The sequence below is a fragment of the Anabas testudineus genome, chromosome 24 (genome assembly GCF_900324465.2).
Source record: "Anabas testudineus chromosome 24, fAnaTes1.2, whole genome shotgun sequence".
NCBI lineage: Eukaryota > Metazoa > Chordata > Actinopteri > Anabantiformes > Anabantidae > Anabas > Anabas testudineus.
Window position 1 is genome coordinate 5,680,767 of NC_046632.1, and position 121,896 is coordinate 5,802,662.

The following is a 121,896-nucleotide window of genomic DNA, read 5'->3' on the forward strand; positions in this document are numbered from 1 at the left end:
CATTTTCGTTGGCATGTCGTCTTTATTTAGACTGCTCATGTCTGCACCGTCTCTGAGACAAACCGAGATTTTTCAATTGTGCAGCCCCAGGCCTCGCTCCGCAAATGGCTCTTGGCACCGGGCTTTTGTCACGGCGGTTTTGTCGTCCCCCCTTTTTGGAAAAGGCCCTTTGGATGCCTAACCTCTCCCAGCCCAGAAGGTCAAACCAACAAACGTCGTTAGGACGCAGACGAAAACAGCAGTTTTTCCACGCCATGCACTGCAGCTCTATCATTTCAAAACCCGTTTGTGCGTGAACGCATTTTTAGCGGCGCACTGGAGTGATGGGTGACATCTCGGCGGACACGTTAGAAGACATCGCATATGTTACCGTGTCACTGAAACGTCTGTGCCCGCTGTAACACACGCAGATCAGAGCTGCGGACAGTGGTGGAGGAAGAAGAAGAAGCCCTCTCTGCAGGTTCTCCTTCCAACCAAACGCGTAACAGCAGGTGATGAACTCGCCGTGCGCCACTTGAGAAACGAATTAAGACCATTAAACAGTGAACCTACAATATGCACGGGTCTGTACGTCCTGAGGCCTGAGAACGGTGAAATAGCTTTAAGGAGCAGCCCAGCGCAAAGCAAAGCGTGTAACGAGTTAACATATTGAATTAAAATGTGGCACAGAAACAGATAATATGTTTCTGCGGTCTGTGATCATGCGGTAAGCTTTATTACCCACATTATACTTCACATCAGCTCAAACCTGCACTCACATGAGTGATGGCAGATTAATAGACTGATACTCAACGCTGACTCTATCTCCAGCTTTTTTTTTTTTTTTTTTCCAAAGGTCACCTTGTCAGTTCCTTGTGATTATCGTTTTTTATTATAATGGTTTTGAATATGGAAATTGATATTTAGATATAAAAGGCTAAATCTAATTGTTAAAAGTATTCTGTGTGTGTGCGCGCGTGTGTGTGTGTGTGTGTGTGTGTGTGTGTGTGTGAAGGTACGTGTACCACAGCTCCAAGTGGATGGTAGCGGGGAATGCGGACTCCCCTGTGCCGCCCAGAGTCTACATCCACCCGGACTCTCCGGCCTCAGGAGAGACATGGATGCGTCAGGTGGTCAGCTTCGACAAACTCAAACTGACCAACAACGAGCTGGATGACCAGGGACATGTAAGTACCACAAGAAGGACTACAATATTACTTTTATCTTAAAGCTCATGCTAACCCAGTGTGGCCATTATTTTATCTCTGATTCAATATAAATCATATTTCCTCAGTGATAATTTCAGAGCCTCTCTTGAAATATTCAATTTAAGTTTTTATAACACAGTGAATGCTTTTTATCTGTGGCATTTTTTTTTAACTATTACAAATCAATTGCTTATATGTTTTTTTATCACACATATTATAATATTGTTGATATTAATATTTAAAGATTATTCCCTCCATGCTCAGATCATTCTGCACTCCATGCACAAATACCAGCCACGGGTCCACGTGATCCGTAAGGAGTGTGGAGAGGAGTTATCCCCAGTGAGGGCCATCCCTGCTGGAGAGGGCACCCACACCTTCTCCTTCCCCGAAACTGTGTTCACCACCGTCACAGCATACCAGAACCAACAGGTAGCACAGCTGACCTCCACACAGTCACATGTCACATCAAACACACTGAGGCAAAGAAGCTCATATTTCCAGTGAGTGTTATACGTATATTATAGTTTAGCAGTTTTGTGCTGTTTGTGCTCCAATTTAGCAACCAAATAAGTAAAGGAAACTTTAAATATTTCTGAAAGAAACATTCCTCTTTCAGTGTGTATATACGTGTGTGTGCTACAAAACAGAGTGAGAGGGAGAGAGTGAGAAAGACCCTGTGGTTTTCCTAGAGCGTGATTAACTAGTTCTACAGAGGGAAGGCTCATCGTGCTGGTTGTTCAGCTGTCGGGAGACCTTGATTTTTTCTGGATCTGGAAACAGTGGATTTTAAAGTTAGCTTCAGCACTGGAAAGCTGCTGGTTTTCTGGAGTTTTGCACTGTACCAGTGAATGTGAGCTTTTAATTAGGTATGTTCGCTGGGGTTAACTGGCCGTAGTCAGAACATGATGGAGATACCTATAAAAGTCTTGTTGGACGTGGGTCACAGAGCTGGACTTAAAAAAGTCACCTACAGCCTGGACAGACCCACGGCAGCCTCAGACATTAACATGCATACGCACAGAAATACATATTTATGTGCAAGAAAAAACAAAAAATACATGCATTCATTTCTATAAATATTCAGAATACACACCAACCCCTCACATGAATATATGTATTTATAGAGCCAATTGTTAAGATTACAAATAAAAAAAACAAACGTTTTTCCATTTGTTGATATATGTTGTTGTGGACTTTTACATTTTTTTAAATAATTTAAAAATGTCTTATTTTGCCTTTCAGATTACAAGGCTGAAAATTGACAGAAACCCATTTGCCAAAGGCTTCAGAGACTCTGGCAGAAACCGGTGAGTTCATTTCAACCGCACAGATTTTCACATTATCTAGTGCATTAGGATCCGTGTGGGATGCATGAGTGCATTATATCCTGGCTTGGTTGTGGTTTTTGTCACAGCTATTTTAGTTTGATTTTATGGTGAGAAAAGCTACGTATTTTTTTCTAATGGAAAATGTGCAACAGTTTCCCATTTAATCCGTCCTGAATGGCAGAAAATAAATTGGCTAAACTGAACAGACGTGGCACTTATTATTACGGTCTCAGCATATTAATCGCTGATGCATTTTCATTTAAATGTGCTAACTTTAAAGGCACATTTAAATCCTACAGTCGCAAAGTTACAGGCACATGCCTTAAGAGGAAAAAATCCAACCTCGGCTGCAAACCTAAATGGAGCGTCAGATTCCAGCCAGGCTCGGGAACATAAACATCAACAGCAAAATAATAAAAGTCAAGAGTGTCCTGAAGAAAATCTGTATAAACACATTTCTAAACATATATAAACACAGCATTAAAACAACATAGCAGTAAAACTCCAACAGTCTCCGAACAGCCACTCCCATGAGGCCTCACAGAAATCATTACAGGGGAGGGGAAGGGGAAGGGAGAGAGCAGGAGTAACAGGAGGCGAAGGAACGTGTGAGACAGAAAATTTGAGATGGAGTAAGGTAGAGAACAGCAAACTGGATAACGAAAGGACCCTGATGGTTGACCCTATAAAACTTAAACTCTGGAAGGCTGAAAAAAAACCTCCCCTTAAATCTAACAGGAAGAGTTAAGCAGTTTGCTAAATAAACTTCTGCTCTGATAGGCTGCTTTGGAGCACACAGAACCCCTCCAGGCAGCTTGTCTAAATTATCACCGTGGCTACAACCCTGCAGGGGGGAGGACTTTTATCCTCACGCTAACGAGGGGTAACAGAGCACTCGTCTTGCCCCGCCACAGCAACCCTCTGCCCCACCTAGAGAGGGAGGAAGAGGCGGATTTTGGGGGGAAGGGGAGTCCCACCTCATAAATCCTTGCTGCGGCTTCCTGCTCCTTCGTCCTGATTCGCCCGTAAAAGCCGTGTGAAAGCAATTACCTCTGTGCACCCGGCCGGCAGCAGCCAATCACAACGTGGCGTTAATGCCCCTCATTACCTGTGGTCTCCATGGAGATGGCGAGTGAGGCCCCACGGGCGACTAAGATGGCCGCCAGGTGGTTGGCATAATGTACGACCCAGTGAGGCACATTAAGTGAGCGTAGCTGCAGCTGCATTAGTGACTTGTGGTACAAGGAAGTTCAGCTCCAAATGATTTTGTGATGAATTCTCTGTAATGCTGATGTTGGTGTGTTACAACTACGTCTGTGTGCGTTTGACAGGATGGGTCTGGAGGCCTTGGTTGAGTCGTATGCATTCTGGCGTCCGTCCCTGCGAACACTCACATTTGAAGACATCCCTGGCATGGCCAAGCAAGGTAAAGTGAACTGACAGGAGTACGCTAATGATTTAAAAAATTAAAACTCTGTGTAGAATTCATTCAATATAACATAACATCACACCAGGAATCGCTGTGGCCATAAAAACTGAGCCGGGCTCTGTTTCTGTAGGAGTCCCAGGAGCACATGGAGCAGTCGGAGCGTCACCTCACCTGCTGTCCACGTCCCCGTGCTCCTCGCCTTTCCAAGTTTGCCCTCTCAGCCCACCTGATTACACCTGCAGCCGACCTACACATTCACTCCACCGTTACAGCAACCCCCCAGAGCCGTTCCCCCCTCCCAGAGGACCATCAGCGTATGAAGGTGAAGGATTCTGTTCCCTGCCTCTCCCTGCGTCTCAGCTTGGCTATCTATCCAACCCCACCCCACAGGGTTATGCTGGTCTTCGCCTCCACACGCCACCCTACAGCCTGTATGGTTACACATTCCCCCCCTCACCACGCCTCGCTGCCAGCCCTGATAAAATGGCCGCTGCTGCCACTGCCAATCATCAGAGTTCCTTCCTTGGCTCGTCTCCTAGTGGGACTCTAACGGACAGTCTGGGTGTGCTCAGCGGAGGACAGCAGGGCTTCTTGTTTGACTCTCGGACTTTAGGACTGGCGGGTACCCAGCCAGGAGGTGGGTCCTCACAGGTCACTGCCCACATGGGCTGAATTTGTCTCTGGACATATAGGGTTGTCACAAAAAAACCAAATGACACCCTGGAATGGGCGGAAGTTGTTTTGGTTTCAGACCGCTCTATTAATTAATGTGTGGATCTGTGGAAAAACAGAGAAGAGTGAGAGATCAAGCCACTGCTACTGTGAACATAAAGAGCCTGTCAGGGCGTCCTTCAAGCATGTGTAGCTGCAGTGGTCGCCAGAGGGAGAAATGTCCTGTGGCTTGATAAGGAGTCCATGTGATGTAACCCAGTGAATAGCAAATGAAAATGGATTGGGCAGAAACTGGGCTGGCCCGAGCACTCAAAGCAAGCACTTCAACCCCTGGCAGGAGGCCTCGAACCAGTAACTATTATACTCACACAGCATTCTACATTGTCTCTATGATCTTACTTTGGCGGGAGTCACTGAACACCACTTTTGAGCTTTTTTCTTTTTGAGGGATATATGAACTGCCGTTCTTTCATCAGTTAAATTCTTTCTCGGTATCTGGTGCTGTTCTCAATCAAGTCGTTGGATTAACAAATATGTAGCTGGTCCTGTGCACTACAGGCAGGGTCTTTTCACCACTCAGACTTAAAACATTTACACGCAACACCAGGAGCCTGTCACATATTAACACGATGACATCATGTCCGTCAGAAACCTGGGCGTTATTCCAGTGTCAGTTATGGACTGATGAGGTCACAGTAGTGGCAGAGTGCTGGATGATCAACTGATCTACGTGTTCTGTGTCAGGTTTGATGGACATTTACATGATGCAGCTGTTTGGACGTCAGGCTGAAGTCGTTTTTTTTTTTTTTTGCTTTTATGACGCATACATAACTGCACATGCTGATTCTGTGTATAGCGGAAGAAAAAGCAGGAAGAGGAATATGTACATAAAGGGCCGTCTGACCCTTCGCACTTAAAAATCATAATGCGCCTGCTTCTGCTCTTTGGACTGGGTCAGGTACACAACAGCCAACGGTGAACTTGACAAAAAAAAAATCTTCTTTGCAAACACTCATTATATCAGCACGCCTCTTGGCCAAAGACATTAACTTGTTCTTTGACCCCTTTTGAGCCAAATAAAATATATATCTATTCATGTCACAATGTTTATATGTAATCACTATCTTATTAAATTAACTGAATTCAGATGGTTTAGCGACGCAATGTGTTATGTGAGAGAGTTTTCTTGGCACATTTTTACTAAAGTAATCACAATACAGTATCTCCCTGTGAAAACAAACCAACTGAACAATGCTTGTGTTTATGTTCTTGTGTATATATGTATATGTATATATGTGTGTGTGTGTGTGTGTGTGTGTGTGTGTGTGTGTGTGTGTGTGTGTGTGTGTGTGTTACCGTGAATGTTGTGTGTGTGGGAAAGCCCCCAAATAATGAGTTGTTCTAAATCCTTGAAATGAAAAATACTTCAGGTGACTGGGAGGAGGTCTTATGCAGTACACACACACACACACACACACACACACACACACACACACACAAATACTTTACTTTTACTGTGTCATTTCCATGCAAACTAAGTCTGTTGAACTGACCAGTCACACAAGACAGGGTACATAGTTAATTTGGATGTGGGTGTGAAGGTGCAGATATGTTAGTGAGTGTGAACACGTGTGTGTGTGTGTGTGTGTGTGTGTGTGTGTGTGTGTGTGTGTGTGTGTGTGGCAACAGGTGTTGTCAGAGAGTGTGTGACCTTAGTCTCTAAACTCATGTAGATCCCTGAGATTTGACACTTACTTCTCCAAAGTAATTCAACTGTTCTACATCAAGATTTTACAGAAAACTGTTTGCTGTCATTGAGGCTTTGTCATTTTAAGCTCTTTTAATGTCTGATCAAGCCCACTAACCAACCACTGAACAGAAAAAAACAAATTTGAAATAAATAAAAGCACAGTTAATAAATTAGCTTAGGAGCTTTGTTGGTAGTAAATCTGGAAAAACATTAGTAAAAAATAACTTTAAGGAGAGATTCAGTTAGGAAAGTGCATAAGATTTTTTCTGTCTGCACAAATGGTGCAGATGAATTAATTAATTATTTAAAAGGAGCTCAGAGCAAAACACAGACACCTTAGCATGGTCCAATGATAAAAGTATGAATCCTATATGTTTTGGAGATTCAAGTTGAAATTGCTTGGCATTGACGAGTCACATCTGTTCTTAAAAATCCAATCAAAAGGAATTTTCACCTTCCCTAAGTATTCATCTCAAAATTTTCTGACACCCATTTCCTCCTCTGCTCCTCGGTCCCACCTCAGTTGTCTCCTGTCACTCTGAAGGTGAGAGGTGCTGACGAGAGGAGCACATGTGAGGGGGAAAAGGATGCAACGGGGGAGGAGAGCTTATTTTAGAACTCAGGAATGATTGGCTTGTTGTTCCTGAGTGACAGGGGACGGGACCCCTGCTTGGTGCATCTGTAACACACACACACAAACACGCACAGAAACCCACACACTGCTAATGCAGATAGAAACATGCACTGCATGAAGCTCATTTTTCCCTCCCTCTCTCACTTCTTTTAAAAACTTTGCTTTGTTAAACGTTGATTTGAAAAAGAAAAATGCAATTCTCATCTTACATTCACGCTTATGTCTACATGGTGTCAGTCTAGTGATTCTAGGCTGAGGTGGGGACTTTGACACTTGTGTATGTCCAGGTGCCAAAGTGACAGATCTGTCACACTATTTGTGCCTGAAGGAGGACAGGAGAGGGCGAAGCGGAGGGGGAGGCAGCAGAAGGTGGAGTATGTAGCTGTGTGAGTTTGTGTGAGAGTTTGTTGTCTTTATCAGTGGTCCATGACTATGAGGGGAAACTCTGAATGTCAATTAGACATTCGTAAGACGTGCACGAAAAACATACAGCAACACACAAATAGCTTAAGATGACCTATTACTGACATAATCAAATGAATGAATGTCATAGAACAGAACAAAACAGAACTCACGAATCCAGTTCTGGACCAAAGCAGTAGATAGACAATCAAACCATCATATTTTGGCATTAGAAGTAAACATTTAGAAATTAAAGTTAAATTTAAACAACTATCTACAATATTGTCACTATGTGTGCAAATGGTCTTAGGCATTTAGGCTCCTATAATATTTGATTTAGAGAAAGACGCTGGTCAAACAATCTCTATAATTGCTCTAACTGCTTTAATGTGTATTAGAGTTCCTCAGTGATACCAATCACTGCATTTAATGTATCATATTTACTTGTAATATCTATTATTAGCGGACTACACTGATTATATAGCCACACATAAATACACACTTAGCGGTGCCGACGAAGAATCTCATCATGACACCGAATATCCCCAACGCTGTGAGGCATCAAATCAAAGCTGAGACACATCAGTCTTCATTCTAGCATGTGTTTGCATGTGTGGATGTGTAGTGATGCCAGGCCAGGCATACTAATGTAGATACAAAACGCGAATGAGCACGTGAGGGAGTGAGCAACAGTGTTCTCAGTGTTCTGGCTCTAATAGATTATAATTGTATGGTGTCGTGATAACGCTCACGCAATTGCACACACATGCTCATACACACAAGTGCATGGCCTGCTTGCATTGCTAAAACGTGAAGTCTTCAATTTTCCACTTGTTGCTCTGAATATTACAGGCACAAGCACTTCTGACCTTTCCAACCACAGTGTTTACACAAACAGTTACAGTCTGGCAAATGAATTCTACTGAACCAACTCGAGTGCACCACTGAGAGAAAACAGCGAATTCATCTGGGATGTCTTTTAACAACTTGGATAAAAAAACAACAACAAGGATTAAAGTAAAAAGGGACTGTAAGTAATAAAAGCATAAAGAATAGCTGTTCATTTGCATTGCCTCAAAAGGTTTCCCATGTACAGTATGATGGTCTGCGACGTTCTCAAACAGCTAGTCTCAGCAAAAGTGGAATATATTTACCATATCTTTCCTCTACACCCATTACTTCCCTCGGGGGAACTGGCTACCCTGAGCACTCAACACAGAAGGCAGCATTTGCATAGAGGCCAGTTATGTGGTTTGACCACGTGGTTGACTGCGTTCAGAGGGGAGTTGCGGCCTGCTGTGTGTGACTACGCATACAAACCAGGGAGTCCACAGGTGAGGTCATGTTGGGCGGTGACAAGAAACTAGTTCTGGTAAAGAAGTGTGCTGTCGTCAGAGGTAAAAAAAAAAAAAAAAGACGTCTGTTTGTGTCTGATGGGCAGAATATTAAAATACATATGGGGATTTAGACAAACGTCTTTCTTCTAAAGGGTTCCCAGACAAGACTTCCTTCATGAAATATAAGTTGTGTGTCAACTCTTGAGTTGATTTCAGAGAAATAAAAATGTATGTCTGTGGATTGTTTCTCATTTTAGACATTGACTGGGGACAGAGGGGAGAGTATTGGAGCTCAACTGGCTCTTCTGCCTCTGCTGCAGTTCCAGGAAGTGCACCTGTGTTCATGGAGGCTTCAGCTGGTGACAAGAGGAGGGTGGGCGTGCTGGTGATGTTGCAGGCTCAGCTGAGCTACGCCTGCGTGACCTGTTAATGGCCGAGTGGATATTTGATGACAGTTGCAAGAATCTGAGGCACAGGGTGTCCTTTACGGCTGTTAAATCTTTGTCATCAAAACTACCCCTGCTAGGTTGATTTATGGTCCTCTCGGCAGCGCATGCTTCTCAGTACCCCCTTATTAGACCCCCTGTGAACTCTGATCTATGAGGGGGGTGTTGAGGTATAATTATGACACAATATTTTCCTATAATCTTTCCATGTCAACAAAGAGGACATGAGCACCTCTGCTGACTCCCTCCCCGGTTCACAAACACACACTCACACACAAACACACAGAGAGAGTCTTGTAGACCTCAAAGTCAGTATGTAACACTTTGCTCTTATGAGGCACTCTGAAGGTCTGAAAGACTGAGTGTGGAGCCAAAAGGAAAGAACACGCTGTGGGATGTCTTGTTAATGTCTGTCACTTCTTTAACCATGTGATCCGAGTCTCGGTCCCTCTGACCAACCCATAAGCAAATGTAGGACATTCACAGCTGCTTTAGGAAGACTTGGCCAGACACTTGACACTTGACTGAAGCATATGATATTCAGAGGTATGAAAAGGCAGAAAACCTTTGATTAGAATGGCACAAGTTATTTTACAACTATGTAATTGTCAATTTTAATGAGAGAAATGGCAAATAACCATAAACTGAGTCAAATCAGTCAAACTAAAACTAGTCTTGGTCGAGATGTAATTGATATCTGTAGCAACGCAAATTCTACAAAACAGTATGTCACATTATTCAACCAATTTGCCCGGACAGGGATTGTACAAATGAAACAACAGTGTCAAATCTAGAAAACAGGTTCATACATCACAATCTAAGTCCAGCGCTAACATTTAGGAGAGGGTTGATGGCCGTCTTTGTATCTAATCTGCATTTAACAACTTTAATTTAATTACAGTAAACATCACCTTACAGGAAAAGTAGGATTTAAAAACAATAACAACAACAATAACATTAGCAGAAAAAGGACAGCAAAACCTTTTCACTTTTTTTTTTTTTTTGTAAAAAAACATTTCTCCCCTCTGTTTAAAATTTACTACAAGATAGATTCTTAAGAATTAATTAGCGATGCATACATTTACATGTAAATAAGAAATATATTCCATATTCTTGATATAGCTGAGCTGTAACAGAAAAAGTATAATGTTATTGCTTAAAATGTGTTATTACTTGTGGCAAATTTTTCCATTTTTGTCACTGTGTTTTATTTTGTAACGGCACTCGACACTGGCTGGCTAAGGCAGCATTTTTAATCAATTTAATAATTAATAAAAAAAGGTTGAACAAGCAAATGAATAATAGGACTCAGCCGACACCACACAGTTTTCTTGTTTTGACGTGTTTCTCGCAAGATCAGGTACAGTGGTCCTATCCAACACTATCAGCATCAATGTTACTGAGATTTAAACAAGCCTTGTCAACATGTCTCTCTCACTCTCTGCGTAGATGTGCTCATGCTATGCTTTCTGTTTAGATATGCGTTAGATACCGAGGCTTCACGGCAGATTCTTTGGCAGTCACTAATGCAGTGGTGTCACATAAGCATAATCAATTCAAGTTTCCATTTTTTTATATTTATAAAACCCCTAGCACGCATCTTATCCACATCACTTAAGTATTTAAAATGACAAATCCTCTCTCTCTGATGAAGTACATGTTTACAGGCTGAAACTGCATTGCTGTAATTCTGTTGTTTTCTCTGTGCTTGTTACTGATCCACAGCAGACGCTGCAGGAGGTGAGGGACAGGGTCATGCCTGTATGTGTGGGTGTGTTTGTATGTGTATATTTTCTGTGTGGGGATGATTCGATAAAACAAAAATAGTCTCCTCCCTGCTTGGGCCCCAGCTCCCACATTCTGCTGCTAATAGGAAAGGTGCGTGTGAATGTCCAAGAGTACATGTGGGCTTGTGTGGATGTGGACCTATCCAAGTCTTAGCATGCTCATTTATAGCCAAGCAGCCCATCAATCTTAATAAAGGAGAGAAGTGCGAGAGCCGATGAAATGCCAGACATGATCACTATTCACTCAATGGTAGTGAGGAGAGAGGGAGGAGCCAGAGGAGGGAGATGGAGGTCGCAGGGTGAGGGAGCACAGACAGAGTCAAAAGTGAGCAGGGAGGGAGTGGGAGATGAAGGATGGGGTGAGAGAGAGAGAGGTCGTAAGCTGTTTATCCTTGTAGGTGATAATAATGATCTGATCCACTCTCTTCTGTGCTGCTTGAGTGTTGGCAGGAAGAGCCACGTGAAAGCTGCTGAATAAGATCGAGCCCAACATATTGTCACTTCTGAGCGTGCCTCACGCACATGTTGACACACACCTTCCATCTTTGTTTTCAGTTAAAGGTTTGGACCAATTTGCGAGGAAGGCTTTTTTGTCTAGCACACACTGTATCAGCAGTGGTGTTGGACGGGTCACATGCCAGGTGTTAGATCATTCTACGCTCCGTTGTGGACGTGGCGTGGCCATATTGGGAGCTGATCTGGAATGGGCTGGCATGTGTGTGTCAGCGGGGGTTAGAAGGTCTGCTGAGAGGTGGGGAATGGCGGAGAGGATATTTAGCGATGTGCTGTCAGACTGTGCTGACACAGGATACTGCGTCTTCATACAACAACAGAGTCACACTCCCAGGCACAAGCTGTAAACTCTAAACATGGCATCTGCAGCCTGTTCACAAATGGAAGCTCAGACGGTGTAATGTCCACAGATAGTTTTTGACACAGCAAGACAGGTTTCTTGTAACAATTAATGCAATGGCTTTACAGAAGAAGCCCTAAATGTTTCATTGGCCCAATGAATCCAGCAACAATTTGGTTTGATTCACTTGGTTTATCATATTTTTGCATGAGATGTGTTCAGCGAGATAAAGCAAGCACACATCAAAGCAGTTCAAATATTTAAAACCTTATTCATGTTTTGTATATTTTGCCTGCAGGCCTGAATGTCAGGACCACAGAGGGCAGTGCGGTGAGGTGAACCTGGGAAAGCCTGTAACAGCTGTGAGAAACCATCAGATCTGCCATTCCTCACACTTCAACAGCCAACAAGAGAGCGATTTATGGTGGCTGGAGAAAGAGAGAGAGAGAGAGAGAAGGATGGAGGAGGAAAAAAAAGAAAGAGAAGAGGACAAGGAGGCATGAAAAGAGACAAGGAAAGAGAAAGAATGCAATAAATAGACAGAGAAGGCGAGACGAGATGTGAGAAAGCAAGCAAAACTCTAGAGGAAGTAAAGTCAAATAGACAAGGAGACAAAACTAGAGGCAGGGAAAGAGGAGGGTAGGAAGCAGAATGACGATCTCAGGGATTTACACACACTCTGATGTACTAAAAACACACATCGACTCCAAGAGCGTGCCTTTACAAAAGGCCTGGCAGTCAACCCAATGACAGGCAGAGATCTCTTAATTCATAATATCTACAATAGACAAGTCAATTTCCAGATAAGCTGTAGAATAATCCTCATGGAGCTCCTCAGCCGTGCAGGTGTGGTTGACCTCATGCCCTCCAGCTGAGGAACAGTCTCCCCACACACTGATCTACCCCTGCGACATGAAAGACACTTCCGTCTTAAGTTCCCCACCCACCCTCCTCCACCTCCACATATTCACACATTTCCTCTTGTCTACTCCTTGTTTTCTGTCTGCTTGTCTTGTCTGCAGTGGACTGGCGGTGTGGAAAGCTTCGTTTATTTGGTCTTCTAACACAAGCAGACCCCTGTCCCCTGGTGTGTGCGTGTGTGTGTCTGTGTGAATGTGTGTGTGTGTGTGTGTGTGTGTGTTGGTCCAGAGAGCATTCTCCCATGACAACTACGTCAGCGACAGTGTCGAAAGAAGACCACACCAAGCGGGGAGAACACACACATGAACCCGGCACAGGCTCGCGCGCACGGACGTGCACGCGCACACAAATAAACTCTGATGCACACACGCTCATATATGCAACAAAGGAGCATAACACATACGTGTGTGCTCGTATGGAATATGTGTTTATTTGCGTTCAGGTCTTGAGGAAATCTTCAGCATGTGTTAGATGAATCCCCGGGGCTCAAGCTCAATTCTGATTGGCCAGCTTGGTGTGTTTGTTTCCACAGTGACAGAGCTGTCACTGCCTCCTACCACACATGTAGAGCTGTCAATAAGTCATCTGAAGGCCTTGCTGCAACCGATAACATAGTTCCTATATTTCACAAAAAACTTATGAACCAATAGTAACCATTAGGTGGTGTGTTCACTGACACGTCCTACTTTAAATCACTACTGTTCACTCATTATTTATTACATAAATACTCCTGGCGTGTTTCCAGACTTCACTTCGGCTTCTACTGCATCCAATTTAGTTGACAGGCTCTCCTCTTCTAATTATGAGACAGTCAAGAACGTCATAATTTAAAGACCAACAGCCAGGAAAGCGTCAAGGAGCTTTTTTTTCTTCCTTAATATCATGTGTTGCTGTAAGACTGAGCTACAGGAAGCTACCTAACAACATACTCCTTTGGGCATTTGTCAAAGGTGTAATAGAATTCATTATGGCTAGAAAGAGTTTAAAAAGGTAATCCATGTCTTCATTTCGAAGCAGTTGAGTTCACTTCAACTCTATATTTATTTTGCCCTCACAAAGGACAGATTTCTGACAAAGGCAATGCTGCTGCCATAAAAACTAAAAATAGAGCCCTTTCTGTTTTGGAGTTGAAGCGTATCAGAAGGCGATGAAAAGCAAATGTAACACAATATATAAGTCACGGACCTGTCGTAAATTCACAGACCCAGCAAGTTTACAAAAACAGACAAGAATAAGATTTTCAGCAGCCAGCTCAGCTGGGACTCAAAGGGTATGAGCAGTAACTTTACTAATCTCCTCCCAGTATGAATGCTAAACACAGGTATTTACATTTTCTGAAAATGTTACTTAAAAGAAAAAAGCGGATGTACAGGTGGGGGAGGACCACAGTGCAGACACCAAAGATGTGTAGGCAGGTGCAGTAACGGTTGATTACTGGACCTACAGGCGGACAGGCAGTCCACAGCACAAAGCGAGACACACTGAGACGAGTTCTGAACAACCTGGCAGAGAGCAGGTGTAACTGACTGGTTTAACTGGGAAAGCAGTGGGTGAGGAAGGTCTGCTTACTGGGAATTGAGGGAAAGTGGGGGGCATCTGGTGGCTGGATAGAGAATGACAGGAGAGTAGAGAGTAAAATAAAGTGCTGAGACAGGAATTACACTGTGCACATTAACATTTGTACAGTTACCTCATTAAATCCTTCCCAGAGATTTATTTTTTTTCTGTAAAGTCAGTGAAACAAGGAAACATTTCAAAGTAACACGAAGCAAGTCTTGTTCAGGGACACGTCGACAGGCAGGTAAGAGGAGCTGGGGAGTAAGTGATCTGCTTTACTTGCTGAGCCACAGGCATCTGAAAATGTCACCTCCTTTGAGGAGGATTGGAACGAGCCACCTAAAGATGTCTATTTATATCCCTCTACAGTGCTCGGCTCTACCAGCTGAGCTGTCGAAGGGGTGGCAGGGTTTTCAGCATAAACATTCGAGTACAAACTGTGAAGTTGACCCAGGAGGAAGAATGCGGGTTGAACTGAAGCCTTGTCAGATTAACTGTGCACTCGGTCCTGCTCTCACCTACTGCTGGCTATATTTAGTGTGTTTGTATTTGCTGACTGAAAGAGAATAAAAGTGGTTATTTTCCACTAATGCTTTTATTGTGAAAGTTCAGCCTGCGGATGCACATCGCTGCATCATTTTTAGTCGTTAACTACGGCCTCCGAATGCTGTTTGTTGGTCAGCACACACCAGTGCATCTTTGGGAATGTGTTTGCTTGTCTGTGTGTGCTCACACATATCTGTGTCTTGCTAATCCCTGTCCTTGCTCAGCAGTCACACACACACCGCTGTACACTCTCAGTGTGTCCCTGGTGGGCTACAGTAGCTCAGCTGAATACAGTAAAGCCTTTCCACTGTAATCACTGATCAATAATAGTGATCAGAGGCCAGTCATCAATACTGTTCCATCTGCTACTGTTTAACCTGTTTAAATACACACATGTAGTCCGGAGAGACGCAGCATGACTTGGAAAAAGGCCTGACATCAGACACTTCAAGCTCCTCTGTGGATTAAATAACCATTTTGAAGGTACATGAATCACTGTCAGTGCTAAAAATATAAATGGACATCATCAAAACATGCTCACATATACTAACAAATAATTTCTCCATTCCCATCACTCCACCCTACACACACACACACACATCTTCAGTATGAACCCATTATGATTGCGTTGATCCGGATGTTGCTGTGACCTTTCTCTTTTTAGGCCTGATCCCAGCAGATGACCCTGGAGAGGGATTAGTCCCTGATGCGCCTAATTAACCCCGCAGCACACGGCTCAGACTGTGCTCATACTACAACATCCTAGCCCTGCTATATTTACTCTTTCTTTCCCTCCTTTCATTTGGATGGGGTTTATTGCAAGCCCCAGTTTTCCTCCTCAATCTCACATAAAAAATGGATCAGAAGTTTGTTTTGAAATTGCAAAATCCATATTTATACAGAAAATCTAAACTTAAATATCTCAACATCAAAACGTATCTCTTAACAGCCTTTCCAAAAGCTTTTCCGGACACCCCTCCACCTTGACCGATCTACTAATAATACTCTTCACGACCTAGCTAGCCCCTGTGTAATCCCTGTGAAGCCTAAACAAGTGTATTTTGACTGTGGGTTTAGCAGCAAGGAAGCAGAGATTGAATTTCCACAGCAGTTTGAAGCCGACAAAAACATCCACACTAAAATCTGCGGAAATGAGCCTGTTAACATAACATGCATACGTGAACATGCAGACACCCACTGAGGTTAAATAAAAGGGCTGACCGATCAGCTTCCGCTGTTTAGAAGTATAATACGTCACTTCTCAAAATAAATCAAGATGTGAATTCATATTAAAGGATTCATTTAAAGATCTAGCTGTGGGGTTTGAGATGTTTGAACACATTTGAAACATCCACATATGAAAAGATACACATAGCTGTGTTTAGAATCACAGACACACACACACACACACACACACACACACAACATGTAAAGTATCCAGGGTTGGGCTCAGACGACGCAACCCGACACCCGGCTACAAAACAGTTGCACAGAGATCCAGACAATCTGTTTAGAAGGTTACCAAGCAACACGTCTCCAGTTTTGATTTTTAATAGGCCGTAGTAAATAGCGCCAATACTTGGTTTGAGTTACTGTGTTAACGGATGATGTAGATTCAGGTGGCACATGCTAACTCTCGTCATGTGTTCACTTCCTCTGCTCCTGCATGAGTGTGTGCAGACTTGGTGTTGGTGCAGGGTGGTTACTCTACTGTAGCCCTCTATATATTTTAAAATATAATGCAGCCTATGGGTAACAGTTAAACATCAAAGAACACACACGCACATGCATGAACTCGCAACATTTCAAAGGGAAACACACACTGCGCCAACCTTGTCCTTCAAACTTCAGTGTGTGTGTGTGTGTGTGTGTGTGTTTGTGTATATGTTTCTTATCAGTTCAAAGACTTAAGATTACTTCCCTGCAGCTGCAACGTTTCCTGGCCGTGTCACGTTGATAACTGAGTGGTTGTGAATGCACGTCTTTGTCTCCATCACTGTACAGAAACCATATGTAGTGTGTATCTGTGTGTTTGTGTAAACTGGGCCAGTGTTTGCCACGCAGGTGTGAAGGTGTGAGGGGAATTAAATAAACCACCTCCAAATGCTTAAACATGTGTGTGTGTGTGTGTGTGTGTGTGTGAGTGTGTGTGACCTTTTGTACCTATGAAAGATGGTGTGTGAGAGAGAAATGATCCATATTCTCTACTCGAGCAAGTGTGTGATACTGAACCCCCACACTGTCGATCTCCACTCAATTTAATGCCGCTTCAGTTTTGCAGTGTCTCACGTTCTGAAACCATCGCCTGCCAAAATCAAAAATCTCGTGCTGTGGGTGAGCTACTTTTCTACGAGGTCACCAATGTGAGGACAGGAACGAGGGTTCGAGGTGGGGGAGGGAAGGCGGGACAGAGGGGGGGGGGGGCTGGTTATTACAGGCATCCAGAGAGCAGGACAGATGGTTAGGCACTGGTCAGGGTTACACAGCAAAAGGCTGTAAAACAGATATGGGAAAACCATCTGTGTGTCACCTAGAAGCACACACACACACACACACACACAGCTACACACATGTGCATTCACGGTGAAACATATTAGCCTGCTTCTTTATTGAGGCTTTTAATGTCTTCTTTAGGTTTGTCACCTGTGCAAAGTTAATGCAAAGCATAGAAGAACAACAACCTTATTTATGGGAAAGTCTGCCAGGTTGGAATAAACTGGAAATCGCCTAAAAACCACACTAAATGTTGTTAAAAAATGATGATTAGGCTGCACCTTCTTCATCATCTCTCTATTGCTGTGAGACGAAGACAATCTTCCCAGATCCTAAAAAGAGCAAAATAACTCCAAGTAGCATCAACAACCTCTTTGGCCCAGCTCTGCTGTCAGCACCCTCAGGATCCGGGTGACACATCAGTTCACTGGAACCACAGACAGGCGCCAAGGACGAGTCTAATCTGATCACACATCTCTCTCGTGCTCCGCTTTGGTCTTGTTCAAGTCTCCCAACTTCTCTGTGAATTCTCTCCACTCGCACCCAAGCTTGCACTTACACCTGCAGTGAGGCGAGACTATCCCGGCCGGGATCTTCACGGACGCAGGAGGAGGACAGACAGGAGCGGCTGGGAGAGGAAGCTTCATCTGTTTCATCTGTAACCAGTTGCTGTGTGATGGTCACGGTTTGTTCATGGCAGTGATTTGTTTAGACACGTATGGGGCCTGTCTGTTTGTTTACAGCTCCGGTTGTTTGTGTGATGCCAGTTGTGTTAGCATCAGGGCATATTAAACTACTGCTGACAACAACTTACCACTGATATTACACAGGTTTTATCTGTAATCTCCACAGCGAAGGTAACTGTCAGGTCAGGATAACAGCTCTGCTCCGACATACTACTTTACATGGACAGGAAGTGTTTCGCTCTAATATAGAAAATTACATTTGTACTATCAAGGTATTAAATGGGTATTAGTTTTTAACTGTATTATACAACCAGAACCACAAAGTGCTCCAGTTGCCTCACCTTGACCTAACTACAAGCTTTCCCGTCTTAAACACAGCATTGTAGATACAGAGATACTGTAGCTTTTGAAGAATACGAAAAAAAAAAAACAGCAGAATTCTTCAACATTTCCATTGTTTGATTTTATTAGAAATAAACACCTCATCATTATAGCGCCCTAAGAGGCATGGGGGGATTGATTCACCTATCACTGTATGTCTGTCTGTCAGTGTCCTTAAGTGAGTACGCTCCATTCCCATGACCAGCCCACTGCAGGAGACGCTGCTGGGAAGGATACGGCAGTGAAATCCCAATGTAGCATGAGCTCCTCTCCCAGTAACACTGTACTACTGATGGTCACACATACGTGTTCATGATATCATCTCTCACTGCTGCTATTACCCACACCTTTCCATCCGGTTTAGACCCATGACCAAAAAAACACAATTTAACCTCCATCTCGGTCCACACACACACACACACACACACTCACACACACTCACACACACTCACGCTAGGGCCTGGGACACTAGGTGTCTGTAATTGAAAAAAAACTGAGCGTGAGGTTATGACCCGGTGGTTCTGGTGATTCAGCGCAACCAAGACAGTTCCAGTCTCCCTCTCACTTTAATTAGACATTATCACCATCTTTCATACATTTGTTTTTATACACAATTTCACATCAACACATCAGTGTATATTTAACTTCTAATGAAAATATGACTCTTTTTGTGTGGATTATCCCTCAAGCACTTGCAAGAGCGCACACGCACTCATGGGCACATGAACTCACAGATATACACATACACTCTACTAGTCCTCAATCAAGGTAATTAACTATTTGAACACCTTGCAAGCAGACTCACCTCCCTGTAACAACAGATAATAGATTTGCCCCACCACACCACAGGTCCCTCATATGTACTTAACCTGTTATAACACCAAACACAGAGGGGTCGCCATCCTAATAAACAGATATATTCATTTCATTCATAAAAATACAATTATAGACCCAAAAGGAAGAACTATAATAATGAATATCTCAATACACAACATGCCAACAACAGATGTGGCAAATTCTTAGCCAACCAATTAAAAAGCAACAAAGAAAGGAAAACTATCCATAACTAACAAAAAATGGAACAATACTCATGTACACATTAAAAAATAAATAATACTTTCAAAGATTTCTATCAAAACTTGTACATATCACAAGTAGACCCACCTACTTTGGCCATACAGTCTTTCCTAAATATTTTGGATTTACTGAAGCTAGATGACAAACAGTCTGCAACTCTGGACCAATCACTCTCCTTGGCTGAACTCAAAAAGCCCTACAGCAGACGCCAAATAAAAAGCCCTGGGACCAGCTGGTTTCCCAGCTGAATTTTATAAGGAATTCTGGACCATGCTGGCACCAACTTTTTAAAAAATGATAGTCCAAGTTAAACAGCACGGTATACGACCCTCAAACCAGGAAAAGATCCTGAAATTCCATGGAGCTACTGACCAATTTCATTTTAAATGTACACATGAAAATATCCGCAAAGCACTCGCCAGAAGACTTAAGACTCCAAATGACTCCCTATATCATCCATTCTGACCAAACAGGGTTTATTAAAGGTAGGCTGTCAACAAATAACATTTATAGACTAATCAACTTAATTGATTATGCTGCTATATGGTGTTCTTATTAATTCAGCTGACAAATGTGCAGTGGGGATGCAGACAGTGTACCTGTCCTCCTACAATGCCAAAAATGCCAAGAAAGACTATAGGTCCCACTGCCCATCAAGTCAAACTGATGAGTTCCTTTTCCCAAATTTGCCACAGTGGACTTTACAATTTATACAACAATGACATAAGGAAAAAAATTGGTTTACTGTTTCTCCTTAACCTGCAAACCTCTCCTCCGACCGCTATTAGCCTAATAAACAAGTTTTCAGTGCTCACAATACTCAACTGGACAAAATCTACAGTGGAATCTTGACTACCAGAGGCCTGGGCGGGGATGGGCCTGCCTTAACGGACCTCTCTCCCTTCTTTCTCTCTGTCCCCTTTTTCACCTGTCCAACCTCGAAACTGGCAAAATATTTGCACCCTCATTACACATGGATTAAAAGCACATGCTCTGCTTGAAAAAATAAAACTGTTCATCCATCGCTCCATGTTGAATGCTATGCTGTCGCACAGGACAACATATAAAAATAAATAAATAAATAAATAAATATTCTGATATTCTGAGGTGGCCTTACACTGCCCCCTTCCTCCTTCTCCCTCTCCTCTCATTTGTTTTCTCTCAGTGATAATCTAAATTCCTTGTGAACACCTTCCATCAGGCGCTTGATGATCCATGCAGAGCTCCCTCCCTGACCATACCTTCATCACTCCTCCAACACACACACACACACACACACACACACACACACACACAGATACTCATACACAATAGACACTGTAATATGTTTCCGGCCTTGAACTTTGACCTCATCTCACATAATTCCACAGTGTTTGGATCCCACACACACTGGCCTCTGTGCACTGACCAATAAATTCAGTGGCATTTCACCAACACAAACCAGTGAGACACACGCATAAACACATAAAAATAATTATTTTTGAGTGTATTTATGTCTATGTTTTTATTCCAGTGTGTGTTTTTTGATTATCTACCCCTATCTGCACTGTGTGTGTGTGTGTGTGTGTGTGTGTGTGTGTGTGTGTGTTTGTATGTGTGTGTTTGCCCAAAGTACACATACCCTGTATATATGTACATGTCTATGTCTTGTGATTGAAGCCACGTTAGCACATTGTCAGTGTGTGTGGCCGTGAACATGAGTTGTATTTAATTTAGGGCCACGGCTACGACTCCCTTGACTGCTGTATGTATCGTGCTCTGTAACGCTACAGGGGCCCACAGAGTTTAGAGACAAGAGAAGAGTGAGAAGAAGTTGATATTGCAACAGGCAGTAGTTTGTTTGAGTTCTAAGGCAAATGGCAATGGTAGCATTTATTATTATTAGATTTAATTTTTAGGGAAAAGCGTTGTAGCTTTTCTGTTTTAATAATAAATAATAAACCTGAAATGAAACATTTCAGTTTAGACTAATGTTGGTTTAGTCAGCTGACTCACGTGGAGTTTACAGTAGTACCGCCTTCATAGAAATAGGAGCCACAAGATGGATGCTGTGATGAAGGTGAGGATCATGACATGAAGCAGTACGAGTATGTACAGCAGCAGCAACAGTAACAGCGAGCCCTCAGGTGAGTGGTGTAGATTATGCCACGTACAAGTCGAGTGACTCACTTGAGTTGGGCTGCATTTACTAGTTGTGCAGGCTTTGCTTTGTTTACTCATAAATATTAGAAGCTGAAACTAAGTTTTTTAAATTAGTCCACTCAGATTAAGTCGATTAAATCTCAAAGAGGGAACAAAGACAACAAACTGATGACACAGCAACTTCTAAAGACCTAATTATGTTCTTTGTACAGCAGCATACATTATAAAGTTTGTGGGAAAAAAAGGGGCCTCAAGTTATATAGTCAGTAATTTTAAATTATGCTCCAATTTATTCTGAAATGTGAGCCGCAGATAGCCTGCTCATACTGCAGTCTTGGTACAAGCACCGTCTTACCTCAATTACAACAATAGAGACGGGCGGTTAGTGTGCTGCGTGCATACGGACTGCACGCTAGGATACATACACTACAAAAAGTATATGTCTGTGTGTGTGTGTATATATATATATATATATATATACAGTATGTGTGTGTCCAATATGAGCACAGCATGTCTAAACAGGACCGTGTTTAAGCCTTGTAAACACTAAACATAGTGGGCTGTGACCAGCATGCTGCCATGATGCTTGTGATTAGCAGGTTACAAGAGAGTGATCAGAGAGGGAGCCAGGCGAGCGGAAACCAGAGAATGTGTTTTATGTGAACCTTATTTTAGCAAATACTTCCCAGAATTAGCTCCACCGTGGCGGGGCTAATTTCAGATGTCGGGATGTTAACACTAAATATAACGTAGCAAACATCCAACAGATGTGAAGACAGAAACTAATAAAATGCACAGACTTCTTAGCCAACCTAACGCATAAACATGTATTGCTGTGGAGCACATACATATAAACCGAAAAAGCAGATGCTTTGTGGGTAACATAGCTGGGCTATATGTGTTCCCCGTAAACACTTCCTTGAAAAGACTTGAAAAGATGCCTGAAATGTATAATAAAAAAATAATTCACATTTCTATTTGTGTAGCAGTGCGGCGTAAAAATCAATTTTAACGAAAGCTCAGTGGCGTCTCATTATCAAGTTCAGTGAGCCGATGTTTTTGTGCTCACACTTCCTTGCTTACAGAGGTGCTCTCTGAGCTGGAGCAGAGGGATCAAAAGAGATCCAGTCCGTGCAGCCCATTAACGCTATAAACAACCGCAGGAGCGCAACTCTGTGCACTGAACTCCCCTCTTACCCTCAGGTCGGCCCTTTTTGTGCTCTTGTTGCACTGTTGTCCATGTCTGTCAGCAACCTCCCCTACACACACACACACACACCAGCACCACTGGCACAGGGGCACATAAGCAGTCAAAATAAAGTTATCTAGAGATAAACATCCACACACACACACACAGCATTATCGTAAAGACACGGGGAGCGAAGGGGGCAGGGGGATGAAAGAGAGGAGCTAGACGGAAAGAGCCAGGGAGAAGTGTTATCTGTGCTCATCAGCTCGAGAGAGAAGGTGTTGAAAGGAGAAAGCCCCAAATCCTAGACATCTGTATCTGAAAGAGCAGGAAACACACATTGACACAAGTGAAAACTAACACCCCATAACCTACACACCACCATTAAGACTTTTAGGGTTAAGAAAAAAAAAACTTTCCAGATAAAGATTGTGTGTTGTAGCAGCAGTCAGTGTGCAACCTGGATCACTGGAACACATAAGTACAGTGTCCTATACTCTGAGGACAATGACATATTACAGAGATGTGTGCATGTGTGTGTGTGTGTGTGTGTGTGTGTGTGACAGGTCAAGCTGCAACTGTTTCATATAATAGCCATCAGAGGTTGTGGCAGGAAAGGCCAAATCAGGTACACATTTTAAAGACAGCGAGGGAAAGAGAAAAGAGGAAATGAGTGGAGGACTAACAAGAGCTGTGTGTCAGTCTGCGAGTGTGCCGGCGGGGTGACAGCATGTTGGCAGCACCTTTAGAATTAACACCTTATTATTCACACATACATCATTGTGTGTGTGTGTGTGTGTGTTTGTGTGTGTGTGTGTAGACCAGTGTCGGCTTTAGCAGCAGGGTTGTGGGACAGACAGAGGAGAGAGTGTGATGGATGTGAGGCAGGTCGTGTAAAACATGCACCATTATGGATAAAAAAACTAAATGTCTAAACACTGTAATTCCACAAGCTCTGAACATGAATTGCCCTCAGACGGACACGTCTGCTGTGGAGTGTGTGCATTAGCCTGTGCTTTAAGATACAGCAGCTTCAAGAGACCTCGTAAAAAACAAATATCTTCTGGACAACGCATGTCGAGTTAATTTCCTTAAAAAAAAAAAAGCACGCGTCTGAGCATTTTGACGTGTTTTAGTTTTAATACAACACACGAGCAATACTAGACTGGGTGCAACGCTTTGATTGCTGCCCGTCATCCATTTCAAATGTGCGTTAACATTCCACATGATGTTTGACTATTTACATTTAGCTTTATGGCGCATGATAAAGAAAACACAGGAATCATACGTAATTTAATAAAACCTTTCCTTTGCGCCATTTGGGGCCACATGCAAAGGGCTAATGCATTCTTTATGGGGCAAAGCGACTGCATGGTCACTGACCAGACCAGGAAACTGGAGATGGACTGTGGACTCAACATTCACACCAAAACTTCCTCTGTGAGGAGACCTCATCGCTCGCCTACACACACACACACACACACACACACACACACACAGCCTGAATATTCAAACCGATATTCACCCTGACTGTCTGACTTCCTCCTAAGAGAACTTCATGCTACAGATTACAAATTAAACTAATTAAAAGTGTGAACTAGACAAGTAATTCAGTGAAAACAAACAAAGAGCCTAAAAACGATCTGCACGTCGGGATCAGAGGTTATGATACTGACCTCCTGCTACTTCCTCTCACCCTGAAAGTCATTTACAACAGCAACTCAACAGCTCCCTCATTCTAAATCCTTTCCTCCCCCTTATCTCCCAGACTCCACTCCTCCCTACCTGCCTCCTTCTGCAGTATCTATCTGTTCCCCTCCACCTCACTATCACCCCTCTTTGCTCCTCCTAATTCTACAAGTTGTCTGTGTGTGTGTGTGTGTGTGTGTGTGTGTGTGTGTGTGTGTGTGTGTGTGTGTGTGTGTGTGTGTGTGTGTGTGTGTGTGTATCATTTCAACCTTCATATGCAGAGAAGATAAGTGATAAGTGTGCCCTGTGTGTGTGTGTGTGTGTGTGTGTGTGTGTGTGTGTGTGTGTGTGTGTGTGTGTGTGTAATTAATGAGATTGCGGGGGTGAGGACATTCCTTCAGACAGTTGTCTCCATGGGCAATCAGTTGTTACCTTGGAAACACACAGAAACTAACCAGATTTTCATTAAAAACAACACACACACAAACCTGAAGCGAGGGACACCCTTTGCCACCCTCCTTGTTCCAACATTTATCCTATGGCTGACCTTTTAATGACATGATTACAGAGGTGAATACATGCATTTATCTCCTTCATGACTTTACTCTGTAGGATTTCACAAAGTGGATCCTGAGTCCTTGTTGTTTACCGTTATAACTAACTTCCAGGTTTGCTCTTTCTCTTTGTACTCAGTTGGCTCTGTCCAGCCACTGTCCGGCGGGCGAGGCCGCGGTTATTTATCACCTGATGGTTAAACAGAGGGGGCCTGCCAAGCACCCGGGGCCTTATTAGTGAGATTTACAGTGTGCAGGAAAGGCTCTCAAAGGGGAAACTCTGCTATAAGCACCATCAGCTGTTCATCAGATAACACCCACATGGCTGGACCAGTAAGTGGTCCATGAAGGAGAACTCAAACATACAAAAAGGTAGAGCAGGAATATGCCAATTTCCCATTGGGTTTAAAGTATGAACAGGAGTGAGCTTCCACTTTTATCATATTTTTAATTGCTTCATCAGTCATGTAACCTGGAGAACAAAATAACACTTGCCCCTCTACAATCCAGCCCTGGTGCTCAGCAGAAAACAGAACGTGCAGATACAAAGACTGGCATCTGTGTTCGAGTAAGAAGTGGAACACATATTTTTGGTTCATACCCTTAGTGAGCAGTTTTCACTTTAGGAAAAAAGCTACCCTAGCTGGCATTTTATATTAAACACTTGAAGTATTTTGTCGGCAAGCTTCTCAGGCAGAGTGGGGGAACAGCAACAAGCAACATCACAGCATTACAGAGTTGACTGTGTAGAAAAAAGACATTCAGATATACAGTGAAAGTTAAAGTGGCCGCATTATGCTTAATTCAGGGTTTATATTTTATTTGGGGACATTTATTTATACAAGAATGGATCATTTTCAAGTGATAAATGTTATGCCATGTAATGTTTGGCCTTTATGGATCAGACTATGCCCGGCTGGAATACAGACTGTAAACTGTGATGGGCTACTGGGGCAGGTTGTGCAACGATTCCCTCACGAAGTCTCTCGAAAACAAAGTGTAATGACCAGACTGCAACCTGGGCGTATCAGCCAAAAGGCAAAAATATATTTAGCTCAAGGTTTGGGCCTCTGACTATAAACACCCAGCCTCACAATAGTATACTGTATATGTAGCATCAAACAACAAAATGCACGGTATGACCAGTATACAAAACTGCCTAATGTGAGTTTCCTTGTTTCATTCCTACTTTGGGCACTCTCTACCCTCATTTCCAGACACATAAATAGCCTTTACAGGCTCATAGGCTCACACTTAGCTATGTTGCCACATAGCTATGCTATGTCAGACTTGGAGCCACCTTACAAAGTGTGTTTGTTAAAGCTGAATGTGTGCTTGTCATATCGCATGTTGCTAAGCTGTAGATCTGCATGCTCTTATCAAGCTCTAAGTGCTGGAGAGGGTGAGAAAAGATGAACAGGGTCTCTGTCATGTGTCTCTGTCACGGCCTCGGGGTTCAGGATCTGGTCTGCCAAAAGCATCATTTGTCACTTACTGCATGCATAAGTGTTATTTGACACATAGACAGTAGTGATACCGTCATACATTTATGCACTGGCATTTACATTTACCCATACACAACAAACACCACAGCCCCTGCCGCTTCCTCCAACATCATAGTAGATCGAAAACCTCTGAGTATTTCCTTTGTTTAAATCATAAAGCTGCATAAACTTATTTATGTTGGCATGATCACACAGTCAGGGTGTGTGTTCACTTCAGTAACTAAAGAAGCATATTTTCACAAACCTGATTAATGTCTAGCAATCTCGTTGGTCACATGTATTGGCTTGGCAACATGAGTTTGACTGAAACACTGCAGTAGTCTTAGCGGTTTCACTGACTTCAGACTGAGGAGGCACAAAGCCCTTCACCGGGGCTTCATGCTTTGACAACCATTCAAGTCTTTAGCAGTGATGTTATATGTATGAGCCCACTAAACAGATCTTGTGGCGCACGTTCACTATCATCCATATGCACAAGCTCCTTCCTTCCTCCCGGGCAGTGGCGGCTGTGGGCTGGACACTCCTGTTGAACAATGTTCCTCGGAAGCCAAAGAGATTGAAGTGATTTCAAAAATTGTTGTCTTGGCCTCTGCTGTGGCTACAAAGAAAGTATTTTTATGCGAGTTTGTGTGTCTCTTTGCGTTTGTGTTTATGTGCATGTGTGAATATGATAACTACAGCGGGGTCATCTTTGATTCAGTTCCACTGCTCCTCTGAGGCTGAGCGAAGAGACAGAGGGGCCCGATGAAAGACCACAGAGAGAAAGCCACAGAGGAGTTGTGTATATGTATGTGTGTGTGTGTGTGTGTGTGTGAGAATACAAGCGAGCCATACTTACATGGAAAAAGTTTATTTCTGCTCTTTGAAGTGGGCAGTATCAGTGTCTTAGGAAAACATGCTGAGGAAAGGGCAGCTGGCTGTGTGTGTTTGGGGGTAGGTAGGAGGGGAACAAAGAAAAACAGAGAAAGAGAAAGAGATGAAAACGCTAATAATTTCAGTGGGATAACTAACTTATCACAGAGGTCCCTCTTTGCCTTTATCGCCATCTCATCCTCCCTATCATCTTTCTTCAGCCTCTCTCAATCTCTCCACCTGGCTTTTTCTTTCGCTACTTGTCTCATAGCAGCAGAATGATGAGGCTCTGAGATTCCAGCCCTCATAAATTTGTTAATGAGTCTCATGATAGTAGCTCCTCCCATCTCCTGTCGGTGCATTCACATATACATGTATTTTTTTTGTCCTCACTCTTCGCACACAAAATGTCTAAGAAGATTACACAGAAAACAGTTAGAGGGCAAAACACAGAAATTGTTATGTTGTGCCACTTTGTATGCAAGACCACTACTGCAAAGTTGTTGCTGCTACATAAATAATGCATTGAACATCTGCATGTTTGTCTGACTCTGCACACATGAATGTAAATCATTCTAAAAGCTGAGTGCACTGTTCCCAGTCCCATAAACAGATAGTAGAAAAGAGTTTAAGAGTTTTTGCTTATATTTGTGTCTATAGCACTTTGTAGACATGTGAGGTAGATAAATTAAAATTACAAAGTGTAGTTTGACCGGTTGTTCTCTAAAAGCACCGGAGAAGCTAAAATGTATTGGCTCACGTGTAGATTATGCATGTAAATGTTGACAATAAGTACCTCAATGCTGCATTTAATTCACTAATAGACTGAACTGGTTTTACTCACAGCCTCAATGAAACATACAGCACTGAATTTTCAGACCATTTTTAATAACATTAGGATTTACTATAATGAAACTATGGTCAGCACTCAGGTAATAAATCCACTGCAGTAAATGCTTATCTGAAAAATGCCATCACCAAATTTAGGGAAATTACTCTATTATCTATAACTTTAGTGCTATGCTCAGAGGAGGGCAGTCGTCTTTACTTCACTACAATTCAGTTATCTTGTTGATAAAGCTTCAGCCTCACTGAGAACAATACTCCAGAACTGTTGCCTGTGTAAAAGAAGGAGGCAAGTCATAGTACAATACGCAAAAGTTGATTAAGGAGGTAACATCCCATTAATTTATATTTATCTGACTTAGAGTGCAAGACAGATTCATTTTTAAAGCCCTCTGTAGCACTAGCACTGCTTATAAATCATCATGAAGAACCCCGGGTTTCTTATCAACACTGTAGCCACGCTGACAAAGAGTCAGAGCTCTGTTGAACCTAATTTTCATTTAAGTGTCAGCAGCAGTGACTTCATGAATAACTTTACAAATAAAATCCCAACTATTGAAGAAAAAAATTATCACATCCTCCCTGTTATGAATAAAGACAGAGCCTTTAGGTATCAAGCTCCAACCCACTCTAACTTCAGGTTCGGGAGGCAGACACCCTCCCTAGGATTAAAGCGTTCTCGTTTGATAAAGCTTACATTCAGAGCAGGCTTAGTTATGCTGCTACAGACTAAAACTGCAGGAGTGTCTTCCCTTAACGCACTCAGCTCTCTCCCCCATCATAGTCATTTTTATTGAAAGTGAGACAGGGGGAGAAAAAGAGTGAGACAGTCGGAGGGAGACAGTCAGATGGAGATAGAGGAGCTTGCTCCATCACCACCATGTCTAAAGGAGCTGGTATCTCCAGATAAAATAATCTGGTTATTCTCAGCAACACCAGGAGGAGACGTGCCTTTAACATGCCGTGGCCTCGTGAGTGGGTGATTGTATGTGTGTTTTAATTAGATCAACAGAGCAGAGATTCATAACATTATGATACATTAACATTACTATTCTTACTGAAAATTGGGATTACACACAGCCATCAAAAGCTATGCTTAACCTCTCAGTGTATAGCAGTACAGCACAATGTTTTCTTACAACACCGGCTTACTAAAACACACATGCAGATGGGAGGAACTCTACTTTAACCAACACTGCCTCCCTGACACTTATGATGTGACATTCCTTTCACTTCTGCTCAAATATCCCATCGCTCTCACATTTTCAGGGCTTACTGACTATGTTTAATGAAATTCAGATGATATAATGACTTCAGTTCAAGGTTCCTCTCTGCTCAGGACATAAATGAGACCTTGGCTGCAATGGTCTTATGGGACAACCAGCAAAAAAAAAAAAAAAAAAAGAAAGAAGAAAAAGGGAGCCTCTGACTTATTTCGAGTGCTGAGCCATAGTTTAAGTAACCACTGTCATTGACAGCATTGAATAGGTCTATTTCCAAAAGTTTTAGTGGCTTTCACTGCCCCATTGCAAACAGATTGTGGGGTTAAGGCCAGGAAAATAGTCATAGGTTGAAGCTGCATCCAAACGTTTTCAGAGTGCAGAACGTTTGATGAAAAGGGTCAAACTCTTTAATATGCTACTTCTGTTGACATAAATCATAGATTTAGAGGGGTTTGTTACTGTTTCAATATAAACGGCAGTACCAAGAAAGTGAAAATGGACAAGGCTTGTGAACCATTACAGCCTTTTCTACGCTATCACATAGGGTGCTTGTCTTTGTCTGTGTTTTACAAGACAAGTGTCATTTCAGCCTAATAATACACACACTAACTAATAGGACTTTTTTCTGTGCCACACAAACAGCTGCGACAGAAAGACAAAATATACGTATTTGGTGATTTTTTTGCCGTTTTACTTTGAAATCTAATTAGTTCAGATTCAAAAGGCCAGGACCCTGTGAGTCTGTGGGAGGTATGTGGGGTTTTTGCTCAGTCTTTCATTTCGCTGTGTGCGAGAAAGAGTGTGCTTCTCCAAATATGTGCGTGGGTGAATATTTGAGTGGTTTTATCATCAGATTTCTTCTAATGCTCTGACTGCAGTAATGTCACAGGCCATTCATAAATCCCTCTCGCCAGTCCTGCTGGTCCCCGCATTGATGCACAAAGGAATCCTGCAACTTTAGATGTGCAGACATGAAAAGTTTAACGAACCGAGCAAACCGTTTGGTGAAGTAAAAGCCCAGCGTGGATGAAGTCAGGATGTCAGTCACTTGAAGCACAGCAGAGACATATTTTCCAGACACGGAGCTGTTTAGTAGCTAGATAACTGAACTTTATCATTAAATACCTTCGAAAGCAACGTCACGGCTTGGGTAGAGTACTACCGGTCCTGGGGCTGTCCTATCAAACTGATAGGTAGCACTGACCACTTCACAGACAAACTGCATCCATCAAGTGTCCTCAAGCCAGACAGCAAACCAAGACATGCCTGTCCACTCCCTGCAAGTCATTGTTGATAAGATTCTAACTGCATAAGTTGTAATTTCATAGTTTATGGCAAACATCAGTGTTATATTTAGCAGTGAATTTCTTTTTTGGTAAGGCAGTAAGGAGAATATAGGGAAAAAGGAACTAAAGAGCGGGAGTTATCATCCGTCATCCTGTTCCTTGTTAAATCTGCTGACATGTGTCAGTATGTAATACTATATAGAGAACTTATTTTCCATTCTTTCCATTAGAGACTGTTAAGACATGTCATGAACCCACAAATGATGTAAAGGTTACGTTTTCTTGCATGGCTATTACATTTTTTACAAGTGCATCTGCCAGGTGTGTGTGTGTGTGTGTGTGTGTGTGTGTGTGTGTGTGTGTGTGTGTATCTCAGTGAAATACACAGGAATCTTATTAGCACTCTGACTGACATTTGATGCACAAAAAGAATTGAATGTTTGTCTTTTTTCTGATCTCTTTAGTTTGTCCTGGATTTTCCATTATGAAGATCATCAGAAGTGGCACACACAAATACAACACACACTTCTTTTTGTTCCTTCTCCCTCACGCACACGCAAAACCACAAGCCCTCATAGACCTATAAGTGCCTGTCCTTAAGCATTAAAACACACAGAGGCCCAGAGGATGGACAGAGGAGGGGGGAGAGACATCAGTCACAAGACTTGAAAATTTTTTAAGCCTGCCCACTTGCCTTTCTCTCTAAATGTGCACTATTGTAGTCGTATCCACCCTAATAACAACCACAAACAAGACATCCTGGAACCTCTGTCCCACAGCAGCATCTCTCTTTGCATTTATCATTTGTTCTTGATAAATAGCTGGAGGGCAGGCAAATCCCAAAGCATCAATTAAGTTACTGGTGGCACACTTTCTTATTGTTTTAAGAAACAGTTTGTTGTAATTTCATAATGCCAAATTTGTTTTAAGTATTATAAGATTAGATATCTGGCTTCTAATCTACTCCAACTCACATACTGTACATTATTCAACTGTAGCCTTTAGAGGAAAAAACAAAAGAGACATGACACAGAACAGTCGACTGTAATTAAGGACATAATTCAACATGTTTTATGAGTTGAGAAGATTTATATTTATTATAGTACAGAGCTGGAATCAACATAGCTTAGCATGGAAACATGAATGAAATCATAAATTCATTTCCATTGTCATACAGAAAACACTAATACGCTATACACTATTACACTAATACCACAGTTAGGCACAGTTGAATTTCTGTTTCTATACAAGTTAAACAAATATATTATGAATTATTTAGTGAGCTACAACGTGTCAGTAAGCTTTATTTTTAACTCCGGCTCTCAGAAGAAAGTAAATGTTGGCAACTATTCCTTTAACTTCAGTGACACAAGGATCTGTCTGCCTGTGTTCAAGGTGGTGGTGCATGCAGAGGAATGCACACAGACATTTTGTTTAATTCTTGGGAAACAAAGTCCACAAAATAAACAAATTTGAAGTCGACACAGCTACAAAGTGGAAATCATCACATTGGCTGAACCACATGAAACAATAACTATTAAGTCATTCTCCTGCCCTCTTAAAATCGGTTATATGTTGAGTCTGTTAATTGTTTCCTCACTGGGTAAGAACATGCTGAAATGTGCTGACAGTCAAAATAGCACTTGGTTTATTTTCTCTCCTCATGGTTACCCTGTATACATGAATATAAAACATGAAATGCAACTCATTGGCACTGGCCTCAGTACCCTGCCAAGCAATGATGTGTGTGTGTGTGTGTGTGTATGTGTGTGTGTGTGTGTGCGCGCGTGCGCGTCCGAGCCTTTAGCCTGTTAGGTTTCAGATTTATCTTGATTGTTTCCTTCTATGTCTCTTCAAAAAGTTTTCATGTTGCTCGAGGGTGAAATTTTATGTTCACTGTGGTCTCGGGGTTTGGTTATTTTTGAAAGCAAATGCGGAGGAAATATCCCAAACATTTTAACGGCCTTTTCTTCAAAGGAAGTCAACTCTCTGTTGAATTTAATTAACAGACAGAATTGAGATTGGCCTTAAATAGCTCTGCTCTCGTTTTACTGCGCTTTTCAAAACTAAAACATAAAACCACATTTAGCAGCCATCAAGTCTACGAATCACCACCCTGGTTTATTTAAGTACAAAATTAGGCTAAAATGGGAGAAATCTTTATAAATATTGAGGGACATTTCTGGGAGAAGCTTGACTTGACTGCAGGCATTGACACCCAAGATGCTGACTGTAGTGTTTAACAGCTTACATTACAAAGACAAACATGCAAAACAGCCAATTATACAATCAAGGTGAGCGTTTCAGACAGCGAGGAGGTGACGGGGAAAATGGCAACGAGTAACAAAACTCCATGGCTAGATACACACACATGTGAGAGACTGTATCATCACAAAAATGTAGAACTTTAATATCAGTAATAAGAAAATATAGATTTATTGTTAGTGCAAGGAAAATTAATGTTTAACTAATTAAACTATGATGAAAGTTGGGATTCAGGTCTTAGTTCAGGTCCTAGATTTGTTTCCTTTTTCATTTATTGAAAAAAAAAGACGTTTTTTCATGTAAACAAAAAAAAAGTTATAGTGATCTACAAATGTTTGATTTCCTATTCCTCGTGACCGTGTGCAGCCCCACATGAGCACACTCCCACCCCCATGTTTATAGCTGGCATTATGAAATCACTGTGGTAGTCCACACCTCATGCTTGACCTCATCTGATCCTAAAAAAAAATTATTTTGGTTCCACCTCACCAAAGAATGTGCTGCTCATACTCACCGGGCTTCTTTTCCCGTACGTTCACAAAGTTTAATGTTGCAGTTTTGTCTAATTTTGTGAACAACAGTGCACCGTCATCCTTCACACTGATCAGTCACTGAAACACCAGTTTCCACAGGCAATCATCAGAAGCACTTAGTGAGTTGTGTTTCAGTGTAATGCTTTAAATAGTGAATACTGGACTTTGTCACATTCACTGCACCTTCTGTTATTTATATTATGGCTGTTGCTGAACTGCCAATTCAGCATATGTTCAGTAGCCCCACAGTGCTCTCTCCTACATCTTCATAAAGCTTCACAAGTTGCTTATTTGTTCACATTTCTTGTGTCTGCCTGTAGTGCTACAATCAGATGTGCAGTCTCTTATGTTAGTGTTGCATTGTGGCTCAAATCTGTATGTTTTTAATTATGCATAAGATCAATACAGCTAATGTAAAATACTTGACATTTTAGGTATATTGTGCAGAAGTATCCAGTTTTTCTATATACTTTATCATCTCAGTTTTATCATTATAGACCACACAGCATACAAAAATAAGGCACAGCTTATGCGGTTGCTTCTCCCCACTGTTCAATATGAGAAAGAGCTCCGCCCTGAGGCTAGTCTGCACACTGCAAAAACTTACTCAAGAGGGAACCTCTGTCAGAAAGGGAGGATGAAAGGCAGCAAGGAAAGCAACCGACGTAGGAGTGCAGTAAGGCTAGAGGGTAAGGGCAGGTGAAGTGACAGCACTTATACACGTGTGTGATGTCTTCATTGGTCCACTACAGCAAAGATACAGCAGTTGTGTGCGTGTGTCACGTCTTTATGCTGGTCCCAGCAGGCTGCAGATTTTAACAGAATATGGATCACAATTACTGTTCCTCAGAGAGAGAACAGCAGAAAAGGCATCTGAAAGCTGCCTCTCATACACACACATCAGAGCCCCACACACACACACACATACATCTGCTTTGTTCCTTTAGTCCTGCAGCTGAAATTCCCATCAGAATTTTTACATCGTAAAGCTCCATCATCATCATCATCGCGGCCTCTTTGGTTTTCTCCTTTGTTCTTCTGTCTTGCTCTCTATTCCTCCATCCATAGGTCACACACTATTCTCAATTCTCAATATTTATAAAACAGAAAGGAATAGTGTTTACTTTAATTTTGCGCAGCAGAATTGTTGAGAGCCAACTCCACGCTGCAAATGTAGGTTCGTGACAACAGAGAGCTTTCAGCAGATTTGTAAGTGTGTGTATCAGCAGTCCTCAGCGGTGAAACCATCAGCTAGTTAGAAGTTTGTCTCCTCGGGGCTCCATCCAAGAACAAAGATGGTAAAAGTTTTATTATTCACACACACACGCACACACAAAGATCAAGTTGCTTAGCCAAGGAATGCCAAAACCTCAGTAGATGTGTGGAGGTGACAGCAGTGATGAGTAAAGCAGAAGTCACATTAGTTGGTGACACACACACACACACACACACACATTAAGTGAGCCACCTCGGAAGCAACATCTTGCCAGCTCATTACATTCACTTGGACACGGACCTTTAACACACCACACCACCTAAAGAGGTAGTACAAGAGGCAGAGTGGAGCCCCCCCACATTGCAAGATCAGCTGACATACACCAGACACACGAGAACATCGTGCAAGTCTTCAAATCCAACAACTCAAAATGTAGATGTGAGAAAAGCAAATTGTAGTCCAGTGTTAAAAGTATGCACAGCTAGTCTGCCAATGGGTCCTGTTGTTACTAAAATACTGGCTTCTGAAGGACTTGCACACAAGATGGTTATCCTTATAACATGCCACTGTTCTAAGTGAAAGGTCAGAGGTCACAGGTCAGGGTTAGGGCCCACTGACATGTTGCTGACTACTCTTTCAGCCAATCATCAATCAGCTTCCATCGTCGACCTGCGTAGATGCAGTGATCACCTCTAACAGCAGTTGGGTGGGAGACAAAAAGGGAAGCGCTGAGTGTGTGTGTGTGTGTGTGTCTGCACATTCCATTTCCACAAGTGGCACGGGGGTCAGAGGTGAGTCGTATGCAGCACCTCATCAGCTCTCCTGGACACACACAAGCACGCGGACACACACACACTTACATGTTGGCCACTTATGATATTGAAGTGACACAAGTGACTGTGTGGGCCTGAGTGAAGGTACCAGAATGCATCCAGTATTCAGGAACAAAGTCTTCCTGCAGTCTGACAGAGCTGTGTGTGTTTTACATTCAGATATTTACATTCAGATATTTTACTCACTTAAAAAGAAGCAGCTTCAATATTAGAAAAACACATTTTTTGGGTTCTTCTCAAAGTCTAGTTCTGTAAGGTCTTGACCCACCTATGTAAAGTGACTGCAGATGATTTTGGCAATTTGGCACTATGTAAATAAATAACCTTTTTTTAATTCAAGGAAGTGGCCCAGGGAATTCACACATAATATTTTTGGCAGGATTGAAAGATTTGTAAGTATATAAGAGTCAAAATATGTAAAGGATGCTTAGTTACAATATCCAAGTTAAGTATTTAGGAATATACAAGCATACAAAACGCTATGTAGCACAGGTGTCTACGGTAAATGAGTAGTTAAAAAGAGCACATGTTTCCTCACACACTTTGGAGATACAGCATTTGGAAATTATTTTATCATTTTTCACCGTAAGTGTAAAGTTCCAGTGAAAAGTCTGAAAGTGTAACTTAACACATACTTGACTTATTGACCCTAACTTACTGTAACCTGGTTGCCAGTGTGTGCTTTGAGAGATAAGAGTATTTCCACGTAAAAGACCCAAACTGAAATGTCCACCACGTCCTGTATTTGACTACACACACACACACACACTCACACAGACTGGCTCTTGGCTCCCCTTCACTGTGCTTTAAAGTGGTGCCTATCCAAACAGGAAAGTGGCCTCTGCCCCGGCAGCAGTTGAGGGCACAGCAGTGGAGATTTCATTAGTCACAGCTAACAGGCTAATTATCCGCTTCAGCGCACCTGTAAAACTTTACTGTGTGTCAATCTCGCACAATCGCAGACACTGCATATAGGTGTGTGGGTGGTTTTGTGGACATGTGGGTGTGTAACGAACCCGGCTGTTTCTGTGTTAATATGTGAACTGTGTGTCAATCAGGCCTCTGTGGGCATGTGAGCATTTTATGTGCAATAGTGTGACGGGCAACCGAAAACCAAAAGTTATTTATTTTTTTTAAAGGTAAAAGAAAGTCAAAAACAGGTGGATTTGGAACTTCTACTTGCAACACACACACACAGGCTTCTGTTACATCACCATGCAAGTCAATCGTCTGACTGGAGAAGAGCAAAATGAGCAGAAGCAAAAGAGAAGGAGATCATCACTCAAATGTCATTTCTCCTCTTTGAGGGTTTAAAATAGTTTAAAATAGACAGATGAAGGAGACTACTGATGTATACAAGGATCTTTGAGCTTGAGGGAATTTCTCACCATTTTACTAAGCACCAAAAACCCGCATCCTGCCTCATGAATAGAGCTAGTGACACACACACACACACACACACACAGTCTCAAACAGTACACAGGGACCAGTGCCCCCTGCCTGGCAGCCTCTTTGTAGCCGTGTTGTGATTGTATCAGATGTGGAGTGATAGAGGATCGGAGTATGGGGGTGTCGGTTAGGGGATGTGTGAATTTGTAATGTGCTTATGCTGGAACCGCACAGACAGGCGATAGGGGCATCAAAGACGTGTTACACTCCCACAAGCTCACACACACACACACACACACACACACACACACACACACACCGTAGGGAGTGGAACTCTAGCTCCCTGAACTCCTTTCATCCTAGTGAAGGTGGAAGTGAGTGCAGGGTTTCCTGGAGTCACAGCGAGATTCAGCACTCTCTATATCCTCAAAACTACTGCCCTGTTTGTGTGTGTGAGTGTGTGAGTCTGTATGTGTGTGTGTGTGTCTTCATGCGGTTCAAAGGCTCAGAGTGCACAGTATTAAGGTGAGTTATCGGTGTGTGATCTGTGAGGATGTATGTCTAACACATCACAGTCTGAATTGTTGCATTAGCCCATATAGCATATTTATGAAGGTGACACTGCAGAAGCAAGGTAGAGGACGGGGCAAGCTTTAAAATGGACTCTGCTGTAGGGTACACATGCTGCCTGTTGAGGTCAAGAGTTTAGTTGTTCTGGATATTGTTGATTCTATGACATACGAGACTACGACTGCAGAGCTTTTTGTGACCACATCTCTGAGCCTCCTTATGTGCTGGCTAAAGTCCTGGAGGGTCATCAGGAGCTCGAGAAGGAGCAGCAAATGGTGACATTTCCCTTAATGCTAGGTTAGAGGTGGAAAGGGTCTACTGCAGGAACATACCTACAGCACATTAATATGGTGCATAAAGCTACAGGTAATTTGTCACCCTCACTTCCTTTAATACTAATACTAATACTAATACTAATACTAATACTAATAACTAATACTAAGTGTTTTCTTCACCAGGTGCAGTGTGTAAGATTTAGTGGCATCTAGTGGTGAGGTAGACAAACCTACACAAAGCTAGTTAGGAACTCTATATTGTTCTGGATTTAAATCTTAGTCTATATTAAAAAGTTGAATTTGCTGCTTTGTGACATGAGTTACTTTACATTAAATTCTAGGTAGCTGTTAAAGTTGGTATCACTTTTTGTTAAACCTATCATTTCCGCTGACAACATGAGGATGCACCTGTGAATATATGATGTGTTTCAGTAGAGTCTCCAAAATGTAAGTGACAAACTAATCTTTCAAAAACACATCAGAAAGCAATCACAAAACATTTCCTCCTTCGTCTCTGGTGCCCCTGTAGCGGGTGGTAGATTAGACCACTGCCTATAAGTGACCTGAGCCTACAAACCAGATGAAATGTAACAATAACAACACATCCTGAGAACTCAGCGACCACAAACCAACATATCAGATTCTGAAAAGGTTTTTCTTATATATGAAACTAAATTATGAAGTCGCAGTTTAACTGCACCTTTCTATCCTGATTATCCCTGTATTGCCAGTATGTCCTGGATGTACACTATAGTCGCATAGTATGTTGACAGACACACATGCACAGCAAGATCAGAGGATTTCCTGCTCAGCGTGGTCAGGGCAGAGTGAGGGCACCTCCTGGCACAGAGGTTTTAACAGGACAGCACGGCAGGGAAGACGAGAGTGTTTATACATTACTACCACCGCACAGACACACACACACACACACACACACACACACACACACACACACACACACAACCAAAAAACCACGCCGGGTTTGTCTCCTGTTCCCCTCTGCTTCTCGATATAATATATCAAAGCATCTCTGTGTGTCTATGGAGCTCAGAAAATCCACCCTCACTTCCTCAGCAGACATGCTCTTTTTATCTCCCTCGCTCTCTCTCTCTCTCACTCTCTGTATGCTCTCCCTCACACACATGTTCCCACATGAATGGTGATGAAGGATGGTACTTCTCCTCTCTCTCGCTCTCTCTGTCCTCCGGTCTCCAGCTGATGTACACACAGCACTCCTGACAAAACACCTGGAAAAACACCATAAACACATATACAAATGATGGCACACACAGCGACCAGAGTCTCTGCACCACTGCTGTGCCAAAACAACCAGGAAGTAAAAATCACATAAGTTAACTGTTGGGTTAGATGTGTCTTTGGTACCACTGTGGTAATTAATTAATAAGATACCTGCACTTGCTCTATTTATTTCAATCAAGATCACCAAGTAAGCTTTCATTTTACCAAAGTCGTGGGTTGTTAGAAATACCATGTCAACATGAAAAGGCCTAATTGTTTGTACAATCTTACATTATACACTAGATCCTAGTTTCACTGGCTCCTTAACAAGACTGTTTTCTCTTCCAAATGGTGAAGAGAGGGCAAGACTACGCTGAGGACACAGTGGAACAAATGGCCTAAAGGCAGCCAGCAAAAGCAAAAGAGAGAAGGCGAGAGACATAGAGAAATAAACAGATGGTGTGTGTTTTAGGTTTTGTAGAAATCTGGAAATATGCAGAGAAAAAAAAAAAAGTAGAAAAAGTGCATCTGTATCTCTGTGTGCCTCACACAAGCAGGAGAGTATGATAACACAGCCTATCTCTGTTCACTTCCTGTTGGGGAGGACGAGGAAGAGGAGCTGAAGGAATAAAAAGATAAGAGGAATACAGTGGAGCCCTTCATCGAACACGCTCCTTAGGGAACGTAGTTCTCTGAACAAAGAGGAACAGTATGTAAGTGTTTTTGAGAAAGAGATAAAGCGAGAAGACGTCCAGGATTAATAAAGGATCACAGAGAAAGTACAAGAATCAAACGTATCAAAATGCAAGCCTGTCTGATGTATATGGAGATATATATATATATATACATTATGGAGTGTGTGTGGTCTCATCCTGTTTAGGAAGGAGAGAAACCCCTGTTTCCTTTGGCTCTGAACCCTCTGTTGTGACTACATTAAAGCACCTCTATCACCACCCTCCACTCCATATGTCTCTCATACTAAACCCTCTCCACAGGCCCGACGCCACAGCACAAACAGGGTTAAATCCCTGGATTTCACTAGTGACACGGTGACAATCTTTGTCTCTAACCTTTAGATATAAAGTGTATTTCTATCTAACTATCTGAACTATTATCTTAAAATGAAAAACTGCTTTTTAAACCCCCACTAACATCTTTGTTAAACTAACTGAGCATACGTACAGGCAGTGAGAGAAAGAGAGGAAACCTGGAATGAATTTCTTCATGTTTACCCAAAATATACAGAACCCAGTTTCCTCCATCGCAGCTGAGAGCTGACAAATCCGCCAGCCGCTTATCAAATTAAACCCCCATTAGCAGCATAAACACACAGCATCACACACCAGCACAAACAGCCTATTACCAGCACAAATATGCGAGCACCTCACACATGTTTCGCTGCCCTTTCTGCTCAGCGTGTGTCATCAGCTCCTCAGACCGCACATCAAACTGGACACGTCTCCACACCCAGGTAAAGGAGTCTGTGTGTCATGTACTACCCCATACAGCGTGTGCTCGTGACCTGTGCCATCGACTGTCAGCGCCTGTCACCCTGCATGTCCAGAGGCATGTGCAGATTTAGCCCCATAACACCACACCTGATGAGACATGGCACCCAGCATGGTGTCCACAGACTAATTCCTTCCATGCATGCTTGTTAACATGTAGGATTTTCTTTGCAGCCACCATAAAGCAGACTGTGCAAGTAATGCCATCTCATGAAAGTTCACTCTGTCTGGCAGCTGCTAGGAAGATTTCCCTCAAAATGTAGTCATGTAAACCCCAACAGTAAGACATCACTGTAAAAAGGACAATTTCATCTGTCTTCCTTCCTCTTTCCGTGTAACCCCCAGGGGACGTCTGTTCTGTAGTGGAGGGTGAGAGACTGGAGGAAGTAGAGAGAGTAAATGCAACACTTAATATGCTCTCCATCAGCATAAACCGATCATCAGATGACTTTCAGGTGGACAGCAGGGTTTGGATGAACATGATGTGGTGTGTTTATGGACCATGTCGCAGGAATGGATAAACGGAGACGTTTAAGAAAACCCAGGAGTGAGCAGAGACGTCCAAGGGGTAAAAAGCAGTCAAGATAGAAACTTGCGGCATATTCACAGGAAGGGGCGAATATAACTCAGCGTCGGTTCCAGTAAAGACAGTCTACATATCATTACACTACAGGGTTGATGCTCCCACAGTTCATTTCACACGCTGTGTATCTGTGTATCTCTGCACAGGTAGATGGTTTAGCTCGCTGACATGAAATAACTCAATCAAAAAGGAGGAGGCTGTGTTTTCCACACTTCTCTTGTATTAAACTGATGCAACAAGGGAAGCCATTCACCCAGCGTCACTGATTCACTCTCATTCTCCATTTGTTTGTAAAAAGTTAATGTTGCTGAAGAGACATTTTACTACGGGAAAATGATTTCTGAAAGCAGAACTTCTGGATTACATTCACTAATCTTACTGAAAATACATTACCTAAGGTTGCTTTTACAGTCTGGAGACTTTCCATGCTTACCAAAAAAGCATCCAGTCACCTCTATTTAAGCATGCTCATACTCATAAAAACTGGATCAAGAAGCTATTTCCACTGTTTGTGTGTTTCATAGAGATGCAGTCTCTGGCTCTTAAATACGTGCCCTGAAATGAATCCAGACTGAACGCTACAGTTGTGCCTCCTTCTTCTTCCTCCTTTCTGAAATTCTACTTTCTCTCTCTCTCTGTTCTAATAAATCTGAAGGGGCCTTTTCCACTTTTACAGGAACAGCGACTCATTAAATGGTTGATTTCAGATGGCAGAGTGTGAATGTTTTGAGTTAACTTTATTGATCTGTGAGCGGGTCTGTCGGCCAGAGAGAAATGGACGTCCCCTCCGGCACATGGGCAGTAGATTTACACCTCCACCATTTAAAGACACCTTTAAACCCAGATGGCCGTTGGCCCGCTCTCTCCTGTGTGCAGGAGAGACAACCAGGTTGTCTCACTCGCACACACTCGCATTAAGAAAGACAAAAATACCTTATTCACTTACCTGCATGAATGCACCTTGCTCCTCTGAGCACTGTAGTGATGTGTAACAGCCTTCTAGTTCACTCACAGTTCATTTTACTTCAGACTCTCCAGAGTTTCAACACTGGCTGTTTGAAACACATAAAGAGGTCGTGTGGCGGTCACACAAAACAAATTCAAATAAATAAATGATTCAGTTTTGAAATGATTATTTGAGGGTTTATGATTATGTGTAACACGGGATAAACTCCACACGCCATATTTTAGCCCATAACATAAAACGAAGGAAAAGCAACTTAGCTCAATGAACCACAAGAATAAAGCCAAATGATTTTATTCTTTTATGACACATTTTTGAAATAGGGCAGTGCAATCTCGAGTATGAACCAAGAACAAGAACTCAGGGGAATATGAAGGGCGTCACAGCTCAGTTTGCTGTTGTAGATCCTGCAAATCATATTTGCCCTCCCTTCACCGTATCAGCCAGGAAGAGCTTGGTTTGTCTCCTACATATGACATCACTCCCTGATTATAAACTATTTCCCATAAACCTCCACGGTCCCCAGAGTTTCCCACCCACAAGATCAGCAACAGGCAGGGTGGTTATGAAGAAGCAAGACTGCTTTTAATCAGTGTTAAGTACATTTTTATCTTGTCTATTTTTCTTTAACCAAAAAACAGGCCCCTGCTAGAATCAAGCAGGCAGGACGTCATTCATTTGGTAACTGCTAATGCTCATTTATTCCCTCAGTCCTCATCTCTGTGTAACCGACTAATCTGTTTAGACTCTCTCTTCCCTTTCTCTCTCTCTCTCTGTATTTGTCTCTCTCTCCCCCTCAGGGCTGAAAGCTGTGAGGCTGTAAGGTCCCTCTCTTCCCACAACTGCTCTCAATCGCCCCTGTGACTGCTCGGCTGTCAATCACTTCAACATCAGACCCATATTGAGCGGATCAAGCCTGTTGGCGCGCGCGCACACACACACACACACATACACACACACTAAACAGGTTTGTAGGGGCAGCACAGAGATTGAAGGAGGCCCTGTCAGCACCTGCTGGGCCTCACATAAGAATCTTTAGGGACACAGATACACTCACACACAGACACACCACAGGGCACTAGTTGTGAAGGTACCACTTTCATTTTGGTCATATTTACTTTGCCTCCCTCTATTTTGCCTCCAACCACGTTGTCTCACGGTGTGCATATGAACTGCTCTGCCCTGTAACCAAAGAAAGCAACGGGCAGCTGAGAACCATGTTGGAAAACATACATGTACAGTAATTACACAGAGAGACACACAGGATCGTGTGCATAAATGTATTGGGAATCATACCGTACAGCTTGTCATACACAGATGTGCAGGCACACTAACATTTCAACACACACCTAAAGTCAGGTATTTTCACGAGCCACACAATCGCACAGAAATAGAGACTCGGCTAGCTAGGTTCCTTCTTATGAACGCAAAGCCTCTCAATTAATTTCATCTGTTTCGGTCCAAAACCACATTTACACACACACACAGCACATGCAGACACAATGCATGCACGCAAACATACACAGAGGTCCATTAGGCTCATGTGTTGGGCCCAAACCACGGCCCAGAGCGCTCTTTCATGGCTCCATCATTATATCAATAAGTCTTCACATTAATCTCTGCTCAGCACAGCACACAGGCTATTACCAGACCAGCCCTGCACCACAGAGGCTCACTCTGAAGCAGGCATGGGCAAAATAGTAGTCAAATATATTCTGCAAACACACACGAGACGTGCTTGGTTTGTGTCATTGTGCAGGGGATGTGTCCAGTTTTGAGGCTGGTTAAACGGCAGAGAATAAATTACGTATACCCCAAGTGCTTCAAGTGCATGAAACCATATCTAGATATATTTGGCCATGTGCGCTCAGAAAAGCACTCAAAAGGCTTTTTTCACATAGGCTGCTGATTGAATACAGAGCGCAAAATTATTTTTGATGAGCTGGTTTCATTACTGGCTAATGAGAATCTTTCGCCAAAGCCGATTCAGATCTGTTTAACATAAGATCATGCCCTTTTAATGAAGCTCTCGAGAGCCTGAAGAAAAAAAAAAAAACATGGTAACTTCTCAGAGATTAGCTTACTCCATCGTTTATTATTGAATCCGTCTTTGGTCTGCAGTTAAGAGCTCCTGTGAGAAAAAGGTTGCTTGGCTAATAATCGCTGGGATGAGCTAAGGCAACTAAGTGAAGGCTGCTATAACAAACACTGCATCAATCACATTCAAATCGCATAACAGAGAGAAAGAGGGAAAAAGAGAAAATGTGGAAGACAGAGAGAGGGGAGGCATGAGGAGGGGGAGTTAGCCCTCGTCTGTCTGGACAGGAAATTGGGTATTTTGACCCTTGACCCAGGTCCACTCTGCGTCCATGACTGCGTACTGCCTTAGAACAGGTTCTTTCAGATGCTGGGTTGATGGACAGATGGTACTTGTTGTCATGGTAGCCTATGCAGGTGCGTACGTGTGGGGTTTCCTGCCCTAAGGTGTAATGGGTGGTGGGACTGGGGTGTTTATTGTCGGTACTGCCAACGGGCAGCATACTCCTGCTGCTCCCAAGAGGTAAGAAGAATGAGAGAGGGCAAAGAAAAGAGACGGGGAATGAGGGAAGGTAAGAGGAATGGATAAAGGGAAGGAGAAAAAGTGGTAAGTTGTAAAACTTTGGAGGAGCGTCCACTTTTATCACCCTGGATCTGTTCTTAAAATGAAAAAAAGCTGTGAAGTATGTTTTTCACTCGTCTCTCATTCGCTGCCATAATAAAAGAATAAAAGAATATTGCCTCAGAAACCTCCGCTGTTCCCGGAATGGCAGCGTCGGCTAAGATGACCTCAGATATTGTTCCGTTGGATTCTTTTATTCTCCTTTCAACATTCTGACCACAAATTCAAGATGGGAGAACGAAAGGGGCGATGCTGCGTGGAGGGAGCTGAGCAGTGGGGCCAAGGGTCACTGCTGGAGATTCTCCCCTGAAGGCTAGACCACTGAAAACAGGGCAATAATAAACGGGTGGCGGTTTGAGTTTCTGAACGCCACCAACTCACCCACCTATCTGCACAAGTGTGCCAGACAAACATTTAGACAAAACTCATACATGAAGTTTCGCTTCAGGCCCAAATGCTTAGCTAAAACTGTATTGTCCAATAAAAATATTATAATAATATATAAATATTAAAGTATTTTACTATAAATTGTTTTTATTGTTTAAGTGTGGCACAAAGTAGAAATTAACAATGTTATTTGCTAAATGACAATGTCACCATGCCTTAAACTCCTTTAGCCAGTATCTAAGTTCAATGTATTTTATAACAAACATGATTTGCAATGTACAGAATCCAAAATCTGTTCAAAAACAGTATCTTGAATATTATTATCATTTTAAAAACAGACATTCCCATTCATATACCCATTCAAACTGAAATTGTAATTCAATCTAAAGTTAAAATGAATACATTTCTTGTCAAATAATTACAGCAACATCTTAACTTAATAAGAATTAAAAAAGAAAATCACACCTAAGAATAAATCGAATAACACACACACACACACACACACACACACACACACAGGGCTTGGCATAGCAGAAATATTTAAATACCAGCCGTTTAATCCCAGGCCTCGCTGACTGGGCTGTTTGTTTTTGTGTTTACTCTGGAATGTTAGACATCCGAGGACAAAGAGGAGAGGAAGGTCAAAACGAGCAAAGCTCCAAAGACTCAACAAACATTATTAAATTCTAATTTGCTTTAAAAGGTTTTTGGAAAGTAGTGTAGTAGTGTAAGATTTCTCTGGTTGTTTTGTCCATAAAGGGCTTTTTGCACAGTGGAACTACAGTTTGTCCACTTTAAATGTAAAGTACTCATTCATTTAACTACAAAACCCACATGAAAAGGGAAGGTCAGCCTATGGTGCGGGATCTCAAACATACAGTCCTTTCCTGAGAAAGAAATGTGATCCCTGAGAGTAATATAGCACTTTTGAGCATGAAATAAAGACATAGCTGTGAAAGTGAGGGCTTAAAGGTATAAAAGAGTTTCAGCGAGACAGCAATAGGGTGACGGGAACATTTATTAAGAACACACCAACTGATATTAAAAGAATTTGAACCACTGAGTGATGACTTACGTTTTTAATCATTTACATTTCTGTATTTGTCTCTGCCTGTTTAAGGTGAAACACAGAAAATAATGAAAACAGACTGAAATAGAGAAATAGAGCTCCGGCTGTTGAACGGAGAGATGTGATGTTCTTTGCCATCTTATAAAATCACACTTTCCAGTGAGTCAGGAAAACAGCCTAATCTATTGTTTGGAAGACAGAGGTGACAAAAGGGGACAAACAGGGACATGGTGCTGAAAGGGCTGTTAAATCTGTGACAGATCTTTGGCTTTCAAAAAGACATGATTCCTGAAGTAACAATGAACTTTGTGGGGAATATCGCTGCAGCCCCCATGAGGGCAACATGTGTTGTTCTGTGTGTGTGTGTGTGTGTGCGCGCGCTGTGCACTCATTAGTGAAAAGCCGCAGTGCAGACTAGCTCCAGTTACAGTAGTAAATGCTGCCTTTGAACTTTTAATAGAGCCCTGAAACCCAACCAGGCCCTAAAAAACACATATCTGCAGGAAAAGACAAAATGGGCATAAAGAGGTGGAAATATTAAACCACGGCACATAACATATTAAAAGGTATGAACTGGAACGGTGAGAGGATGAGTTGCGGTAAGAACTAAATTATTAAGGCCGCAATTGCGATGCACAGTCACCAAATGAAACTATGATATGACACAGAAACCATTAATAGTAATGAAGCACAACATATATTAACATATATAACCCACGCACCTGTTGACCTAGCTGACATGAAGAGGCCAGAAACCAAAGCATTACTGGCACATCAAGTATTATATCTCACTCCTCTAATGAACGTACACACATCATTATCATCATTAGTGATACTACTTTGCATCTGCACCTGTGTGCCTGCCTGGTTCCAGTAATTAAAACCTGCAGACTTTTGTGTGTGTGTGTGCCTATAAAGTGCGTGGGTATTTATCTGGGTGGGTGTCTGTGTTGCAGAATCCTCTGGCATGCATCACAACAAACAGATGTCGGGTCTTTATGAGGGCTTTATGACAGGTTCAGCGGTGCCCCAAGTGTTTCTGCTTGCGTCTAAGCATGCACAGGCCCAACATGGAAACCTCTCATCAGTAAACCCTAAAAGAGACGGCAAAATGGAAATGAATAGGAAAGGTGCGGCGTGCTTCCTACATTATATTATAGTTAAAGCACAGGTGTCACAGCATTAACAATGGCTATGTTTACTGTCTAATACATCAGGCTTTGTTGTTATTAATGTAACTAACTGAGCCTGTGCTTTTCCTGCTATTATATATCTGCTGGTACAAAGGTCTATTCAGTGATGGGAGTAGAGGGTGGGGGGCGGGGGGGCTGTGGACAGGACTGTTTATTTGACTACGAGCTGTTTACAGAGATGGACGCTGTGGAGCTGAGCAACAGCATGAGAAAATACCTCTGATAATATACTGACATGCAGAGAGCTGGGCAGTGAACTCGCATCTTTGCTGCTCTCTGAGGACCCGTGAGCATCAGTCCATTGATGCACAGCGAGAGACGGATTTCTGTTGCAGATTTCACTTTGTCATGTTGTAAAATGTTATTATCTGTTTAACAGCATCTTTTTGTTCATTTGACCGGCGTCCTCTGTATTTCAGGTGTGAATTTAGAGAATTTTAGATAAAGCCACATGGCATATTGACAGGATGAAAGAAAGAAATCAATCTATTGACTTGCAGCTTGGGCTGTGAGGTGAATATAGGCGCATAGGTTCAGAGTAGCTCCTGCTGATAGAACAATGATAACCACCTGAACATTTTGTTAGGCAGAGCTGGATACCGTTGGTTTTATAACCAATAAAACAGTTCAGACTCTCTTCTACTTATCGTAAGATACTGGAAACAAAAACTATGAAAATGTCCATTTATTGTATTTTCTCCTTCTATCAGCGTCTGTTTTTAACAGGAGGGGGGATTTGTGTAGGGAAATAAAAAAACGAACTTTACGTTTTTTTATTTTTCCCCTTCCCAATAAGTTCCTAGACAGATGACAGCTGTGTCAGTGCGTGTTTTATCGCCTTCACCCGTAAATAAAGAAAGGCAAAGAAGAAGAAATACGGTCAAAATGTTTGATTTATGGCAACAGGCACAGAAGGGAGTCTGGAGATTTCTTGGACAATATGAAAATAAAACTGCAATAAAACTGCATGGGCCTTGATTGTGGTCTATGGAGAGACATGGAGGGCCTCCAACAAAGCTAACTTTATTACTTCATCTGAGAGAGCAAAAAAGAGGGAGAGACACACATCAACACATTCAGAGACGGTCACAGTGAAATCTTTTTCCCTAAGTGGCCACAGTCTCCATCTAAGGACCCCCAGACCCTTTTCACCCAACACTGAAGGATTCAGCAGAGGGCAAAACCTACTCAATTCAGTTTATCCAGTTTTTTTATTTACACAACTGAGTTTTTTTTTCACTACTATAAATATTTAAAACATGATTTCATGGCAGGCATCAGAGTACGTTCTATTAAACTGGTGGTTGTTATAAAAACATTAGGGGGAAAAGAAGAATTAATGCTATAAGAGTAAAACGGATTCTTGTTTATGTAAGTGGTTGGTAACCTTATAATGATTGCCAACTGAACAAATAATTTACCACCATTTTCATTTACCACACTCACAGCACCTAACTATGTTGCTTTAAGAATTTCAATTCATGGTGAAAGAGCCATGATCCAGGACAGAGATGTAGGGGGGAAGAAATGGAGACAGCACAGTGAGGTGAGATACATTTTTGGAGTGATTAGAGCAACAGATCGCTGGGAGGTGGGTGAAAACAGCCAGATGGTCGGTAGGCCACTGAAGGAAAATGCTCTGGACGTCCATTGAGGCTTAACAGTGAGGGTCTCCTCCTCTTCCTTATCCTGTCCCATATGAAAATACCCTATTGTAGGATGCTGCATCTTTCTTGGCCGGAGCCACGCATCGGATCTAGAGTTTCACAGAGCATACCGGGGGACCGGCGAAACCAGAGACAATAACAACAAATATGGCCTTGTATTTTTAGGTTGTGATTATAAAGCGCGTTTCACAGTTTAATACTCCAGGGACGCCAAACAAACTTTGTTGTTTGAAGAAACCAGCATCCAGAATTGGATTAAATCTCTGCTGTTCCCAAATGTCCTTGAAATATAAAAGAAGAGGGTATATATATGTGTCTATAGTACATAAAGAGAATACCATCTACCACAGATTTATTTATTTATACACATGTATAATATCGTCTATTCTGTATTTTCTTTATTGATTAGTCACATTTGTAATATTTTCACTATACAGAAAACATCAAAATGATCTAAATCAAAATGATTCTGCTACAGTATGTTTATTTTGTAACCTTAATTATTGTTAAATCATACTATATCATACTATTATTTGGCTATTTTGTTTTACTAATATTGCATTGCTCAAGCTTTTTAAAAGCCTTTTGAACATTAAATAATGTGTTTTTCCTAGTTAATGTATTTGACAATATTACAATGTGATTTAATGTAGGCAACTATATCCATCTTTTTGTTACTAAGTATTTAAATGTATATGTATTTATGGTATATATTTGATCAACACAATATCTTCAATAATAAATAAAGTATCTATACTATTTGAAAAGGTCTGAACTTCTCTCTTCACATCATGTGTGCTGACACTCTTCTATTTATACTACTGTGCTATGCTGCCACCTGCTGACCAAACACAGATACTGATATTAATGTCATTTGATAATAAGTCGTATAGAGAGCGTAATGAGCTCAATCAAACTAAGTATCGATATGATCCGTCAGCCCAAGCCCACATTTGAACTTCTTACAATTAAATACAATAACATGGTCATACACACATATATAAAATAAAAACTAACAACGTAGCGGAAGTCGCCTACACATCCCGACGTGCATTGCGACAATTCCCATAGCAGCGGGAAGTTGGTTTGATCCTCACAACATGGACAGTCCGGGCCGAGGGTTGGCTGCGATACTACCGGCTGCTGGTCGTGAGCTCGCCGGTAATGAAAGAGAACAGGGGCTGGAAGTACGAACAGTTAATCGTCAGAGCACCGGTAACCGATTAAGGGAGGTCCAGGTAACGGGAACCGCGGAGGTTTGCTGCCCGGCGGACCGAGCGTCTGTCCGGGTGAGTGTGGGAAACAGCAAGGGGTCGGTGACCGAGGTGACGACCAGCGTCACCCGGCGGCTGGACTACATCTCCCAGTGTGTCAGGTGAAGTCAGCCGGCAGGTCTGCACACTAACCGAGGCGTGGAGAGAAGCAGCTGCAGCTACTGTCCTCCTCTTACTGTGTTGTAACAGATAAAGGGGGGAAAGAAGTCACTTTTATTCAAGCTAAAAGATTGCATTCCTGAATTTAATAAAGTAAAAAGACTGTATGTATGTTAATTTGATCTAGGACACTGCACCATATATTATATAGCACGATCATATATGTTGAATGTAAGACTATCAAATATTATCACTAATTGTCAGTAATATGCAACAATAAAAAAAAATAGAATAATATTTCCCTCTAAAATGAAATGCAATATAAATTTAGTTCTGAATTTGAGTAATTTTATTTCTTTCATCAGTGGTAGTGTCTGAGTAGTGTGTTACTGCATCAGTACTGTTTTTGTTTTTTTTATGAAAAACTGTGTAATTGAAGTTGATTGGAGAGCTAATAGGTCCTAGAGATGGGTTCATTCACCTCATTGTGGGCTGTTAAATTCTTTCTGCACAGACAACATGACATCAAGGATGAAGACACAACTGTGAGGAGGTTTCTACAGCGAGAGGCAGACCTGTATCACTTGAATGCAGAGGTGCCGTACTTGAACGAACGCTTTGATCTAAATGTGCTGCAATGTTACTAATCTTGTACTATAGCATGTACTGTATGTGTGTTGAGCTGTTTAAGAATGTATCATAAATGTTTCCATAGGTCGTGGTCACTTTTTCAGATTTTGCAAAGATGGAGCGTGTGTGTAGTGTGCTGCTGGAAAAGCTGGACAAGAATGTCTGTGTGGGCACACCCCAGTTTTACCACAGTGCACAATGCCTAAGTCAACTAAGGTAAGAGACGATAAAAAGTGCCTCTCACCTACAACAAACTTCTCCTGATTTTGACTAAATGCATTAACATAGCTTGATGCAGCACCTGTAACTACTGTGCATTTGTTTCAGGAGGCGAGCGTGTGTGTCAGCTGTTGAAAATGCTCAGCAGAAGGCCAGAGAAGTCAGTCACCTCCTGGGACAAAGTCTGGGACCACCCCTACTGGTCAGAGAGGAGGAAACAAGGGAATGGAGGAATGAGGAGGAGGAGGATGGAGGTAGAGGGCACAGTGCTGCACCCGTTTGTCAGCTTCCTCATACACCCACAATCACTGCCTCCTCACGGGTGTCTGTCTCTTTCAGCCTCAGAGACAAAAGTAGGAAAAAACTCTAAAGACACTTATGAAACCAAAGAGCTGGTGGTCACTGTTTAGATTAGTTTATTGCATAGCTGAATAAAGTGCAGTCTTTTAAGTTTTGTTTTTTTTATCTCAGCTAACACTGTCGTGCCAGGCAAAAAAACTACATAATTATTCATTTGTCATTTTAAGCATCATTCACAATGTTTTAACTTAAACATTCAAACCATTCAAATCTGCCTTTTCTTATTTCTTACTTTCTTAAGTTTATAAGCATTGATTAAAATACTGTATATTTGTACATCTCAAACAAATAAAATTTGAACAAAGAATAGCTCACAGTCTTCATTAGAGCATAATTACAAGTCCTAGTACTAATGCTCTCTGAATTTCTCTGACAATCAGAGACCTTCATCCTGCCATCCAGCAAGGAGGGATTTTCATAACTGTCCTTATTCTGCACAAAGCTTGGTACATACCGCTACCAGGACGGAGCGGCATTGTGGATCTATTCATTACAACATATCACTGACAGATTCAAGCAGAGTTCTTTGACATAAAAAGAACCTGAAACCAGGTTCAACGCACAGGAACAAAAAAAGAAGAGGGTGTTGAATAACTCTTTCAGACTGAACAGTCATGTGTCCTTGATCTCGTCTTCAGGGAAGAGCTCTCTGAGCCAGGGCTGCATGACAAACCGTTCTCCATCAAAATGTGTGAAGTAGCTCTCCAAGGTGGGAATTTCTGGCTAGAAACATCCCACAGTGAGCCCCAGACACAGTTTAGAACAGTTTATTGTATGCGTGATTGTGTGTTGCGCTTTTACCAGTACCTACCTGCAAGCCAGTGATGCGTTCAAGTTGTGTCTGAGGTAAGTATGCAACTAACAGAGAAGAGGGTCCAGGCCCGCTGAACAGCACCTTGTAATGAGGCGTATTCTCTGCTGTAGTGCCCTACACACAGACACACACACACACACACACAGTCACAAAACTCAGTGGCTGGCTACTGTTTAAGTTCTCAACACCTATTTGAGAAAATATCCAATTTTAAATAAAATGTCCATGTTGGTGCTGAGTGTTAGTGCAGAGAGTGAAATAAGTAACCTCAGGGCTGGAATACATCCTGTCTTTCCACTCTGGAGGGGCTCGCATTTCAGGGTCCCAGCTCACCACCACCCCGACCATATGACCCTTCCTCTCCATCACTACTTCTCCAACCCGCAGAAACACGTACGGTGGACGGGGGCTGCGGACTGTCTTGGAGGCTGCAAGGATAAAGGAGAGAATCCTGTGAGGTTATTTTTGCTTTAATCGAAGCCACAGGTGTAAGAACTTTTATACATTTAGAATATATGTAGATTTATGTATACAGACACAAACCTCCAAAGAATCCCTGGTCGTTGTCATAAAGCATGGTCTCTATGGGAGGTCCCGCTTGCTCGTCCTGTCCCAATCCAACCAGAGACCTTTAGAAAGTAAATTTACAGACGCATATAAACAAGCTTTTGTTTGCTCCATTCTTTGCCTGTGTTCTTACAAAAACCTTTTTTACAGTTTTTCTCATTTGCTTAAACATGTAAACATTTCATCTGAAAATAGAAGAGGATGACTGGCCAAAATGTTGCAACACTAATATTAAAAACATGCAACAAAAGCAAATAGTCAGGTTCATAAATATTGGAACAATGAAAAGCGTTTTGTTTTTTTATTAACATTCATCCTCTGTACACAACATTGAATTTGAGTAAAACACTTAAGATGTGAGTGAATTCAAGACTTTTAGCTTTAAATCAAGAAAACAAAAGTGTTGCAATAACCATTGAGAATTTATACATTTTCATACGGATACCCCTGTTTTTGGTGGCTCATAAATAATAGACAGACTAGCTTACAGGCAGTTGCATGGCCAGGTGTGGCCTGATCCCTTGGTACTCCATGACTAATCAAGCAAATAAAAGGCCTGACAGTGATTCTGAGTGCTACATTTACATTTAGTCATGTTAACGGACGCTTTTATCCAGAGCGACTTACAAGTGAGATACAAGGTACAAAGCAAGGTAGGGTAGGTAGTGGAGGTAGGCCACTGCCGGGATTTGAACACCAGTCTCCCATGTGGAGGGCAGCGATGTTACATTTGTTAATGTTAACATTTACATTTGCTAGCTAACTAGTTACACGTTTGAGGCAGATGGCCACCCACCCTGAGCCTGGTTCTGAGTTTTCCCTTTCCACTGTCACCTAGTGCTGCTCAAGTAAGGGTTGTAAAAATGACCCAAAAACATCCAGCATAAGCTACAGAAGAGTCTCTCCAGGCAAGGAAATGGGATATTCTTCACTGGCCAACCAAATGAAAATGTGTGTAATTCCTGAATGGTTAATACCACACTTTTGTCAAACCCCTTGAATTAAAGCAGACAGGCACATCTTGATGATTCATTTCAAATTTATTATGTGGTGTCAAGAGGCCAAATGCTAAAAACCCTGAATTATGCCATATATGTGTGCTGATAACTTTACATAGTTATAATGTGAACCAAAAAAGGCAAGCAAACACATCTCAGCATGAATTGTGTGATTTTCTAACAAGGTGATTATAGAGATAAGAAACCCTGCTACACTCTGCACCTGCATTTTTTTTCCAGGTGGCCTGTGGACACTGTAAATTTAAATTAATCAGTTTTTATTTCATTTTATTGTGTTCTTGTTTGCAGGTGTTTCAGTGCCTATGTCTTATTGACATGCAAATCTTACAGTAAGCACCAAGACAAATTTGGGTGTTCAAGATGGGCATTTATACTGTATTTCTTCATTACGCAAAGATTACAAATTTCAGCCAAACTCAGAAAATCTATTTTTATTGTACTGTATTGCGTCAGACTTCATTCTTTAATCCACACTGTTGAAACTGAAAAGATGAAAACTAACTGCTCCAATGCACATGCAAACTTTTCTACCCTGATCCCTGTGCCACAGCTTCTTACCCTTATGGCCTGTTTCATTAGTTTTTTTTTTTTTTTAAACTTCTGTTGAACCACAACTCAAAAGCAATGTCTAATTTTCATGAGTTAATCTTTTGTACATTTTTATTTATTACTTTTGTCAGCTTCAAGTTATTTCAGTGACATTTGTGGGTTGTTCCTTTCTTTAATGGAAGGGTACCAACAATTTTATCCATGTCTGTAGTTTAAACTGTGAAGCTGTGTTTTGCTTTTGTTTGACAGAGTTAATCCAATAAAAGATGTGGGTCTGTGGATGGGGTGCAGCTGTTGTGGTGTTTTTAAAGAGTAGACCTCTGCTATACTAAGATGATGATGAAAATCAAGAAAATATTTAGTTTTAGCAACTGAGAAAACTGTGCTGTGGGTTTTGGAATTGTACTCTGGTTTAAATTAAGATTATGCAAATGAATGCAGTGCCATGGATTATTAAAACACACGTTAAGAGTCTAAGTCAATGACACTGTTTATGTGAGCTGCAAGCATCCTACAGTATACTCACTTGACTTTGGACATCTGCTCGTTTGCCCAGTCCATCCATGCAGTACCACTGAGGTATGACCCTCTCCACTCTTTCCAAATTCTAAGAAATCTGAAAGAAATTGTTATTCATTAATAAGAAAAACACAAGACTACTCCCACAGCAGCTGATTAGTTTCACTAAAGTATTCCTTTAAGGGTCGGGATGCAAAGAACTACATTTAACGAATAAGAACTACTTTGTTTTACGCACGGAGCCTACCTACCGAGTGGTTGCGTGGTAGCGCTGCGCCGCCGTGGAGCCGCTCCACCGGGAGATGAAGTACTGCGCGGGCACCGCGGAGAGCAGCAGCGCGAGCTGCAGCACAGCGCTGCTCGTGAGCTGAGGCATCATGACGTCACCTGCGGACGGGAGAGGCGCGTCAGGTGTGGACGTCACAGGTGCGACGCCCGAGAGGGAATAAAAGCGCAGCGCTGTCTTTAAATCCCAGCCTGTGGAGCTCAGGTGCCCTAGTCCGCTCAACAGAGCGCGTTTGTGTGTGTGTTCTGCTCAGCTGGTTAGAGAAAGTTACTCCCTCCGTAACACGTGGAGCTGCAGAAACGTCAAGTGAGTGGATACAACTGTCCAAGCACGTTACTAGTAACAATTATAACTCTTACCTCGAGGTCTGATCCAGTGTGCTTCCTCCAGCTATCTGTTCAGCATTGCGTCTGTTGGCGCCAGGAAGCCAGAACGAAGCGGCTCAGTTTCACTTCAGTTTTATTTACATATCTCGCCCATGCCGCCGGCACCTGTGTATTTACATTACTCGTGGTGCTCAACAGGTGGAGCGGCCAATCGCGGCAGCCCACGGAGCGTCCCGCGGACCTTTAGCGGTGCGCCACGTCAGGAAGCCACCGGAGCGAGGGCCTGACGGGCGGGGGGGGACGCCCAGTGACGCACTGACGCTTGGGTAACGCAAGGCGGGAGAGTTGTTCATTCATGCATCACCCTGTGAGAATCGAACAATCAAATCGATCACATCTGTTTAACAAAAAAGTAAAACAACAGGGAGTAAAGTGGGTATGGAAACACAACTGTTTATTTAATTAAAATATTGGTATGAACTAACAGGACAGCAGTACTCCCCTACACATACATTCTAGCTTTATGCTTCTTTTTTGCATTAATTCCTTTATATATAAAACGTATCCAAACTAACAAAGACATCCTCTTCAATCAGTTCACGTAAAACAGAACCTTTTTTGACCCCCTTTCCGTTCTGTTCTGTCCCATCTCACGGCCCCATAAAACATAAAATGTCCCAAAATGTGCCCCGGTGGCCCACATGCAGCCACCTCACATACACAGTGACCTTTAACCTCTGACCTAACACTGCGATAACCAGTCAGAGGTCACAGCCGGTGCAACTCTGCTACACATTAGCACTGGTCTGTGGGGTAAATAAATGCATGTGTACGTGAGCCACAATATGCAAAACGGGTTTGATAAAGCAAAAAGGCTGATCTCAAGTGCTGAGTCGAGTTGGAAAGCACTGATAGGCAGAACAGCCATGACTGATGTGTGCTTGAAAAGATAAGAATAAATTAATATAGCGGTTCTGGCTAAAAACCCATGGTTCGCTTTTGAGGAGCCTCCCAAATCATCAGAGGTCGTACATTATTACGGTTATAATAACCAGACCAGCAATAGTAAATCAGCTCTTACTTTCACCGTTTTGATAAATACAGGTAGTGTGGGTGATCAGAATAGCAGAACAAAACAAGCATTATGTCCACTTTGATTGGATAAATGTGTTCCAGAAGGTAAATAATACAGTGTCCATCCTCTTGGTAGTTGATGTGTGGTGTGGTTGGCCATTTGTGGTTCTGTTTTTAAGCTGTCCCATGTAAACATTTTGTTTAACAGTGAGCTCATTATCTCAGATTTGAGAAGTCATGTTCTGTGCATATGTGTAATATGATTATTTGTGGGTGAGCTAGAAAATGTGCCTATGAGGAGTTAACCGAACCAATTTCCCAGACCAATTCACAAACAAACACATAAAACCAACAAACCAATGGCCGCAACATAAATATTTTTACGAGCAAAAAATCATTAGCTTCCAGTCTTTAATAAAAACTCTAATAAGGAGATTTGACCTCACGTCAAGAGTCACTTATGGAAGGAGGTGTCAGTATTTTAGGTTGCCTCAATTTGAACTAAGACTTTTCATATACACAATATGAACTATGCATTCATGAAACTGACAAAGAAGTGCGGCAGAGTATAAAACACCGTACCAACACTAGGACTCCACAGATGTAGCCACTGTCCCATATGGCGGGGGTACAGGCAGAAAACAGTTGACACATATGTGAACGAGCTCGATGCTCAGTGTGGAAACATTAAAACTGCTTCAGAAAATAAACACATTCAAAAGCCATGTTCTAAAACTTCAGTGCCCAAAGACAGAATTTGGCATTGACAACAAAACAACAACACAACAATGATGAACAGATGAGATATATGCCGACTAATATGTGAAATGAAAGAGCTATGAAATCAACCAGGTGTATATAAATGCTACCGTCCAGTTCCCCAAACTCAATCCCACAACACAAGTGTCAGGTTTTGGCTTTCATCTGTTCTGTGCTGGGGGAAAAAACTAAACTTGGTCAAAAATGGAGACCACCATCTTTAACACCTCAGTTCATTCTGAGTGTTTACAGAGAGAGAGAGAGAGAGAGAGTTATAAAATATGTTTGTTTCATGTCAGATTGTTAATTTTTCAGTCTTTTCCCTCTTTCATAAGCCCATCAGGTCCAGTCCAGGCCTCTAGGTCCTGTTCCTTAAACCCAGCAATGAGCAGAACTAGTAAGTCCCCTCTCGCCACCCCCCCCCCCCCAAAAGGCCCCAAAAGAAGAAACCAAGGATTCAATATGCCACAGTAGCGAAGGCACACAATCAAGAAGATGGATATAAGACTTGTCTCTCTCTCTGCTTTCCGTCCAATCCAGTTTGATCTGGCTCCATCCTGTTTGCTTCAGGCATGAGAAAGTGCTAAAACATGCGAGACAAAATTCTGTGTGCATGTGTGTTTGTGTGTGTGTGTGGTCACCATAGAAACATATCAACATTTAAAAAGTTCATTTTTATATGTTAACAATTTTAAAATACACAGGGTTACTCCCTACGACTGCATTGATAACCAGTCTGTGGTAAGTGCATCTCAAAGCTAGTCATCCAAAGCTCCACTCTCTGTACCTTAGGTATAAACTGACAATAGGTTGGTTATAGAATAATATATTGACGTGAATAAGTGTATGCTTACAACAACAGTTAAGTCTTTTTTTTCAACCGCTATAAATACATTTCTTTGAGAGGTTTCACAACGACCAAACTGTATGCCACTGTTTGTACGCTGAAAGTGAATGACACACTCAACTGTGTTATAAAAGCACACACACTCCTTCAATTGCACACGCACTCGCATAGTCACACCATAACTTCATATACATACAGGCACATGTATTTTGCAGGGCTGGAGCCAAGCACGCCCACACGCACATGCACACACGCTCTCTCTCTCACACACACACACACACACACACACACACACACACACACACTAAAGACATAAAGGCACAAGGTATTGCTAATGTTGAGGACGCATTGAAACATGATCTACCTAAACATATAAATGACCCATTTCATCCATGCATCCTTTTTCTCCTCATCACAGTAAAAACGTCTTCTAGAAAAAAAAGGGATGCTTCCTCTGTCTAGTTAACATGCAAAAGAAAACACACACACACACACACACCCACACACACTGATAGTAAACAAAACCTACAGATCTACAGTACCAACAAAGGTACGCCATTTGGTATTTTAGCACAGACAGACACGCTCAGGTCAGCCACTGTGTAAGACTTTCAAAACAGACAGCCCATCATTATGTAGAAATCTTAGAAAAAGCAGAGAGGGGGGGTTGTATAAAAAAACAGCGAGAACAAAGAAGAAGGGGGTGAAAGACGAGTGGTCTGTAGTCTGTCACAGACCTAACAATTTTAGTTCAACGGGCATCTTTGACCTACCCAGAAGAGACACTCAAAAATAGTGAGATAAGATACATCCAGCTCTCCTCGTGATTTCTTTTCAAGTACTAAAACTCTGTTCAACTACTGTTTTGCCCAGTCTGACACCAACAGTGTTTCAGGTCAGGCGGGGCTCTTGAGTGGTTCACTGAACAGGAGCAAGTCACAAGACCACCAACAGGGGAGTCAGCAAGCTCCGGTCGGATCCAACATGGACCAATAATGCAGGAGGAGTTAGAACAAATGACCAGTAGCTGTCAGAAAGCCACCGGTTGCCATAGTGATGTGCTCACTGGGCCGAGAGGAAGGAGGACTGAACAGGTACCTGCACCATCTTCTCTCCATAGCCACAGCTTTAAATAGCAGCAGCTGGACCAGCGGCTCCCCAGACCCACACACACATACGCGCACACAAATGCATACAACAGCAAGCATTACTTTCTCAACTCCGTCCCCTATTCCTCCAACACAGGAGCTCAGAAATCTCAGCCAGGTTTCTGCTCTGACATGGCACACAGCCTTCTCTTCACATCCAGCGTGTCTGTTGTGTTACCAGCCTATAAGGTTGGCTTTGGCTTTTTCTGTCAGCTTGCGGACACGTCCCTTTGAGGATGTGCCAAAGGTGATTGATGAGTCCTCAAACAGCAGCTGCCTCTGCTCCTCCTCAGAGTCCTCCTCCATGTACCACGCTGACCGTCGCCCCTGATTACGTGTGCGCATAGACCCTCCTGACCCCTCGCCTGCCTCCTCTCTTGGAGACTCCTTGCGATTGGATCGCAGCGGAGCAGTCTGTGCAGGGGTCATGACCTCCTCGTTGGCTCTCCTGCTGCTCCTCCTCAGCGGTGAGGGCTCAGGTGACTCGGCAGGAGGCGTGGATTCATCAGTTCTTACCACTCTGGGTCGGCCACGCCTTCTAGGAGCTGAGGTTGTCCCGGAGTCTGAAAGCACAGATGTTTCCTGTGCGGAAGACGTCCCACCTTCGTCGCCTGTGGATTGGTCGAGCTCATCGTCAGGAGTGGAGCTCCTGCGGTTGCCACTCCTTGTTATCTCCTCCATCTCCTGCTTGCTTTTCCGTCCTCTCTTTTTGCCAGGTGGGCGACCTCGAGGTCTGGAAGGGCTGGCTGGGGTCGTGACCTCTGCAGGACTTCCTGGTGGGTCCACTCTGGATTTCCGCCCCCTTCTCCCCACACCCAGGGTCAGATGACTACTGTGGCCATTCAGGTGGACTGTGCTCTGAGATGAAGGACTTGCAGGAGAGCCTAGAGGGAAACATAACAGACAGATGACAATAAATTCTTAAACTGTTTATAAATGTAATAATTAAGTTAAAGTCACTATATTTGTGACATTTTCTCTCTTACCAGGTGTGTGTCGTACTGGAGTCCTGAGTTTCCGTCGGGTGCTTCCTCCACTGCTACTTTCTGCAGCTGGAATGGGGGTCACTTTTTCGGGAGCTGCTGGCGTTGAAGCTGACACAGAGTTATGAGCCCTCAGCAAGCGAGTAGATTCTGAATTGTAAAGAGAGATGCACAAATTAAGGTAAATTATTGGTCTGAAATTCACACTTTGAACCTGATTTACTAAGACCCAAAACAGAAGGTAATAAATTTTGCTTGCAATTGCAATTGTTTGACAAAACGTGCAAACGTGAGGCAACCACATTTGAATGAGAGTTTAGCATGTTTTACTGGTGTCCACCACAACATGCACACAAGAACTGCCTACTTTGGGACACCCCAGAAACAACAGCTACAGTACTATGCAAGGAAATGCAGAGATGTAGTGGAAGCATTGCAATCACAGTCACCTGTAAGCGATCCTGTACATCAGACCCTTAGTGTGACTTTATATGTATTAACCGATTTACCTGATGTGCTTGGCGTGTTGCTTATGGCATTGTGTGAGGAGGATGACGATGGTGGGGAGTGTACAGAATGACGTGCGGCACTGCGTGTTCGTCCAGCAGTTGGCGTGTCCACCTTCCCATTGACCAGTTGTGGGGCCTGTTTAAGGGGTGCACTCTGTCTCAGAGAGGAGGGTCGTGTAGGAGCTGGCGACGGCTCCCTTTTCCCAGTCACCCTGGATGATACACGTCTCTTTCTCTCGGGGCTAGATACAGGTTGGAAGAAAAGAATGCCACCAATCGTACGTAATGTGTAAGAAAAGCCACAAAATTTTTAAATTAAATGTGCGTTCTTCTACCTGGATGCAGTGCTGCTCGTGGGAGACTCGCTCCTCCTCCTTCTTCTCTTCATGGCATGTCGTGTCTGTCTGTCCGTAGTGTGTCGGGTCTGTCTGTCAGTGCCCTGCCTGGTCAGTTTATCTGTCAGGCCATGGATGGCCTTGTAGTCGGCCAGGATGGAACTGATATGCTCCTCAAACAGTGCAGAAAGCCTTAGACTCATACTGTAGATCTAAAGACAAAATAAATAATGTACTGACTCAACTATCATACTTAGATAAATAAAAACACTTGTCAAATTGTATGGGTTTTCTTTCAGCGAGTGTGTCTTACCCGAGACTTCTTACTAGGCGTGTAAGCTTTGGAATTGCTAAAGATGAGCCGCACATCTTTGCAGAGCTGGATGGGAGACTGGTACTTTCCTTCTGTTAGCGTGTTGAGAACGGTGCCGAAGTCCATTGGTGATTCAACTATCTGCAGGTAGTCCTGGGAAAGGCAGATGGAAGTTAGGACATTTCAAATGCAGCAAGGATATGAGTAAAAGAGTGTGAAGAATTGATTTAGGGTTTCGTTTTGAGTAGACTAAAAAAATTAATAAATAAATAAAAATACATTTCTGCCTTCTTGTTAACAACACAACTCTAGCCAACTGACGCCGTGTGTCTGTTCACATTGTTTCTCTTTCACAACTTATTCATTCCTTTGATTTGGTCGTGCTGGCTGAATGGAGACACTTGTTCTTCAGTCTAAACAATCCCCTCAGCTCAGATACCACTCCTTGTTAACTGAACTGTCCCACTTGCCCTAGCCTGACTGAATAGCAAGACTCAAGGACCAAAAAGGTAAGTGAAAAATAAAAAATAAATAAAAAAATAGGTACCGGATATTCTTGTAGGTCGACAGGTTCTCTGAAGGGTTCTGAGTCTTCACACTGGAAGATAAGATCCAGCAGCTCCTTACAACGACCCCTCCATGCATGAGGATCATACGATGGAGGGCGGGTTCGCAGTTGCCGCTGCATTGGTCGACGCCCCTACATATCAAATGATAATTGTGATGCAGTGGAGAAACTTTTAATGTAAAAAGCAACACATCTGAGTTTAGTACAGTTTGTTTTAATACATGTAAAAACAGCCTAGCATGTATGGGAACACACTGTTGCTGTGTTACCTTATGGTTCCGTGTTGATGTCCCAGGAGTATTAATATCTTCATCATCCTCCTCGTCATCCTACACAGCAAAAAGATAAAGGTTACACATCTTGACTAAACCCATGAGCTGCTGTGCCCTTCAGGTGTAAATTCAGACTTCATGTGCAGTTTTGCATTTGTGCCACTAAGATGCACATATCATAGCTTGAAACTGCTCATGCAAAGCACCTCTAAAACAGGCTTAAGAAATGTGTAGAGAAGAGAGAAAGTAAACTTTTAAAATCACTAAGTTACACAACATTCCTGCCTGGTGAGATATCATTATTAGCCATTAATAAGGCCAAACAACAATTTTCAAAACAAAAGTTTAATTACAACAACATGACACTCATGTTTGTGAAGCCTAAAGTTTTTGCTCTATTTCTGCAAAAACATGCCCTAATGTAATCTTCTTTTCAGGCAAGTCAAAAAACTAGATAAACAGAACCCAATTCAATAAACAAGACAAAAACATTACACCTCTTTATTTAATTTTTATTTGACTGCCAGGAATAGGGTGTTACTATATGTCAGAGCTACAGGGAGGAAGCTACTGCAAAAAGAACATTTGTTGCTGTCTACAGTTTGCTCAAGGTGTGTGGCTAAGTCACAAGGATGTTGGAAAATGTTCTGTGGACAGATGAGACAGATATAACTATTTGGTTTGAATGAGAAGTGTATTGTTTAGCGACAACCAAACACTGCTTTAAAGCATCAGAGTCTTGTCCCATCTGAGAATTGTGGCAGTAGTATCATGATTTGCAATGCTATCATCATCATCATCATCATCATCATCATCATCATCATATATTTGCCACACACAAATATTTAGATTACAATAAAGTAATGTTTTTGTCTCATTTGTTTTACTGAGTTTTCTCTGAAGATATCATTATCAGGTCATATTTATGCAGAAACACAGAAGTTGACAAACTGACACTGAATAGATATTTTTGCCTGCTCCATTTATATCAATGAGACCAGGCTAAATAACACTTGAATAATGCAGCCTCCAAAATTATGATAATATTGAATTAGCACTTCTCTAAAATGATCGTTATTACCTTTATGAAGTGAGGGTTTTACTGCAGGACTGTCTTCTTAGACTGCATTAGTTGTAGCTTAATGTACCTAAAAACTGCCAACTGTGTGTGTATGTAAATATGCAGACACACCTCATCTTCAGAGTCAGAGAAAGTTGCCTTCTTCATAGTTTTGTAGAGGGGCATGAGGTCTGTCAGACTTTGGTCCCTATGAAAGAAGAGTTCCTATCGTCAGTTATGTTAAATGCACATTAAAGCTCTTTAACAGATTTCTGCTAAGTATGACAGGAACTGAACTGCTTAACATTTTACCACTAGATGCAGTTGACTTTTCTTCAAAATTAATATTATGCTCTAAAACAACATGCAGTCTTTTAAAGGAATGATTCTCTGCAGTGAACACTCACTTAATGAATTGCAGCATGAGGTCAGAGACAAACTTTGCAGTAGTGACGATGAATGATCCTGGCTCATTGAATGTTTGGGCGTTGTGTTCAATGTAACGGACCTCCCACATCAGAGAGGACAGCCGTCTGAGAATAAAATACAAATATGTTCAGTGAGTGAGTGAGTTTTCATCATCCGCTATCTCTCTTTCTCAGACACAGCCTGATGACAGGTACCTGTAGAAGCGGTTCACCAGCCTTTGGCGTATAGTGCTGAGGTCAGTGATGTAGGCCACTACTGTGCAGTACGTGGGGTAAGCTTGTAGGTCCACTGGAAAGGCAAACGGTGCTGCCACATCTGAGGGTAACAAGTTTAGTAGATTAAAAATAGGTAAATATGCAGAAAAAAAGAGAATTATCACTGCAAGACACAATACTCATGGAACAAAACCATGGAAAAAGTAAGAAACAGAAGGCCAACAATAAAGTGGCATGACGATAGCAGGGTGTATGTTCAATCAACAATTAAGTCTATGTAACTGTCCATATCAAATATTACAATGATTAAAAGTGCCAAGTCACATTTAACTAAAGATTCCCCTCCTTAATCTAAAAGTTCTTATCTAAACTTGCACACTTAAAAGAGTTAATATGAATCCTGTCCTGCAAGCCCACTGCAGCATGAAGCGTAGGAGTACCGAGAGATCTGGAAGGATTAAATGAGCTGACTGTTGCTTTGTCCACTTTTCCCCACAACAGTCACTAGAGGGAACCATCAGACCAGCCTTCTTCTAGGGGGGGAAGGACTGCACCAATGTCCACCAGAGTCTGTGTCTGATATGACATGACATCACTTAAAGGGAATTCAAGCAACTACCTCAGTATCTGGCTCAACGTGTTAGCAGTTTATTCCACTTAACATATGGCCCATGGCCCTGCTGGGCTCATGCTGCTGAGCTTGGAGTGGTGACTCAAGTGTAGAGTAATGCTGCCACTTTACGAGAAATGTGCCCTTGTGACTTAACTTCATATCCCTGCTTACATAAGCAGACTTGTTTTCACGGAAGCTTAATGACATCATACCAAGGGTGCAAAGCTGGTCAATGGCTTTGATGATACGTTCGCACTCTTCCGCACGTGTGCGGCAGCCCCATTCTCCATCCAGAGGGACGTACAGCAGCTCCTTCTGCTCGTCTTCCGTCAGTGGGACACTCATGCCCAGCTCCTCAGGGAACGTGGCTGCAGAGGGAGCAATGTAAAAGCTTGAAACTGAATTTCACACTATTTTGTTTTAAACAGTTTGTGTCGGAATGTGTTTACACCTCAGTGTGGGTGTTTTTTAGATACCCACCGTCATCAGGGATAGGCTCCATATCCCAAGGACTCATTTTCTCTGTGTCTCCATTATCCCAGCTGAAAAAGAAATAGCGTAGAAATGAATCATCAAATAATCACATTGTAGTTTGTTGCTGTACTGTGTTGCAAGCATTTGTGTCATTCTCTAACAAGTTTTTTTCAAATAATCTGTGATCGTGAGGCACTTGGTACTGAGCAGAAAAACAGACTCAAACTGTTTAATATGCTTATTCAAAGCGTAGGAAAGTTTTCCAAAGTAAAACGTCACTTCAAATAAATAAGTTGAGCAATACAAAAAAAAAAGAGCAGTGGGCTTCACTATATCAAATCCAAGCGGTCATCCTGGATCGTTCTATATATCTTCTTGAATGATTCAACTCACAAGGTGTTTATGTACTTGCATTGTGAGAGAAGTTTCCATTTGCCTGGAACTTGTCCAAGGCAACAAATTCCTTGTTACAAGTAAACCATAATATAATGAAACTGTCTTAACATTTTTATTCTATTCAAAGTCAGCTCTCAAAATCGCTGAAATCCCAGGATTCACTAAGACACTCTTTGTACTGAGAGACCAACTGCACACTAGAAGAAGTGTGAGTCCAAGTTTTCACACTTTTGCAGTAGCCAACTTCAATGATTAAAATTGATCTTTAAAGAGAAACTCCTCAAAATCACAGCACTAATAATTACACTTTTGTTCCTTACATGTCTACTGTAAGCTCTCAGTACCAATGGATGCTTGTTGAGTTTGCTCCATATACCGTGTTGTTATGTTATGTTGGCTTTCTAGTACAGTAGCAGATATTTTTATACAGTTAAGACATACATGTAGCTTGTCATAATTAGATTATACGTTTTCATTTGAAGCAGTTAAATACAGTACTGGCATTAACCTGCAGTACAACTATGGCAAAATATAATTTGCAAGGTGCAGTGCATTGGGTGGTACTATCATCTTTCAATCTGAAACCAAGCAATGTGAAACTTCACACTACCTGACTTTACTTCCTTTTCCTCTCACCCACTAGCAAGGTTTTCATAATTCTGTGCTTCTGCACACAGGGTTATTCGGTCTTTTAAATTGTTTAAATTGTTCATGCAACTCAAGAAATTAGGAACACTTAGTTTGTTTCAGTGGATCTTCTTGCTAATGAAAATACAACAGATTTATTTAACAATTAGATTTTGTAGAGTTTCAGCTGAAACTGCATTTTAATGGGATTAGACCTGCAAAACCACTCCAAGCTGGGTTCATACCAGACATTGTAGCACTGGAAGAGGCTGTCAGGATACTGGAGCTGGTAGGGCTCTTGGCTCTCGATAGTCCCAAACCACCAGGCATCATCAATCACTGACCGAAACCTATCGCCTGTACAAATATCACAGGAAGTGTAGATACTGAGTTCATGAATGGAGTATAAGTGAAACAGAAAATATGACATATGTCATACATGTCATATTGTTCACAAACTCTGCTTGTGCTTCAAGTAAGTCAGTCAACAAAGGTGAAACTCACGGACCTATACTCCACTGCCTCTTTCTGGCATTGTCAAACTGCTGCCTCAACACCAGGAAGTCGATCACATCGGGCATGTCATGGTACCTGCAACAGACACATTTTTACAAGTCCAAGAATACAACACAAGCAAGGAAAGAAACATGTTAACAACCATCTTAATAGTGCTCTAGTTTTAACATACACATGAAATACTCTAGCAAAGCTAAACTCTTCATTTTATGTTACGAATTAATTTATAAACATGAATCACATCAGTTACTGAGGAGAACAACTTAACTTGCCACACTGAAATTCTATCTATTGTTGGAAAGTTAATGTGAGAAATGTAAAGTTCTAATAAATACATGGTATGACACATAGCAAAGTACAATATCTACCACAAGTGTCTTATTATTTTGTCATTTATTGTCACATACTTCATAGAGAAGGATCCTCCTGTCAGTTTGCCAGTGTCAGGGTCCAGGAAGGAAAGTTTCAGACAAGACAATGTAGGCAAGCCAACCTCGTACTTGATGCCAACTATCTTCATCAATTCCTGCTCCTGAACACCACCAATAAAGGAAAAAATAATGATCACAACAAGTGAACACATTTCTTCACAGGAGAAGCCGCCCACATATCCAGGAACATCGTTAGGGTTAAACATAGTTCAGCGAACTATGTCTCACTTCTTGCTTATATATTTTCAGTGCTTTGTATGTGTAAGTTGAGACAGTGTTAGCAAAGCTACAGTAAGTACTTCCAGCTGAGAAAAAGCGAGACTGAAGACAGTAATGCTTTAGAGCTGCCTGCAATGCATTATCGCCTGTCATCTGCACAGAAAATGCTATTTCTACCTCCTCACATGGAAAAGAAATGAAAAAATACTTTGAGTGCACAAGTACACAAAACAACACAAGTACAAATGAATTGCCATAAGTTGTTGCTTTTAAGCATCTGATGGTGTTTATTTTTCCATTTATTATACCTGTAGAATAAAACTTACTCAGTCAAGAAATTTTATGTTGGAAAAAAAGGTAAAAGTGGATCTGAAAGTGATGCTAGATAAATGTCTATGATTAAGAGGAAATATCAGAAGAGGCTTGTCTGTTTCCTTGTGTGAGCTGAATTGTTGACAACATCATTGTAAGTTGCAGGTCTGTAGCATTTCTCAGGAAGTGCTTTGTCTTCCTACGAAGATTATGTTTGTTTTGTTTGTTTCTAGTGCACTGGCCTTTACAGTTGTTACTCTGTCAATTCACCACCACTAAAGGAGAAATGTCACTGAAAATATTAAACTCCCAAAATGCCATGTTAGCTCGCAAAACCGGTTCTTTCATCAGATGTATTCTGTATTCTGCATTTATCACAGAAGTTAGGAAAATTTGCATGAGCGTCTTTCATGCTTTATAAGAATACTTGTCACTGACTATCCAAATAGAGTTCCTCTGTGTGAAGACTGTATTGATTTCCTACTGTGATTTTTATTAGAGGTTTCTCCTTGGTGGATTTGGGCACACAAGTAAAGAGACAACATAAATCTTGAGATACATGGGATCTAAAGAGCAATGTCTCTCTTCAGAGACTGTTAAATCCATCTTTGTCAAACTGGTCCTTACCCGCAGTTCCATCTTGTGCCAGGGCTGCTTCTTAGGATTGATGCTGTAAATCTTTTTCTGTTTAGCCATCTCCACATAGGCTTCATGGCCCTGTCTGAAATAGTACACCTGCAAACACACATATACGTACTTTTTGAATACACGTTTGTCAGTCAGTTGCTTTCTTGAACGTAATGACTACTATAGCCTCATGGGGCCGCTAGCTTGGCTGCACACATAATCCTGTTGTTATATATAACATGAGTCCTTGTTTTGGTATGAGCAGCCATGTGGTGCACATGTGGTGGGGACACTATAACAGAAACAGGCAGTGCGTACCTCGTCTCCCATCTGTGGTATGTAAGGACATCTTCGCGGGACAGTGTCTGTAATCCAGGCAGAAGGAAGCCATTCTTCCAGAGTTAGCCCTTGCTCCTGAAACTCTGTCCTCTGAATGAAACACAACAAAATAAATATTTGTTTGCAAGAATCCTAAAGACTTTAATGGTCTTTGCATTTTCTTTTACTTTTCCAAAGATTTTGCATTATTATAATGGGCATACATGCACCTTCTTCGTGTAATGTGCCTATACTTAAAGTTGCAGTATGTATCTATACCCAGTATGCTCCTAAACAAATCTTAATCTGGAGAGATGCTGACAAAGATTTTTGTGATGCCAATTCATTAAACAGCCTGGCAGCAGTCCTGAGATATCCTCTGCAAGCCTTCCCCTTCTAGCCAATCAGAAAAGGCCAAAGTAAGGTCTGGGAGCTCATGGCTTCCAGTCAGTAGGTGAACATGCTTCTGCTCTACTTGACCTCTCACACCGAGGTTTCAGGCTAGCATTAGCAGCTGGCAGACGTCACTATGCCTGACTCACAGGCTACCAATCTCTCTGGATTAGACAGAAAATATGATAAGGGTTGAGTGGAGTGTAGAGGAGCAGGGACAATGAGGATTTCTTCTATTACATTATTGTATCCTTATGTGTATTCATTAAATATCTTTTTTGATTTTATTTGTGATAGGTAAGAAGTCCTTATCAAATCATTACATTGGCAGTATCATGATTTGGGCTGCTATCATCATTAAATTACTTAGTCATTCCTAAGGAACCTGGGAGGCAACACAGATTACTACATTGAAAGCACAAATTACTAAACAAACAGATCAAACACTGACAATCCAAATTTTAACTGCTGATGACAAACCTTCCTCTTCTCCTTTGGCTTCTTCTTCTTTGGTAGTGCGCCATCTTTGTCTGGTTTGTCTTTCTTCCTTTCCTTCTTCCCATCCCTCTTCTTCTCTACATCCTCCTCAGATCCACTGCTCTTCTTTTTCACCTTAACGCTCTTCTTGGGGGGTTCAAGGTTGATCCCTGCATCCGCTGTCCAGTCAGAGTAATCGCTGGAGTAGTCACTGCAAAAACATCATAAAGACAAGATTAAAAATCCATATATCTGCTTGTGTGAATTTGCATATAGTAGAGTATGTGTGGTATACTGTATATGTCCCACCTTGAACTACTGTGGTCATCTGGCCAAGGCTCTTTTTCCTCCTCATCCTTCTCCTCCTCTGAAGAGTGTCCATTGATTTGCCGTACCTCCACCTCCCCCTGGAAACACACATCATTTTGCATTAGCATTCTAATGGACACAAAGATGAACAAAAAAATAAAAACAATGAAAGGCGATCAGAAATGCATAAAGTATTAAAAAGACATGAGGTAAGTGGAGCTGAACAGAGCTACATCCTGTTTAACACTTGCATCCACCCCCTATTGAGGCTGGTTTGCCTAGCCTTTCTTAGATGAAAACAGAAAATAAGCAGCACATAGCATCCAGGCTAGGATAAATCATTATCTTATTGTTTACAATTTGTCATTTAATGACATTTTTCGTGACACTGGTGTCTGTAACGGAAAAAATCTGAAGCTTAGTTATTAATACAACCTGAACTGAGTATTGAATTTCTCATTTAATCTAAATTCTTTCAATTATATTTACAACATATATATATACATATATATATATATATGTTATATATGGTCGGCCTCCCACTGGATAATTACTGCATAACCCTTACTGATGCAGTGACCAGCTTCTCAACCATGTCAGAAGACACATCCTATGGTCATGAAAAAGATGTTAATCTGCCACAGAAGGGTCTAATTATTGACATGCATCAAGCAAAAAAAACATTTAAGGAGTTTGCTGAAACTACTAAAAATGGGTTAAGAACATATTATTAAATACTGGAAGGATGGTGGAGAACCATCATCTTTGAGGAAGAAATGTTGTCCGACCACTTAAACGTTTAAATCATAAAAGGCACCAGTAGAACTTACGGCTATGTTTAATAGTGAAAGTAAGACCATTTCTACACACACAATGTGACGCGAACTCGCGGAATAGGACCACTCAGTGAGGCTAATCGTAAAAAAAGGGAGCAGAAGAAGGTCATGTGGTCTGATGAATCCAGATTTACCCTGTTCCAGAGTGATGGGCTCATCAGGGTTAGAAGAGATGCGGGTAAAGTGATATACCTATCATGCCTAGTGTCTACTGTACAAGCCCGCAGTGCTATGATCTGGGGTTGCTGCAGTTGGTCAGGTCTAGGTTCAGCAACTTTACGCACCCAAAGAAAGAGGTCAGCTGACTACCTGAAAATACTGAATGACCAGGTTATTCCATCAATGGATTTCTTCTTCACTGATGGTACAGGTATATTACAAGGTGACAATGCCAGGATTTGTCGGGCTCGAATTATGAAAGAGTGGTTCAGGGAGCATGACAAATCCTTTTCGCATTTGGATTTGGCCACCACAGAGTCCAGACCTTAACCACATTGAGAATCTTTGGGATGTGCTGGAGAATACTTTGCACAGTGGTCCGACTCTCCTATCATCAATACAAGATGTTGGTGAAACATAAGTGCAACTCTTGAGGGGAATAAATGTTGAGACACTGCAGAAGCTTATCGAATGCGTGCTGTAATCAAAGCTAAAGGCCGTCCAATGAAATATTAGAGTGTGTGACTTTTTGGACGGGTAGTGTATATAGTAAATATGCATGTTTACGCATGAACCCACTAACAGCCTACTGATTATTATAGCATATTATAGTTTCAAATAGCTGCCTGATTTGAATACTGACTCAGGACTAAAAGCTTATGCTTGATTTATTTAAATGATGTGAATAAATTGTGACTGGGAGATTTTAACTGGTGAGATCAGCTGATTGTTTCATAAGACATTGAAACTGCAGAACTACACCCTGGTTGTTCAGCGGTATTACTGAGCGATACATCATACTTCTACATAATCTGTGTTTTGAACACAGGGGTCTCACGTCTGTTTCCCTGCCAGCTGGCAAAGAGCACAGACATCAACAACAAATTAGATTTTGACCTGTCATCAATCGAAGTCATGGAATTAAAACTTTGTGTATTACATGAGTTTCATAAAGGATTAATCTCATACATCTTCCATGAAGTATAAAATTACATTCAAAACAAGGCAGCAACAATACTGTACCTACCTCTGAGGTGCTTTCATCGTCGTCTGCAGCCTCGGCACTCTGGCGACTCGTCTCCTCCATGGCTGCACGAGTTTGATAGCCATGGTTACCCTGGCTCCTCCTACCCTCGTCAACTACACACTCTGATGTTGGATGAACCTGCAACAGTGAGGAATAAAGTGATGGATATGATGCACAGAAACTAGGTCATATTGCCGCTGACAACAGAATTATACTAGGGACAGAAGGGACCGAAATTAAAATGAAGAAAAGAAATCTGTGAAGTTCTCTGTTTAAGAGATGTCCAAAATAGAATATGTAAAGGAGAAAAATCATATGGCAAAGTGATAAAAAACACCCTATAAAACAATAATGTGTGACAGTGTTATTTCACTAACCCTGCTCTCCTTAGGGAGAGAATGGATGGTCCGCCTCCTCCTTTCAGACTGATAAATATTGATCTCTTCCTCCCCTTTAGCCTCACGCCAGTTCACCTGTCTCCTGTAAAACACACACATGCACACACGAATCATGATGTGCATTAAAGCTAAACATGTAGGTTTATGACATACTAATGTCTGTTATTGCTTTAGCAAGTTCTGTATTTATCAGTGAGTGTTTTACCTGACGGTGGCTTCCTCCAGCTCAGGGACCAGCACCCTGCGGCTCCAGGCCACAAGATCTCCCTCTGTGGCCATCTGACTGCGCGGGGCGTTGCTGTGCATCTGCCGTACACCTTCAATCTGACCACTGCGCCTCAGACCCACATTGGGTGGGGAGTGCACCTCGTTGGGCGAACCCACTGAACCTATGATGAAGAGAAAGATGATGAGTCAACAGCATTGAAGGGAGTCGCTTGTTTTAATGGTAAAGGATGAGTACACTGAGAGCAAAAGTCTCAAAAAATTGCAGAAAATATTTACTGATTCTCTAAAGTCCTACGTGACTTTTCTTCCCTTGACAGGAAGCCCAAAGATATTTAGTATACTCTCAGAGAAAAACGAAAACAAAAAATATCAAATCTACACAAATGAGAAACTGAAAGCACTAATTTTTCTGCTAAACGACTAATCATTTAAAAAACTAATTGTTTTAGCCTTAAAAGTGACTTAGTGATACAAAGAAAGACAATGACTCTAGTTAATGGGAAGTCGCTTACTGAGGTAATTGTAGTAATCGTTTTAGTTGTTAAACCTAATTGAATTTACAATGAAGACACACATGATTTTGTTACTAAGAAGGTTGCCGTTTTTTTTCCCCCTGGAAATTAAGTCAGCTAAATGCAGTTACTTAACATTATATATGCTAATGTGTGAGCGCGGAGCACCAGTGCCACAGACATGGGTGATCGGTGGTATGTTTTTTCTTCAGTAAATAGGTTCGCTGACCTAAACATATATTTCCCAAACACTCACACATCTGCTGAAATCAGCTCAAACCTGATACATCAGTGTTGAACTTTGTAGAATAAAATCTCCCTGAGTTGCTTGTTTTGCTTATTTGGACATTATACACACTTAATTATTCAAAGTGATTATAATATGAAAAGAGCTTATCAACCTGCCAATATTGTGTAATTCAGAATTTTAAGTCATATTAAGAAGCACTAATATGCATCCAATGTGTATAACACTAAAATGATATCCACTTTAACAAGTTCTGCACACTACAACCTTGACGTCATGACTTGGTCATACCTCTACTGGCCCTGGTGTTTGCAGCTGCAGAAGCGGCATCATTTGTTCCCAGTCTTTGGTCTTGCTCCTGCTGCAGCCTCTGAATCATAGTATCCAGAGGACTGGGGCCATCCACTGCCTGCTCACTCACAACTTGGTTCAGGCCTGACACAGACAGGAATGGAAAGAGAGAGATGTGAAGTGAAAACACATCTGATAACATTAAATAAGTCTGAAAGCCAACAGGGTTTACAGTTGCCAGGTGTTTCTATTTACTCCTGTGACAGCCCTTTTTACTTCCTGTCTGGGCTGTGTTGTGTGGGCAGTTCTTGGACTTTTTTGGCAGGAAGTCATCATTGTCTTGGCTCCTCCTCCAGACATATACGCTGGTGGACTCAGCCATTTTGTCTCTCTGTTCCTGCGCATTTGGTTTGTGATTTGGCCTAAGTTGCCTTTTGTCTGTTTTGTTTTCATTTCACTTCATTTTACACACATACATACACTCCCCACACTACTGACATCGCAGATTAGCACATTTTAAGATTTCTTTGCTTGAATTGTGTTAAGTTAAATAAATTGTCTAATTGTCATGTGTGGTCCTCCTATTTATCCTTCTTTTGAGCCAGGTTCTGTGAACATGACAACATGCTACAATCCACCTCAAAGGAGAACACGGTTGTTGGGTTTGTAAAGTGTTGCACAGTCACCTCAATATTAAGAATAGCTTTTACAGTGCTTTTTAAAAGGGTAAGCTTATGTTAACACTTTTATATCCTGTGAAGCACAAGTCTCTTCCCTTCCTTGCCACCTGTCATCTGTTCACAGCTAATGCACTTCATTAACTACTGATTGTTTCTGTTTACATCCCTGCCAAGATTTTAAACTGCCTTATTAATTCCGGTTTTATTACCAATGGTACTGAAGTGTCAGTAAAAGCCTCTCATTAGGCATATTTGAGGACCGATAACATTTGTTTCAAGTAACAAGCTGCAAGAGTATGATGAGTTTGACAAGTGTCCTTGATCAGCTGGCAGAAGGACTCTGATGAGACCTCCAGGTAAAGATCTGGTCTGCAGTGTACAAGCAGAGAGTGGACAAGTTCAACTACTAATATTATGGGGAGAGATCAATGCTAAAAGGCTACTCGTGAGGATCTGATTTCAGCCTCTGTACCTGAAGAAGTGACCCCCATCTGTGGGATCAGCTGCTCATCTCTGCAGCCCTCCCTGCCAGGCACCAGCCGCTGGTATCTAGGAGGGTGGGGGTTTCCATCCACATCCACTAAAAATGGTGGAGGCATTAGGTGTGGTGCCTGCTGAGTTTGCTCGTCCAGCACAAAATTGTTGGCGTCCCGTATCAGTGGCCGGTAGTCGGTATGAAAGAACATCTGGTCCGCTATCTGAAGCAGGGGTGGAAAATGACACGTACATTTACCAAAGATATCTACAGCATATGTTTTTATTGAGCATACTTCCACATCTCAAGGACATGGCATGATAGGCGTTTGTTGTTACTGATAACATCATGTCAGGTATGGCTTGGTGTGTGAATATTAAAGGTAATCCTCATGTTTTACCTTGTCATATTTGCTGCTGGACCCAAAGCCGAAGATCAGCAGGTGTCCGTGGGAGTCTGTGGCAGCAAAATGCTGCCCATCTGGACTACATTTGCAGTCAAATAGTGCTCCATGCCCTTGGCCCTCGATCTATCCACAGAGAGAGAGAGGGCGATAGGGAAATGGGTGCACACTGTAAATTATAGTTTGCACTACCTGGGGGAACTCCAGGCAGCTGTAGCAGTGGTATGACAAAAATACAGTACAATACAATACAATAAACCAAAATGTGCTTTGCAATAATATATTCACTTATGAGATTTTCCTATAATAATATAGCAAAATAACACATTTAAAATTGAGACAGTCAAATCAAAATTATGATGTAATTTCAAATTTCCTGATCATTTCTCATTTCACTCCAGCAGTAATAGTGAAACAAATACAGCAGCATCTGCAGAAACTGAAACTTACTGCTGCTTTCAGTTTGTTGTGTGAGTTTTCCTTCACCCGCACAACAGCTCAGTTCAGGCACAAGATGTTTTTTTTTTTTGCCTCTGTGTATTTTATTCATCAAAAAAAAAAAAAAAAAAAACACACTCTGCCAAAGCTCTAACCTCATACATCCCACTCCAGATGAACCTGAAGCACTGAGCTTTTAATAATCTCCTACTTACATACATACATAGGAAAGACACGTCTTTTCAGCAAGGTGGAGGACAGGCTGCTCTAAAAATTGAAGACTAGGCGTTAATAGGCAAAACAGTACAGATGTGTAACAAACCTCCTCCATTTGTCACATGTAATTGTAGCTTTGTTAAGAACTATTGCTTTGGAAATGACATTACTTAAGTCAGTTCTGTAACTTGATGACTAGTTTCTTATTATGCACTACATTTTAACATTTATCATTATCCTATAATTGTCTTTGTGTCCACGGGGGCCATTAATCAACCAAAAAGACACAGTCGCACTTTAAGTTTCAAACTGAATTCTGGGAAACACTCACAAAGTGTTATTAAACACTATTCGCTGAGTATGATCACCACTGAGATTTCACCAGCTGACCAGCTCCATGAGTGACTCACTTGTTCTGAGACTTTGATTAATGCTGTCCTTGGTTACCATAGAGGCACAAGCAGGAAATACAATGATTAACACACTAGATGAATACGTACAGCAGCATATGTACATGAGTCTGCTGTCTTGATTTCTGCTCTAGATTCAGGCCTATAGTCACACATGGTGCACTGAATGGCAGAAAAACACTAAGACAGAAAGCGAAAGTAATAACAGGGAAAGCACAGTTAGTGGGTGAAAGGGAAAGAATGTGACACAAAGACTGACACTAGTAAAGAAAAAAGGGAAAGTATGTGTGGTGGGAATGACGCAAATACTAAAAGAGTATTTCTAATAAAAAATGGTAATCTGTTAAATGTATATTTTTGCTGATTCACTCCATAAGAAAACACAAAGTATCAGAATTTAGACACTTGCGGCTTCGGTGTGAACGTAGGCAAACAGAAGTGAGAAAGACAGCGACTGAGAGACAGTAAGAGGAAAAGGTGGAGAGATATGGGGTGGTCAGGAGACTCACCATGTTGAAATAGGAGCGGATCTTGACTCCTCTGGCCAGGTCCCACACAATGCAATTCCCATCATGCCCGGCAGAGAAAAGGATCCTTGGATCGAAGGGATGTGGCTCCAGAACAAACACCTCATCCTCATGACCCTGTCATTAAACAACATGAATATTAGGATTAATAAATAAGTAATATAATATAAAAATGTATAGTATTTTTTTCAATACCTTGGATTTAACATTGTTTAGCCCATTACTAATTAAGCATAATTCTCTGTGCAAGTGTTTTCGTGCACGTCTACATACATACACATTGTACATTTAAGTTTCCAGAAGCAGCTACCATGTCACAAGCATTTTAGTGCAACAAAAACCACAATCCCCCTTATCTCTTTATCAATGTCCACATTTGCTTTTTTTTATTTTCATCTGGGTTTATATGCTATGTCAATCAACTACGAAATGTTGCATGTCATGTTCCATGAGGAACATGCGGAAATCTGACGTGCAGCAACCACAGCAAACCAGCAAGCATGTGGACTATTTGGGACACGGATGAGTTACATATCATTGGTACATTGAGCTTACAAGATAAAGGTCTCCTGTTTTCTTCGTATATTATATGTGTTTGTGTTCAATCGTTACATACCATCAGTACATGGACAAGATTTCCCGTGGTGGAGTTCCACACCTTTAGCGTCAGATTGTTGGCGGCTGTGATCACCGTGCTGTCATGGCGATCCCACGCTACCATGGTAACCTTCATCTTTGTCACCTTGTCTTCCAGTGGAGGAGGGTTGTACTTTCTGAAGGGATTACAACAAGATGCTTTGGCTGATTAACATCAGCTTTGTTTACTTTACACACCGTACATGCAACCCAGATGGTGAAACGGTTAAAATGCAATAAAATATGAAAAGCGTCTCTAAACTGTTGTTCAAATGGATAAGCCAGTCCATTCCTGCTAATGAACTGAATCTATTATCTTCAGTGCTTTTTTTGCACCATTAATGAGGAGCTAGCCAACCTGACAGCTAGATATTCTCTCTCCGCAGCTTAAAGTAATTATACATAAACTCAGCTGTTAGCGTTTATATATGTAAACTCTGCTAAACAATTCTTTGACTTAGACTTGTGTTATTTTTTACTAATTATAATAAGACACTTGAGCGTATTTATACCAAAACAATTTCAGATATCTAAAGAGAATTGGGTTATCTTTAAATCTGTAATCATAGTTCTCCTGTGTTTGTTGTGTTCATTCAAGCCATGAAGACCTAAATGGCCTCAGAGAGTCACCTACATTCATTCACTGTCTGTGATGCCTGCAGTGAATCTATACTGTGTCTGGAAGCACTCGGACAATCAATCACTGTCACACTTTATGCCACAGGTGCGAGAGTGTTTTTCTTTAACTTCATTATTTATTTGCTGTACATTATGAGGCACCTTGTGCAGCTCAGAATAAATAAATGCTAAAAGAAACAATATTAGGCACTAACTATTCCTAAAGAAATGTTTTAATTCAAAACCGCTTAGGAATTCCACTCATACAATAGATCTGGGATTTATTTATACAACGTGATTGATTCTTTTAATATTTAAACTGACATGACAACCCGTAGGATGATGCCAACCTGCAGCTCTGAGCTCTAAGCACAACAGCACTGGTGGAAAAGCAGAGACTTTGACAGTCATACACACATACCCGGGTAATTTGGTCTGCATGTCCAGTAGAATGCTTCTCCAGCCCTGGGGCTGCAACTGCCAGATTCGTGCTGTACCATCCCTGCTGCCACTCACAAACCTACAACACACACACACACACAGATTTGTGAACACATAATCATGCAGCAAGTAAGCGGTAAATATAACACTTGGTTCTATTTCAGTTTTCTGCAGTACAATGGTTGCTTTCATCTGCACACACCAGTATACACTAATTGCATGAACCCCCCCCACCTCCACCCCCTCCCTCCCTTCTCCATCTCTTCCACCCCTCCCTTTTGCATAGACAGTCTACCTCCCTCACTGCTGAGATTACAGAAACCCAGGGGAATAACAGCAGAGCTTGTTTTTCTGCAAACTCCACACAGACACATAATTTTACACTCAGCGAGTGCATGATATGTGCAAGCGGATACATGTGTCTACGTGTGTATGAGAATATGTGTATTAGAACACGTATCAAATAGTTAGTAACAGCGGTGTTTCTGCTGACACCATCAAGACACTATACAACACCCTGAGGTTCCATAAAAACAAACAGCAGTGTACACACAAAAATTAACTACACCAAGCATGTTGCTCACACACTAAATAACACTGTGCAAACTTACCTGTCACTGCAATGTGAAAATTGGATGCTGTCAACTTTGTCCTAAGTGAAAAAAATACAGGAGAAAAGTCAAAACAACAAAATTATTAACAAGTGTTTTCTCTGCCAGTCAGACAGTTTTACCGACTGCATTTTAATGCACCTACAATATCAAAACGTAACCCCAGAAAGAAATCAAGCAATGTAGATAATCCGGGAGTTTACATGAACTTAGGTAACCTGGTTACTATAAATAGTAACCAGGTTACTATTTTACATGCAACAGATGAGAAATCTGACTCTTGCTATGGCCCATGTGCATTTAGAGCCACACATTTTGACCATACAGTTACAGAGGACACAGCTTCCTGACTTTTCTGTATGCGTGTATGTTTCAGATCCCACAGCACAGAGAGAAAGGCAAACAGAATAAAAAACAACATGTGATGGAAAGCCACATATTTATACTTCTACAGGCCACTTTGTGTTATTTTAGTCACTCTTTTGGCAAAATCTATTTAAAAATAAAGTTGCATTGCTCCATTCAATGATGTCTTTATTCAAACAGCTACTCCACTTGGCTACTTTCACTGTGTGCAGCTTTCTGTTATAAACATACACACACAATCAGTGTGTTTACATGCACTTACATAACACAGCTTCAGACGACTTTCTCATTTCATAACTGTCATGTCAACGAGAAATCTGGTTTTCATTACTGGGAAAGGGCATTAGAGGAACCGGATTTCCCCATGTAGATTTCTCTTGAAGAACATCAACAAAGTTTTGACTTAACTCAAGGTCAACTTACTAGCCCTTTGTCCCAAACGTTCAACTGTATTTCATGTATTTTGTTTAGTAGATAGAGTTTGCTCAGCTGTCGTGGAGAATGGAAAACAAACTCCATGACAGGGGACTAAACTACATTTTTTAGGGAAGACAATGAGATGAATAAAAGAAGCTTAGGAAAAACAGAAAAGTGGAACTTGTGTTTAGAATTGTTTTTGTTTTTTAGGGCTGTCCAGCAATTAAAAAAACTAGATTAATTAATCTGAATTGACATGACTTTAAATTTTAGCTTTCTTATTTGTGCCATTAATCTTAACCATTAACATTATACTTGGCCCACATCATTCTACAGGGTATACTGTGCTCTGCTTGTATATTGTAAAGTTGAGTTTTGAGGTGCATTAGTAAATGTGCTCTCTCCCCTCGTTGCTCTCCACACCTCCCTTGCACTGAAATGCTCACACCTCACACCTTTTTCCCCTCAACAGACTGAGTCAAAGGCCACCACAGAACACAATTAACCTTGACTCACTGTGTGTGACTCAAGTTCAGAGATCTTCTCTGGCTGGCCTGAACCAAAGTAGTACACCCTGATGATGTGATCAGTGCTTCCTGTGGACAGGAACATACCACCTGGACAGAAAAACACAGAATTAGAATATGTCTGCTTGTCTACTGTAGAAATGTCATTTGCAGTAATTCCACGTGCAAACTTTGCAAACTTTTAACTCAGTGAATCAGATGCTCAAAGTTCAAATACATCTCAAAACAGAAAAACACTCTTAACAACCATGAAGCACACTTATTCCACATTTACTGAAAAGCAACAGGAATACTTGAGAGTGGCTGTCTGCTGTGCTGGCTCTTCAGTTAATCTGGGCTAATTGTGCAGTTTTTGTTTTTTTGTTCTGTTTCCCCTCTGGTGGTCTCGAAGCATGCATGAAAATCAAAGCAAGCTGTGTTCACCTGCACTGAAGGAGGAGCAGATCATCTGGACACCAGGCCTAGAGCGCTCTGTGAATTTACTGGGCCTCTGACTGGACACACACACAGAAAAGATTCATGCTGGAATATACTGTATGTGTAGTTTGAATGTTTACAGGTGTGCAAGTTAGCTGAATTGGCATCCATGTACATATTGTGTTACTTCGCATATGTAGTACATCTGAACTACATACACATACAGTACACATAGATATACATATAAACACATATAAAAGTAATTTTATGAAGAGTGCAGGAATAATAGGAATCAAATCCGCCAGGCAGGAACAGGAAAAACTCAGGTCCTGTAGCATAGTCTGAATGTCTAAAATCCATGTGTATTTTAATTAAATCCTACTCTAAATACATCTGGCATATGTAAAAACTATATCTGTAGTCCAGATAATAAAAAGCAGTCAACACAATCATGATAACAAAATGACATTTTACCAAAATGTTTGGCAAATATGTCCTTTGACATATTTCCTGTGAAAAGCATTTGCATAGATGAGACTTTAGGAGCTGTATCTGTGTTTCTCACCCAAACTTGAGCGTGCGTGCATCCCACTGCCAGAAGCAGATGGTGCCATCAGCTCCAGTGGAGGAAAGGTAACGTTTGGACCCGCTACAGAGAGGAGAAAACTGCAAACACAACCAATTACAGGTTACAGCAGGGTATTACGGACAATCAAATTATGTTGCTAACACTGCAGAAAGGAACTAAAAAGCAATTAATACACATAAGATTAAAAAGTCTCCCTAACAATGTAGAGTTGAGACTTAAATACACAGATACATAGGTATAGTGTAAACTATATGCAAACGCAGCCAAACATTAATGCTCAAAAACATATTTCAAAGAGGTAACATAGATGTGGGAACATTTCATGGAATAAATCCTACGAGTGTGTTTTAATATACTAGTGAATTTAAATAGTTTTAAAGCTATTTCTACAATGTACTGTTACACACACATTCTACAGACAGACAGACCACACACCCCAACAATCCTACCTGTAGTGAGGTGATAGAGGCTGCATGTCCCTCCAGAACGGCCAAAGGGGCACAGGTCTGTAAGCACCACACTCTTATAGTCTTGTCACAGGAACCGGCAGCAATCATGGTGTTCTCATAGCTGACAGCCATGTCAGAGATCTCAGCAGCATGGCCACGCAGTGTCGCCAGCAGACGCCCATCATCTGTTCCCCAGATCTTCACAAGGCAGTCGTCTGAGCCCTGACAAAGAAAGAAAATGGTGTAACTTTGGCTATTTGATGTGACTGCAGAATAGTATTTTAGATAGTTTGAGAACTGGCACGTTTGCTTGTGAGGTACACTTTTAGTATGACAAATTAAACATGTCAAGTTCAAGAAGACTTATAAAATACATCTATGCACGCTGTAGCCTTAGACTGTCAACAGACTGGCAAACCTGGAACACAAGCAGAAGAGGGAATAAGAGTCTAGGTAAAAATAGAGACGATTAATCAAGAGTATGACAAAAAGTGACAACAAATATTAAAAGGCACTAGATAGTTGCATTATACTAATTCTATAATTACATACCTGCTGTCATCTAAACACCTTTACTAGATTACCGTAGGCTAAGCACAAAATAATATTGAGCACTCCCCAGTTATAGTAATAGGTAGATTGCTACTTCTTTCTAAATGTTCCCTCAAACTATTACCTTCATTTAGAGATTTATAAAGATGTGGTGGCTGCGTGAAATTAAGTGCAGTGAATGTCATTCTACATACTGTAACCTTTCCTTTTAAAAAGAAGCAACAGGAAAATCAAACCCACTGACTCACTAATCACACAGCTCAGATTTTACTGAAATAACTGAAGAAGTAACTGTACAGAAACATGAATGTTTACTGGCTGAGGCTTCACAAAGACCTCACAAGGCGTCTTACTCTGACAAAGGCCTTTTCTACCAAAAGGCAATATTAGCCTCCTTCGCAGAAGATTTACTGCACTAGAGAGAGGAGAAACAAAACATAGAACAAAGAGAATCTGGGAACAAAACCAAAACATCAAAAAAGCCCACAGTCAATTAATAAATGATAACACATAAGATTAAGCCTCAAAGAAATGTTGCACCTCAAATTCCCAGAGCAGTTGCTTAAATATTGTTTGATGAAGACATAAAAACAGTCTTAAGGGTTTTACCTGAGATCAGAACTCATTCAGGCTGTGATCCACCTTGCTGGAGGTTAAAATATTTGTGATTCAGCATGATGCCAGACCAATCTGTGCCCTGATTAATATCACAAAACAATTTCTAAAACCAACAGGTAACCAGTGTAGAGATGCTAAAACGCAGTGTGAAGCAACTGAATGATTTTATTTCAAAATGAATATAGTTTGTAGTGTTTTCAAAAGACAGAAATCAGGGAGACACTTAATGTGATGTTTACATGGAGTGTTTTTGAATAAATAATCAATCATTTCTTGCACACAAGGGGTCTGGCTCTAATGACATGAGAATCATTATAGGATATGCTGAAACATCAACTTCTTTATGTCTTCAAGGCATTTCAAACAATGTTATCAGCCGAATGGAGCTGTTATTCTGCTGATGTTATATTATTCACATAGTGATAAAGAATAAGCCCTAACACCAATTAAACCTGTGACAATATTTTAAACATTGCTATGCCTAAATAAAATGTGTTTAACATGTAGGGTTCAGAAGAACCAAAGTACAAACTTTTCCTGTTGCTATGAATTAAAGTTATGTTACCAGGAGAAACAATCCATCCCAGCTGGTTGAATCTATCCTTCCCAACGTCCGTATTAATGACCTCAAAGCTATTTCAAAAGATACATTACACAAATCAACATGACTATTCACCAATCAATAGTTTAACTAAACCTACTGTATATGTTCATATGATCCCAGTGAACGTTTCGGCTAAACAAATGAAATCAATTATCAATCAATCTGACTGCCACTGCAGCAAAGCCTGAGTGAAGAGACTGAAGAGAGCCAAAAATACGAAAATATATAAATAAAAATGATCTTGTGATGAAAGGAGACAGTGAAGGGGGGAGAGGAGAGAAAAAAAACGAGCGGAGAGAAAAAAGAGAGAAGGAGAAAATGAGAGAGACCAAGAATGAATTTTAATTCTGGCACTTAGCCAGCGCCTCAGAGGAAACATTTTCTCCAGTTATGATGAGAAATAGCAAAGGGGGGGGAGAAAAAGGAACAAAGGAGGGGCAGCGCAGGAGGGAAGAGGGAGAGTAAAAAGAAAGAGAAAGAGAGAGAGAGTGAGAGAAAAAGAGTCAATGTAACCCTCCCTCCCCCTCAGCAGCCAGCCATTTTTAGAGATTTAAGAAGTGAAAACTGAAAATGGTGTTTAGCAGCAGGCAGTGTTTGACTCAAGCTTCCAAACAGAAGGACGGCAACATTAAATCAACATTATCTTACTGCTTATTTAATATTTAACACTTTGTCCACACTGTATCTCTAATACAGCCACATGGTAAGAGAAGTCAACACAGCACATGTGTATAAGGAGCATCCAGAGGGCAAAGGTCACTGTTCTGCTTTTAAGGAATAGCAACTGGTTTCTCTTTCCTTTAACAGTAATTGTGAAATAATTTTCCCCTGTGTAGGTTGAATCCGGCTGTTCCTGTCAATCATTCAGTAAAGACATCCCACAACAGCAAGGTAAACAGTAATTACCTCCTGGCAGAACTGTTACACCAGGAAATGCAGATACCTGGTCATCTTGGTAAGCAAAACACAGCTTGTAACCATCAAACACACACGCACACAAACACAAACAACTCCAAACAAACGCACAGCCAACACTGGCGCACAGCGCTGTCCGTGAAGTCACTCCACAACCACAGAGTTCACACCAACACACATGCAGGCACGCAAAAACTGCAGCCTTACCGTGAAGATGCGTCGTCCCGTCCTGTCGAAGGTGACGCAGTACACGGATGACAGGTGTCCCAGGATCCTCTTGTGCATCTTCATATGCTGATACACAGCGGTGGGCACCAACTGCCGGAGGCGGTAGGAGCCATTCAGTCGACGGCCGTTGCTTGTCTCCACTGCGTGGTTAAGAAAAAGCACACAATTAATGAAGAATGGACAACTGTGTTTATTCCCTGAATGATACAACACACTGTGATTCAGAAACAAATATAACTAATGTCAAAAGCTACTGGCAGAAGAAGAGATCTTGGCAAGTGACTACAGCAGCATCTAAGATCTGACTCATAAACTGGAGATCAATGCCACAAACAAAGCGTAAAGACAGATCAGTGTTTTATTTTTGTGATTATTTTTTTCAAAATTTTACTTTGCTTTTATTTTTCTTTACCAATATTAGGTGGGCTTCCATAGATAATCGGCGGCTCTGGTGGTCGTCCACAGTGAAGAGCAGCCAGTGCTGAGCCCTTCCACACAACATGCTTGCAACCTGGGGAAAAATAAATGCAAAAATGATGCTTAAAGACAAGCATGCACATTTTTTTATACAGAGCTACATATGCAAAAGCCATTCTATATTTAGGCACACTTGGATTGCATGAGGCTTGTTAGTCTACACAAACACTAGCTACAAGCTCCCTGATTTGAGCTCAGTTAATTTCAAGGTATTTTAAAGCTGATGTGCACATATACTCCACATCTACTCACTCTTGCTGGTGCGGAGGAGATTCTGTCTGCCAGCCCCCAGCAGGCTGGTGAGCCCAGGCACGCTGGCAGGGACCTCCCTCTCCAGCAGCGGACAAACTCTGGAGCAGACCTGCAGCAGGTGGTCTGGACTGATGTGCCGGTAGAGCTTCACCTTAACAAAAACACAGAGTCATTTAGTATCCTGAATACAAAATGACATGACAGTTACCACCCGAGGTGAAGGGGCGGTACAGTAAAAAAGGGAAACTAAAAGAAAAAGTCTGTAGTGACCCAACGTCTGCATCTACCTTTTTTTTTTTTTTTCAAATCTAAAAATTTAAAAATCTATCAGATGCATGGTAATTACAAGAAACGTCTTAGTTTTACAATACACACATACAAAACACTGTCAGGAAATTTGGGGAATTAATTTAAAATACTGAAGCAGAGTAAATAGCTAAAAAGGACAAAACTAAAACAAACGGTTTTCACAATCAAGCACTCGGGCAAAAACATTAACCGTTACATATTTTTAATCACAAAAAAATTACATCTGCAAGTAAAATAAAATTCACTTCATTTCTCAGTCACTACGGTTCATAGTATTGTAGTACCACAGCAGAGGAGGGGGTGTGGCATGCAACATAAGAATGAAGCCTGATGAAACCCACACTGCTATAAACACAGCGTCTCTCTGATTCCACTGACACATGGGGACACTCCTGCATGGCCTACTTCTGAAAAAGCACTCACAGCTCAGTGGCTGGAACAGCAGCACTACGCCACAGAATTTGATGGAGTCACATATGCATCATGCAGATCTGTGCTTCTTTCAGGATGCAGGGCTATTTAAAAGTATTCATTTCAATCAGCCATGCAGTAATCAGCTTTGTCTCAGACACATCTGATTTAAATATCTGCACGAGTTAAAATAAGCCTGAAATTAAACAATTATTCCACACACACACACGGGCACATTTTCTCTATTCCTCTATCTGAGCACTGACACTAACAATTATTTTCTGCCTGACACAGACACACACACGCGCGTGCACACACACACACGCACACACGCACACACACACACACACACACAATTAATGACCCCTTAATTGCTTTCAACATCCTTGCTGGTTCAGAGACGTGATCAGTGTTTCTAAGCACATATCAGTGCCCGAGCCACTCAAAGCTACATGCAGAACCAGGATGAACACACACACATATACACACAACACAGAGTGATGTGTGATAACAATTTGCCCCATTCTGCTTGTTTCTGAAGGAAGAGTAAGGCACAACACTATCCCAGCCACAACAGCACCACTAGAAAGCACATGGTCCTACACACTGCTGCTTGCCACCCCCCCCCCCCCCCCTCCTGTAGAGTGTGTGTGTCTGTATCACTTTACATTTCTAAAACACTTTTCAGAAATCTATAAATATCTTTCACCTAAACGTTATTGCCTTTACCTTAGATTGATAAGAGCAGTCACGTTGAAATGCACTCACCAATAAAGGCAAATATATTTTTTAATATTTCATTAATGTAAATATATGTTTAATGTTATAATGACAAATTCTAAGTCGTTCACAAATAAGACCATGTTCATATATGAATGTTGAGCTTCTGATCGCTTACATGTACAAAAAAAAAAAAAAAACGATCACGCATCTAATTAATCCGCCTTAATTAATTAGCCACAATTAATACTGGTAATTATTACAATATCATTGAAGGCAGCGTTGATTCCTCCTTGTTGCCCAACCCCCTTCTCTCCCAGCCCAGACATCAACCTACAACCGATGACAAATCCAAACATGATCCAGCGCCGCCGCATCTAAACACCCCGTTTTTCTCCATTTGGCCTAATAATTAAAAAACGCTCCGCAGTATTATTTTTTTTTAATAGAGGAAATTATGCACAATAGACATGAGGCAGACTGAACGGCTGGGGATGGGAGGAGGAGGAGGAACGGAGAGCCGAGTGAGCCAAGCAGGAAGAGAAAAAAACACACACACATGCAGCCAGAAAAAAAAAAACACACATCATTTCTTAAACGTACACATTTGCATGCCGTTCACACTTGGTGCGATCTCAGCGTCCACCTGTCTGAGCCTTTGTGGATACGAGAGGGGGAATCCACAATATAAAATAGATAAATAAATAAGAAATAAATCAACGTAGGTGGATCAAACAGGCCACGGGTCGTTATTTTTTACATTCACCTTAAACTAAAAAGTCGTAAAACAGCATCAAAATGAGGATGCGCACTGGATATAAACCGTGTAAGCGACGGTTAACTCTCTCCACGCCCCCCTACCCTACGCGTAAAAGGCGCTTTCGGGCGAGTCCTGTTTGTTTACATGACAATTAGCGCGTCAATTAATAGCGCGATGGCAAGATAACAGCTCGACGTTACCTTTCACATAAACTCATCTCCCTCTCCTCTTCCATCCGAGCTTGGCACCACAATCCACCCCCCCCACACACACACACACACAAAAAAAAGCTGCTCTCCTACTGTCTCCACAGCAGCCGGGCAGCACCCTCCCCTCCATCGGGAGCTGTAACTCCGGCTTCTCTAAATGTTGCTGCTTTTATTCACCTCCAAAAGTTCCTGTTTTCTAACTCTTGCCCCCTTGTGTGTTTTCAACCCCCGTGCACACAAACGCTGGTTCTTGCAGGACAAGAGCGCCTCCATCTCTCTCTGGTTTGTGGCGCAGGGAGTCCCTCCTCCGGATCCTGGCGCTCCTACAGCACAACACTCATGACGTATCAACATTTCACACACATTTTTCCAACAACTATTAAAACCTTTACAACATGCATGGCACCAAACTGGCACACCACGGTGCACAGGAGGCTGGGACCCGACCCCCCGATGCCCCGAATCGCCCTCAACTTGCATCCAGCTCGCCCTGCAAAGTGCTTTTCGGTTTTTCCTTTACCACCTGATTTAAAAATTGCGGGAAATTCAATTTTTATTTTGCTCTCTAAAAACTTTTTCCTCAGTTATAGGGCTCCCTTACCAAATTTTCGTACGTCCCGGGGTGTTCCTGCCCTGTCCAGTCCAGCCTTATGGGTAGCAGCTGAGGTGGAAAAACAGTGTGGAGTGTGATCGTCCGGTTCATAAATGTATCGAGTGATGTTTTAAATCAGTAAATGAGAAATCAGAGTAACAGCAACATCACAAAGTACAGTGCAGAGAGAAGCATCTCTCTCGTGCTGCTGACTGCTTACCTCCTTCTCCTCCACCTCCCTTATCAGGGTCTGAAAATATGATAAAAATACAAAATTACACCCCGTGACATTGTCGGACATATTATAAATTATCCCAAAACGCAAAAACACCAACCTCGGCTGCTCTTTGACACGGTCCAGCTTCTAGAAATCGGGCTATTAGGAAGTACAGTTCTGGTATGGTTGGAGGGGGAGAAGAGGACGGGAGCTGCGTTAGAAGAGGGCACCGAGGAAATTGGGGGGATATTACAACAACCATGACATATTGTCCGATTTCCTTTACTCACCAGAAGTCAACTGCGCGATGTGTGTACTGTCTGAAGCCATTTTGGTGTTGTTTGCCAGGGCAGCGCCAGAGCCTGTGTGCTGGGTCTAGGTGGCTGCCCTGTAGCTGTCACTGTTTATCCACCAGGAAGAGGCTGCCTCCATTCAGCTCTGCTCTCACGAAGTCCCGGCTGCGTCGACTAGTCCTCCGCGAAGGGACAAGTAGTGCGCGCCGCGCGGCTCACCCCGCAAAACGGCGTTTTCCTCCGGCAAAGAACGAGCCGCTAGTACCGCCGTGGGTTAAATACGCCTCGGGCTGATTTTCTGTGGCGGTAGTTTAGCCGTGAGTGCATGTTTGTTGAAATCCCCCTCCCCCTCAAAGGAAAAAAAGCGCAAGTCCTCTGCGGAAGAGTACCGGTAGTGGGTTTTACGCACGTAACAGCGGAGGGGAGGTAGAAATGGCAGCCTGCTGTAGGAGAGGATGCGCTGCTGCAGAATGGCTGTTACTACGATGTGGCTACACGACAATCGCCACGTTTTGCTAACTACATTCTCATACGTACACATGTTTCTTCTAGTGGCGGATTGATAACACGTGAATTCGGCTGTATTTTCTGTATTTTTCTTTTATGCGGATGTCAAAAAAAAAAAAAAAAAAAAAAAAAACAAACATGGCTTCTGTTAGAGAAAGGGACACGCAGCCGATCTAACATGTGAGCCAGAGCTGAGTGAATCGTCCACACATCGGGGTTCATTCGGTGTGATTTCGGTGGCCTTGCTTGTTGTTACTCCGTCGGTATTGTGTAACAACATGGCTTGCTAACACACCCACTCTCTGGGAGCCGCTTGGTGGGGAAGTCGTCCATTTCTCTTCCAAATACCGCCAGGCAGTAAAATGGGGGAAGGGTTTGGAGAGGAAGGGGGAATGCAGCTTAATGAATGAAACCTCAGGAGTTAACAGGAATTTCATGCAAATCACACATTTAGGCATGATGGACCATCAAGGACGAGCATTAGTATATGCTTAGCGCACTTGCTCTGTGGTTGACATGAGACAAATGTAAAGGAAAAGGAGCAAGGCTCTTTTTGAAACCATCAAATCACACTTTACTATTATTTATAGAGGGGATTTATATAGTAATGTACTATGTGTCCTATTTATTAAAGCAGTTAACCAACTTCAAACGCACTTCCTGTTCCCACTCCCCTCAGAAAGTGGTTTCCCTACTTTAAATAAGACCTCAACAAAAAAACACAAGTAACTACTGTAATTACTACTTATTCATAATTTAAGTCACAATTCTCACAGTCTGTTGGAGCAAACCTGCAGCGAATCAGAGCATATTTCATAGCAATGACAAGGTATAGCTTCATTTTATTTTTACACGTTTCCTTTCTGTGTTTTACCCTGTGCATGCGTGCTGGCGGTTATATGGTGTAATCTACCCAAGGAATGATATCTCACGCTACAACAAATTATTTTGTGATCGAATAGTGTAATTTCCATTTGCAGGCATCGCTTTTAAATCCCCTCTCCTATTTATACACTTAAGTCCCTGGAAACAGACCAGTTTGTGTTTGACAATACAAAAAACTCTTCAACAGATGACTGACTAATTCTCTGCCACACTTCTTTATGGACTTTTATTTTGGGTGAAAATAAAGAAAAAGAATTAATTATATACAAGATATTTTTCCCTGCGAAATGCATGAGAAAAAAAAAAATTTTTTTTTCCTGCATATGATGTCTACGTCAGGTAAGAAGTTTTGAATAGTCAATAGAATATCCTACATGTAGGCCTCCATCTTATATATGTGTTTGAACTGGTATTTAAATTGCTGATGGGACAGAGAGTTTGGAGTTTGGCTCTGCTTTGCTCTTACGGCTGCATGTTTGCATGTCAACCACTAATAATACAGATACTGCAACAGACAGAAACTGTGTTGTGAGCATCTGCTGTAGCTGCTGCACCACCACCTACAATGCTGTGTCAGAAGTGTTCAGGCAGATTGGTGGGTGTACTCTTTAATCTAGGAAGCACATGACAGATTTGGCCTTTTTTGCATCCACGTATGTAGGCCTACTACATCCTGACCCTCCACTGTTAGAATTTGGCCCGTGTGTTAGCTGTGCCAAACACACTAATTTCACATAACACTAAATTTGCCACTTAGGAGCACATGCTTGGGTTGGACCTTTCATTAAGGCAGTGTAATTTATTACTCATGTTCCTTACTATTGACAGAGGAAATTTAGAGTGTCACTTTAGTTCCTGTAAAGCAACCCTGCTACAATGAGGGAGATAGATCACATGTCAGCCACTTGAAGGATGCTCTCTTCAACCACTAAACTAACCGACAATCTGCTTTACATATTTTCACAGGCTGCATGACTGAAAAAAATATTGTGGCATGGAGTAAAGCCAGCTTTTTTATTTTTAGGCCTAGTCCCTCACCTCCATTTTACCTTTAACCCTGCTTGTTTATGTGCTGGCTGACGTGGCCACAAGGAGGCAACCTCACTCTAGGCCAGATCCATCTGAACATAGGGCCACAGTGGAGTCAAAGGTCATGTGTACTGAGCACAAATCAGTTACACATTCTGTCCTCAGGAAACACAAATAGGAATTCACTGAATATTATATATATTATTAGTGACATTATCTAAACAAAAATAATATACAACTACCTGTCTGTTTATAACAAAGGGGTACTTTCTGTAAAAACAATTGTTTCTTCAATTATTTAGAAACTCTTCAAGCTTAATTGTTGTTGGACAAATACATCCACACCTTTTATAAAGGGTTTAGTTTTATAATCGTGTCCCTATTTAGTACTGCACATTCATTCAGTGTTGTAATTGCTGAAGGATATGGAGACGTGGTTAGATACATCAGTCCATTCCCTCTTTGTAAATGCCACAAGAACTTCATGTACCTGTTGTGCTTTGTTTTTTGTTCACTTGTATCAACCCTGCTTGTATTGCTCTTTCAGATCTACTAAGAGCTTTGATGGATTCAGTGTCACCATCTTCTTGTAGCCACTGAAAAGGTCAGCTCATGGTAGTCCACCTGTCAAATCAATATTTATATGCATTACCTACTGCACATTCCTACTGCTGCTACATCATATAAAAATAAGCATCATGCTGTTGACTGAAGCACCTAATAATACTTTTTAATTGGCCTCTCTAGTATGTGTGGTATTCAGACATCATCACTCCACACCTCCACATGTTAAAACCAGAAACTTGTGATTGGTCCACAAGTGTGACTGATGCCGTTTCCCTCAATGAAAAGACTGTATGGTTTGATCAGAGTCCCGCCACTCTGGCAAATGCTGACCTTTCACTTCCTGACACAGCAGTTGTATTTAACACAGCCAGGTGCCCCTGGCGACCTCACACGCTCAAACACAAAGATATACACGGACAGACAGCACGAGGCTTTGTGCTGCTTTAAAAACTAACTCCAAACATGAACATATGTGAAAAGGAGCTCCCGAATAAAAGAGCACACACTGCAGGCACACACGTGCAGTCTAACAGAGCTTTCCAGACTAAAAAAGACACGTGTTTGAAGGTAGGAAGAATAAAGCAACACTGTATGAGTAAATAGAGAAAATATACATAACATAATATATATTCACTAATTAGTGAAGACACCAGAAAAAAAAAACGTGACATCAACTTTTTCTTTTATTTCAAAATATTCTCCCAACAGGATGAAACTCAGAGAAGCCCAGAGGTTCCAAAGCCAAAAGAGCCGTCTAGAACAGAAGTACCACTCATTATTGCTATGTCACTCTGCTGCAGGACAAGGCGCTGGGGGGTAGGGGGGTGGCGGTAGGGACAAAGTCAAACACAGTGACCCACAAACACATTCACTCAAGCACACACGTACAAAAGGAGCAATTTGGAACACAGTTGTGATGATTCTAAAAACTTATTAAGCATTTCTAAAGAGCTGCAAATGTTCTCCATGGAGACTATGGACCCGGTTTCATGTAGCTCTGCATCCACAGATCTCTAGCTTAACCATCGGGGGGTGGGGGGGTGGGGATAAGCATCTCCTCATTTAGTCAGAGTGCCTAATAGTAATGATCATCTCTTGTAGAGAAATAGAACTGCAAATGTAGACAGAGCTGGTTTAGAGATCATAACAGTCATGTTTACAGCCCCCGTCAGGCAAGATGAAGAACATCTGCAGCGTTTGATAAAACCACGTCATTCTGTCTTTCTGTTTCTGGTAGGCATACTGTTTAGTGATACATAATGGGGGAGCTCCATTTGCCGATATACTATAGGTAAATGGAGCCGACAGGAGTGTGAATATGAGGGATGGGGGCTGCTGGTTGTCCGTCTCTGCTATCACAATTCTAAAAAAAATTCAGCATGGTACAAAAATCGTCAGTAAAAAAAGATGCTTTGCTGCCATGGAATCAGAGGGGACGAGTCGGTGGATGTGTCAGTGTCTTTACGCTTTCTCTTCAGTCCCCTGCTCTGCTGCTTCAGATACCTGAAGGGAGAAGGAGGCAAAAGGGTTATACATTGATGGACGTGTTAGACTGGAATAAAGTAGCTTCAAAAAGCGAGCCACAACTTGCGCTTGGTATGGTTTAGTCTGCCAAGGCTCGGCAGGCAAGTTCTCAGTGAGTGTAGACCGAACAAATCCGTTCTGCACAAACTCTCTCAGTGAAGCATCAATAGAGCTACAGACCTGGATGAATGTATTACACCAATCATCTGTCTTTGGGTTTAGCTCGACAAGGAACTGCAAATATCTTTGCATCATCGTATGTTCCAGCTCTGAAGTAGTTTGCACTTTTAGCCGACAAAAACATTATAAACAGGTTCCTGAAATAAGCCACAGGCACTCGAGATAAAAAAACACAGCAGCGATGGTACCTGAATCACAATGTGATGTTCAGGCGTTGTTGAATTCATTCTAGGGAACGCAATAGACCAATGCTGTCAATGAATAATATTAAGAAATCCATTAACAATTTGGAAAATAGACACCATCGATATGTCTGTATGATGATTCTAGCTTCATCTGCACGTTATGTGAGGACATGAGAGCTGCCTCAACCTTCAGCAGTCAACAAGTTTCGTTTTTTGTGCTGCCGTGTTTAGAATTGTCACTTTTCTAGGACTTGAGCATTGTTAAAATTATACTGAGATATAGGTTACAGTATATCATAACCTAAGCTAATAAAACCCAGAGTTGCATAGTTAAATGCTATGTGTTTGTGATCAGACTGAACTGACTCTTGAATCTGAAGCTTCAACATGCCAGCTGAAACGGTCTTCCTATTTAAATCATGCATTCACAAGATGTGTTTACCTAATAGATGAACATTTGCACGAGTGCACTCTCTGTCCTAAATAGTCATAACCTCTGTAACAGTTTTTTTTTCACTAAATTGCTCATTAAATCTACTCAAAGAAACCAATAACGTCTCTGATGTGATCGGGAATTAACATTTACTCAACTAGAGAATCGATGCCCGACTCTCTATGTGAACATTTTGAACATCTCCCATTGTGTTTTCTCTGTCTGGGCACCGGGAGAACCATCTGCCTTACGAACACAGTGTGCTGCTCATGGTTCACGTCGCAGCTCTGTGAGCAGCACCAAACCTTCTTGCACATTTGTAAAAAGTTGTCCATGCCCACTTCACTGCACACAGCGAGAAAAGCTGCAGACATCCCCACTAGTTCCCTTCCTCACTCTCTCTTCATTAGAGTCTCTTTTACATTCTCTCTCTCTCTCTCTCTTTCTCGCCTGCCAGTACACACAACACTGCAAAGCACTGGGGAAATGTTCACGCATTTAATGTACATTTGCTGTATCTACTATATATAATGAAACTATATGTTAGTGTTAAAACACACTGCAAAGACGGATTAGAAACACTCAAGCATACCCTTAACTCTGACTGTCTCACTCTGCCCTCTCACTGACATCATGGAGGGAGCTGTGCTTCTGATGGAAGACACACTGACAGACGGACGAGACACATAGATCTGGTGTTTTATGTGTGTGTGGTGTGTGTGTGTGTGTGTGTGTGTGTGTGTGAGAACATATGAGTGAAAAGAGATGTGTATTAGTGACAAGGTAGGTGATGGAGGAATGTAGGAGTGATTATTAAATATGACATGTTTATGCACAACAGACAAAATAAACAAAATAAAGAAATAAAAGTGATTATTTCCAGCATCTTTCCGACTGAGAATACACTTTCCTCATTGAGATATTCCCTCCACATACCTCATTGGTCTTGGTCTCTCCATTCTGGGCGGGACCATCATCCTTCTTTCCCTTAGGGCCGCCTTTCTTTGCCTTGGCCCCCTTATCATCTACTGCTTTCTGCATGGAAAAAAATCAGAAGAGCATACACGGCATATAAACTAAGTAACCATAGGCCTTTATGGCCTTTTTTTTCTGCATCAACAACTATCCTCACTTTGATTTTGAACACCAAAAATACCCAGAATTTGTTTGAAGACAGAGTCACGGGGAACTGATTTCAACAGATTTTAACACGTGTAAATACAAAATGGTCTGTTTCCCATTAGAAAAATCTGTGCGCATCATGCACATTATAGACAGGGAAGTGTGTGAGCGTGTACCACAATCAGCTGTCTTAATAATAATTGTGCTTATAAACTAGTACTGAGAGGTAACTGTGTGCCTGACTGCTACAAATTTATGGGGATATTTATAAAAATATTGGTAGAGGTAGTTTTTGTGTGTGTGTGTGTGTGTGTGTGTGTGTGCTTTACCTTGACGATGGCCTTCTTGGGCTTGGCCTCGGGCTTGGGTGGAGCAGGTTTCTACAAGTTACACAAAAAGCCAGTTAGGACTGATGAAGCTCAGAGTGAAAGGCTTCTAGAGAAATATCAGTTTATCTTTATCCCGCCTCCTCTTTACATTCACAGAGGGCACTGTTTGAAATAATATTGCTTTAGCCACAAGAGGTGCTCAGAAAATTCTGTATAATGAATGGAGAGCACACAGAAGATTAGAACGTCTGCATTTGATCTCACTGTAAATATTAATAATGATGAAGCACTTCCAACAAAAGAGGACGTGTCAATCTTTCCGTGCTAAGTAGCTTTAAATATCTGCCTCTTCTAATAGTGAACTGACCTCAGACCACTGTGCAATGACTATATCAGGTGGCAGCTACAACCCTGGCCAGTTTGCTGCACAGCTTTTTCCAGGCTGCTGAGCGTGGACAACATTACCCTGAAGCTACGAGCTACAGCAACACTGCTGTAACAAAATTATATCATGTGATGCACATTTTATTAGAAATTTGGAAAGCACAAGAAAGTCAAGCACTCTAAATAGTAGCCTATAAACAAGATATCAGTGTTTGTTTACTGCTAAAAAAAAAGCCACATCTTATTAAATAATTTGGCCACTAAAGGCATTTGAAAACAGAGAAATATCATATCAGGAAGCATGATGTTTACTAACAGCGTTCTGACAGTGTCAACTTAAATGATTAGGTTCTAGTTTGGGAAATAAATGTGCAGGGTATGAATGGTATTAAACTTTCCTCAGCCTTCCCTGTCTTACAATACTATATGCTATACTATGTAATATATAGTCTTTTCCTCCAGCTGAAAAATGACAGTCGTACTTCTTAGCACAAGCAACGAGATGACATCATCTGAACTGAAAAGCACCTAGAAACAGAGAGACATTAGAAGGCAAAGGGATGTTTAACATCATTTATATACTGTCTGTATAGATACACTCTCCCCAAACTAGAACCATAGGAAGCAAGATATCAAGTTGAAAATGAGTAAAGTTTCATTTTAAAGGAGAACTTGGACATTCTGGGAAATATACCACTTCTCTTCTTTTCTTTTTCTCACTCTTATGTCTGTTAAGACCTACAATATAACACATTTATAAGCTTTTGAGGCTAAGTTAATTGAGCTCCATATCTAGCACAGAGAGATCATTCGTTCATGAAGTTAAGAGCATTCCCAAAATGTTAAACTATTCCTTTAAAGTGCACATACAAATGTACAAGCACATGCAAAGACTGAGTATAGATGGGTGCAACATGCAAAAGACAACACATAGAACATGATCTGTATGGCAGGGCTGCATGATCACACAAAAACAACAACCTAATGCTATCTGCTAGATAGTATTACCATGGTTAACCCTTTAAAGCCCAGTCCAATAAATAGTAGTTACAACATCCTATATTTTTAAATGGAGTGTGTATTGCACACTTTGTTGAAAAAACATTTTAAGACATTATTTCAAAATGTAAGATTTTTCATGTTTAATTTTTGTTAATTATGATATGATAATTATTTAATCAAAGATTTTTGTGTATCAAATATGATACAATTGGCCTTATAGGGTTAATATCCATGTACACCTTGTATGTTTCTCCAGAAGTTGGAGAATAACACAGTTTTAGTTGTTGCAGAGTACAGCTAAGAAGTAAATTACAATAACATTCTATCATTAATATTTGTATTATTAAATTTTAATATCACTGATCATACAGCCCTACTTTGCAGAAGCCCACATTAAAAACAGGCAAATACAACAGAGAGAACATATGCACAGCAAGCCAGATTCAATCCTCATGAAATTGTGTTTATGGAATTTGTAAAGTGCTCTGATCAAATGGGTGAGGACTTTACTCTGTGTCTTGGTAAAGTCACACTTTTGAATCCCACAAGACTGAGACAGAATGAAGGGGAGACGAGGAGAGGACGGAGAGGACAGTGACAGAGGTGAAGACAGCACGGTGAGAGCAAAACTTACCGCTGACAATCTCTCTGACCTTCTGGTGGGCTACCGGAGCAAGGGTTGATGAACAAGAGAGCGAGAGAGACAGTGACAGAGAGACATAGATATCAGTTGTACCTTTGCAGCCTGATCTTGAGCTAATCTGCTTGGTGGCTGCTACAAGTGTCCTAATCATTAACCTGTCATGTGGCTATTGTCTCACACACACACACACACACATACACACTGTCTTTTAGCACACAAAAAAAAAACACAGCATGCAAACACACCTGCACACCCAAACACAACATAAAAATAATCAGCCCAATAGTATTTACCTCTTGTTTTGTGACTTTGGAGGCATCCTTGCCATCAGCACCTTCTGGAGACTGTAGTTAATTAAGCAGAGAATACAGAGACGGTTAAGAGTTAAGAGCACAGGTACACACTGACCCGCCGGCCCACTTACTAACGTTACACACGAAGTGTAACTAGAGACTAAATGATTACTCAATTTAAAAAACAACAACAAAATCTATTTGCTACTAGTTTGATAATCAAATGGGATAGTTTACATTGCTTGTGAGGCAAATATGCCACAGATGTACTGGCTCTCAGTTTTTGTTTTTTAGTTTCTAAATAGCTCAACTTGGAGAAGTTGCTTTTTTTTTTTTTTTTTTTTTACAATTTGACATTTTACAAAAACGTTTTTTTTTTGTTAATCGAGTAAATGAGAAAACATTAACTGCTAATTGATGGTTAAGGTCCTACCTATCTGAAAAAGGCCTGTGCATACAAAAGCATGACACAAATGAACAAAACCCACAACAGCTACAGCAAACAACATCGATTCTGTCTTGTGCTTCTGGTATCTTCACCACTGATTTACTAAAATGAAGCAGGGATATTTTATTCATGTGCTGTACTGAGGATTTCAATACAGCTGTGCACAACCCCCCCAAAAAAGCTTTCTTAATTTTAAAGGGCTTAAATTCACAATTAATAATAAATGTATTTATTTAATGCTTAAAATATTACTGTAATGTCTACACAATTTGAATCTCAAGTCCCAAATGTGCAATGTGCCAATTGCAATCTCATGTGATGCCACCGTGATTGGCTCCATGAGGATAGTGGAGGCTCTCTGGTGATGACCATTTTAATGGAAGCATCTCCGGCTACTTACATGTCAGCAACTCAGCTCCCAAAGAGCAGTGACACACCGGGATTCATTTAGTTGTCAGACACAAACCGTGGGGCTCTCGATCTATCTCGAATGGAGACTCTCCTACAATGAGCGTATTATTCGTGCTGCAGGTAGGTTAAGGATGGTGCACGGGGGAGTCCACCCCCACCGTGAAAAAAAAATGTTGGTTTGGCCTGCAGGTTGGCAATCGCATCATTTGCATGTGGGCGACCTCCGCCCCTAGAGGCCCCCCATTCTCTGTCCTCAAAGACAAATCTGCGCAGACAATGGCAGTTTTTAGAGGGTGGAAAAGCCAGTTTCCATGTATGCACTGATACAATGCGCTGGAGCTCGTCGTGCACGGCTGTTTAGATAGTGTCACGGCCTCTTTTAACACGGCGACAATTGTCTCTGATCCCCCTTTTCTTAATTCCTTTCTTTCCATCTGGATGTGGGTTTGTTCGGTTGGCTCGGCGTCTGCCATTTGTCACCAGTGGAGAGCCGACACAGGGGAAGCGGTGATCTTTCTATTTGCTACTAGATCGCGCGTTATAAAGAATCCATAAGTGTCACATATGCGCGAAATGCGCCCAGAAGCATTAGCAGCACGTACGTCTCCTACGGGATTTACGCATCCATCCATCCCGCGGCTCCGTCTGACATTCACCAGTGCGCACGGTGGACAGGGAAGTGGCAAATAAAACGACCACAAGAACGGCCATTGAGACGCACACAGGGGCATTTAGAGTGCAGAAATGATGAAACGCCGCCGATGGAACATCTCCCGTGCGAGGTCAAGACGCGTTAACACACCTGAAAGGTCGCGGACGAACAAGACGCTTCCTCAAACTTTGGCATCGCCTCACCTGCCTCGACGTCGCCACAAAAACCGCGCACCGCTATTTTCCCTCAAATGCAAGAGCAGGAAAAAAACTACAGTGAAGTGAGCTGGATGGCACACACGACACTCACCTTTCTCTTCGGCATTTTTACGGTTTATTTGTTCTCCAGCGAGGGGGGGGAAAAAAAAATTGAGGTCAAACCCGAAGGTCCAAGAGAGGTGAATTTGAACTACCTCGAAATACAGGATCAATATCTAAGCACCTTCGATAATATGTTGATTATATGCACTCCCCAAAACTCTATACCTTCCACAGCCATTGGGTAGAGGGGTCAAAATCTTCTCCTGTTCTGACTCCCGATTGGCTCGTCCGGTCTCTATGTAAATAAGAGGGTCGCGGACATTGGCCGAGATTTCTCAGAGGCCTCCTGCCATTGGCTGCGCGCTCTTTGTGCGGCGATCCCACGAGACGCCGATGGCTGAGAGGGAAAGTGAACACACGCCAATGAAAGCAGGACCGACTCTCGGTGGATCTGGGTAATGTAGGATGAGGCAGAGAGAATGGTGGAAATAAAAAACACACAAAGGAGCAGAAGAATGGACACAATGTCTGCCACAGACGAGCTCCCAGAAAAGCTGGCGGCCATTGTGTCTTGCAGGGTCCCCAGTGCTGTAAAGAGCTAGAGGGCTCCCACACCTCGGTGTGCACAACAAACAGGACAGGGACTAGTCAATACAATGGATATAATCAATATAAAGAGAATGAGTTATTTTCATTTTTTTTTATTTTTGGTACATTTTGTATTACAGCTGTTCACTTTAATGAACATTAAATTAAATTAATGAACGTTTTAAATACATTCTTGTCATGTATTTGCAGTTACAAACCAGTCACACTAACAGCACTATATCCTAAATGAGTGGTTGTTGGAGTTGTTTTTTCCCTAAGGTCGTAACCCAAATTACCTTTTGGTAAGCTTTAGTGCACTTCTGGTCAACTGAAGGAGCCTCAAGTTACTATCTAGTAATCCTAGGTGACCTTCTGGTAAGCCAAAAGTGCCCCTGTGGTAAACCTTAATGTCCTCTGTTTGACTCAAGTGCACTTCAGATGGTCACAGAGTCCCAGAAATACCCTTCTGGAAAGCCCGAGTAACTCTCAGTGTGGCCTCGTAGGGCAAAATCATATCCTAACCCTGATTTTTGCTTTAATCTTACCCAGTCCGCTGCTTTTTATTCTGTAAATACTAGTAATTGCTTCAGTCACCATATGATTTTTTTTTTCACAGGTTTTAATAAATCTCTGGATACTCAAGCGATAGTAAAGACTACTTATCAGACAGGAACTTAGTTTTCATGAGTAAAACGGCATTTTCATGATCTCTTTTGTGTCAAACGATTCCCTACTTTATGAAATGTTTGTGTGTACTACATGACAAATATTACGTGTATTACAATGACCGTTTCTCTGAGTCCAAGGTGATGCATTCAAACAGCTCAAAACCCAAATATGCTCAGTGTACTACAATAACAAAGAAACACGTTACTAACAATTGGCATTTTCACATATTTTTGTAAGTCAGGGCTTTTTTTTCCAGAGCTAAATCACCCTCACATTTGTTTTTCTTATGATATCATAAATACCTGCTGGCACGACAGGATTTCGTTTTACTTGTTTAAAGTTTAAAACACATTGTCAAAAGCTGTGAATAATCAGGGGAACTAATAGGAACTTTATGCTTGGCTATTTTCTCAGTTTATAATTGGACCCAGCGCTTCTACGATGTTCCGACTTTGCAACAATGAACATCCAGAACATGTTCCACAAAGCGTACATTGCAGCACATACGGTTTGACACCATTTTAAGCGCACAATGTCCATAAAAAACATTCTACAAAGAAATCAACAAAAGCAACCTCAACATTCTTGCGCTGCATCACAATACCCAGAGAAAGAGGCAGAGAGAGAGAGATACAAATGACACAATAGACTATAGCTGTTCTGCCCAAACAAACGAAACCGCATCATGTCGACATAGCTGTGAATGCACAGCTGTTTTAGAAGTCAACGCAGAACACACAAGAGCAGGTAGCTTGATGTTGCTCCACTGTTCCCACATGGATTCACACTGTCAGCTAAATGGAAGAGGGGAAACACAAAGAGGAACATGTACGACACATAAAAGAAAGAGGCGCAAGAGAAATCCACAAAAAAAACAACCCAAGATTATTGTTTAAAATCTAACACGGTTTATTTTACAACACAGAAACCTGAAGCAAAAAAGACAAGATACAAATAAGTGAGAGCATATTAACGCAAAAGACCCATAAAGGTCATTATCAGTGGTTTGTAAGTTTGTGAGAGGACTGTCAGTCAATTAAAAAAATACATTTCCGAACACAGGATTACAAAGAATTTATGTCTCTTATCATCTGCAGCTCATAAGAGTCCATCCCTGAAACTCTGTTGAGTGAAGAGGAAGCCATACAGTAATTCTTTGCAGAAACACCACACAGCTCTCTGGACTGAAAGTCAGTGGAGACATGTGGTCAGATGAGTCCATGTTTCATCTTGTTTTCAGGAAAGAAGTTGGGTTCTCCATGCCCAAGACATAAAAGGCCATCTACACTGTTATCAGCGTCAGCATCGGTGACAGTATGATTAATCAACAGGGCACCCCATACCATCTGAATTTCAAACAGACACAGCAAGAACATACTCCACAAAACCCCCCAGCAGGCTGGCAGAGTCAAACATTAAATTAGATTGAACTTTATTGTCATTACACATGTACAACTACAAGGCAACGAAATGCAGTTTAGAAGTGCACAGAGCAGCAAGTGCAGATATAGTTAAGCCAGAACCTGTTTGCTAAAAGGCAACAAGCAGCAAAGGCAACAACCCCCACCATGAAGTATAGCTAGAGCATGAGGGACTGGACTATTTACAACAAATCCTACTAGAGATGCATTAATATACATATGAGAATAATATATCATTTGTCAGTCACAGGAGTCACAGGGTGTTTTTTTATTCTGTAAGGACATTTTGCTGGTAATATGTCTTATATCATATTTTACCTAAACGTTTGAATGCAGGAAGGTGGATCACAGGCTGATCCACCTTCGTTCGGAATTCAAAATGAGTTAGTAAGTGTGGCCTCCACTATGCACTCCCTAAAACGTCTGGACATGCTCCTGATGAGACGACGGATGTTCTCCTGGCAAATGCCATCGGCCCTCACAGCGTTGGGCAGTGAGCACAGGCCCCACCTTTATAGGGGTTGTCTCGCTAATTGCATCTAATTTCCATCTGTTGTCTGCTCCATTTGCTTAACAGCAGGTGACATTGATTCACAATCAGTGTTGCTTCCTAACTGGACAGGTTAATTTCCCAGAAGCGTGCTGGACTTGGACTTACAGTGGAATGATCATGTGTTCCCTTTATTTTTTGAGCAGTGTATTTTGAGTCTAGAACAAACTGATGTATCAGTGTCATCCACAGTGTTGTGCACACACTACAATGAATGGGCTAAAATGACTGGATTATCCAATGATTTGTGGATTGTATATAATGTATCAATTTGTGTGATGTCTGACGATCCTACAGCCAAAAACTACATTATTACGAGTTTATTACATTAGTGCAACACCCTTTTTCTGGTCACATGAAAGGTGCTGCTGTTAGGTGGCAAATATTAAAAGCTGAATTTCCAGTGTTCAAATTAAAGAATGTGATCCAACACATATCAGTTTCAAATTGCCTCTCGAGGGTTAGAATGAATTTTATAATAGTTATCCTTACTGGCTCCTTTCAAATTAAAATATGCAACTTTCAGTATTTATACTTTTTTATCCTAATTCAAACTGATAGCAAATCTAACTCAATATGTATTTTTTAATCACATGTGTGTAAAATAACATTTAACCTCACTGTCTCCTCAAGGTCTATTTAAAAGCTGTTCTGGAGCTTTTGATCACACAACATGATCTTCACGATGTTTGTGTGCAATAAAAGTAGCAAATGTGCATTTTGGAAACACTTTTAACCACTTTTCACGTATGTTTGGGGCAACACCAACTCTTAAAACCCTAGTCTGCTGTGGAAGTTTTGGATGATATCTGACAGCAAGGCCACAAAAAGAAGTCACAGCATTGCATTAGCAGCACATGAAGAGTCTCTTAAAAATGGTGCACTCAAGCAATAAGCTCCAGTAAACTGATCTTTCCCTCTGTAGGGATGGAGGAGCTTGTCAGAGGGTCAGAAATAGTCTCACTCTCACCCTGCAGCGACATTAGTGAGATGCCATCTTTTTCTTTTGTAACGCAGCGTGATGCTTGCACACAGGTCTCGACTGACACCTTGTGGACACAGTCTTCCCTTTAGGTCTGGTGTTGAATGTTCAGCATCCCGTGTAATCATACAGCAGAACTAAGACAGCATTAGAGCAACAACATCTTTGAACGTCACTATATTCAGTAAGCATCACACCATTAATTCAGGCGCTACTTCACATCTTTAACCCTCCTCAGGTCACATGAACCTTGGCGTATTTGTTCGTTTATGTGTGCATCTTGACGCACACATGATAGTAACCTGACTGACACCAGACCATGTCTATTTATAATACTGGATCCCCCCCCCCCCCACACACACACACACATCCCCCCACCGTCTTCCTCACCCTGCATTACGTCATGGGGAAGACTGTGCGCTCACTCGTCGTTCGCGCTGACTGTGAGGGGATGCAGCGCTCCATGACGCGAAGTATGCTCTTGCAGGAAACGCCAGGCATCCTCTCGCTGTCATCCGATCTGGCTTGGTTTAATAGAGGTAAATAAACCGGACAGAGAGGTAAAACCACACAAGGTTAATAGGCGGGACTTCCTTTGGGGCACAGACGAGTCCGGCTGTTTATCTCTGCGTGCAGCGTAAAGGCGAGCCAGTGCACGATCCGATAACAAGGTAAGGTCGCTCGCAGCGCTCCGTTTTGCGCCTTGAATGTGCGCACTGAATTTGTGCATTTTTTTCTTTTGCTTTGCATTAACGCGCACACGGACTTGGTGCGTGTGGGATGTCTTGTGAGAGTTGCAGGCTGAGCCGCTGCGCGTTGTAGCTGTTAGCACTGCAGCAGAAAAGCTAAATCATGGAGCCTGTTACCTCTTGAACATGTCTGACTGTCAGTGGCACGGCTCACGTTGATTCGTGGTGTTGCCTGTGAAGTTGCTCATAATCATGCACAAACAGTCATGTTGCCAAATGTGCAGTGACTTGGAATTGTTCTGCTGGTATGTCCTTAGTATTATTGGTGTTTATATAGGGTAACTCCAGTCTTCACTGTGTGATGTAGGACTGGATATGTCCACTTATATCCATAAATAAAACCAGCTTTTGTCTGGGATAATTGTTTTTTAAGTATCAATGATAAAGCTTTAAAGCTGCATTTTACTTTGTATTACCTTTTCTTAATCAGGTTGGACATATCCACACCTAAATAGCAATTAATCACAATTATTCATTATTATAGGAAATGTTCAAAATATTTCTTAATCTGCTGACGTCTTGTGTGACAAACCCACTGATCAGTGTCATCTTTAATAGCACATTCAGAAAACCACATGCAGGTCCTCCAAAATAATCATGACGTTATTGAAGCAGAATGTTTGTGGTATATTTTCCCATGATTATTCAATATTTCATGTCAGTTTTCAGCATTATCTTTTGTGTTTTTTGTAGGTTGCTTTTCGTCACACGCCACACTATGCTGCACTGCCTGCTGCGAGGAGGCTGCACTCCTCTGCTCTGCCTGTGGACCCTGCTGCTGCCTCTGGCCTACCTCCAGCACTTGAACCAACACGGACACACGGGCCACAATGTGCAGGAGCGGCCCAAGCTGCTGCTCGTGTCCTTTGATGGCTTTCCGCTGGGATTATCTCGACCGGGTGCCGACGCCTAACTTCCGCATTCTCATAGATGACGGAGTGATGGTGGAGCAGGTGGAGAATGCTTACATCACCAAAACCTTCCCCAACCACTACAGCTTGGTGACGGGACTTTATGCTGAGACTCACGGCATTGTGGCCAATGAGATGTACGACCCCGTTCTGAATCAGTCCTTCTCCATGGAGACGGACAGTATTTATGATTCACGGTGGTGGGAGGAGGCAGTACCCCTCTGGGTGACCATTCAGAAAGCTGGAGGACGGAGTGGAGCTGCGATGTGGCCGGGGTCTGATGTAAAGATCCACGGCATGTTCCCCAATCAGTACCTTCCATACAACGCCTCAGTCTCCTTTGAAACTCGGGTAGAGCGGATTATTGAGTGGTTCTCCGGGCCTAAAGAAGAGGCAGTGGATTTTGGAGTTCTGTACTGGGAAGAACCTGATGAGAGTGGGCACAAGTTTGGACCTCAGAGTTCCTCCATGGACGAAGTCATCGTTGGGATTGATGAGAAGCTCGGCTTCCTCATCAACGAGCTGAAGAAGGCTGGGCTTTATGAAAAAGTGAACCTGGTAGTGACCAGCGACCACGGGATGACACAGCTTTTCACTGATAATATCATAGAGCTGGATGAGTATGTGGACCGAGACCTGTACACCTGGGTGGATAAGAGTCCAGTGGTGGGAATACTCCCCAAAGAAGGTATGATATCATAATGGGCTTTTATACTGGATTGGACAGGTGCAGTGACCTCTAATTAGCAGCTTATTTTGTGCATGTCTCAAGATATTGAAAAGTTTATTTATTGTTTAAATGGTGGATTTTCACAGAAATATCTTTGTAATGAAGAATAACCCACACAAGGAAGCATCTTTTGTTTAAAAATTAGGTAACCACACTTGATCTTGTTTTGTTATACACAATCAATCTACAATTCTTGGCCAAAAAAAAGTCACACACTCTAATAAATGTTAAACAACCTTTTGCTTTGACCACAGCACACATTCACCTCATCATTTCAGTAAGCTTATGCAATGTGACCCTATTTGTTTCCGTCCATGTATCGATGATGGGATCAGACCTCTGTGTAAGTCTTCTTTTTGTTATTTTCTACTTACTATGTTTGTATTTGTGCATCTGTCTTCCAGGGAAGCTTGATGAAGTGTACAGTAAGCTGGTGGATGCAAACCCAAACATGGTGGTGTTCAAGAAGGAAGAAATTCCCGAACACTTCCATTACCGGCACAACACCAGGATCATGCCCATCATCATAGAGGCCAAGGAGGGCTGGACCATCATGCAGAACAGGAGCGGCCCATTCATGTGTACGTTTTCAAACCTCCTGAAGCTTTGTAGAGACACTGTCCTGTTTTTTTTTCCACATTTCAAACAGCAGCTTTCATCTGTACTATTAATATCTTGTTAGGATTGTTTTGCAGTCATTGAACTAGCTTGTGCTGTACCAGCTGTAATTAACAAAGAAAGCTTGAAACAGCAGCACTGTGTGTGGGTTTGGAGCTTTTCCTGGACTGTCTCCAAGAGCAGTTATTTTTCCAAATCTAATTCATATGAAACAAGTATTTTTTTATTCGAGGCACCTCTTCTTCAGATTAGAGATCACAAACCATGTGCCACAGGGGGCAGAGGTTTTAAATACAGCAGACTGCAGCTAATTCTACTGTTTAAATCTGTTCCCCTGGTTGACGGCTTGTTAATCAGGAAAAGGACCTGATGGAGTTAAAAGCTAGAAGGAAAACCTGCTGACTCTTTGTCTAAGTTGTGTGAGGTTGATTTGAGCTGCTGGTCAATAAGAGCCGATAAGAAAGTGATGCACTGTGCTTAGAAAAGGACAAGTTATTATTTAAATAATTGCTCTGGGTTATTACTATTGGCTCCTACATGTTTCTTAAAGCCTAAACCTTCAACACCGTATTTGCGCTTGTCTTATTTGCTTGAAAGTATTTTTTGGTTTTGTTTCTATTTAGTTTTGTTTGTATGTTCCTGTGGTTGATTTAGTGGTTTCGAGAGAGCAGCTTTGCCAGAGTCCATAAACCCGTAAACTAAAAAGCGCTGCCTGCAATTCATGACGTGAAAATTGGAGTTCTGTAGTTAACAAGGCACGAATGATTAAATTCAAAGCGTTTAACAGTTTACTGTAAATGTCATGTCTGTTTTTCTCCCCAGTTGGAAACCACGGCTATGACAACACCTTACGCAGCATGCATCCTGTGTTCGTAGCACGTGGACCAGCTTTTCGGCAGAATTACGTGAAGACCTCCATGCGCTCTGTCGACCTTTATCCTCTCATGTGCCACATCCTGTCCATCCGCCCTCAACCTAACAACGGCTCCCTGGTAAACGTTAAGGACCTCCTGTATCCAGAGCCGACTCTGTCCACACCCACCATCCCTCCCAGGGTGCAGGAGTACTCCTACGCCCCTGTTGTGGGTTCTCTCATCGGTGTGGTGATGGTGCTGGGCTTCCTGGTGGTCTACATCAGACAAGTGACGCTCAGACAGTTGCCTTCATTAAAACACAGAAGCAGGGAGATGTCACAGCCTTTACTCCAAGAGGACTTGCACCTGTAGCCGAAGAAACAGAAAAAAAAGCAAACCTAAAAGAAGAGGAGGTATTGCTCCCCAAAGTAGTTGCTTGTACTAGAAGCTCCCCCTAAATGTCTCCCTTGTCCCACTAATTGCCTCTGTGCTGCTCTTCTTATTAGTTGGAGATCAAGGGAATCTAATCATGTATAGTGAGTACATCTCGCTTGTTCAAGTGTGAGGGAAATATGTAGGGTTTGCTTCTGGTGCAGGCTTAATCAAGATAAAAAACCTTTACATGAGCTTTATAGTGGCTTTGCTTTGGTTGTGAATTTATAACATCTCATCATTTTCATTGTCATTTAATAAAAAGTAAAAAAGATTCATAGCTAAGAGGAAATTTAACCTGTGATTCTAGCAAGTATGAGCCTTTGGTGGCTAAAACCATGACTTGATAATAGAAGGGTGTCGGTATGCTCGGTATGCACCCAAACACCCCCAACACTGTACAGGTGTGCAGGGGTGGGATTTTAGGTCCTATTCACTGATCTAGACAACATTTTCTTCTGGAGCATACTGACAGTAAACCAAATCTAGTGCCAGCAGTGGAGTATGGCCGCCACTGGATTTGGTTTTATTGGATATTTTCAAATCTATGCAAAGTAGATTTGTAGGTTTATAAGACGAAAAAGGGTCAATTCTTGTCATATTTCTTCCACCAGTTGTACTACTTATGGTCTGAGCACTGAATTGGAGGTTACAAATGCTTTGATGAAGGTATTCGACACTCAGCTAGTTTCGGGAGACCGGCTGAGGCCAGTGTTACTTGGAGGGAAACATTCCTCGAGAGACTCGCTCGGTGTGCCAGACTACTGCTCATACGCGTAGGCCATTCCTCGAGTCGACCACCGTCACAATGTCGCTGTTTAGTAGTCAGTTACCATTTGCCTTTTAACTTAAAAGAGAACAACTCTCTAAGTTGTGCAATCGTATGTAAGCTAGTCTATTTTTTTGTTTGTTTGTTACGTAGAGTTTTGTTGAGAGGACATTTTTCTGTATAGATGACTGTGTACTGCTCTCCTGTTCGTATGTTGCCTGTCATAACCATGGCCATTTGTTGGTGAAATGTGAAGTGCAATTGCTGTTGGTCAGTATTTTGTCGTTTAAGACGTTTAAGGATGTTTTTTTTTTTTTTTTTTGTTGTTGCTCGGTTGAGAAGGCTATGTCAGCATGACTTGCAAGAACTGTTCCCCTGATTTGCACTACAGGATAGAAATGAAACAGAACGAAGGGGCAGTAGTTGGATGCTTTTTAGGTCATGTATAATTTGCACTCCTTGTTCATAGTTGCTGTTTGAATTGATAAAAAATGTAGGTGCCTCTTGCCTAAAACAACGAACAAACATTTTAATTAGCATAATTAGGAAATCAAGTAGAATTCAAATCTCCAGTAAATTACTCTAATATTTTTTTTCTGCATCTTTTATGGGAGATATGCTTCTTCTCTTTACATGTATTGACTGATACCTGTGCCCAAAAATGACAGACACCACTGTGAGCTCTACTTTTTACAAAAAGAAATTTAAATTCATAAATTGAAACCATTTGTATGGAAATGATTGATTTTCTGATGTCTTATTTTTAGACAAGACCAAGTGTTCTTTGATGATTTTGCCCCTAACTTGTTGACAGAGAAATGAAATATATCTGTATTATATTTAAATAATTCATTTGAAATTGTTAGAGAAGGATAAATATTACATAGAGCTGTAGCCTATCTCAGTTGATTATTAGCCTGGATTTGAAATATGGATATTTAATATGATTTACAAACTCTATCTTTGCCATGTTGATGCAGTAAAGGATAATAAAATAAAGGGACTTATGTCAAACTGAATGTGTTGTATGTTTTTCTTTTCTGTGTGTTTGCATGTTTATACCATTGAATACCCCGCATCCCTCTTTCAGTTTAATAAAATAATCATCTCCCAAATATGTTTAGACCGTCTTCCTCTTAACTAAATGAATCCAGAGCTGCCCTCTCCTGCAAATAAATGTTTATTGGTCCTTTAGAAATAGAAATTTTTCACTTAAAGTTAAAGTAGTGCCGATGAAAGTTGATAAATCAGATTGACAGGAGTGGAAAAAATGGCACCATGAACTCAAGAAATTAACTTGAATAGTCTAACTCGTGTGTTTTTTTTTTTTGGTTTGTAGGTTGGTAACAAGTTGTGTCATACTCCAATTGGCCTGGAACGATCCCGCTTATACGCACGTCTCCTCTGTGACAAATGTCCTTGAAGGCACTGTGCTAAGCTTTTGCATTAATCACTTGTTAACTTGCAGGATCAAAGGTCTTTTATGAGTTATCGCTGGAATTTGCCCAGTCGCTCAGTCAGTCAGAGGCAGGCGGACTGTGCGCCACCACTCCGGCAACTCCAGCTCTGATTCTTAAACCTCCGCAACTAAACTAAACACCAAACATGGACAACATCACAGTAGATGAGCACGATGAGAGCCGTGCTGCAGCTGACAGTCCCGATCGAGATGCCAAGTATGAGAACTCAGGTGAGGCCCGGCGTCAGCTTGTCAGCGAGGTGCAGGTCCACGCCTCAGCGGAGCGAGAGCGCAGCTCACCGGACTATATGGACGTCAGGGACAGGCGCCGCCGCCGCAGCAGCAACAGCAGCAGCAGCAGCAGCTCGTCCTCTTCATCCAGCAATGAGGGTGAAGTTAAAACCAAGCACGTTGCAGAGCAAGAAGTTGCGCCGACTGTGGAGAATGGCGGATCCAGGCGCTCATCGAGCTCCTCGAGCTCCTCAGCATCCTCCGCCAACCCCGGAGACCCGTGCGACGAGCCGTCAATCCAGCCGATGATAGAGGAGGAGGATAACGCCGAGGACGGGATGCTGATGGCCTACACCCACCCCAACATTGGCGCCAAGCCGGCGGAGCCGGTCGACTACAGCCTGAAAACTCTGGAGAATGTGACTCTGGATGAGAGCAGCGCTGCACCGGCTGACCCCAGCCAGCCCGACATCTCTCTGTTCGTCAAGGTAAGAAGACTTAAGGCTCCTACAGGTTGGTACAGAACAAGACAGGAGAGTGTTCAGTGTTCAGCATGAACTATCAGACAAGTTTCCCCTCAGATCACTGATGAACTCAGCTTCTTTTCCATAAGGCCTCAGGATCCGCCCTGCTGGGTGCTTCACTCTGCTGGGAAGTGTCACCAGCACTGAATTCATCCTTTAATGTCACTAACAGTTCACACACAGATTGAGTACAATAGTACATTTTCCAGGAAATTAGCACAGTCTTCATTTGGGAATAGAACTGAATTCATTTTTAATAACCATCTCCTTGTGTTTAAGTTCCAAGCTAATTAAACCTAATATGACATTTGACCTGACATGTCCCACCTGTGCCTATACCTGTTTTATTTTGTACAAGCTTGGTGGTGATTAGCAGACTGAAGTATAAGATCTATAAAAAGGAATAAAGATTATGTAGCAGTGTTGCTGCAGCCACACAGTAAAACAAATCACAAAAGCAATGAAGTAGGTGAGAAACAATACAAGTAAGGGCAATTTGAAGTATATATTAATTATCTAATAATAGATTTACCCATAAAAAAGCGCAACATCAGTGATGTTGGTGACTTGGCATTTGTTAAAAGTCATATCAAGAGGTCATGATATGATAAAAATCCTACTGAATAAGCAGCGTCAGCACTAAAGCATTTTACAGTCAAGGTTCAAATCTGAACAAGCTCCATTTGCACTTACAGTGTTACAATCACTTTATGCCCTTGATTCCTTTTGTAGGTTATGTTAACCGTGAGAGGACCAAAAGCAAACTGTTTCTAAAAAGCCGTAAATGATCTAACAATGATGTTATATGGAGAAATAATAGTCGAGCACTATACGTTATCTAAATACTTAAACAGCTACCTTATCACTTTATTTATAGCCACAGCAAACATGATATGCTGTTGAACCTTAACTGACCAGGGGACTATTTTAATGTAAAAAATAAAAAAAGACCTTTTTGAAATCAGTGACAAATGGACACCAGCTAAAACTAGAGATCTGTGCCGTAGGAGCAATAAGCTCAGTGTTTTCGAACCGTAGTCAGTGACTTTAGTCTGGTGGCAGTCTGATGTAATAATTAACTCGTTTACTGTAACGCCATAGAAACAGGGGTGAACTCCATGCTGGAGCAAATCCGCCCGCGTGTGTTTTGCTGCTTTTCTGCTAGAGCTGCACTGCTCTGCTGTGTAGTATCAGTACGTGTAGGGGTCACTTTGCTGATTGCGCTGGAGTCATTGGGCTGAACCCGTGTTTGATCTGAACCAAAATAGCGTGAGGTCAAACATAGAGTAGACAGGAAATGAATGCGGTAGGTTGCACTAAATTAGAAAATACATGTCTATGTCTTTGTATGGGATCAGCCATAATCAGGTATACATTGGGAAACATTGGGTGGGATTTGGGAGTTCCCCTCAATCGACACCGGAAGTGAAGAACTTCAGCATGTTAGCACATTTACAATATGAGGACACGTTTGACACATGCAGCAGATAAGCTATCTAGATGTGGTATATCACAGTTATGATAAACATGGACCATAGTTCAGAGCAGTAACAGCATGCTTGGCCCCTGTTTCACATACCACCCCTCCCTTTATACTAGAACTGGCCTTTCTACCGGAGTAAATCCAGCCCGTGGGTGGATTTCCCAACATTTTAATCTTCATTGATTGCCATAAACCAAACGAAGCACTATAAAAGTAGGGAGGAGATCATCTGTCCAAGCTGAACACTTACAAGCCTCCTCCCCCACTCCCTGTGATAAAACAGCACACTGGACAATATGTAATCTATCACTGAGAAACATTTCCACAGTGGACAGTCGGTTTTTAATCTCATACTCTAAGGTAACAAACTCTGTTTAGGATAGCATAAAATAACTGATCGCTCAGGTAGAACGGCCATATAAGAATATTAACTGATGGTTCATGTTATGACTTCAAACATAAGACTGTTGGCTCGTCTGATTTGGCAGGTGGATGTCTTCAGAGACCCCCCCCCCCCCGCCCCCGAGCTCAGGAAAAGATGTAAAATGTCTGTAAATGTTTGATACTCAAGTGAATGATTAGCCCAACAAGTCACTGATTTGAGCTTCCTTTGTGTCAAGAGGACAAAAAAACAAGACTTGACAGAGAATGAGGACCGAAAAACGTAGAGGAGGCCGAGGTAGTGCTGTCCTACAAGATTTAATGAAATCTCTCCCCACAGAAAAGAGAAGGTGATCCTGTGGATCAGTTCTGGCTGGGCCCTCAGTTAGATCTTCTTTACACTCAAGCATTGACTGGTAAAGTGCAGACACTATGTACAGACATTCAAATAGAAACTGATGATGCTGACTGAGGGGCGGGGATGTCCCGATGAAGACTCAGCTCAAATCCAGGGAGGCAGGCAGAGACCTCTGGTGGCTCTATAAGAGAACGCAGTTAGAGCTGAGTAGGTCCATGGAGTAAATAGAGTTTTGTTTTGATTTTTTATCCTAGGTAAATAAATGTTAAATAAATGTTAAATAAATAAAAAGAAAGTCAAGGGTAACAAAATCCACCACCTCTTAAGCACTTTAATTTGTACGAGAGCCAGGTGGTTTGGCATTTTGGTAAATATACTTATTTTCTTTGTGCTAAGAGTTAGATGAGAAGACTGAACAACATCTAAAGCTGAACTAGGGAGAAACTTGGTTGTGTCCACAGTTCTCGTAGGTTGCAGTGACAAGCTAAACCGTCTCCTGGCAGAAGCTTCGTGCAGACAGGAGGCTGGTATGATATCAATGTAAAGCTCCTGTTAGGAAAATAATATAAATTATAAAAAATAAGCTAATTACTAGGACATTGACCACTTTGCTTATTGCTTCCATGATGTCATAAGAGGAATTACTTTGTAATCACCACAAATAAACACTCAAGTGCCTTTTCTGTAAGAGGTTTTCTTTTTAGTAAAGTTATATTTAGTAAAGATATACATGAAAAGTATATCTGGAAAAAAAAAAGTATCCTTGTGCTTATTATCATTGTAAAGCTTATTACATATTGCTTATAACTGTACCTATGATCTCTATCAAGAACCCCAACCCAGAAACTAAAATCACACATCCAGAAACTTATCAACAGTTTCCCTGACAAACACTCATTGGCAACTTTTGACCCAGTCATTGGTTCGTCTTGCATATTGGCTCATCAGCCAGGAGAGGGGGCTACTCTAATGTTAGAAACAGTTGATGAGAAATGTCTTTCCTGGATATATCAGAGCTCAGTGTCCCCTCGTAGTCAGTCAAATAGGGAACGACTGTGATTTTTGCAGCCGGACATGCTTTTATTTTTGTTGCCCTATTTAGGCCCTCTGCATAAATGAGCACCAATTCCTGTCTCCAATCCAAAGCCGAGCATTAATAATTCACAGAGGAATCCTCTCCAGGTCTCCTACTGGTGATCAAATATAACCTGCTTTCAGCTGCCACAGTTCAACTCATGTGAACAAACTTTAAAAATGCTGCAGGCACAGAAACAAGTTACACAAATGTGAAGCCGCTTTTCTGACAACACTAACATATTTCGTCTATCTGTTATATATCTGTTATATCATATAATGTTAGGCTTTTGTGTCAGCAACTAATCCGCATGTTGTGATGGAAAATAATGTAAATAAAAGTCTGCTGTAACCAGTTTAAAAAAAGGGAAAGATGAGAGGATGAGCGGTGGTGGTGTTCATCAAAGGGCAATTTGGTTGCGGTGGTGGGAAGAGAGAGATGGAGCTCCACCCCCTTGCTATAGACTGACACCTGTTTTCCACTTCGTGTCAGTGAGAGCTAGTGTCTGTTCACCATCTGTGTCTAAATCAGAGCACACGGCTATAGCTGCCACCTGGACATCTGACTGTCATCCCCACCCGCAGGACATACACCTCCTTTACAGGACAAAAAAAAAAAGTGGTTGAAATCTTGAATCAGGGACTAGAAACTGAAGGGGAGCAGAACCAAGAGCAGCCTCTTCAGCTGAGAGGGACCGAGAGAAGACAATCTCAGAGACGACATCTGTATTTTTCCGTCATTTTTCTGGAGGATGTAGGCCTTCAAGGATGAGAAAAGGACTGTAGTTTAAAAAGAATAATAAATAAAAAAAAAACTTTAAGAATCAAGGTGGCAGCCAAAAGCAGATATCATGTCCACTAACAGTCAAGACAGAGAACCTGATATTGAACTTTTTGTCAAGGTAAGACATAGACACAAATTTGGTTAAAGTGTTTTCTCAAGTTAAGTTCTGATAGAAGAGCGAGGCTTTATACGGTATTACTGTAAAAGCTCGTGTAACCCAATAACACAGGTAGAGTTACAGCGGCACCGGCACACTGCGCTCTGTGTTGACACAGGACTGTTGTGACAGTGATACTGAAGCTGCTTGTTTGATGGTGGGACGCTCTGCACTGCTGTGGTGCGACCGTCTGACTATTTTACAAGAAGGATTTGTGTTATGCAATCGACTGACACGCCACTTTTAGACTTGATTTAGTTGTGCATGGTGCGCTAATTCTCTTGGAAATGAAAGTAACCATCCTCTCTACGCCAGGTGTTCCTGTACATTGTATTTGTGCAGGTATTCACAGCTCAAATATATGTTCCAGAAGATTCGAAGTACCACCTGCAGCGGATACAGGGTTGTTTTTGTTCTTCATAACAAGATGCACTTGAAATCCCCAGAGTAATGTTAGAGGCAGGTGAATATACCTGAAGCAGGTGAAGTGGAAGCAAGTAGGAAGGCTAGCGTGCTGCCTGGATGCACTGACCCAATTAGGTGATGTGAATGCTGCTTTCAGCCAAAGCACCTCCCAGGAAAACAGTCAGCTTGGTAACTAAAAGTTCAGCACCACTGGTAACGCACCGGGTTGGGATCACAGTGTTCTTCACTTGCTCCAACACATAAAACCAGCTGGATCTTTTTTTTTGGTGTCGTGGGCTATGTGCAGAGCCAGTCTGATGCACAACTGGTAAACTGCATAGGGGGTGTTTATTCTATATAGCAGGAGTTGCAAGCCTGGATTTACTTTCCACATGCTGCCTTCTGAGATATGACCTAAATGGACAATGTCCTCAGTGTGTCACTGTGCAGCCTGTTGAAGCTATCATGACACAGTTTGGTGGTATTTTTGGGACCCTCTAAGGTCTGCAGGGTAGGAACTGTAATACACCTAATGCTACATGCTTTTTGGTTTATTTTCCTTTTTTTTTGTACTAGTACTTATTTTATTCTTGTAAAAAAGTTGTCCAGCTTGATTAAAGTTCCTCCATCCAATATCTATACCACGTCGCCTGTAGAGGGTTGGGGCTGTTGATGAAATAACACTTCATAAATTACTTATGAAGTGTCATTGGGTTCATCTACACATCAGAGGTTTATACATTCTTTGTTCCCTTGACTGTTGTGATGCGCTGTGCTCAGGTATTTGAAGAATGTGGTACTTGGTACAGGGTAACTTGTGAGATTAGGTTACATAGCTATTCTGAAACTGCCTTGGTATTGATCTTACATCCTGCATAGAGTACGTGAACATGTCCGTGATGGGTCACGTGAAGCTGGACGCCCATCATCATCAGATCCCTCAGCAGCCACATTCACCCACGTTCCTTATGTCTACAGGCCACACATGTACGTGACAGCTTTTGTGCTACATGTTCTAGATGATGATCGGCTATTATTAGGGCTTGTGTATTGTGTTACGACTGTGCCGCTGAGCCCGGCCCAAACAATGCACCGGCAGAAACATCACATGCACTCAGGCAGCACTGAGAGCATCAATGGCTGGCGCAGATACAGTTGGCTCAGCTACTTTTAGACTGACTCCCCCGTTTTCTGGTCTTTGCTAGGAGCTGTGTAGAGTTGACCCTGTGGCTTCGTGGGAGATGACTGCTATTGCTGCATTTATGTAAACCATTTAATGTTATTGGTTATTTACATTCCTCCTTTAAGGATAATAAAGTTCATTATTTTTGGCACATTATATATGATAATAGTTTTAACTATCAGACTGATCAGATCACATTTTATGACAAATTACTGCAGAAAACCATCAAATTCTAAGAGGTTCACATACTTTTTCTTGCCAGTATTAAATGAGGAAAACTCCTACTCCTGTCAAATCCCACCGACCTCGAGGTCAGTGCACTTACTGGCTGTGTGTTGTGGAACTCTGAGTGACAGCAGGGCGACAGGTCTGACCCCTGCACCCTTTGCCCTGCTGGTCGTTGCACCAAGTGATGGAATCACTATGTATAATTCAGCAGAGCCAGTGGATTAGGTGTCACTGATGGTGCTCTGCTCTGTGTCCATACATGCTGACACATGATATTGCCGCATTTACAGAAGTACTGTGCACGGTTGAGAGGAGGTAATTTTGTCAGGAGTCTAAAAATATATCTTGTTATTTTAGGTTTTATCCTCAGTTGAACGTTCTGTGTTAAAGAAGTTCTTTCATAGTGTTTATCTTAGCAACCTTACCAGCTAATTATCAAGATAATAATCACGATAGCAGCCACCTAATCCAAATATGTCTTTATGTGTGTGAAGCAAAGTTACAACCCTGTGGCCAAGGTGTAACAGATCAGATTTTCCCATCGGCTGTCCCTGTGAGCAAGATGGTGGATGGACAGCAGGCAGCGTAGTGTTCTACAGAGATAAATCGAGTTCAGTGTCCATAGAACAAAAAAAGAGACAATTACAGAAACTTGAATAAAATACTAGTTTATGTTTGTTTGAAATATAATGTTCACATTTGTTGAGAGTATGTCAGAGCTGATTCAAAGCTCTGCTCATTTCCCACAGCTTAGTTATCTAGGATTGAATTACATGCTATGCTGTGATACTATGAGCTGTCCACCCACTGTATACAGCATGTGTGCTGACATGTATACACTGCATTTCCACCATGTTGTATTTCATCCCTCTGCTTTTTTTTTTTTTTTTTTTTTTTGTCGTCTTGTGCGTGTGTGTGTGTGTGTGTGTGTGTGTGTGTGTGTGTGTGTGTATATATACGTGTGTGCAGGCAGGCAACGATGGAGAGAGCATTGGAAACTGTCCTTTCTCTCAGCGTCTCTTCATGATCCTCTGGCTCAAAGGAGTCGTGTTCAACGTCACCACTGTCGACCTCAAAAGGTTAGCACACAGAGACGGGTGCTGCCCACACTAAAATACACTTACGGCTTCCTTGTGACACGCTGCTTTTCTTGTGCCCTCTGTAGAAAGCCAGCTGATCTGCAGAACCTAGCCCCCGGGACACACCCTCCTTTCTTGACCTTCAACGGAGAGGTCAAGACTGATATCAACAAGATCGAGGAGTTCCTTGAGGAAACTCTCAGTCCCCCAAAGTAATTCAGCTGGAAGGTTTTACAACATGTTGTTTACAGTATCAGATTATATCGCAGACTACACACACACACACACACACACACACACACACACACTGCCTTTAGCTAGATTTATTTCACTTCAGCAGCACTGTTGAAAGCACGGGGAACTCTAGAGAGACTGTTGATGAGTCCTGATGTTAACTGATCCGGCTGTTTGTTGATTATGGCTGTTGTAAATCTTTGGTCAATGACTATAAATGTGTCTCAGGTACTTTTGCACGTTATGTCCGTCACTGACAGAGCTTTTGTGTAATTTTTCTTTTTTTTTTTTTTTGGGTATTTGTTGGTAAAAAATAAGTCCGAGTCAGCGTGTGAGTGCAGCTACAGAGAAAAGCGTCACATTAACTAAATCTTTCTTTTATTGCCTGTAAAGTTTTCTACATCACAGACGGACTCCAGTGTGAGGGAACTTAAGGGGCAGGTGGCCAGCTCGGAGGGAGCGTGTAACATGTTTTCAGTCTGAACTGAGCTCCGGCCCAGGTGTTAATGCTATCCAGATGCTTCGTTCTTGACTGCGGCTCTGACTCTGTCTCCTGCCTCTGTCCCTGTCTGCTCAGGTATCCCAGACTGGCCGCCAAACAGAGGGAGTCCAACACAGCTGGAAATGACATCTTTGCCAAGTTCTCAGCCTACATCAAGAACACCAAACCAGAGGCCAACGCTGGTGGGCTGCTCATTTTGTGTCATTTACACTAACAGGCACTGAGAAACAGCAGTTACATCTTTCCTCCACTAGGCTGTAGCAGAGTCCAGTATTTGAGACTTGCTTGGACTCATATACTGGATTTTGCTGCACCGGGGTTTTTGCCACACAACTCATGTTACTTTGTGTATTTACGCGTATTCGTGTGTCTGCATGTGATTTATGCGCTTAGCTCTAGAGAAAGGTTTGACCAAGGCTCTAAAGAAGCTGGATGACTACCTGAACAGCCCGCTGCCAGATGAGATCGATGCAAACAGCAGAGAGGAGGAGAAAGGCTCCAGAAGATGCTTCCTGGATGGCAATGAGCTGACTCTGGCAGACTGCAACCTGCTGCCTAAGCTGCACATAGTCAAGGTAAAGGAGGAGAGGATGCTGACTTGTGTAAAATAACAATACAATTGTTTTTTAATTCTCTTTATCCATCAGGACGTGTGCTCAGGGGCCCTTTCTGAGTATGTACTGTTGAGGTGACAGCTTTGCTTCCTCTCCCAGGTTGTTGCGAAGAAGTACCGCAACTACGACATCCCCTCGGACATGACGGGCGTGTGGCGGTACCTGAAGAACGCCTACACGCGCGATGAATTCACCAACACCTGCGCTGCTGATGCTGAGATCGAGACGGCCTACAAAGACGTGGCGAGGAGACTGGCCAAGTAGCTCTCCCACCCCACCCCACCCCACCCCACGACCCGGCCGAGCCCCAACTGTACAAACCAGCCACACGCACATAAACATGCCTTCCCAACATCCACGTGACTGTCCTCCAGTCTTCTTCAGTGACGCTCCCAGGAGCCTCTGTCGTAGTGAGCAGGTCATATGCCGCATTAGTCTGTGCTGTAGGGCGCCTTACGCTGCTTTAACGTCCCCATGTGTGCTGGACTTGAGGAGTTCAGTACACGGTGCACACGGCCTTATGATTGCAGAAACAGAAGTGGGGCAGAAGATAAATCAAGCGCAATTAGCTTCACAATTTTCAAACCAGATTCCCATTTTGCTGAAGTGAAACTTCTGACATAACACTTTTCACTCAAACGTGATTGTGTCTGTCTGTGTTTATTTCTCATAACACAAAGCTCTCTTTCATACATGTTCCACTGGCCCGCACGGCCAAACATTTTACTAGCTGCTGATGTCAGGGTCGTTCACTTTATTTATTCCCAAGCCCACAGTCTAGTCTAGTCTGACTCCAGTGTTTATTATCAAGTCCTGGCTCCGGGGGGAGACACCTTGATTCATCTGTGATTGATGTTCCTTTGTTGTTTGCTGATTATGACTGTTTCATTCATTTTCGATCTGTCAAAATCTGTAGATGTTTTGTTTCCGTAAGCTCGTGCTTATTTTTCAAATGTACTCCTTCTTCTTCTGAAAGGCTGATTTTTATGAAAGATTAATATTAAAAATAAGAAGACACGCTTGGTGTTTGCTCAGAAGAGCAAGTCATTCACTGAAGGCAGCCATAGTGTAGAGCGCAGCTTGTTTGTGACCTGTTTGCAGGCTTGACTCAATTTGAAATTGTTCTATCTAAACCTGATCTATACACTCATTTTACCCAGATATGAAAAATCTGAAACAATGTGCCTTTATTTGGAAGCATCAAAAGTCCATGCCAATGTCACTGATGGACTCATTATGAAAAATATATTGCAGCCAGAGCTGAGACATTTGTTTTGCCTCTAGCTATTAGTGTTCAGTCTAGGTATTGATTTTGTCTTAAGTTACATGATATTATGAATGGAGAGAGTATTTATTTAGCAGCCCCAATCAGGCCTGATTAGGTAGAGCCATTAGTGGCGCGATGAAAAGCGTCTTCCAGGCCAGGTCCGCGATGGTCAGGAGCCCTGCCCTCCAGCTCTTCATCAAAGAGACATTTCCTCTGCGCTGAGGAGTCTATCAACTTCCACAGCCTCAAAGTTCAAGTTCAAAAGTTTCATTGTCCACGCAGAGGCGGATGGAAATTTATCTTGGGGCTTATCGTCTTTGGCTTGGTGTCAGGGTGCAACTATAGCGAGACTTCCTTGAAGAACCATAAGGCTCTTGTGTGGTTTGGATAAACATATGATATGAAATTGGAGCATGATGACTTGGCTTGCTCGTTGCAAAGCTCTACAAATAAAATAATATTTTCACAGATCTGCTTCTGCCTTTTTCTTTTCTTTTCCAGCTAGGTGATCAATCAATATTGATATTTAGAAGTTATGGCGATGGGGAGGGGTGAGCGGCCTGTCCCAGTGACAGCAGAGGTGCTGCTGAAGCTTGGATCCTGGTCACAAAAAGGGTTAAGTGTGCCTGACTGAGTTGATCAAATCCAGTGGTGCACGTCTGTTTCTCCATCCATAACAGAGAGAGAAGAAGAGAGAGAGAGTGATGACCGTTGACAGGC

General features: G+C 41.9%; 7 protein-coding genes across 11 annotated transcripts in view; 4 read left to right on the plus strand and 3 right to left on the minus strand.

Moving 5' to 3' along the window:
- Nucleotides 1–5,854, plus strand: part of tbx18 (T-box transcription factor 18) — an 8,209-nt gene extending 2,355 nt beyond the window's left edge. Inside the window, exons 4-8 of the mRNA XM_026340726.1 lie at nucleotides 995–1,166; nucleotides 1,452–1,619; nucleotides 2,433–2,497; nucleotides 3,850–3,944; nucleotides 4,078–5,854. Coding sequence (XP_026196511.1) covers nucleotides 995–1,166; nucleotides 1,452–1,619; nucleotides 2,433–2,497; nucleotides 3,850–3,944; nucleotides 4,078–4,619 — 1,042 coding nt within the window. The 3' untranslated portion in view covers nucleotides 4,620–5,854. The remainder of the gene's footprint in view (nucleotides 1–994; nucleotides 1,167–1,451; nucleotides 1,620–2,432; nucleotides 2,498–3,849; nucleotides 3,945–4,077) is intronic.
- A 44,351-nt stretch (nucleotides 5,855–50,205) lies between these two features.
- Nucleotides 50,206–51,753, plus strand: irak1bp1 (interleukin-1 receptor-associated kinase 1 binding protein 1). The gene is made up of 4 exons (XM_026342163.1): nucleotides 50,206–50,500; nucleotides 51,013–51,094; nucleotides 51,214–51,344; nucleotides 51,456–51,753. Exons 1-4 carry the CDS (start codon nucleotides 50,226–50,228, stop codon nucleotides 51,715–51,717), a joined length of 750 nt encoding a protein of 249 aa, XP_026197948.1. The 5' UTR covers nucleotides 50,206–50,225; the 3' UTR covers nucleotides 51,718–51,753.
- si:dkey-261l7.2 lies at nucleotides 51,747–59,792 on the minus strand. 2 transcript variants are annotated; one of them, XM_026342165.1, is made up of 7 exons: nucleotides 55,821–59,792; nucleotides 55,427–55,562; nucleotides 55,183–55,272; nucleotides 53,065–53,150; nucleotides 52,789–52,949; nucleotides 52,519–52,635; nucleotides 51,747–52,430 (listed from the first exon to the last, which is right to left on the minus strand). In XM_026342165.1, the coding sequence occupies exons 2-7, from the start codon at nucleotides 55,552–55,554 to the stop codon at nucleotides 52,320–52,322; spliced, it is 693 nt and encodes a 230-aa protein (XP_026197950.1). In that variant the 5' UTR covers nucleotides 55,555–55,562; nucleotides 55,821–59,792; the 3' UTR covers nucleotides 51,747–52,319. The 2 variants fall into 2 exon arrangements, with proteins under 2 accessions (XP_026197950.1, XP_026197949.1); XM_026342164.1 differs by having other exon boundaries at nucleotides 55,427–55,752.
- Nucleotides 59,790–89,412, minus strand: phip (pleckstrin homology domain interacting protein). Its single transcript, XM_026342162.1, has 40 exons — nucleotides 89,084–89,412; nucleotides 88,912–88,970; nucleotides 88,797–88,826; nucleotides 88,586–88,645; nucleotides 85,576–85,726; nucleotides 85,259–85,357; nucleotides 84,826–84,986; nucleotides 81,930–82,151; nucleotides 81,457–81,557; nucleotides 80,898–80,968; nucleotides 80,464–80,564; nucleotides 79,165–79,205; nucleotides 78,534–78,632; nucleotides 77,475–77,631; nucleotides 76,841–76,975; nucleotides 75,265–75,393; nucleotides 74,862–75,087; nucleotides 73,710–73,853; nucleotides 72,637–72,820; nucleotides 72,411–72,513; nucleotides 72,034–72,171; nucleotides 70,012–70,109; nucleotides 69,706–69,913; nucleotides 68,833–68,943; nucleotides 68,515–68,622; nucleotides 67,333–67,457; nucleotides 66,918–67,000; nucleotides 66,655–66,766; nucleotides 65,393–65,454; nucleotides 65,125–65,280; nucleotides 64,279–64,399; nucleotides 64,063–64,188; nucleotides 63,788–63,863; nucleotides 62,593–62,652; nucleotides 62,303–62,455; nucleotides 61,756–61,908; nucleotides 61,443–61,654; nucleotides 61,108–61,349; nucleotides 60,602–60,748; nucleotides 59,790–60,499 (listed from the first exon to the last, which is right to left on the minus strand). Exons 1-40 carry the CDS (start codon nucleotides 89,121–89,123, stop codon nucleotides 59,790–59,792), a joined length of 5,514 nt encoding a protein of 1,837 aa, XP_026197947.1. The 5' UTR covers nucleotides 89,124–89,412.
- Nucleotides 89,413–92,739: 3,327 nt separating this feature from the next.
- Nucleotides 92,740–100,155, minus strand: hmgn3 (high mobility group nucleosomal binding domain 3). Of its 3 annotated transcripts, XM_026342044.1 has the most exons (7): nucleotides 99,990–100,155; nucleotides 98,170–98,220; nucleotides 97,868–97,897; nucleotides 95,848–95,898; nucleotides 95,333–95,431; nucleotides 94,989–95,088; nucleotides 92,740–93,577 (listed from the first exon to the last, which is right to left on the minus strand). In XM_026342044.1, the coding sequence occupies exons 1-7, from the start codon at nucleotides 100,002–100,004 to the stop codon at nucleotides 93,570–93,572; spliced, it is 354 nt and encodes a 117-aa protein (XP_026197829.1). In that variant the 5' UTR covers nucleotides 100,005–100,155; the 3' UTR covers nucleotides 92,740–93,569. The 3 variants fall into 3 exon arrangements, with proteins under 3 accessions (XP_026197829.1, XP_026197830.1, XP_026197831.1); XM_026342045.1 differs by lacking the exon at nucleotides 97,868–97,897; XM_026342046.1 differs by lacking the exon at nucleotides 94,989–95,088.
- A 4,855-nt stretch (nucleotides 100,156–105,010) lies between these two features.
- On the plus strand, nucleotides 105,011–110,232 carry enpp5 (ectonucleotide pyrophosphatase/phosphodiesterase 5). The gene is given in 5 exon segments (XM_026342014.1): nucleotides 105,011–105,144; nucleotides 105,593–105,773; nucleotides 105,775–106,498; nucleotides 106,945–107,121; nucleotides 107,981–110,232. Coding segments are annotated over 5 exon segments (1,539 nt in total). The 5' UTR covers nucleotides 105,011–105,091; the 3' UTR covers nucleotides 108,385–110,232.
- A 486-nt stretch (nucleotides 110,233–110,718) lies between these two features.
- Nucleotides 110,719–121,639, plus strand: clic5b (chloride intracellular channel 5b). Of its 2 annotated transcripts, none has more exons than XM_026342035.1 (6): nucleotides 110,719–111,391; nucleotides 118,450–118,559; nucleotides 118,646–118,771; nucleotides 119,371–119,477; nucleotides 119,689–119,870; nucleotides 120,009–121,639. In XM_026342035.1, exons 1-6 carry the CDS (start codon nucleotides 110,819–110,821, stop codon nucleotides 120,171–120,173), a joined length of 1,263 nt encoding a protein of 420 aa, XP_026197820.1. In that variant the 5' UTR covers nucleotides 110,719–110,818; the 3' UTR covers nucleotides 120,174–121,639. The 2 variants fall into 2 exon arrangements, with proteins under 2 accessions (XP_026197820.1, XP_026197821.1); XM_026342036.1 differs by lacking the exon at nucleotides 110,719–111,391 and adding an exon at nucleotides 115,213–115,625.
- The last annotated feature ends 257 nt before the right edge of the window (nucleotides 121,640–121,896 follow it).

Bases quoted from the DNA above. Each gene is read 5' to 3' on its own strand.
- clic5b (XM_026342035.1), top strand. From the start codon at position 110,819: ATGGACAACATCACAGTAGATGAGCACGATGAGAGCCGTGCTGCAGCT. The intron at 118,772-119,370 runs GTAATTCAGCTG...CTGTCTGCTCAG, and splicing joins GAAACTCTCAGTCCCCCAAA to GTATCCCAGACTGGCCGCCA. The intron at 119,871-120,008 runs GTAAAGGAGGAG...TTCCTCTCCCAG, and splicing joins CTAAGCTGCACATAGTCAAG to GTTGTTGCGAAGAAGTACCG.
- irak1bp1 (XM_026342163.1), top strand. From the start codon at position 50,226: ATGGACAGTCCGGGCCGAGGGTTGGCTGCGATACTACCGGCTGCTGGT. The intron at 50,501-51,012 runs GTGAAGTCAGCC...CTTTCTGCACAG, and splicing joins TACATCTCCCAGTGTGTCAG to ACAACATGACATCAAGGATG. The intron at 51,095-51,213 runs GTGCCGTACTTG...ATGTTTCCATAG, and splicing joins TGTATCACTTGAATGCAGAG to GTCGTGGTCACTTTTTCAGA.
- phip (XM_026342162.1), bottom strand. From the start codon at position 89,123: ATGGCTTCAGACAGTACACACATCGCGCAGTTGACTTCTG. The intron at 67,458-68,514 runs GTAAGGACCAGT...GGTGGTGTTCAG, and splicing joins GGCACAAGATGGAACTGCGG to GAGCAGGAATTGATGAAGAT. The intron at 64,400-65,124 runs GTATGATGTCAT...TGTTACCCTCAG, and splicing joins TGACCAGCTTTGCACCCTTG to ATGTGGCAGCACCGTTTGCC.
- si:dkey-261l7.2 (XM_026342165.1), bottom strand. From the start codon at position 55,554: ATGATGCCTCAGCTCACGAGCAGCGCTGTGCTGCAGCTCGCGCTGCTG. The intron at 52,950-53,064 runs GTTTGTGTCTGT...TTATCCTTGCAG, and splicing joins CGACCAGGGATTCTTTGGAG to CCTCCAAGACAGTCCGCAGC. The intron at 52,431-52,518 runs GTAGGTACTGGT...GGATGTTTCTAG, and splicing joins AACGCATCACTGGCTTGCAG to CCAGAAATTCCCACCTTGGA.
- hmgn3 (XM_026342044.1), bottom strand. The intron at 95,899-97,867 runs GTAAGTTTTGCT...TGTAACTTGTAG, and splicing joins GGTCAGAGAGATTGTCAGCG to AAACCTGCTCCACCCAAGCC. The intron at 95,089-95,332 runs GTATGTGGAGGG...ATAAAACACCAG, and splicing joins GAGAGACCAAGACCAATGAG to ATCTATGTGTCTCGTCCGTC.